The following is a 143,270-nucleotide window of genomic DNA, read 5'->3' as shown; positions in this document are numbered from 1 at the left end:
GTATTTATATTTATTATTATAGTGATTTTATTTTTTATTTATATATTATAGTGATTTTATTTTTTATTTATATATAATAGTGATAAATATTTTTTATTTATATATTATAGTGATTTTATTTTTTATTTATATATAATAGTGATAAATATTTTTTATTTATATATTATAGTGATTTTATTTTTTATTTATATATAATAGTAATAAATATTTTTTATTTATATATTATAGTGATTTTATTTTTTATTTATATATAACAGTAATAAATATTTTTTATTTATATATTATAGTGATTTTATATTATTTATATATTATAATGATTTTTTTATTTATATTTAATAGTGATAAATATTATAGTAATTTTATTTTTTATTTATATATTATAGTGATTTTATTTATAAGATGGATGCATGCGACACAAGAATTCCAAACACTGGATTTGGATTTTTCTTTCTTGTCTCGAGACTAGCTTGTTCTTTTTCAGCTTGCTTGCGTGCGCTTGTGACCGACCGACCACCCTGCAATCCAGAAGCACGAATACATGTCTCAAATAAACAAATTCCATATCAACCTTTTATAAAAGAGTAAACTTTATCCATATAAATCCTTTGTAAAATAGTAAATTTTATTAATAAAAAATACTTTTTTTATACTTTTTTTTTTAAATAAGATTTACTTTTTTACAAAGATTTATATGAAATTTATTTATTTAAAATTTATAGAAATCATTTCTCAAGTCAATATGCATCTAAGCCCCTTAAGGGTTCTGAAATTATAAAATATTTTTTAATTTTAAATATTTAAAATTTTCATAAAATATAAAAAAAAATACAAAATTTTCAATTTTCAAAATAAAAAAATAATATTCAAACAATTTTTTAACTTTATAATATTTTATTCAATTTTTTTTTCTTATTTATTAAATTTTAATAAAATATCTTAATTTAAATTATTTTATTATTATTTATAAAATTCTCATATTATTTTATTATCCAAACATGTCATAAATAAACTATTATGGTTGCAGATAGGGTGGGTCCACCCCACTGATACATGACTTTGTGAACACATGGGGTTGGAGATCCATTAGAAAAGGTATTTGATTATATTAATTACCTATCAAATACTTTTCAAAAAGGAATCATATATACATATTTTCAGGAACATGGAATATTTCTGAATCATATGAAACATTATAATCAGACGTATATACCACGTCAAGTTACATTAGTTTATAAATTTAATTTTATATAATTCTAAAATATTTTTCAATCATTGAGTTATTACTTTTTCTTATTTAATTTAGATCCTTAGGTGTGGTTTAAATAATGAAATGAGATGAAATAGTTTAAGATTAAAATTAAAATTTAAATAAAATATTATTATAATATTATTTTTTAATAATATTATTGTTTTAAAATTTAAAAATTAAATAATATAATATGAGATGAGATGAGATGAAATTAAATATTTTTACTATCGAAACGTACCCTTAATTTGTCCGATCCCCGTTAGTGATCACCTCTGATCCTAGGCCGAGTCCCTGTCTAGGTTTTGCCCCGAGCGACATTGGGTTTCCTACGTACAAGTGACCACACACTTATTTTCTTTTGAGAAATGATAATTAACTATCTAATAAAGTATTAGTTTTTAAAATTATTCTTTTTACTCTTGTTTTAATTTGTTGGATTTGAAATTCAAAAGAATATTATTTTATGATGAAGTTGTAAATTAATAAATTGTGAATTAATGGTTGGTGTAAGAGTCTTGTCCTATTTTCTTCTATAATTTACTAATGAGTAGTTTTACATATAATTATAAAATGCGTAAACGTCGCGTACGTAATAGTTTTGAAAAAGATATAGATCTATTAAAATATTAATTTTTTTCATTTGGATATCATGTTTTATTTATTTATTTTAAAACGATTATACGGCGGTTATATAATTCACGGTTATAAATATATTTTCTCTTTATGAAAAATGATATTTGTAATTGTGAGTGTGCAAGCACCGTGCAGTCATTTTGAAAAAAATAAATAAATATGAGATCTACATAAAAAGAAATTAATTTTTTAATAATAGATTTTATTTTTTTCAAAATAAATGTAAGATATTTACACATTCTATCACTGTATATAACATTAAATTTTTTTTATTTACTTAAATCATAAAGTGAGAGCGTAATTTGTACAATTTTCCGGAAACAAATGTTCTGGAAAGAATGTCGACATCTTGTTAAATGATTCAAACCAATAATGCATGCGGTTGCTTGACCGAGTCAATCGTTAAAAAAACAAAAAGAAAAAGAGAGCTGCTACGTCCACCGCTCCCAGCTCCCGCTGGGAGTTACCGACTTACCGCCGGACAAAATTTTTTTTTTGTTTTTTTTATATGTATATTTTAATATTTTTTAAATAAATAAAAAAATTATAATATTATTAAAAAATATTTTTTAATCACTAAATAAAAAAAATTAAAAAAAAAACACAATGCTAGAATAAAGTGGTAAAAATGAACGATAAGAATAGGATTTTTCTTCTATATAAGGATCTTATCCGCAGCTCAGAGAAAATAGCTACACACAAAAAAGAAGCTAAAAGGAAAAGAGTGAGCTAACTGCAGATCAGGCCGGCAACATGAGCGGAAACGGCAGCCAAAATTCCGGCCGAGGGACACCCCACCCGGCCCCTTCTTTTGGCAACCTCCCTCCGAAGCGAGGCAAGGTGGTGGCGAATCTGTTTGCGTCCAAGCCGGCCAGTACTTCTTCTGCTTCCTCAAGGCCACAAAATAATTAATGGGACTTTATTTCCCATTTGCTGCTGCTGATGATGATCAAGTTGCTCGCTTTGGGTTGTTTATAAGTTGTTTATGAACTACACCTATATGTGTGTGTGTGTTTGCTTTGTCTGTCTGGTGACGATGCAGATTAATATTATGGTAACCCCTCCTCTTTTCCCCGTTCTGTCCAGCTTTGAAACCCAGATCTACCTTCATCGATCGACCCCCCGCGACGGCCATGTCCGTACGTCGAACCTTCAAACTGCCTTCTCCACGTTTTATTTTACCTAGTCATCGGCCTCATGCATCGGTCTTTGTAAATATCTATTTTAATTTGCCAATGGATGATCCGAACCCTAGATCTGATGTCCCTGCTGCAGGACATTCAAGTTTATAGCTGCACGTATGGACATCATCTTCATCATCAGAAGTTACTGACCTCGTATAGTCGCCACACAAGTCAGTACAGATCATCTCCGATCCATGCTCTCTTCCCGGCCGGCCCCTTTGTTGCAGCTGCACAACTGCTGTGGTCGTGAATAATCTTTCATGCTGTGGTCGATCGGTAACTGTACGTAAGTGATGAAGAAGCCATATTTAGGCGCGCTAGACCTGCAAGCTGTCGACGTTATAGATCATGATCCATTTTCGGTAGTACGTTTGTAATTTTCTATTTTCAGTGCTATATTGCGGGGATTAGTGTTGGAAAATGGAACCCTAGCTAGTATCCCTCCTGCTGTATGTATCTTCAAGTTTTTATTAATAAAAATAGTCTGACATATGATATATATCATGAGCAGAAATATGCTAGCTAGCTAGCTAGCTATTCCGTCGTGAATAATCTACTAACCACAGGGACGAGATCTAGCATGGATCGGAGCTATATCTGATCTTACGCTTTCTATGCATCATTATTTTGCTGCTTTATTTCAAGTTATAATTCAAGTTTGATCTCTTTGAAAGTGGATAATTTTCCATTTTGATTTTTAGATTTGGTTAATATTATATATTAATACGCAAGAAAAATTCTACTAAGGTTGCGTTTGGATGTTGAAGTGAGTTGAGTTGAGATAATAAAATATTATTAGAATATTATTTATTATTATTATTATTATTTTAGGATTTGAAAAAGTTGAATTGTTTATTATATTTTATGTTGGAATTTGAAAAAGTTGTAATAATGAGTTGAGATGAGTTGAGAGTAATTATGGTTCCAAACCAAGCTTGTTCTGCTAGAGCTACTTAAGAAGTAGTCTGAATCACTTCACTGAATAGTTTATTTTATTTTTGTTTTCTTTATTTTTATGTATTTTTTTAATCATCATAAACATTTTTTAAAAAAATAAAAAATTTATAACATCATTAAAAAATACTTTCTTAATTATTAAATAAAAAAATAAAAAAATCATTCGAGACACTTTTTGAGTCCCAAATTCGGGACCCAAAGCATTTATGTTCTAATTAGCAAGTTTTACATCAAACACCTACTTCTATTCTTTATTTTTTTTCCTTGGCATAAGACTGTTGAGTAGAAGAACTCGTTACTTAAATTAATATTGCCAAGATAAATGATATTTAGGGCAAATTTGGAGGATAAGATGAGAATTTTATATTTTGTTTTGAAGTTTAAAATATTATATTTTAATATTATTATTGTTTTGAGATTTGAAAAATATGTATTGGGATTTGAAAAAGTTAAATTGTTTATTATATTTTGTATAGAGATTTGAAAAATGTGTAATGATGAGATGAGATGAGATGAAAATTTTATATTTTGTCTTACGTCCCAAACCTGCCCTTAAAGTCTACAAATTTCCTTTAAAAAAAGGATAAATTTGAGACTCACATAAATTGATTTTTTAATACTAATACTAGACTATTATTTTAAAAGAATTATGTGGAACTTACACATTTTAAAACTGCATCTAATATTACTCTATCAAAAAATCTACACAACCTCCTACTATTCATACAACCTCCACACATCATACTTTTTTTAATTTTTATTATTTTTTTCTTTTATTAAATATTTAATATATGAATAATGAATAGAAAAATTGAATTAGTTTAAAAAGAATAAACTCAAAAAAAAATTTAAAAAAATATTAAAAAATTTAAAAATTTAAAAAAAATGTGTTGTATGGAGGTTGGGAGGTTGTGTAGCATTGCTCATTACCAAATACTTACTAAAGTCGACCGGCCGGCCCTCGGGATCACACACTAATATATATAAATATATATATATATATATGTAAAAAATATAATATAGGAGGCAATAAACATTGATCAATATATATCCTGATGGTCGTGTTAGAATGTTACCGTAGTTACAATAGAATATATTCATAATGACGTTACAGCATATATATGTATAGTAGTATGACTTATTCTATATCATAATTAGTTTATTATGTTTTTATTATATATTTGACCCCATTCATCTAGAAATAAAGACATATATATATATATATGTATTCTTTTTTTTTTTTTGAACTGAGAATAACTTAATAGCATAAACATCGTATTACAAAGTTTTTGAGGAAATTATTTGGTTAATACAAACGAGAATGCTCTCCAGATCATAAAGATCATTTTCACATAAAAGGACATTATTGGCTAACATGTGAGCAGCCATATTAGCATCCCTTTTAGTATGACAAATACTCCCAAGTTGCAAATGATCCCAATACATTTCTAGTGTCTTCACTGATTAAACCAACTGGACTCCAATCCTCCAAGGAATTCTACATATTCTTGACCACCTGTATTGAATCACCTTTAAGAATGAATTCATGAATTCCGGTTTCTTTACAGAAGAGATCAACAGCCATCATCAAGGCATAAGCCTCTGCAGTATATGGAGATAGTGTGAAATTCCTTCTATCTCTAAGTGTGCCAAGAACCAATCATTTGTAGTCTTTGAGAATTGCTCCAATTCCAATCAAGTTCATGGGTTCATTGATAACAACATCTCAATTCATTTTGTATTTTCCTTCCGGAGGTTTTTTCTAGTTTTGAACACTAATTGAGGCTGTTGAAGTTGTAGCAGCAGAGATGGTAGTCTTAGTGGTTTTATAGCATCTCAGATCTTTACATGCTTGATGGATAATAGCATTAGGATGTTTGAAAGTTTTTCCATGCAAGAAATCATTTCTCTTAGACCATATAAGTCTAAAGATCAGCCCAACTTCTTCTAAAGCATGAAGTGTCACTTTTTCTAACATTTGTTTCCAAATAGATTTAAAATAGGTACCTTCTAGGGATAGTTTATGTAATGGTATGCTTGCCTGACACCAAACATCTTGAGCAGCCCCACAGCTCCATAGCACATGTTTAGATGATTCCTCCTCTAGATGATAAATGGGACAAATGTTATCATCTATATTATTTCTCTTATACATGTTGCTAAAAGTTTGTAGAGCTTCATTACATGCTCTCCACAAGAACATTCTTATAGAATTTGGTACTTGTAGTTTCCACATAGCTTTCCAAGATTTTTGTTGATCTTGACCATTTGAGGTACCACTTTCTTGTAAAGATTGTAGGTCTCTATGAAGATAGTAGGCACTCTTTATAGAGAAGATGCCATTGCTTGTTCCTTCCCAAGTCATTCGATCCACTTTGTTGCTCATACTGATAGGTATATTTTTAATTACTTCCACTGAATTCTGAAGGAACATCTTAGAAAGCAGATCTTCATCCCAAATTCTGAGAATTAGGTTTATTAAATTAGCCACTCGAATAACTTCTGTTGTTCCATTGCTGCAATTGTTAGGCAGTAGAAAATGGGGTTTTGGCAGCCATCTATCCTCCCATATCTTCACCTCTGATCCACTTCCAATCCTCCATAATAGACCTTTTTTTAATAGGCTAAGTCCAGCTTGCATACTCCTCCAAGCTAGTGAAGGTCTAAATCCCATTTTAGCTTTTAAGAAAGATCCATGTGGGAAATATTTCTGTTTTAAAATGAGAGCAAGAAGTGCTTATGGATTTGTAAGTATTTTCCACCCATGCTTAGCAAGAAGAGCAAGATTGAAATTGTTGAAGTTCCTAAATGCCAATCCACCGTGATCTTTAGGTTTGTTGAGCTTACTCCATTTGACCCAATGAATCTTTGAATGGTTCTCACTAAAACCCCACCAAAATTTCCTTGATAACTGGTCCAGTGTGTTGGTAATAGATAAAGGTAGAAGAAATATCCCTATAGTATAAGTATGGATGTCTTGTAGAACAGATTTGAGCAGCACCTCCTTCCTAGCTACTGATAAGCAATTTGTTTTTCAATTTGTTATTCGAGATCACACTCTCTCAATAAGGCCATGAAAGGATGCAGTTTTGGCTCTTCCAATCATGACTGGGAGACTAAGGTATTTCTCAAAAGAACATGTTAAGTGCATTCCAGCAATTTGTAGGATAATTCTCTCGTTCTCAGGTGAGGTATTTTTGCTAAAAAATATGGAGGATTTTTCCAATAGTCTCATTAATCTGCTCCATTTAAAAGAACTGGATTTACAAAATATCATGCTATCATCAGCAAAGAAGAGATAGTTAACTCTTATAGGATCTCTTCCCATTGGAACACTAGTGATGTTTCCATTCAATTTGCTGTAGTGTCAGCCTTGTTAAGGAGACATGATAATGCCTCTGCACAAATAATAAAAAAGTAAAGGGAGAGAGGGTTCCATTGCCTTAATCCTCAGGAGGGTTTGAAACTATTTTGAAGTTAACCATTGATAAGAATTGAATAAGATATTGGAGTAATATAATTCATCACCAATGAGATCCATCTGCTATCAAATCCCATTTTGCACATCATAGAGGATAGAAAGGACCACTCCACAAGATCATATGCCTTGTTCATATCAAGTTTGAAAGCCATGAATCCTGATTTTCCTTGCATTCTAGTTGACATTAACTGAAGAGTTTCGTAAGTCACCGAGATGTTATCAGTGATGTTCCTACCTGGCACAAAAGCATTTTGATTCATAGATATGATGTTAGGTAATTCAACCTTTAGTCTATTTGATTTCACATTTGCAATAATTTTGTAGATCACATTACATAGGCTAATTGGTCTAAAATTTGAAACTTTCATGGGATCTTTTACCTTTGGAATTAGTGTGATGAAAGTATCATTGACACATTGCAAGGATTCTCCATTGTTTGGAATTTTGAGAAACAAGCAGCATACATATTTGCCATTTAGTTCCCAATTGGAATGATAAAAGAAAGCTGGAAAACCATCAGGGCCTGGAGAGCCTAACCCATTCATATGAAATACAGCCACTTTGACCTCCTCTTCAGTGAATTCCTTTAGGAGCATCTCATTTATCTTTGGTGTTACTTTGTTGGGTGTATTCATGAGACATTCTTCAATGGCATATGGATGAGAAGTGGAGAAAATATTTGAGAAATAATTCGAGAATGTAGACTCAATCTGTTGTTTTCTAGCCACCAACACATTTCTATTGTCCAAGACTTGAGAAATTCTATTTATATTTCTTCTTTGAGTGGCATGTAGGTGGAAAATTTTGGTGTTTCTATTTCTCATTTGTAGCCAATGTTGTTTTGCCTTTTGTTTCCATTTAAGATCCTCTTTAGCTAGAGTTTTATCAATTTCAGCTTGCAAGTAGAAAACAGACTCTACATGATCTTCCATTCCTTCTTCTTGTAACACACTAAGTCTTTTTAATTTCTGACTGATATCATCAGGAATCTTCCTATTTGCTCTCACATTCCATTACTTCAGAGCTGAACTGCAGTTGATTAGCCTTTTATTCATAATGGTTGCAGGATCCTCTCCAATAGCAACTTTTCCCCAAGCTTCCTTTATGATATTGACACATTCATCTTTTAAGGACCAGGCTGTCTCAAATCTAAAACATTTAGATTTAAAGCTGCTTTAAACTCTTTTATTACCTAAAAGGATAAATGAAGGAGAATGGTTTGATTTCAAAGCAGTTTCCACATTGCAGCTGGCTTCCTGGTACAACAACTTTCATGCTGGATTGGCTAGTGCTCGATCTAGTTTTTCTTTTGTAAAGTTTTGACCTGATCTTTTGTTGTTTACCCAAGTGAATCTTGATCCTCTAATCAGAATTGATTTTAAGGAGCACCAATCAAGGGCATTTCTAAAATTCTCCATTTGTTTATAAGGTCTAGGATCACCTCCCACTTTCTCAGCTTGACAAGTTATTTCATTAAAGTCACTACAACAAAATCATGGAGTGGAGTCCATAGATTTAAGGGACTTTAAGAAATCCCAGCTCATATTTCTAATCTTATGAAGAGCCAGGTTTGTGCTAAATGATCATTTGTAACATGAGGATTAATATGCCAACTCGAATAGTTATAAATAACTACTTTAATAAGATTCTTCCACATTAGAGCAAGCCCTCCACTTCTACCTATGCTTTCTACCACTTTCACGTAAGATTGGGTTATCTCATTAGGAAACAGAGATTGGCTTATTTCAATAACAAGTACTTCAAATTATCTTTTTTTCTCATTCTCCGACCTTGATATCTATTTTCATTAATATGAAAACGATGCATGCACACGTGGGTGAAAATAAGAGGTTACAATATGGACAGCTGTTGAGCAACCACTTCATTTAATTGTCATCTTTCTGGAAAGAGGATAAGATCAGATCATCATAAGATCTATATATTATTGAGGATCCCGTTCGCCAGCACGTGCCTGTTCCAGATTCATGGTACTGTTGAAAATCAAAGCTAGCTAGGCGGTCTACTTTCCCACACCACCATATATTTTTGGAAGCTCTTTCTAATTTTTCCAAAAACTGGATTTGGATTTTCTTTCTTGTCTCGATACAATAGTACTAGCTTGTTCTTTTTCAGCTTGCTTGCGTGCGCTTGTGACCGACCACCCTGCAATCTATAAGCACGAATAATACCATGTCTCAAATAAATAAATTCTATATCAATCTTTTTATAAAAAAATAAATTTTATCCATATAAATCCTTTGTAAAATGATGAATTTTATTAATAAAAAATATTTTTTTTATATTTTTTTAAATCGAATCTACTTTTTTTTATAAAAATTTATATAAAATTTATCTATTTAAAATTTTTACAGATTATTTCTCAAGTCAATATGCATCTAAGCCTCTAAGGAGTTCTGAAAATAATATTCAAATAATTTTTTAATTTTATAATATTTTATTTAATTTTTTAATTTATTAAAATTTAATAAAACGTCATAATTTAAATTATATTATTATTATTATTTATAAAATTTTCATATTATTTTATTATCCAAACATGTCATAAATAAACTATTATGGTTGCAGATAGGGTGGGTCCACACCACTGATTCTTGACTTTGTGAACACATGGGGGTGGAGATCCATTTGAAAAGGTATTTGATTATATTAATTACCTATCAAATACTTTTCAACAAGGAATCATATATACATATTTTCAGGACCATGGAATATTTCTGAATCATATAAAACTACCTTTACCGGATTCATTTTTCAGTAAAGTCTAATAAAAACGATTTATTAAGCATGGCTATTGGGCCTTCCCCCATCCAATGCCCATAGAGCTCCAGAGCCCAATCTAAAGTTAGTGGCCCAATTTGATGGCAAGTCATCACCGGGAGTAAGCTAGAGAGATGGCTAGCGAGCTGCCGACCGAACCACATTCAATTTTTAGAGAGATAGTAAAAGCAAACGCAATATCTCCCCTTTGTCTTGGAAAAAAAATGAGTAATTCTACATACAATCGTGAAGTGCGTAAATGTCGCATAATCATTTCGAAAGAGTGGGGTTTACGATTAAAAAATTAATTTTTTTTTCATGTGGATCCCATGTTTTATTCACTTTTTTCAAAACGATTATGCGGCGATTGCACAATTCACGATTGCAAATATCTTTTCAAGAAAAAAATAAACCCTCAAAACCAAGGACCTATTTATTGCAATATATATAGAGCTGCTAAAACTCGCTAGCTCATGATAAATTGCAAAAGAAACAAGGAGATGATGAGGTCAATTAATGTGTATGAGAAAGGGAATTTTGTCACGTTCAATTTGCATGTAGAATGGCTCTACTCCCGCCGCTGGAGCCCCACTAGTTGATTTTGGTTTTTTTTTTACATGTTTTTTTTAACATTTTTAAATATTTTTTAAAAATAATTCACAATATTATTAAAAAACACTAACTTAATTATTAAGTAAAAAAAAAACAAAAATAAAAATCCAGCAATAGCACCCCCAGCGGGAGTTACCAGCGGGATGACCAGCATTTTCCTTTTGCATGTAATGCATGAACGGTGATCTGTTCATACATGTTCATTATGAGCTAAATATTGAAGTATCTCATCATGGATGCAGATTTTCAATGTGAATTTTCTCTATTTTGGTGTGTGTGTATATATATATATATATATATATATATAGGGGAGGAATATATAGTTTCATGGGTAGAGCACTGTCCGCTTTCTTGCAGTCGGAAATATATAAGCTTGGATGATGCTCTCTACTTTAATAATTTACTGAAAGATCTGTAGACTTGGAACAATTCCTAGAGTGCTGTTCATTGAAGCCAGCAACCGTCTATGTTACAAGACGGTGTAAGGCATTCTGATAGATTCTCAAAAGTGTCACTATTTTAGATGAATTCCCAAAAGTATGGCTGTGTTTCTGCTATTTTTTGGACCAGATTTTTTCGATTTTCATTGCAAAAATATAGAATTTCTAGTCATTTTTTCTATGATCAAGAGTTTTGTAATATCTTATTTATTAAACGGGTTATGATTTGGAAGTAATATGTATGAGAATTTAGAGCAATGATAGATTGACAACACAGCTACAATTTATTTTACAACTTATTAATAAAATAATATATTTTAAAAAAAAATTCAATTCATCAAATCAAAATCAAAATTAAAATAAATATTTCAAAATTTTGTAGAAGAATGGTAAAGGAGGAGTTGTTTTATCATTTCTCTAGAATTTAATGATGTGGAGTACACATCCTGCTGACTTGGCAAGATTTTATTTCCAATATTCAAGATTTTGAGTTTCTCTTGTAAATTAAATAATGCTAAATCAACAATATAAAAAAGAGTAAGGTTACATACAGACTGTCAAAAAGTGCATAAGCGTCGTATAATCAATTTGAAAAAGAATAAGATCCATTATTAAAAAATTAATTTTTTTATGTGAATCTCGTATTTATTTACTTTTTTTAAAGTGATTGCACGACGCTTATGCACTCGTGACTCCGACTATCATTTCTCTATAAAATGTGTCTTCCATACCAATTGGTATGTAGAATATTTTAGTATTTAAAATCTCAGATTAATGGAGTAATTACCTGCAAAATTAGTAAGTGTTTTCACATTCAAATCAATTTCTAGCATTCAATCAGTATCACTAACAGAGAACGATTCAATGAAATCCTCCACTCAACATAAAATTAACATCTATATAACCTTTATATAGGATCAATTATTCATGAACAAATGGTTCTAAAATACTGACATAGCATCCCCAGACCGATTTATATAGTTTTAACATTTTAAAAATTTACAAATGGGAAAGTTATGAACAACAGAACAATGTTAGTGTTGCTGTGGGACTTTTATTAATGTCCTCGTAAACATTCAAGCATTCAATACTGAGGACGTAATCAAGTAAAGAGTCTCAGGCGTGTTGTTATGGGCTCCCGACACATGGGGCACAACGATAGGTTCATACCGCAATCCTTGCAAGTCTTGAACAATGAAAAAAAAATAAAACAAAAACAGGATAAATATGAGAGGCACATATTGTATGGAATGGACTAAATTCATGCAGCAGAGTTTGATTTTACATGGTTTTTCATGCAGATAATTATTTTCATAAGAAAGGGTATTGTGTGACCTTTCTTTTCCTTTTTTTTTTTTGTGGTGGTGGGGCGGGGCGGCTGTCTTCTTCTCCCTAGTCCCTCTTTGAACATTCTTTTCAATTTTCATTAATTTGAAACAGGTCAACAATACCATGATAAACCTCTTCATTTTTGCTGTTTTACTGCTAAAAAATAAGGCAGTACCTGCTTGATGTTTGCATACTGATTGTCACTAAACTTCTAATGCCACTCTTTTCCCCCCTTTGTTTAAGTTTCTCTTTGGACGGGACAGCACATACATACACTACAGTAAACTACAATATCAACACTACAAAAGAAAACACAAATTTCTTGAACTTACCGTATGACCACATCCAAAAGCAAGGTTCTTCGGATTTGTCAGGCAAATGGGGCAGACCTTGCACAAGAAAACATATATCTCAGACTATTCTGATTTAAACATGAATGTGAAGAAACTAGGGGGAAAGAAAATTACTGGTTCCTCTGGAGCTGAAGCCTCAACTGGTTTAAAGTCCGTCACAATTGGGACTGTTTTGACTTCATTATCATGATCAATCACTTCAGGTGGGGGCGGAAGAGGTCTTGTATGTGGAGCAGCCACTGACCCTCTACTGCAAAGTGGAAGTGCATGATGTTCTCAGAAACCCCTAAACTGAAATTAGTATTTACTGAAAGCTACAAGTCCAGGCCTTACTCGACTAGTCTTTGTGTTGCCCTGTACTGAAATGGAATTTCCATGAGGGCAGCAAGTGCAAAGGCTGTTTCCTTCTTTGATGCTTCTGTGTTCTCAGTCATGACTTTTGTGAAGTTGACAAACTGCAAGAGGGAGTAAAAAATAAAATAAAATTGAAAAAAAAAAAAAAATACAGGTATCTTATATTTGTCCATCAATTAAAACGGATAATTCGAGTATGCAAAATGGACCCTCATATCGATTTTCCAAAGGGAGTACTCTTGCATGTGACAGCCTTTCATAATGTTAGTTTTATGCTAGTTAGGATTGAGCCAGCTGAGTTTTGAACTAGTAAAGATCCAATTGACATGCCTATGAAATGAATTATCTTCCAAAAGCATACCAAGTCGGTCATCTCTCTAAACCCCAAAAGAGATGATCTCGAACCAAATTCCTCATAGAGCATAGCTGTTTGTTAATAGCATCTTCTAGATCAATGCATGTAACCGTTTAAACATGATGTCCTACTTCCACCATAAATTCTTATTTCCTTTTTAAAAGTACTCTGACCACAAGAATCATGAAACTTTTTTTTTTTGATAAGTACAAGAATCATGAAACTTACTCTAATATAAACCAAAAGCATGGTTTTTCTATGTCAAGATGAGAAGTAACTAGGCACCAAAATCCTCTATGTAAAGATGTGTAGTAACACAACAGAAAAGGTCTGAATGACTTTGAAAACATAACAGAAAATAATTTTGATTTATTTTTTTTAAGAAATTAGGGTTGACAGGTGGTAGCTTGTGATTGGGCCACATGTTTTGTGATCAGGCCACATGTTTTCGATTAATGTTGATGGACGAAAATTTAACAGGGGGTGCTATTTCTAAATAACTCATACCATAAGGTGTTATTCCTATAAAAAGGCACAGGGAGATAATCCTAAGTTGGTCATAACACCAGGGGTGTATGACCAAATTTACCAAAAAAAGAGTTCTATGGCTCAGGGAATAGCCAAACTCATTTAAATAGCTTCTTTAGCTACATTACAATATCTCGATCCTAATACAAGAGCATCTAGGGGGTTCAGTATTATGCACATACTGTGGACAGCAGGCTGAATTTCCTCACCCTGAACCTCACAAGTTTTCACAGATTTCTGGCAATCCTAAATATCAGGTTTAGTACTACTGTCTGCCTCCATAACCTCTCTTTATTCAGTAGACTAGAGTACAAAATTTCGAAACCTGAAGGCTGATTGTTAAAGTAGAGTATTACAGCATGCTAACTTTGAGAGATGTTCCTCACCATTGTAATATAATTTTCGTACGTGAAAATTTGGACAGTTTTACCTAAGAAGTTGAACGAGATCAAGATAAACACCTTTATAATTATTGCTGAAAATAAGGAAGAAATCCAGCACCATGAAAACACTGGTCTGGGAAATATTTCATTAAGCTCGTGCACAGATACTTCCACACCCCTACATGCCTGCTTCTCCTTTCTGTCTAAGTAACGCATCAGCATTACTGCTGCTTGCATTCTACTACTACAACCACCACAAATCCTAAACCTCCTTCCCAACAAGGCAACGAAGCCGACCAGTGAATTAGGCATAGCTAAAAGTGTTTGAAATTTAAAAATAATATACAAAGGCCAGGGATCTCTTGGAAGCTCAAAGCATAAGAGTTAACCAAATCCTGCCTATTCCTACAATCAATAAAATCTTATTTACCGATAAAAAAAATTAAGAGTTAACCAAATCCAAGTCTCACCACCCTTGTACACAACAAGCCCATGGAGGTGTCTTCTTCATATCGTCAAATTCTCACTTAACATAACGTAAAGCAGCAAACCAAAACACCTTGGAAGGAGCAGCACGGGCAAGTTAGGCGAGATTTGGATAGTGAGATGAGATGAGATGATTTTAGAGGAAAGTTGAAAGTTGAATAAAATATTGTTAGAATATTATTTTTTAATATTATTATTGTTTTGGAATTTGAAAAAGTTGAATTGTTTATTATATTTTGTGTGAAAATTTGGGAAAGTTGTAAAGATGAGATGAGATAAGATGAGATGAGATGAGTTGGAGTGATTCTTGAATCCAAACCGGGCCTTACTCTTCAAGGGGAAAATACCATCTGTAGTTGCTCAAAATGCCTTACAAAAAGCTCTAACCTGAATCTGTTTACTTCTTAACAGTCCAAAAGATGACATTTTGTGAGTATCACAAACGAGAATGTTGTAAAGAGTTCAAAAGAGAGCATCCACCGACTGTACACACAAAAGTTTTAATTGTGCAGAGAGCCCCAACATACAGCAGTATGATCTGACAAGGGCTTGGGAACAACTTTCATGACATGACCAATTTTACAGTTAACTTTAAGTATGCATATTGTCTTCGAAAAATTTACGCTCCAACTTTTCAACCTTTTAATAGTCAAAGCTTAAACAAGTTGATGACTACTATTGGTATATATATATATATATATATATTTAATATAAAAAGGGAAGGAAAGGAACAGTGAAATGAAAGCAGGAAGCTAGCACACGGATCTCAAGAGAAAGATTGAACCCTGCCATTATTTGGCAAAGAACTCTTGCTTCTTTGGTTAAACAAACTAACTAAGGGGGTATAGGGTGAATGGGTTTGCTTCATATATATATATTTTTTTATAATTAATAAGAATTTTATTACCATGAATACATTGAATAGGCATAGTCCAAGTACACAAGAAGTATCCAAGTGTCTAACCAATCACCACATTCCAATCCTGTGGTTGGAACTAACCTAGTTGCAAAGTATGTGACTGCATATAGATCCTGATGGAGCAAAGATATAAAAGCAAGAAAAAATCAACATGTAGTCAGGTATATACCAAATACCTGGAAATTGTCAAATGACCGATGTGGAATGTTATCGTCAAATTGCTGCATTGCATCCCACGGTCCATCCCCCACTCCAACCAAAATGATCGACAGAGGATATTGGCTGCTTCTGAGAATGCCAATGTAAACAAGAACAACAAAACAAAACAAATTAAGAATACAAATGGAATTGCCTTACCTAGCAGCAACTATGGAGTCTACAGTTGCCTTTTCTTGTGGACTGAACCTTCCAGGTGGTGTGTCAATACTTCTGGTAACCTATGTATAATCCCAGACCAAAAGGCTAATTAAAAGAAGGAAAAAATGAACACCAGATAAGAATAAAATAGCGCATGGGATAAAACATGTTCCACAAACCAGTCCATCTGCAATAATGACTAGAACATGATATTGCCCATTGGTTCTCTCCACAATGCCAATTGCCGCATCAATTATTGGGGCAAATGAAGTTGGACCTATAATGTGATTCACACGTGTACGTCTCAATTAAGAGTAAGGCTTGCACATAACCAAGATTCAAAATTTTGGAATCAAGAACAAGCTAAAAGACAGGAAGGCAAGAACCAAAAACAAAAGAAAAACAAAAAAATGAAAAAGAAATGACTGACAAGTAACAATATACGTCACTCATGTAAGACTAGTATAAGACTAGTATAAGACTAGTATGCAAATTAAAATTACGTTGTTAATGGACTACACCTTTTCCCTTCATAAGTACAGGGTGAATAATGAGGCCACAGGTTCAAGACCCACCAGGTGCATAACTTATCGATGTTAAAAAATGAAAGCTAAATTGTGTATGAAATGGCATAGTACTTATGTTGCCTAAGGAATTTCTTAGATGACCAATACCCTTAAGGCTTAATTAAGGAAAAGCTTCATGGAAGTACAAGGAGCACAAGGCCATGTTTGGGTTATGATATTTTTAGAAACTATTTCACTTTCAATGCAAACCTCTATTAAATACCAAAACAAATTTTCATTTCTCAATAACATTTCATTCAATCATTTTTTCCCAACCACTTTTACAAACCTCTATAAAAGCAAACACATCTAAAAAATTTCTTAATTTAAACACACTTTCACATATCCTGTCTTCAAGAATTTTCCAAATAATTTCAGAAAATTTTATGAAAACGTTCAATCCAAGTAGAGCAGCAGAAAATTTTGCAAGAAATAACTTTTCTTTAACCTGGAAATCTGAAAAAAAAAAAAAAAATCTTTCCTGAATCCTCAATAAAGAAATATTCCTAACCATCATAAGCATCATCAGAACTATTGTTTTGCGAGGTACTTGAATTAGCAGCTAGGAAACATGATGATTAAGATGTGAAAGAAAACAGCAATCTCTTCAGCAGAAGAGATTAGTGGATTGATTCATCTCTTATCATCATCATCATCAACGGAATTATTATTTTGTAGAGTATTTTTTATCGGTAGCAGAAAATAGGACAATTAAGATGTGAAAGAAAACAACAATCTCTTCAACAGAGGATATTAGAGGAACAGATACATATGAACAAAACTCATCAGCTGATTGGCGAAAGGAAAGTGCAAATAAGAAGTAAGAATGGAAATGTCATAAAAAAACCTGCCAGCTTTAAGTATGGAACAATCTCTCTATAACGTGCCAGTGCTTCCTCAAAACCATGACACTGTCGTTGATCGGGATAAAAGCTGAACACATGTTTATCATGTGTTGTTGCTTAAAACAAGATGAAAAACAGAATACACAGTCAGACAACTCATCCATGGCAAGATATCTCTATATCTTCTACCCAAAGCAGAGACATAAATAGATACAAACCATCGCCAAACCCAAAGCAAGGTATCATATTATCTTCATCGAAAGGAGACAAAGTGCGGCCAATTATAGAGATTGCTTGCTCATATGGATTAGGTGTGCTACCAATTGCATGAAGGCTTTTCCTGTTGAATGAATACTTGCCTACAATCATTGAATGTGAGTTTCACAAACTCATAATATTAACAGCACTGATAACTATTTTTTATTTTGAGTTTTTAAAAGGAATCACCTGTCCACTCATTGCTCTTTGTGAAGTCAATACCAAGTATCAAATTTGATGATTCAAGCCCAGCTTCTCTTAATGCAGATATAACCTGAAAATTTAGGTGATACTACTCATTATCATGTGACAAGTATGATTAACATCTGATATAGAATAATACACACACACACACACACACACACACACACACACACACACACACACACACACACATATGTATTTGTATTCAACTTAGTAAAAAAAGAAAGGCACTCTGATACCAATGAACTAATATCTGCCAATAATTAATATTCAATGTCTCCACCAATCCATTCAAAAAGTCAAGTAACAATGAAAACCTGATCCAAAGAGCTGAAGTTATCAGCTATGTATGTAGGGTGCTGCTTATACTGATGGTAAGTATCCATTGAACTTTTTACATGAGAAGGAGGATCATGACGAAAGTCATCCTGAGGATTATCGTATGGTTGATGGTAAGTATCCGCTGAACTTCCTGCATGAGAAGAAGGATGATGCTGAAAGTCATCATGAGGATTATTTGGTTGATGGTAAGCATCCATTGAACTTCTCGCATGAGAAGGTGGATGTAGCTGAAAGTCATCACGAGGATCATCATATGTTGACTCCCCATTTCCCATATCTGGATATCACTGACCTATATCAAGAAAACATACCTTAATGCAGTGTACGAGTCAGAACGGTTTCTTCTGATTAAGATTATAATCTAATTTAAAAAATATTAAAACAACATTACAAGTGCAACTAGCAGCATTTCCAATAACTAATGCAACATTTGTAGCACAGCCTTTTGTGATGAACTAACACGTGTACGTGTGCTCTCAAAGATTACAGCATTGCATGCTTTCTTCTGTTCCTGGTACATATCTAGATTCCTAGCTAATAGTTGAAATTAACGCATACAAGTAACCTTCATAGCACTAGGAGTTAATAAAATTCAGATAGCAATATGCAAGGTTAAGAATAATAGGATTTGCCTAGATTCTACACACAGTCAATATGGTGGCGCAAATTGGGACACCTTAACCAAACCAATAACTAAGAATCAATCCTGTACAACTGAGGTGATAAACTTGGCATAGCCCAAAACGCTGAACAGACATGAATAGTTTCTACTCACATAAATCAGCCTCTCAAATTTTAAACAGCATCGAAATATGTACTTGGTCCCATAACCATTAACTATTCAAGATTCGTATTCTTAAATCGGCAAGCTTCTCCCATCATATAAGCGCAGCCCCGTAAAATAAAAAGTCGACACCCATAAGTTTTATCCTTTTCACCCGAATTCTTCCTAATCTGTTAGAATAAAACAATTTCCAGCACACCCAAAACAATTTACACACATGGTGATCGATGTCCAGTTTTTATCGAACATTTTTAAGTCATAACTATTATCTCCATAATGAAACGTAATACAAAAAAGGTCTCAATATCTAGTTTCAACCGCAACCCGTTGCAATCAAACAAATTCACTTACAAAAAACAGAACTTTCAAAGCCGAAATGTTTTTATTACCGATCAAAAAATAATCAGCTTTAAAATGTTAAAGGAGAAACAGAGAGAGAGAGAGAGAGAGACTTACCTGCAACAAAATGGAGAGACAGAGCAAAAAGAAAAGGGATTCAAAGTGATTCTACAATTTAGTATGCACAGCTTTGCTTCTTTTGAAAAGGAGGTAACTTTTGAGCATCCATGACGTTTTGGATATTGAACCCAAGTAAGTTGCGCTCCACTCGCGATAATCTCGTTTTCTTCTTATCTTTAGATAGCGTGCACATGTTGGATTTCAACTTTATACAGCTCAGAGCCTTGAAAGCATATAAAATTAATAAAATCTCGCTTATACGTTAAAGAAATCTGGGACACATGGGCTGCGATCAAATTCAGACAAGCACATGCTAGATTTATTCCAGGCCAATGCTTTTCATTCTGATTTACATTTTCTAATTTTTATAAACACATTTTACAATATGAAAAAAAAAAAAAAAAGACAGAACATGTGGATCGCACTATATTATCCCATACAGAAAATTATTTGGTCAATATAGAGTTGAATTGAAATAAATTAAGTTATTTATGGATAATAGTAATTTGAGATGGTGAATGAATTTTGTGAAATACTACTTAAAATTAAACTGAATTGTTTAATTCAAATTTCAAACGGACCTTCTTATCATTTTCAAATATTACCCAATTCACGAGTGTAACACAACTCACAAGCTCGACTATCACACTCGAGCGTCGGTGTCACTAGACTACAAGAATATTGTGGGCCATGTAAAATAAAAATATGGAAAATTATTATATCTTGGAATTTATCTCTATAAGAAAAATAATGACATGTTCAGTATTTATTGTATTATAATTATTAAGTTTTAAAGAAAAATGAAATGAACTCTGAAAGGGGATATCCAATAGGTTAGATGTTCAGTACTGTTAGTGAAAATTGTAATTTTCTTGTCCTATCAAGAATCTTATTTTTTTTTTTCTAATCAAGCATATTATAGAATAAAAGACAGAATTACAAGAGTCTAAGGCGTATCTTTTCCATTGTTAATAAACAAAAAACATTTAGGAAGATTAAATAGGGGTAGGCATCTAAAAGCGAGATTGGTTGCTGCCCATTGCGCCATTGAGTGCGTACATCAATTTTGAGATAGATGAATTTTTACTAATTTCCATTTTTGATATGATAGAAGATTTGTTGAATACTTGCAATGATGGGAGAGATTTTCCAAGGATGAGTCTAGGCTTTCTATGGCTGTGATGATGTTTTGGGCGTCGCCTTCAATAATTGCTAGATTTTGGTAAGTTTCCATTTTAGAAGCTAGCAACGCCACTGAGGCTTCAACGACCAGAGGGTTTTAAGTTTGAATTTTTTCCGTTCTAATTTCCGGGATATCCCCATCGTGGTTCCTTCGAATTGCTGATGCCACTGAGAAATTATTTCTGACTGCAGCGTCAAAGGAGAAACTATGAAAATTTGGAGGTGGAGGCTTCCAAGTTTCTTCTTACCTTTTTTGTTTCTTTTCTCATGCTTCATTGCATTCCTCATAAATCTGACTCAGTTGACTAGTTGCTTTTTCTAGTGACAAGGTAGTGTGATTATGAACAATATTATTTCGCTTCCACCAGATAAAATCCATGATAATTACTATGAATAACTGGAAGTGGTGTTTTTCCAGCTTGTCCCGTAATCCCAAGATCTGTTCAGGATATATGATCAGTCTTATCCAATCTGAGATGGAGCTGATGGGCAAGTTTGCTAAATTTAATGGCCAATTGCTTTGATGCCATAATATTCGGTTTATTGGACACTATATGAAAAGATGTAGCAAAGTTTCTTTCGCTTAATTGCACAGTGGACATTCTGTTAATTCAAGTTGAGGAACAATTGTGCTGATCATTGATTTGGTGGGAAGGATGTTCCAGAGTAGTAGCTTATGACGGTCATGGATTCTTAGACCCCAAAGAGGCTTGAAAAGCTCCATCCTCATATCTTATTGCACTGAATCTTGATTGCTGATTGTTACATGATAAGCTGTTTTAACCAAAAATTTCCTACTATAGTTTGGTGTCCAAATGATCTTGTCTTGCTCCTGAAAGATTGTTGGCAGCGGAATTTTTTGGATTTCTATGATGCTTTCCTGGTCAAAGAGATTTTTGCATTTTTGGCGTGTCCCATGTTAGTGGGTTGTTTACAATTATATCCGAAACTGTGAGGGAATGGTGGATTTGGTCCATACATTGCATAGGCTTTGGTTTGAAATTTTCCATTGAAGGAATCCACGGTTCTGACTAGATATTGACTGAAAGTTCATAGAATTTGGTAACATCGTCCTTTTTTTAGTATGTCTCTAGTCTGAAGAAAGCCTTTCCACATGCACCGAGTCTGACAGTTTTGGTGCTGCATTCTAGAAGTTTGTATTTTTGAGGTATTTTGCCGAGAGAATTGAATGCCACATGCCATTATGTCTTTAGCTTAATTTCCATATGATTTTTACTAGTTATGCTTGATTCATTTTTTCTATCAGTCTGAGTCCGAGTCCTCCTAATTTTGTTGGTTGGTATATGGGTTTCCATGATTTTAATGTCAAGTTATGAGTTTTATCTTTTGGGAATCCCCACCAAAATTTCCTGAAGCTTGTGTCGGAAGGCCTTGCACACAGATTTTGGAAGTTGAAATGAGCTCATGTGGTAGGATGAGATGGTGCTTGCCATTGATCTAATCAACATTGTTTTTCCTACATGTGATAAGAGCTTTGATTTCCAACCTTCCAGTTTTTTCCCCACTTTGCTCAACATTTCTCTATAGCTTGCTCTTTTATTTTTGTTAAAAGAAGTTGGTAGGCCTAAGTATTTCATTCTTGCTCAAGATGCTTTGTAAGGAAGCCACTGGCCCACTGAGATATAGATGATTTGGTTATTGGACTTGTGTTCCTTGTGATGAAGATGAAAGATTTGCTCAGATTAATATTTTGTTCTGTCCATTGTTGATATTTTGTTAGGCTTTCTGAGATAACTTGAGCATTTCTTTCTGCAATCTTTGTGAAGATTATTGTATCGTCCACAAAGAGTAGATGTGAGATGGATAGACTATTTCTACTGAGTTTTACCCCTTCAAGTGTATTTTGTGATTCAGCTTTTAACAGAATTCTTGATAGTGCCTCTGTGACTAGTATGAAGAGAAAAGGCGAGAGCTGGTCTCCTTGTTTGAGTCCTCATTGAGCTTTGAAGAAGCCTCGTGGTGAGCCGTTGATGAGAATGGAGAAGGTTGCCATTGTTACACATTCTTTTATCAAGTTTATCCATCCTTGATTGAACCCCAAAGCTTTCATTACCATGAGGAGAAAATCTCATTTCACTAGATTGAAAGCCTTTTCCATGTCAAGTTTTATGGCCATTAACCCATTTTCCCGATTTTTCTTTTGAGATGGTGGAATAGCTCATGTGCAATTATGGTATTTTCTTTTATGTTGTGACCCAGGACAAAAGCTGTCTGAAGGGGGAGATAATATTTGGTAACATGATTTTAAAGCGGTTTGCCAATATCTTCGTAATGATTTTATAGCTGACATTTGTGAGACTTATTGGACAATATTGGCTTGGAGAATTTGAACTTGAGATTTTTGGAATAAGAGTTATGTTGGTATGATTCAGTTGCTTCAAGAGTTTGCCATTTCTGAAAAAATTATGAATTGCTTTGACGACCTTTTTTATTTTTATTTTTTATTTTTATTTTTATAATGTTCCAATAATGTTTATAGAAAAGAGCTGTCAAGCCATCTGGACTTGGTGCTTTGTGGCTCGAGATTTGTTTTAGAGCTCCTAATATTTCTTCTTTAGTTGGTATCGCATTAAGCAATTAATTGTCATGATCCGAAATTTCCTTGTCAAAAAGATTTTCAAGTTACTCTGCGATTTGCGGATTGGAAGAAGAGTATATTGATCTGAAATGATTTATAAATGAAGATTCAATAACGAAAGGGTCTATTAACCAATTACTTGGTCCCAATTTGATGGAGTTTATGGCGTTTCTTCTCATTTTGATTGTTGTTGTAAGATTGTAGAATTTTGTGTTGAGATTCGTGGAGGTGAGCCAAGTGATCCGTGATTTTGGATGCCATAGTGTTTCTTCATTTTCTCTTTACTTATGCAGTCTATGTTGCATGAATCTTTCTTTTTCTTGATTGTGAGATGTCATTTGGCAGTTTTGAACTTCAAGTAACTATCTTTCTAGATCATGGACATTCTTTTGAATTCACCCAGAGTGTGTTTTGTTCCATAGTTTGAGTGCTTCTTTGGTTGCTTTGATTTTCTTACAGAGAATGTAGGCCAGATTGTCTTGATAGCTTTTACACCATGCTTCTTTTATTATTTGGTGGTTGAGCGGCTCTCGAATCTAGAATTCTACAAATTTAAAAAATGAGGCTTGACGAAGATTTGCCATAATGTGCAACAATAGTAGATGATGGTCTGATGCTGATGAGGCTAAATGTTGCAGCGATGCATTTGGGAATAAGAGTCTCCATTCTTGATTTGTTATTACTCGTTCTAGCCTTTCTCTTATAATTGCTTTCTCATATCTATTATTTGGCCATGTAAATTTCGGACCTATAAAACCAATGTCAATGAGGCCGTTTCTATCCATGAGAGTTTCGAGACCTTTGTTTGAGTTAATGATGGTTGGGCGCCCACCGTGCTTCTCAGATTGGTCAATGAGATCGTTAAAGTCGCCCATACATACCCAAGGGCCTGAAAATGCTTGGTATATTGAGTCTAGATGTTTCCAAAAATTTACTTTGTAGTTCCATTAGGTTAGTACATATACATAAGTAATTAACCATGGATGATGAGGAGGATCTAAGTAGACTAAAACTGAAATTGCATTTATATTAATTTGTACAAGTTCTAATTCTACACCCGGATGCCACAAAAGTAAAAGATCCATTTTTTTACAAGCTACTGGAAACTAAACAAAATGGTGGGAACCTAAACTATTTACAATGGATATGGTGCGTTCGTCCGACACCAAGGTTTTTGACAAAAAGATTATGTCTGGGTTATAAGTTCTAATATTAGTCTTTAAGTTTCTTATTGCCTTTGGGTCGGGCTAGGCCCCAGCAATTCCAAGCCAATGTCTTCATTCTGCTGAGGGAGGCATTTTGAAGCTTATCTCGCTAGCTTGTTTGGACTTTCTTGGAGGAGGTGGTGATGGTCTGCCATAAAGGGATATTCTAGCTTTCCCTTTGATTTTTTTTTCTTTTCCCATGAAGCCTAACTGCATTTCCAATAGTGTGGGAGCCAATAATGACTTTTCCAATTATGATGCATTGGCTGAGGGTTCATTAGATATTTGCTTTTCTATTTTCACCAGGCATTGGGATTTTCTCTTTGGGGGTTGTGAGGAGTCTGCACTCATTGGTCTTTTGGATGGGAGGATGGCTAAGTGAAGTGTCATGGTTTGAGGAGGCGAATTGGTTATTAAAGACGAAGTGTTTGTCATAAAAGCATATGGTGGTGCTAGGTTTGTGGGATTATTTGCGGGTTGTTTATTGGAGGTTGAGGTTGATATTTGTGGTGAGTTTGACAGGGGTCTGGATTGGAATAATGTGGTGGGCTTGTTGAGGTCTTTCTTATTTCATGGAGGTTGCCTGAGTGGGTGATCGTGTATGAGGCCTTGGTTTGGGGTGTGTTGGGTTGTTGATGCATTTGATTGCATTGAGTTTGGGGTGTTCCGCTGGCCTCAATTAGTGGGTTGGTTTGGGTGGATTTTGTAGAAGATTGGCTATATTTTGGTGAGTGGTCGGCTGGCTTTTAGGGAGTGGAGTGGGTGGGCTTTGTGAGCAGATGGTTATGTGCTTGGTAGAGAAAATATTTTTCTCTTGCCAATCAATGAAAATGGGCCTTTGTGCAATTAAAATGGGGGATTTAAACTTGGGCTCACCTAGATGGTCGCCGGGTATATTTGTCTCCACTATGCCTTCCAAGGTGTATGTGTTCTAGCCGACAGAGACGCGACCTGTGGTGTGACTCCTACAAGATTTTATGGCTTTATTGCCATTATGTCAGCTGTTTTAGCTCTTGATCCAACTGATATAAAGAGAAGTTGGTTGCGGGTTGGATTAATTTGATTTGAGGTAGTGGTTGGTTCCACAATGAATATATTGATTTTTGTTGGTGGGAAATTGAATGCACTTGATTCACTGTAGCTGAACAATGGTAGAGAACTGGATGGCGTCGTTTGTATGGAGCTTTCTTTGTGTTGCTGGGTAGTCAACAATGGCAGAAAGAACTATAGAAGCTCTAGATTCTCTTTTGCAAATGAGTTTCTTTCTCCTCGGTTAAGTAGATTTTGGTTCAGGAAAGCTATCTGATAGCTTCCTTGTTATGGACTTTTTGAGAGTTGGATTTCTTTCCCTTTGTTGTTTTTGTCGTGAGTCATGGTAGGTTGAGTTGCGTTTTCTGAAGGGTCCAATTTTGTGTCTTGCATACCTTCTGTTTGTTGAGAGGTTGAAGAGAAATCTGTGCTGTTGAATTTTGCTCTTAGCCAAGGATCGTAGTTGAGCTTCATGGGAATTGATTTTAGATAGTTGCAGAAGATTTGGGAGTGATCCAATCTTCTACATGCATAGCAAAAATTAGACAGACGTTCATACTTTATGGAAACCCATATTTCATGATTCCCGTACCTTGGCATTGCAAATCCTTGTTAAAGGGGTTTAGTGGCATCGATCTCAACTTTTATCCTAGTGTATTTTCTGTAAGCTATCTCGCTGATTGGGTCTTCTTCCACTTTGATCAAATTGCCTAATGCTTTCCCAATGTTGGTTGCATTCCTTAGTGTCATGTAGTCAAGGGTAGTCCGTGTATTTGCACATTAAACAGTCTGTGCTTCCTGGGGGCCATGGTTTGAGGATTAATATGTCATTTGAAGTTCCATGGTGCTTGATTTAAGACTCTTAGCTTATCCAGTGGAGATCGAAATGTGAATATAAATATATTTGTTTCCAGATCTTCTATAAGGAATTTTTGGATGAAGTTCCATGTTGCCTTGATGCTAGAGTGAATTGCAAATTTGTTGAAGGGCTTGTTTGCTACCAATTTTCCTACTAAAACTGTGTCTGATATGGCTTTTGCTGATTCTAGTGCAAGTTCTAGATTTAAATTTTGCCAAGAGAGAATTTCAGTTTGTGTGATGAGTGAATCCAAATCCATTCGATGCTTCTTCAGTTTGAGGTGTTTTCTGTGAATGGTTGGCGGGTTCAACTTGTGAGGGAATGAGGGTTGTTTGTGGTGGCTGGAAAGAAAGCACTACAGTGTGCAGAGAGACTCTATTGAGAGAGTGGCCAAATAGATGCCGTGGATCATGCTACCTCAAAATGGGAAAAAAAATATATCAAACTATCAATAATCTTATTTTGTTAAGGGCTTGTTTGGAAATAGATCTCATCCCAAAATTCTCATCTCATCTCATCCCATTTCCTTCCAAAAAATAATTCAAATACAAAATTTTCAAATTAATCGTTACAATTTTTTCAAATTAATTATTACAACTTTCTCAATTTTTCAAACAAAAAAATAAAAAACAATTCAACTTTTTTAAATTCCCAAACAAAAATAATATTATAAAACTATATTTTAACAATATTTTAACTTTATAATATTTTTTATTCAACTTTTTCTATCTATTTTTCCAAAATCCAAAAAATTCTCAACTTAAACTATCTTACTACTATTTATAAAATTTTCTTCTCATCTCACTCCTCAAATGAGCCCTAAAGTTCATGACATCTAAAAACTAAGATCCATGCCTCATGCATGTGCCATCATGTGTGGAGGACAAAATCCATCAACCCCATTTCGTGATGATATATATATGCCAATAATCTTATTAGAAGTACGAGAATAGGAATATATATATATATATATATATATATATATATATATAATCTGTTTTTAATATATTATCTCACTAAATATAGACACATGAAGCAGCTAGGTTTTATAAAATTTAATTCTGTATATATAAATTTTTTGAACAGAATAATTATCAACTCACATGAATATATATTTAATATTGTGTCTATTTATGGGTTATACCATCCAATTTAGTCAAAATATTTGTGAGAAACCCAATTGAAAAACCAGCTCCCATGATCAAGATATATAACCCGATTGAGTGATACAAAATTTTTATGAAGGCCACAATAGTAAAATTGTCGCCGCCATTTTGTAGCTCGGAGACACATAAATCCTCTCCCATCTAACGTATAGAAAAGTTCCACTCAACAGTCTTACACTATATACTTATTTTTTATATTTTTTCTTCATCAAGTATATGGTGTAAGACTGCCGTATAGATCAAATAACTTGATTGCAAAACTACAAAATTATTGTGATAATCACATGTCCATTACCATGCATGACATATCTGTCATCTATAGTAATAATTCGCTAGCTAGCTCAAAACATTAAATATATTTTCCAAAGATGCCAACTGATCAATCGGCTAGCTCCTGAGTCCCACGTTTCAACTGTATGAAGGTTCTTTGGACCAGACACTATTAAATAAGAGAATTAGGTTTGATCTTTCCGAAGAAGTAACTTTTCTTTAATGCATTAAATGGGTGCCTTGCTTTTCAACCAAAGAACTAAGCCTATTTCTTAGGTGTGTGGAATTTATATTGCTTAGCCAATTAACCTTTCTCAGACTTTTATCTCTCGCTTTTTTTTTTTAATTAATATCATCTTATTTAATTATTATATATATTTTTAAAATTTTAAATTAAATATAATAAATAATTTAATTTTTTTAAATCTTAAAATAAAAAATAATATTTTAATAATATTTTATTTAATTTTTAACTTTCATGATCTTAACTTATCTCATTTCAACGATCACTATATATCTAAACCTCTATCATCATTTATAGAAAGAATGTATATGAAAGTGTGAGAGTAGAAGTAAAAAGAGATGTCATATACGCAAAGTGAGAGGCAATCAAATGTGCAATTCTATGTCATAAGAGCGCGAGACTTAGGTGCATGCAGTATGGATGTTGTGATAGTACTCTCTATTAGTAGATAGAGGCTTTTTAAAAGTTGAACGGCTTCAATCTTGGTATGATCTTTATGTGATTGTTGCATGCGATCTCTTTTATTTTTAAAACAAATTTGAAAGGAAAAATCGGGACTATGCGAGATGATTTTTAGGAGTGAAAATGTGGTGTACGTATATGCATGAAATAACTGTAAGCAAATATAATAAAGTGAAGTTTGGTCCAATAGATCACAAGAATGTATTACATTGGTACGTAATATATATTTACAAAGGACGTAAATCTATAGTTTAAATAAATCAACTAGAAATACGGAAAAAAAAAACAGAAAATTGAATTTAAATACAACACCAGATAGATGATAGATTTACGCAACACTTTCTAATTAGATTTAAATAACAATATTATCCTATTAATTCCTATATTTACGTAAGAGTCTCCTCACTAGCCTTCTCATGATCATGATTGTTGGAATGATCCTCGGTGCATGATATGGAAGACTTGCTAACAGTCGGAGCATGCGAATGGGTGGGTCACAAATCACAAACCATGAGCTTGGTTTTGAGAAAATTAAAGAAATTAGATGTCAAGCCCTTGGTAAAAGTATTGGCAACTTGATCATCGGTAGAAATAGACTTAATGCACACATCCTTATTAATCATTTTCTCACGAATAAAATGAAAATTCACCTCAATGTGTTTTGTCCGTGCATGGAATATAATATAGGATTAGAATCAAGAGCCAATGCACTAACATTGTCACACCAAATAATAGGAGAAGAATGTAAAGGAATATGAAGATCTCTAAGAACCATACACAAGTACCGATAAAGTTTTGCCACAGCAAAGTCCAATGCATGATACTCTGCTTTGGTGCTAGATAGAGCTACCATCGATTGCTTCTTAGCAGACCATGAGATAAGAGATGATCCTAGGAAAGCACCATATATCCTATTGTCGAGCGACGATCATCAAGGTCACTAGTCCAATCTGAGTCACTGTAAGCTTAAAGATTAAGGCCATTATGAGTATAATATAAGCCATGGTCAACTGTGCCCTGAGATAATGAAGAACTTGGTTAGCAGAAGCCCAATGAGCAAAGGTAGGAGCATGAAGATATTGACACAATTGATTGACAGTGGAACCTATATCAGGATGCGATAAAGTGCAATATTGTAGAGCACCAACAATTTTTCTATACTCGATTGCATCAGATAAAGGATTACTTGTATTAGCACTTAACTTCGCTCCAGACACACATGGAGCACTATATGGCTTCGCCCCCACCATGCGTGCACGATGTAAAATATCTAAGGCATAGATGAAGTCCATGTGCATCCCTTGTAGCTTGAATACCAAGAAAATAACCAAGCTCCAAGATCTTTTAAAGAAAATTCAATCTTGAGCTTTGTAATTAATGAAAAGATAAATGAGTCATGGGTATCCGTGACTAATAAGTCATCAATATAAATCAAAATATATAGGTGAACTTTATCTCAATGAAATGTGAATAGTGATGTGTCCACCAGAGAAGCCATGAATTTGAGGTCAAGAAGCCATTGAGACAGGTGAGTATACGAGGCTCGAGGTGCCTATTTCAAGCCATATAATGCCTTATGAAGACAACACACGTACTCAGGATGATCTAGATTAATGAATCATTGGGGTTGCTCAATATAAATTTCTTTCTATAAATGTCCATGTAAAAAGGTGTTAGATAAATCCAATTGTCTTATATTCTACCCAAATTGTACAGCCAATGCCAAAACCAATCTCATTGTGGTAGGTTTAATAATGGGACTAAACGTCTCAAAAAAGTCAACGCCATCAATTTTTTGAAACCCTTTTGCTACAAGCTTAGCTTTGTAGCGCTCAAGGCTACCATCTGCCTTTTGTTTCATTCTGTAAACCCATTTAATTCGAATGATGTGGAGGCCAGGGGCATAAAGTCCAAGTATCATTAGCTAAGAGTGCAACATATTCATCTTGCATAGCTTGGCACCACTCAGGGGAAGTAGCAGCAGCTTGAGAATAGCATGTGCGCTTAGGAACAATAAACTTTGAATGAACGGTTGTGCTTGGATATTTAGAAGAGTAAAATGGTTTAAAGTTAGGAAATTGTTTAGGACATAGAGATCCTGTTTGTGTATGTGTGTGACTATGCAGGTATGGGTGGGTGGAGATAGAGATGATAAGAGAGGAGATGCAGGTGGTATTATGTAAGATGATGTTTGAAAGGAAGCATGATCCAATTGAGGAGATAAAGAGGTAGTTAAGGGTAGTGGGGGGTGAAGGTTGGTAGAGGATGAAGGTTGCAACCTTGAGTATTTGAAATTGTCATAGCAAGGTTGGATGGAATGGTAGTGGAGGTGATGTCATCCAATTTCCTAAATTTGAATTTTGGATTGGTTCTACATCATTATTGGAAGGACTTGAGTTAATGGATGAGAAAGGAATTAAAGGAGTATTAATTCATAGTAGCTAGCGCATGAAAGTTTATTTGAGTGTTGGTAGCCTTTGAAAGATATGGGAATGAGTAGTGTTCATCAAACACCACGTGACGGGACAAATATACTTTGTTTGACACGGGATCAAGACACCTATAATATCCCCTATGATTTGAATAATACCCAATGAAAATGTCCTAAAAGCAAGTTTGTTCATTAAGTAATTAGGTCTCAATAATAGATAACACGCACATCCAAAAGTTCTAAGTTGAGAATAATAGGAGACTTGCAAAATAATTTGCTAAATGATGAGTCAAAATTGAGTAACAGCGTAGGGAGTCGATTAATTAAATAGATTGCCGGTAAAAACGCATTAACCCAAAAAGATGTAGGAAGACCTGATTATGCAAGTAGAGATAGACCAATTTTTCATAATATGACAATGTTTCCTCTCAATAATGCCGTTTTGTTGAGAGGTATAGAGACATGTTAAACGATAATATATGCCATGCAAGGATAGGAAATTATTGAACTGATGGGAGGTAAATTCACCACCGTTGTCGGTTTGGAATTAATTAATGCTTGATTTGAGAAGAAAATAAATTTTCAACCAAACTCTTGAAATTGACAAAACAAGAAAATACATCTGATTTATTGATAAGATCAGAAGATCAGGATACATCCATGTAAACCTTGAGTAATTGTCGATAAAAATAACATAATACTGAACCACCATTTGATGTTACAAGAGATACCCAGACATTCAATTGGACTAATTCTAAAGGACTAGAGGAAACGCGCTCAGAAGTAGTAAACAGTAACTGTTTACTTTCCCCAAGTTGACAAGAGAAACAAACATAATCTAAATTTAATGAACCATTGACTGGAAGCTGGAAAGAGTTAAAAACAGGTCGTGTGATTGAAGTATAAGGATGGCCAAGTCTTGCATGCCAAACATCAACCGAAGCTTTTACTCCAAACAAAGCGACTTGAGTATGATGCTTATTGATGGAATTATTATTGACACGAACATGATAATGGAATCGGTTAAGGATAAAAAAAAATCATTATCTAAATAAAATCGATTAATGGAAAGCAAGTTAGCCATAATCGTGGGACAATGAAGAACATTTTTAAAGCGTAAATGGGAGGAGTGTGGGGCCGGGTGGCTAGAAAGAAGCTGGAACTTGTACTCTTAATCTAAATACCAAAACCATTACCCACAGTACCACATCATTACCACCATATATATGGCTCTTGCAAACTCAGATTACTGAGATAATTAGTAATATGTTGGTTATATAGAAGAATGAAAAACAGAAGATATGTTTCAATGGAAATTTTCCTCAATTTTATTGATCTCAAGAGAATTGATTTATACAACACTACATGTCTAACTTAAGGAAATTTACAACTGTTATAGCTAAAATCTTGCTGCACATAATATCTACATTACTTACAGAAATCATTGCATGATTCTAGGAAAAGATATCCACATGAATTGAGGCTAGGAATCTGGTTTGTTGACTTGTGCTTGATTTGAGGAATCTGCCTTAATAGGTTAGCCCCACTATCAGCAAACCAAGTGTTCTCTTTTTGGACTGCATTAGATTGAACAATCATATATAGTCGCCAACTGTGCTGGAGGATGGCGACCTTGGTAGCTATAATTCATCCGATGAAAACAATCCAGGGGTTGATGACTGGACTTCCACAAATTTGACAAGGAACCCACGTAGAAGATAAAGGAGCATTTGGGGTTTGAGAGCTCTACGAGTGAGAAAAGGTTTCCTTCAACTTCTGTGATGGTGGCCTTTGTGAAAGTCTTTTGAGGATAATGCTTGTTCTGCTTCTTTTGACAACCAGGGTGAGAGGATCTTTTGGCCACCATGGCAAAGGTAGATTGCTCGGTGGCACTTTCTTGATGATGATTTTCCAAGAGTATGTCATAAGACAAAAGTTTGGATTGAAAATCATTAAAGTTCATAGTCTTCTCACGAAGAGCAAACAAGCATGAGGTGACAAATGAGTGATAAGAAGGATTCAACCCGGTAAGCACATAGGATATAAGATCTTCGCCATCTACGGGTTTCCCAGCGACGACAAGTTGATCGGCAAACGTCATTCTAGCCATTTGGAGATAATCCATACAAGATCGAACTTCTTGCTTAAGATTTTGAAGCTGGCGTTTAAGATAATTAATACAGGAACGATACTACGAGTATCGATTAATGGAGACAGCTTGCTAAACCTAACGAGCAGTGGTAAGACCATATAGATCAGAAGACAAAACCTTCTCAACCAAGGTGGCATTAAGCCAGCTCAAAATGAATTGGTTTTTTTTTTTTTCCATAAAAGATACTTAGGATTAATATCCGCAGTACTTTTGCTTGCTAAAAGATACTGCCATCAACGAAACCCAACAAATCATTGCTATGTAATATACCAACATAAACTGTGAGACCCAATTAAGATAATTGGATTCATCCATTTTCACCAAAACCAAGTACTGGGCAATATTCGGTGGAGTACTAGAAGTGACAACAACATTTGAAGAGGTCATTGAGGCAACAGAAACAAAAAAACAAAAAGATCACACATGAGCCAAAATCTATGATACCATGCATCCATGTAAGCAAATATATATAATAAAGTGATCAAGTTTAGTCCAATAGACTAGATTGTATTACATTGGTAGTATATATATATTTACAAAGGACGTAAATCTATAGTTGAGATAAACCAACCAGAAATATGATAAAAAAAAAAGGAAAATTGAATTTAAATACAACACCAGATAGATGATAGATTTACGTAACAATCTCCAATATATTTTACGTAACAGTCTCCTCACTAGCCTTCTCATCATGATTGATGATTGTTGGAGTGATACTTGGTGCATGATATACATGTAAGACTTGCTAACATACAATAGCCTTGTATATCAATCCCACGCGAACCCCTCTCTTGTTTTTTGTTCGGTTGGATGTACATTAATGGCTCACTTTGTTTGGATATTGAGATAATATGATATGAGAAATTTATGAATAGTAGTGAAATAATTTATAAATAATGAAATTGTTTGAGTTAATTATAAGATGTTTTATAGAGTTTTGAGAAATGAGAGAGAAAGTTGAATAAAAAAATTATTAAGTTAAAATATAATATTTTTTTAATATATTATTTTAGAATTTGAAAAAATTGAATTATTTTTTGTGTTTTGTTTGAAAATTTGAAAAGCTGTAATGGTTAGGTAATAATTAACATATTGAATAAGCATGCTTAACATATGTTGAATAAAGATGTTGAGATAGGTTGAGAATATTTCAACATCCAAACGACCTGCTCAAAGTTTGTGTTGGATATGATCAATGTCGACGGATTAAGGAGAGTTAACATCGTATCCAATTAGTTGTCTGCCAGCTTGATCGATCTATACCCCCCCACCCCCCCTTTTTAATTTCTCATATATATATATATATATATATATATATATTGATAATGTTCATGATGACTCAAAAATATTCTAACTTACGTGTCTTTCAATTAATAATGTGTTAATATTCCTTGATTGGCAGTTTTTTTTTTTTTTTTAATAATGCTACTTGTCCTGACAAATGGATCCCCAATTTTTTTTTTTTTTTTACTTAGTGATTAAATAAATGTTTTTAAATGATGTTGTGATTTTTTTAAAAATATGTAAGGGTATAAAAAAATTAAAATAAAAAAGGCCGAATGGTCTTATAATCGGGACCCATCCTTGGGCTACATGTTAAGAGCCTCGGTCTAGCTCTTAATTATAAGCCTTCCTCTTCTTAGATCTGAATGATGAAGCTTCCTAGACCGATCAAGGGAAACACAAGATCTCCTCTCACAAGCCTAGATCTGACAATATGAAGTTAAAGGTTGGTGTTTGAGTTGAATGAGGGTTCGGGTAGATGTTTGGAATGCAAGTAAGAAAATAACATAGAATTGAGTCACTCTTATTCACGGAATGTAAAGAGCCACTCTCTACAAGGGATTCACAAAGTGCACCCTTGTAGCCCAAGTGTAGAGCAAATCACCCTAACACCGAAAATCTAAAGAACTAAACAAGCCTAGCCGAAATTTCTAAAAGCCAAATATTGATCCAAAACTAGGCCACAAGGCCTTTATTTATAGGGTTTTCTAGCAAAGTCCCTACACAAATGAAATACTAAAAGCTAGGAAAATAAAGTCTAAAACATAGGAGATAAAGTCTAAAAGATAATGGATAAAGCCTAAAATGTAGGGATAGACTTCTCCCCTCTTGGTGGCCAGCCACATAGTGCCCTCATGGTGTCTTGGTTAGTCTTAACTTCATCTTAAACTCTTCCTCTCTCTTTGTCTCTCTTAGAGTCAATCTTGGACTCTATCTTATCTTGTGTAATCACTTAAGAGTCCTGCTTGATCTTGTCTTTGTTCTCTCCAACAACCTTATCTTCTAGAAGTCTTGAGTCCCCCTCCTTCATGTCTCCTTGGTGGCCATGGGTTGGGCTTGCTTGGCCATGAGTTGGCCGTGGCCTTGCTTGGGCCATGGCCTTGGTGTGGCTTGCCATGGCATGATGTAGGCTAGCCTATGGTTAGCCTCTGGTTGGCCCTCGTGGGCTACTAATGTGTAGGCCATGTGTGGTCGTGGCCTATCATTGGCTGGTCCTTGGTGCTACTGAGGTATGGGCCATGGCTTGTCTGTGGCTCACCCATGGTTTGTTGTGACATGGTCATGAGTGTGTCCAGCTGGCTGCGGGGCAAGGGTCATGGCATGACCAAGGACGAGTCATGGCCTGCGTGTGGCGCGAGCCATGGTGCAGCCGAGGCTGGAACATGGCCTGCTTGTGGCATGGGTTCAAGGTGCCATGGCTCAGTCATGGCCGAGGCAAACCTCGGCCTTGGCTGAGCCACAAAGTCTTTCTAAGACTTGGCATGTGTCCACTAAGTCTTCAAACGTGGCTACCCAATTGCTCCTATTTTCTCTCCACTCACCTTTTATTCTAGGGTTCTTGTCACTACACCCTTGGTGGATGTAACACCACTCCCCCCCTCTCTCAACACCTCTCAACAAGCATGCATTATATTAAAAACTAAATTATAGAATACATAGAGTTCAAGTTGGCAGCTACGTACCTTACTTGCACGTAATTGGCGAGTAATTAATTTTGGTCATGTTTGGTGAGTACTCATAATTAGCAGAAAAAACTATTTCTAAACTCACTCTTTGATAGATACATGCAGCCTACAGTATATTATATATATAAATTGTTTGGGGAGGGAGAATCATATGATCTAATAATATATGATCTTGGTGATCTTCTTCATGACCAAATGAAACTTTTTGATCTATCTCCAGACATGTATATGCTGAATGTTGATCTCTCGATCATGTGTAGTTTTAGAAAAAGTAGGTTGATATTGTCATGCATGTCGGATGAGATCATGATCGAGTAGAAATAAAGAGTCACGTTACATATAGTCGTGGAATATTTTGTAAGCGCCGCGCAATCGTTTTAAAAAGAGTGGGATACTCTACTATTAAAAAATTATTTTTTTATGTAAGTATCGTATTTATTCACTTTTTCAAAATGATTACGTGATATTTGTGTACTTGATGACTGCAAATATCATTTATCTCAGAAATAAAAGAGACATTAAAGATAGAAGGGAAGAGTGGTTATTTTAATTTATTTGAGAAATTAAGTCACCAAACTAAGAGTTAAAATTAAGGATGGACGCGTGTCCACTCGTCTAAGTTGTTGTCACCTAATTAACTAACAACCATGCAGCTTCCAAACCTTAATTTTCAACAACCTTTCCGATGGACGGCCTTGCAATTTGCATGGCCTTTCCCTTTTCATAGTACTACCCCACTAGTCCACCAACATCCTTAATTTGCCAATCCTACTCCTACACTACAATCTATAATAATTAAGCCCTGATCTTATTCAATCATATTTCTTTATATATATTGTTGACAGAATCATCATTGCACAAAATAAGGACAATCAACACCAAATCAACATCATCTTGATTTTAGAAAATTAGTTATGAAATTGTATTTGTAACATATTTCCACACTTGGTCAGTTTCCATAGATAGCCTAGGCCTTGTATCTATTTATTTGATTATTCTTCCATTGTAAAAATTAACTTTCAAAAATACAAAGATTGAATTTTTAACATGGTATCAGAGCCTAAACCGGTCCTCTTTCTCATGCCCAAATGGCCTCATCCTCTTCAAACCCTCATCCCTCCTCATATATTCTCCACCCCTCAGACTCACCTAGCCTTATCCTTGTCTCTGGCCTTCTTGCAGGGGACAATTTTTCCAAATAACAAAAAGCCATGACCTATGCCCTTAACGCCAAAAATAAACTTAGTTTTGTTGATGACACCCTCTCCCCACTCTCTCCCACCTCTACAGACTGTACCCAATAGAACCAAACCAAAGATACGGTTCTTACCTGGCTTCTTAATTCCATTAGTCCATCCATTGCCAATTCCCTTGAATTTCATACTGATCTCCGAGAGGTGTGGCTTGATCTTCAGTCATGATTTTTCCAAGGCAACAACGCCCGCATTTATCACCTCAAACGAGAATTAGCTCCCCTGCAACAACAAACCTACTCTGCCCATGAATATTACAACCAAATCAAACAATTCTGGGATGAACTCAGTCATCTACATAAAAGGAACGATCTTAAAGAGTTGCAATAACAAGCTGAAGATGAAAGAGTTTACCAACTTTTGCTTGGCCTCAATAATTCTTTTTCCCAACTCAAAACCCAAATCCTAGCTATGGAAACCCTACCTCGTATCACAAAAAATTTTTCTATTCTGCTTCAAGAAGAGCAGCAGCGCCTCTTCCATGTGCAGCCACCACCATCAGACGCTCCTATCCTTGCTGCCCAGTCCACTGGCTCCATGAAAGGCCCTCTGCGATGCACCGAGTGCGACAGAAATAGACATTCCCGCAACCGATGTTGGCGCATAATCGGCTATCCCATAGGCCGTGAACTGCGCAACCGACAACTGCCCTCTCTTCTCAGCAAACCCCCCACTAGGTTGCCGCCGATGGCTCACCAAGCTTCCTCCTATGATCTCTCGTCGCCTGTCCCTGGTCTCTCACCCGATCTCTACCAAAAATTACTCGATTTGCTCAGCCCGAAAACACCATCGACTAATTTTGTGGGGTAACGTTTCTTCACCTTTTTCCTCTGCTAGTTGCCGATTATGGGTGGTTGATAGTGGGGCAAGCCATCACATGTGTTATGATCAGACCTTGATCACGCAGCTCACCCCACCTCCTCATATGCAGCATGTTAGTTTACCCACTGGTCAGACTCTCCAAATAGAAGGAATCGGCACTTGTCCCTTGATCGAATCCCTAGTTCACAATGTCTATTTTGTCCCTCAGTTTACTTTTAATCTTCTTTTTATCTCTTAGCTTACCACCAATAATTATTGCCTTGTTTCTTTTTTCCTCTACTATTTTTTTTTTTTCTTAGAACCCACACTCGACGAGGATGTTTAGAGTGGGTGAGCTTTGCAATGGACGGTCCAAACCCATTACGACTTTTTCTACTCAAATCACTGCCAATAAGATCCTATGGCACCAACACCTAGGTCACCCTTCCTACTTCAATATTCCTAGTCTTTTTAATACTAATCCTTGTATTATTTCTTATTGTGATGTCTGTGCTCGTTCTAAACATACTCGACTTCCTTTTCTTTCGTATGCTAATAAAAATATTTTTGCGTTTAATCACATTTTTTGTGATATATGGGGTGATTATAATGCTTCTTCAATTTGTGGTGCTCATTATTTTCTTACAATTGTTGATTATTTTTCTTGCACCACTTGGATATATCTTATGCGACATAAATCTGAAGCTTATACTCATCTCATGCATTTTTTTGCACTTATCCAAAATCAGTTCAACACCATGATTAAAATAATAAGAACTGATAATGGACAAGAATTTATTTCCCACAAATTTCAAAATTATCTCTATGATCACGACATCATTCACGAACGTACTTGTATTGAAACTCCACAACAAAATAGTGCTGCGGAGTGTAAATATCGGCACCTCTTGAATGTCACACGTAGCCTCCAATTTCAAGCACACTTACCTCTAAAATTATGGGGTGATTGTGTTCTTACTGCTGCTTATCTCATTAATCGCACCCCGAGTCGCATTCTCCAAAATAAATCCCCTTTTGAACTCCTTTTCGACACTCCACCACACTACGCTCACTTACGCGTGTTCGAGTGTTTTTGTTATGCTCAAACCCTCCATACTTCTCGTGATAAATTTTCTCCACGTGCCTCTAAATGTATCTTTCTCGGCTATCCCGGTACTCATAAGGTATACAAACTCTACAATCTTGATGCCCAAGTCGGCTTCTATTCAATTGATTTCACTTTTTATGAATAAATATTTCCATTCCAGGATACCCCTGATCTCATAGATACATCTCTTCCTATTATTCCTCTCCCTATTCCTGAACCCATATTACCATCATCTCCTCCTCCTACCTCCACTATCATTCCTTACCTAACCCCTCCGCCACCTTCTTTCTCTCTTCGTCCTCGTCGCACCACTACTCTCTCAGCATATCTTCAGGATTTTGTTTGTCCGACCATACACATGGAGCCCACTGCATCCTCACCGGTTGCTTCACCCTCAGGTATTGCTCACCATTTATTTGCTTTTCTTTCTTATTCTCACTTTTCACCGCCTCATCTTAATTCTTTAATTGCCCTCACCACTTCTGTTAAGCCCTCTTGTTATTCCACTGTTGTTCGCCATCCTCATTGGCATGAAGCCATGTCTACTGAATTTCGTGCTCTTGAAGAAATTCTACTTGGACTCTTGAGCCACTCCCTCCTAGTAAGACACCCATTGTCTGTAAATGGATTTTCAAAACTAAACTCAAGGCTGACGGTTCTATCGAGAGGTACAAAACTCGACTAGTTACCAAGGGCTACACTTAGGTTGAAGGCCTTGACTATCATGAGACATTTGCTCTGGTTGCCAAAATGACCACGGTCCGTTGCTTATTGGCAGTCGTTGTTACCAAAAATTGGATTATTCATCAACTCAACATCAACAATGCTTTTCTGCAAGGCGATCTTGATGAAGAAGTTTACATGATCCCACCACCCGAATATTGCCCTAAGGGGGAGACTCGTGTCTGTCGGCACAGAAAATCCCTCTATGGCCTCAAGCAAGCCTCCTGCAACTGGTTTTTTAAACTAACAACTGTGCTCCTTGATGCAGGTTTTCATCAGTCTCAGGCAGCTCATTCTTTATTTACTTTTGTCACCCAGACCAACATCCCCATTGTTCTTGTTTATGTTGAGGACATCTTAGTTGCTGGCAATGACATCTCTCAGATCGAAGTTTTCAAGAGCATTCTATCCACCTATTTTAAAACAAAAGATCTCGGTTCTCTCAAATATTTCCTTGACCTCAAAGTTGCTCATTCTCCGACAAGCATATTTCTCAATCAACGCAAATATGCCCTTGATATTCTCTTTAATAATGGCCAACTTGATGCTCGGATTGCTCGATTTCCCATGAAACAAAATTTGAAACACACAGATCGTGACGACACTCTTCTCACCGACCCTTGCACCTACCACCGACTCGTTGGGCACCTCATTTATCTAACTATCACTCGTCCTTATATTGTCTTTGCAGTGAATATTCTCGGTCAGTTCATGCATGCTCCTCGTGTTCCTTACATGCAAGTTGTCACTCGTGTTCTCTGTTACATCAAAGGCAGTCCAGGACAAGACATCTTTTTCTCTTCCTCTAGCACTTTGCATGTTACTGCTTACACGGATTTAGATTGGGCCAACTATCCCACCACTCGTCGATCCACTATAGGCTACTTCATTCAGCTTGATACCAGTCCTATCTCTTGGCGCACAAAAAAAGACAATAGTGGCTCGTTCCTCTGCTGAAGCTAAATATCGTGCCATGGCTGTCACCACTTGCAAATTCACATGGTTAAAATAGCTCCTCACTGATCTGAGTGTTCCTCATTCTGAGCCCATCAGCCTATATTGTGACAATCAATCTGCTCTCCACATCGCTCACAATCCTGTATTTCATGAGCACACCAAACCCATTGAGATTGACTGTCACATTATTTGTGATAAAACCCGTGCAAGACTCCTCACCGCCTTTCATACTTCCTCACATGAGCAAATTGCCAACATTTTCACTAAAGCCTTGGGACAGGAGCTCTTCCATCATTTTCTGCACAAGTTGGGCATTGCTGACCTCCATGCACCAACTTGAGGGGGCGTATTGACAGAATCACCGTTGCACAAAATCAGGACAATCAACACCAAATCAGCATCATCTTGATTTTAGGAAATTAGTCATAAAATTGTATTTGTAACATATTTCCATACTTGATCAGTTTTCATAGATAGCCTAGGCCTTGTTTCTATTTATTTGATTATTCTTCCATTGTAAAAAATTTTCAGAAATACAAAGATTGAATTTTTAACATATATATATGTAGTGTACTCTTTGTTTTGTTCTATTGCTCTCTGTCTGTTTGTGCGCTCCCTAGAAATTATATAATATATACCTTCTTCTTCAGGCTCCAAAACCCTATAAAATCATGTCTCTCATAATGGACTCTAGCACTTCGCCACCCATTAATCCTCTGTGTCCATTAATGGATGCTAAAGATCATGAGAATGGAGCTTTCGTTTTCGACTCAGCTCTGCTCCAAAAGCAAACCAGCTTGCCTAGCGAATTCATTTGGCCATTACGGGACTTGGCCAATCACAGTAGTACTACTCGAGAAGAGCTCAAAGAACCCATCATTGACTTGGGTGGCTTCATTACAGGTGACAATAATGCAGCAACAGCTCGCGCCGTTGAGCATGTCAGAGCGGCTTGCTTGAACCATGGCTTCTTCCAAGTGACCAACCATGGTGTCGATGTCAGTCTCATTCGTGCCGCGTACGATGCAATCGATGCCATTTTCAAGATGCCTCTCGACAAGAAGCTCAGCCTTTGCAGGAAACCTGGCTGTATCTCAGGGTACTCGGGCGCCCATGCAGATCGTTATTCGTCTAAGTTGCCATGGAAAGAGACATTTTCTTTTGGACACCATGAGAATGATGATGATCATGACTCCGTGCCCATGGTAGTTAACTACTTCAATTCTATCTTGGGTGAAGATTTCCAACGAATAGGGTGAGATTATTCATATATGTTTGATTATGTGCATGCAGTATATTTAATTCATGAATTTTGTATTGTTTGTGTTTTAGGCGCTGCTAGCTAATACTGGCCGGAAATGACAATAAACAAGGCATTTTATGAGTTTTCAAGTCTTAACTTTTATCATGTTCATTCAGCTCGCATCTTCTTTTTTGAAACTACTTTTATCATTATTTTCAATAAGAACAAAAAACAACTCCTGTTGACGGGTTTGACTCCTGTAACTCATTGATATTTCTATATCACGCCTGAACAAGACCTAATTCATTTATTAGCTTCCCTGCAGCTTGCTTTGAAAGATTGGTTTTGATTGAAAGTTACATATATCGATGAGAGTAATCCTATGTACACGTTCTAAAAAGCAAAGTCCGGTGCAGTACTCCTTTATAAAAAAGACCGGCCTTTTTCTTTTTGCCTTTTCTTTTTTTCTTTTAATCCCTTAATTTGGTCTTTTTCTTTTGATAGTTGGGTTTATCAAAGATACTGTGAAGCCATGAAGGAAGTTTCTCTAGTGATTATGGAGCTCTTGGCAATTAGCTTGGGTGTTGATCGTTTGCACTACAGAAGATTTTTTGAAGACGGAAGCTCAATAATGAGGTGTAACTACTATCCCCCTTGCAAAAAATCTGGCCTCACCCTTGGCACCGGTCCTCACTGCGACCCAACCTCCTTGACCATTCTTCATCAAGATGAAGTTGGAGGCCTTGAAGTTTTTGCAAATAACCAATGGCATGCAATTCGCCCTCGTCCAGATGCCCTAGTCATAAACATTGGTGATACCTTTATGGTAAGTACTACGTACGTACGTATAATTATATATATATATATATATATATATATATATATATATATAACATAGCATTGCCATACGATTTTAAATGTGTATAATTTATTTTTGATGATATTAATGATCAATGAATTTGAAATCGTGCAATCATGTAAAAAGAGTACTCTAGCTAGGTTTTACAGTATCAGGCAAGCATATAATATAATACACACATATGCATGTGGACAAGTGGGTTATCTCAGCATTAATTATTTTCTGCTAAGATTAAGACATGATCATTTAACGTTCTGAAATGACTAATGATCGGCCAATTATAGAGTTTCATGTACATAATATATAATTAAAGGTGCTGGTCGCTTGATCTGGCAGTTTAAAAATACTTAAAATATATTTGAAGTATTTCGAGATCGATCCATAACCACTAGTGGGTCTGGAGTGAATGACTTCCATGCATTTATTTGATCATCTGGAACCATCAGCATGAATCCATACTGAATTTATGAATATCTAGGGCTTATCAAAATGATCCAAAGTGTAAAAGTTTGAAACCCTATCAAGATAATTATTGGACGAACGACTTTTTGTCCCGAAAGATTTTACCAGTAGTAGTTGAGTAAGATGACACGTGGAAGATATGCATGATGACAATGACAAACAATTAAACAACTGCATGCTGCATGTATATAGAATGTATAAAGCTAATTAATTTTATGATCTGTTTCATGATGTTTTGATATGATCAAGGCGTTATCTAATGGGAAATACAAGAGTTGCCTGCACAGAGCAGTGGTGAACAGGGACAAGGAGAGGAGATCGTTGGTTTACTTTGTGTGCCCACGAGAGGACAAAGTGGTGAGGCCCCCAAAAGAACTGGTTTGCGGAGAATTAGGGACATTAAGGAACTACCCTGATTTCACATGGTCCGACTTGTTTGAGTTTACACTAAAACACTACAGGGCCGATGTCACTACCCTCCAAAGCTTCATCCAATGGCTTCTATCATCCAAACCATCCAACAACTTCTAGTAATTCCTTAATTAATTTGGCTGATCGATCGGTTCTGATGATCATTGCTACCTAGCTAGCTCAGCTCAGCTCTCGGCTCATGATATTTTTCTCCCCAACCCCAACCCCTTCCTCTTCTGTGTGTGTGTGTGTGTACCCTGATCAAGTGGCTAGCTAGCTGTCGTGTAATCACATAATATATATATATATATATATATATATATGTATATATAAAATTTGCTTTAGGCATATATCCTTCTTTTATTGTCTATGTACACGACTTTCACTTTTCACTGTATTCATAAATATCTGTTCGCTCTGCATGCGTGTGTTGTAAGTGAATTCGGGCATACGCATGCACTCTTATCTTGTTTATGAAGTAGCATGCATGTGGTCGTATTGTGATCCAAGGAATTGATCTACTTATTAATTAGTATTTACTCTCATACTCTATACTTACAGTCACACTCTATATCTATAATTTTTTTTTTGGATATGATCAGATAGATAGTGAATAATAATTGATAAAAATAATTCTTCATTATGATCCTTATAATCGAGAGGTGCTATATATCTCTTAATTATCTTGTTGATCAAACGGTTTCTAGTTTTTTTGGTCATTTTTATTACATATGACGACTCATCAACTTGTACATTTATTTCGGTTTCTTCTTTAACCATATTAAAATATATATATCGGGTCTAAATTCCTATATATTATTAGCCATTCGAATTTTAGACAAATTTCAACAATCAATGTACGTAAGTGAGAGGAGCGCGTGGACCCTATTTGTCCGAGCAATTACTCGAGTAGGGGCGCATGCATGCACGCCTGTATATATGAATTCAGTGCAGAAATCATGTCATATAAAAACAATAAATGAAGCGTAACGTGATGGGATTTAAACGAAAAAAGAAATTAAGAACTTAGCATCAAGGAAATACATTGATCAGCTGGAAAGTGGAAAATCTTTTCGTCCTCCCCGTATCTATCGATCAACCCCGCGGCCACCTTCCAAGATCAAAAAGTGAAGGCCGAAAATCTTTTCATCTGTGACAACTCATGACAAGATACCACAAACGTGGAGGCCTCCATATATCTAGTCGACGAAACGAATGAACGTACACTTAATGAGACATGCTGCCAGTAAAGCTAGGTTTCAGGAGACTAACTTCTAATTGTCATTATCGTATCACTATCACGAAGACAAGGACCGATGCTGATCAAGGGTTGTCGTTGCATTCTCAAGACGAACAAGTAAAATTTATAGTACATAGGATGGGGCCCAAAGCACGGGGACTAAATTAGGAAGATTTTGCATGCGAGGATCGGAGAGTAGATTTGGGAAGGGAGTCTACGTCCAGTCTGAGCCATGAGGTGACTTGGAGATCATCGATATAAATTAATGCAACAAATATATTTATTACAGACCAGTGTCAGTGTGGCCAGTGGCTACCCTCGTGCATTTTTCTATGATTTTTTTCCCCTTTTCTAAGATTGTTCCCGTGATTGGACACTCTTTCAGAGATGCAATATATATAGTTTTTGGCTCGTGCATTCACGTGCGTGTGCATGATTATTGGGCTAATTTGTTTAGTAGTGTCAAGGTGCTGGCACGTATGCGGGGTCCAGACAAGATGTTGTTTCCCGATCGACCTGTTTCTTAAGGAACGTATAGTTAATCAATGGGGCCATAATTATTAACTAAGAAATTAAGTATTATTTGCACTAAAAATTAACTTTTAATTCACAACTTTAGTACTATATATATATATATATGTATGTCACGTTCTTCACAGATCATATAGTATCGTATCATATATATATATAAATATATATATACATACACACCACACATCATGCCTTACATATATATATATATATATATATAGACACAGTACATGATGATATATACACACACGTACACCACGTTGATTAAACCCGGAGTCGATGACATGGTGAGTCTGCATATATAAGTGGTGGCATATATGCACGAGATGAATAGCAGCATGTACTGATGTACGTGTAGCTTGCCGCGATGCTGTGTGGACGTAAGGACATGTGCAACATGCATGCAGCTGTGATGGTTGCATATATATGTGTGTGTGTACACATGATTAATTGAAGAAATTAAGGCCATGTATATATACATGGATTTGTGCAATGCAACAAGGCCATTGTGTGCTAGCTACCTATTGCCGTTTTGCATATATGCCGTGTACGTGCAGCCAAAGGGCTAGCTGCTGCTTGGCGTCGAGCCATGCGGCCGACGCCAAGCAGCCAGCGCATGAGGCGGCAATATTATTTCTAGGATACTGGACGTTTATGAGCAGTTGTGCAAAGAAATAGACCAGCATGTGGCTGGTAGTTAATTAAAGGCCGTATTTTGAACAGCAAACCAAATAGATCGATGCAGTTTCTAGCTAGCTAGGTCGATAGTAGTTGAGTGTCGTGCTCGATCCAAACATCAAGAGAGATCGATAAATAATGCTGTGTTGAATAATATTCTTAGTGGTTGCCAATGGCTTTCAGGTCGAATATATATATATTGGCCTGCACCACTCATATAAATCTTTAGGGACCATGCATGCATTTATAAATCCATGATCATTGGAGCTGGTTCAAGTCCAGCTTTAATCCATTATGGACGTACGTAATTTGTCATGTCCCTAAAAATTATATTATTACATCCTTCGTAAGACTCGCGGATCGGTAACCATATTATATTGTGCTATCTGGTCATCATGTTTTGATAACATCATAGTATAAACCCTCCCTCTCGATCGGTGTCTAATTGATTAAAGACATATCTAGGTGAGCGAGCATTTCTAGGATGTCAATTTAGGGCATACTTAGTTAGCGTAGACAAGACGTGGGGTGAGAAAAACTGGTCTTCTTAATTTATTAACCAATTATTCTGTCAACTTTCCCGACAGATCATTAATGGTTTGACACGCGAGATTTCTAAAACGTTGCGATCAACAGCCAGCTCCAATGTCCAAAATTTTAAGAGAAATGTACGTATGCTTTTAACTTTTAACTGCAAAGTTATTATATAAATTAAAATTCTATATATCATATTATCATCTCATTTTTATTTTATTAAATAAAATATAATATATTTATAATCATCATTAAATAATTATTTATTATATTTTTATTATTATTTAATAATAATAAATGTGTCATATACTATTTAGTATGATTAAAATAGGATGAGAGTGTAGTGTATAACATTACTCTTATATAAAAGTGAGTTCTAAATTGAAGTTGATTGATCTGATATGTCAGATTTTAAAATTATTTTTATTTTAAAGTAGATCTAACGGAAGTATCACATAAAATTATATCAATTTATAAATTTACTTTTATGAATTTTTTTGTAAATATAATACTATTCAAATGTCAAATATAATGACATGTTATGAAAATAATTAAAAATTTAAAACGATAAAACTAAAGAAAAATGTATTTTAGAAGAAAAGAAACAAAGAAAAAGGGTACTTGGGAGGGAATTCAATCCCATTTCCGAAGGACATGAAACATTTAAATAAAAAATGGACAGATTTGTCGCATCACTAATATTGTGCAAAACCTGACATTAATTTAATAAATATAGATTCAAATTACTTAGTCATGGGCTAAAAGGGAAATAAGGTGGGAACAAGAGGGGCCATGGCCATCACCCCATCCCCTAGAGGGTACAGAAATGACCACTCCAAAGGCACTATTAATTTGATGAGTAAGTGGAGCCCGATATATAGAACCCTAGTCCCGGCAGTATCTCTTCAATAAAGTTTTCATATCTTTAGCAATTGACACTTTGTACTAACTAAGAAAATCATACACCTTTCAAATCGATCAATTTGATACCTTATGCATGTACATAACAGTTCGATCTAGCCTGAAAACTAAATCGACCGACTAGAGGGGGTGACGGAGAGAACCAGCCGAACCGGGTCTAGTCGGTTAGGCGGTTTGAGGTCAATTTTTGGCTTGTAATGATCTATAAGTCCAATTTTAATTTACATCTAAGGAGCTATAAGACCTACCAACTATTTGGCCGTCGAGAAAAGGGAAGAAAATGAAAGAACACAAATTCCAAATGGAAATGAAAATTACAGATTGACAATGCCAAAGAAAATATTCGAGATTCAACCAAAGAATTACACAATATTCAATGTAACTTACTCTGAGAGAGAGAGAGAGAGAGAGAGAGAGAGAGAGAGAGAGAGAGAGAGAGAGAGAGAGAGAGAGGCGTTGGGGCTAGTGAGTTAAGTGTCAACAATGGATAGTTGGAAGGTGGCTGGAGGGAGAACCGAGAGAGGTTTGAGATCAGATGAGAGAGAGAAACGACGTTGGAGAGTAAAGATGGGAAATGGAGAAGAGGGGAGGCGGCTCGGGTTGAGGCTTCAACCCTAACCCAAAATGACGTCGAATTAAATCGAATGACATCATTTCAATTTTTTTTTTCGAAACAAATTGTTATAAAATGATGCCGTTTAATTTAAGTTTTTAATTTACTTAAGTCAAATTGCATCGTTTTATATAAGAATAAAATAATATATATTATATCGGTCGGTTCACCGGTTTAAACACTGTTCAAACATGAACTAAACCAACCGATATCGATTTCCATCTGTTTGGACCTCCAACCGACTGGTTCTCCACCAGTTTCAACTGATTCTGAAATCCGGCGGCCAGTTCAGACCGGGTTGATGATGGTCAATTCTAGTGGTTCCTATTACCCCTAATATTTCGATTCATCTATATATTCCCCCCAACCGGCCTCTTCTGTCCCACAAGAAAGCTGGTTTTATTTGCACGGAGAAAAAAAAAAAAATCATTCTCACGAAGTTCACAATGGCCGCAATTGAATTATATATGTCAATTGCTCAAAAGAAGTAAAAATAAAAATAAATAATAATCTCTGGGTTTTCTCATTTTTAGAATTAATATGGATCCCTTACAAGACTTTCAGATTAAATTAATGATGGAGAAAATATATAAGTTGTAATTTATTTTGTTAAGAATGACCATTTGATAAATTAGTCATTTTCGTATGGAAGTTAAAAAAAAAAAAATTCAATTGATAAATAGGGAGGAAATTAAAGACACTCAAGTACATGAATGTTTTCTATATAATGTATTGGAATTAAGTACTAGTACTTTATGTGCACAGAATTAATTAGAAATAGTATATATATATATATATATATTTTTTGAAACAAATTAAAATGACGGATCGAAAGGGATCATTGATTATAACATATTTTTTCAGATTGGTCATGATCATATATACGAACATGACATCTAGCTAGCTAGCTCGATCGATGCCAACATGACATGAGTAGCTTTTGTACGTGTGTGTGTGTGTCCAGTCCTACTGAGACATCAACAATATTAATATATATCTTAACCACTCGATCGGTTGACCATAATACGTACTCTGATGATCCCCATTTAACTTCCTTTTTCAAGCTGTTGCATGATCTTGACTTCATCATCTGCGAGAAATCATGAATTAATCCTCCAAGTAAATATCCTTCATGCATGATTACATGTGCTAGCTGGCCCAACTTCATATTGATCGATACTGCGTAACGAGGAGTTTTCAAGTGAACTCTAAGACCACGTTTGGGAACACAAATCATTTCATTTCAAAATTTTTCATAATTTTAGTCTTAAACATCACTCAATTAATACAAGCATTTTTTAATTTTAAATCTTCAAATTTTTAATCGAATCATTACCTAATCATTATCACACAGATACTTTCACCAACTTTCAAACAAAATACAAAAAATAATTCAAAATTTTCAAATTCAAAAACAAAAATAATATTATAACAATATTTTAATTACTTTAAAAAATTTTTATTCAACTTTTTCTCTCTCATTTTTTAAAAGCCAATAAAATATTTTAAGTTAAACTATTTAACTACTATTCACAGATTTTCTTTTATCTCATCTCATCTTATTTTTCAGGCCTTAAGCTTTAAGCTAGCTAGGGTTTAGGGTGGGTTAGGTTTCTGAAAAATATTAATTCTGATTAATTTGAGGATGTTAAAGATATCGGGATACAGGGGAAGAAAATTAGAGCCATGATAGATCTAGAAATCAACTAAACTACTCTATCTGAAAATGGATTTACTATGCATCAATCACTATTCACTCTTACACCCCACACATATAGCTAGTTTTTTCATAAGATGTGGTGGTGTTTTTTATAGGATATGTGAGTATTTTTCATAAGGTGTGTGGTGGTAAATAGTGGAAGATAAAAAGAATTTTTCATCTGAAAAACCAGAATTATTGAAAGTAAAATAAAAGTTAAATGGCTCTGATGATAACACGTACGGTAAGTACATGGTGATGATGTTCATTACTGATCACGGACAATTAAAATTGAACGTTGGAATATGATCATGAAGTACTGCGCGCATGCATGTCTAGTGAACCAATGATCAATGCCGATCGATCAGAAGAAGTATTGCTGATATGTGTAAATGAAAATTACATGATTAGTACAATATTAGAATCAATATATATATGTACCATCAAGTAATTAGTTGTATCAATATTACATGATTAATCCTAGCAAAAAAATGAAATTAAAGCACTGTATAAGAGAACAATGGAAGACAATAATTACTCTCTCTCTCTCTCTCTCTCTACCAATGAATCAATCTGGTGGGCTTGTGGCTGTAATTGTCTTTGAACTGAATCTAAGGAGAACGGCAAATAAGGAGATCGAATGCAGGCCGATCGGCTGCCATTAAAGATATTGGCTGAGAGATGAGACAAGTTGTAGAAGAATAGACACGATTATCGTACTGTATATAATTTTGTTCTTGCTGATATATATTGTTGGTTTTGCCTTTTGCTCAGATGATGTTTGTTGCTTTGGAATGTTAAGTTTCTCTCCTTCAATCTCTCTAAACTTTTGGAAGTACGCTTTTAGAGGGCTCACGTAGTCCTTGAACCCTAGGGTTGTGATGGCCCATATGATATCATCACCATTGATTGTCTTCCTCTTTTCTCTTTGGCACTTGCATGTCGGAGACTTCGCCAGTAACAAAGCTAATGAGCTCGGAGACACATTCTTTTAGTGTCTCTTTTGCATCCTTTGAGATCTCTCCGTTTGCCGGAATCACTTTCTTCATGATTCTGCCTACATTTGCTATCGGGAGAAAGCGATCTTGTTCTTTGTTGTTGTTGCTGCTGCCACTTATATATGGTGCTGCTCTTTAAACATGGGCTTTTTGGGCTACCATTGTTGGGTCCATTTCCATGGCTCTCATCATCATCATCTTCCATTGATTTCCTTTAAAGTTTTAGGTTCGATTTGGATATAGAAACGATTTCATTACATTTAATTTCATTTTTATAATTTTTTGAAATTTCTATAAAAAAATGTAATAAATAATTCAACTTTTTTAAATCCTAAAACAATAATATTAAAAATAATAATATTTTACAATATTTTATTCAAGTTTCAATTTTCATCTAAAATTATTTCATCTCATCTTACTATCCAAACAGGGTCTTAGGCTGCGTTTGGATGTTAAGCTGAGTTGAGTTGAGTTTTTTTATGAATAGTAGTGAGTTGAGATGGTTGAATGAGTTTTGTGGGGTCCACTTGAGATGAGTTTAGGTGTGTTTAAATGTAAAGATGAGTTTAGATATATTTATACTAAGTTGTAAAAATGAATGGGTCCCACCATTGAAATCAACTATTCACCTGACATTCATTCTCACAGCCGGCACAAAAGACACATTTTGTACAAACTGTACTGCGCCAGAATGCAAAAATAATAAACTACAGCCTAAAGTAATAAACAAGTATGCATCAATATGACAGTATGGCACCCGCCATGTGGGCCCCATGAGAGAGATGAAAAACATGCAATTAATATTTGTTCGTTACCGGGCCCCACAATGAACTCAATTTTGAACTGTATTCAAACGGTATATAAACCGTGTGTTTGGATGCTGAGAGCAGTTTAAAGATAAACTGCACTCAGTGGAGTTTAGAAACCAAACGGAGCCTTAATCTTAATACTATTATTGAGAACTTGATGCAGTTTAGATCGATCTAGAACTTGAAATATATAGAATTGAATATTTGCTTCCCTAAGCCGCGTAGAACAAAAATGGCAATAAATAGTACATGCTCAAAACTTGATCAGAAAACATATCTCTCTCTCTCTCTCTCTCTCTCTCTCTCTCTCTCTCTATATATATATATATATATATATATATATCTTTGTGAGATTGGTGTGAGCTTAGCTTAGGAAGGAATATTGAGAATTGTATAGGCTAAGATAAATGGAGAGTTGGGCATAAAGATAGGCAAGTGAAAAGGAGAAAGATAAACAGGAGTTGGTTGATTTTCACTTTCAGTGCTGTCCGCAGGGACTCGCCCTCTGTGTGGAGCAGCTAATTTAACTGCATGCCATTATATCCAATCTGAGTGACTTTTTTGTTTCTTCGATCATTGGTCAATTTGACTTTTAAAACCAGTGACTTGTTTCTTATTATCATTTGCACTTTGAAGTTTAAACTTCCTATCTCAGACCCTAAATTTCAAAGTGCCCATAACTTACCAAGATTGTGCCAATTGACAAAACATCGATAATACTGAGGCAGCACACAAGCACAACATATCACTATGAGAAACTGCCAAAATCTAGGCTCATTACGCTTTACTCTTGCAAGAATGTTCATTTCTCCATCAATAACTGGTATAGTAATATGATGTTACATGAGTGGAAATCCCGACAGCAACCTCTTACTATATATAGAGATCATCAAAACAAGGAAACAAATGATGAAAAATAACAGACTGAGAGTGAGAGACCTATCTAACATGATACATTGGCTAAGGTACAAGCACAGTTACAACTTACAATGAATATCAATTAGCAAGCAGAACAAAAAGAATATTGAATCTCATCGGAGTTACTGTCTCATGATCGATAGCGATTCAGGATGTGATCGGATCATGCTTATGCAATTGCATACTGGAGTGTCTCCGATTCGTTAGGTCGCCACATGGACTTCTGAACACACAACAATCCCTCGTTGTCCCTCGAGTAGGTTAAGCGGACCTCCCACTGCATAGACTTCAGCATATTCTCCAGCTCATTAATGGTCTCAACATTGTCACGGACAATAAGCTTCCCCTCTGGCCTGAGGATCCGATCAACCTCCGCAACTACACCGGCTAAATTGCACCTGTAAGACTCGCAAAACATTACAAAATTAGATCACAGCAAATCTAATGAACTATATTTCATGGAGAAGAATGAGAAGTAGAATATTGGGCACACCTCTTTTTAACCTTGGAGAACAGATGGTCTGCATGGAGAAGATCATAGGACCTAGGATACGTGCTAAAGGATTCACACCAGTCATGATATATTCCGAATAGACCTCGTTCATAAATTATGGGTAGTGTATCTGGTGAGTCTATGGCGACCACATTCATGACCCAAATCTTCAAATCTTTCAAGGCTGCAGCAAATCTGCAAGCACAACCAAAAGTTAGAAGGAGATGAGAAAAGCAAAGAGTATAAATAACCTAGTTAGCTAAGAAGAGTATCCGAACAATCAAAAGAACTACATGCTACACAACCCAGAGGCAAATTCATTTTGCTTACCCTCCATACACAGATCTCATGTCCATGGCATTCCTCACATTTGACCAGTTAACTCCCATCCCAGTAAGATATGACTTGGTCACTACTCGTTTCCAGTGCTCATAGTCTGCAGTGAAATCATCAGGAGCAGCTTTACCATAAACTCCGACCTGGGAGCTCAACAACCAGTACGGTGGTCTTTCCAACCTAGCTGGCCATTGCTCTGGCCATTGAGACCCACGCTCAGATGTGTCTACAGGTACTTTGTGCATGCATGCTTGCAATGGCACGTTCCTACGCCCAACAAGCAGACAAGGTTAGGTTAGCCACAGCTAGAAAATTATGGAAGTGTTTGGGTTTGCATCAGACAGATGCCTTCAAGAGATTTGTCTTCTTGCACATACTCAGAAACACACAGGATTTCCATCACACACTTGAAAACAAATGAATTCGGCCCTAACCACAGCGAATCACTTTTATTATAACCAACATAAATCTTTAGCAAATAAACCTCCAGGAAAAACAAAATGTAAATTCTTTTAAATAAACTTCAATACAAACATCTAACACCAAAAAAAATCTCTCCAAAATACAAAATTCATCTAATCATTTGCCTAAGTTTTGGTTAAAGAAAAAACACAAAAACCAAAAAAAAAAAAAAAAACACATCTCACAAAGATTTTATCTATACAACTTTTCAAGTCTACCTTCCCACTTTCACATACACCAATGTAAACTACATTACAAAAATTTTTATTCATAAAACTTCTCTACCCGCTTTCATAAAACCCAAAACCAATCTCAAAATCTTTTCAAGAATGCTAATAAATTACAGAAATTTTCATTTGGAAAGCAGATATAATTTTCATTTCACGGCTAATGAGAAAGGTTACCAGGCTGCGTTTGGATCGTCAGACTCTGGGCAGATAGGAGGCTCACTTTGTGATCTTTTCTCATAGCACTCATTAGATATAGGCTTCTTAAATGTAGCTGCGCCTACTTCATTTACCGTATCCTTGTTGATCGAAACTAGTTCCCAGCACATTGTTTTTGTTAGATCCTTCATTGCTGCAAAAATTTCCCACAAAATGGACAAGTTAGATTCCATCAATCAACTCAAGCTATGTCGGGATTCAGAAATAACCTACCACTCCATATTTCAACATCTTCAGAAGTCTTCCGATAAACTGGAGTAGCAGACCAGACAAAGAAACCACCAGGACGCAACACACGATTCAGCTCCAAAAGAAGTTTACCACCTGCATATTGTAATTAGAAGTTAACTTACAAAGGACTATATCAAGTGGATCCCCCCATAGAGTATCAAAGCAGGTGGTTTCAAGACCTCAAACCATAAAAGTATAATTAAACAAGATTTCACGTTTAGAGCGTGAAAAAACACCATTAACAAATATCCCAAGCTTGAGTTGAGCTCATTTGATCACCACTCTCAAATTAAAACATTGGAATACCTTCTATGTGCCATGGAACTCTGCATCGTGCACAATGGACAATATCAAAAACACGGCCAGGAAATGGAAGTCTCTTTGTGCCCATCACAGCGGATAATGCAGGAATTCCCCTTTCAAGTGCAAATTGCACTTGGGCTTCATGCTCATCCTTTGGAGCAAATGACATAGTGAGTACATCTCTATCAAAGAGATAGCCTCCAAAGCTAGCAACTCCACATCCAACATCCAATATCACACGGGAGCGTTTCCCCCAGGCAACATCAGGGACAGACTGCATAAAGCATGATAATTAAATTGAGCAAAACTTGTTTGAAGCTGACAAAAAAAAATTCCCGGTTGTTCCTACAATAAGAAATAGCTACTTCATTCAACCGACCCTCCCCCATTCCAAAGGCAAAGATAAAACAAAATGAATATCATAAAAAGAAGAAAAACATATGAACATTTTTCACGCTGAAAATTAATTGAGAATATTTATAGACAGAATATAGGTTGTCTTATACTACTTTTCCCAAATTGTCATTTCCAACACTTAGAAATAAACCATGATTTCCTTGCCAAATTAATCTTGCGTACCACATTGCTTAAAAATTAGTCTTGGTTTTCTATCAAGCATAGGCACCTCTCTTATATATGTACCGTGTACTTGGGCTAAGACTATTATTCTCATCAATAAAAAAAGAATTCACTTTTCTTCCTGGCAATGGAGTTAATACTCCTTCCCCAACAGCCTTATCGTAATTTCCAATTATCACTACGATACTAAATTATTCCAGATGGGCCGGTGGAATCAATTGAAGACCAGGACAACAGTGCTGATTGGAACGTGTATGTATATAAAGTAGACTAAAAGCTTGATGACCTGTGATCCACAATCAGTTGCACTGCAGATGATAATCAGAGTCTAAACCATAATAAGTAATCATTTTCAAGCATCATATGTTTACTCTGTTTTAGGTATTATTTCAGAGAGTGCAGATCGCCTGTTGCATCTTTGAGCCAGAGACGCCTGTATAAAAATTCTAGCAACAAATCTCCTACTCAGATGAAACTGCTATTGAAAACGACTCATAAGAATTGGGTTCCAGAACATGATTTTTCCTATTAAGCCATCCCAATGCTAGATCAATTCCCCTCACTCACAAGTTTGAGCCAATAAATATCGTTCATCAGACATCGGGTCACTTAAATCGTGTTTAAAAGGTGAATTTTCCAACCTAGGATTTTGGAACTGAGCTTAGAGAATCATGAAGATATTCCAGAAAGGAACAGCAATATGTGCCAATCAACTGCCAAAGTAATACTACCAAATTAATATTTTTTTAAAAGTAATCAAGAACCCGATTTATATAATTAAAGCACACAAACACCCACACCCACACATAATTTTTATTGGTGGCAAGATTTTAGATCCATTAAAAGAGGAACAATCTATAGCTTCCCATGAAAATATCACCTAGGGCAGATGGCTAAGCCTCCTTAGCATAGTTTCAAAGTCCTAGGATCATACTCCGCCGCCTTAGTCTCTAGCAGTTGCATAACACACTTTGAGGATAAAAAAGACACATGATGAATATAGTAGACCTTTTTATCTAGATAAAATATAATGGATGATATGCATGTAGGACACACATCTATCTACACCTCTAAAATAAGAGGGTTGAGAAGATAGAAGAAAGAAACAAAAAATGCAAGGACAGTACCAACTAAATAAGGTCACAGTAATGCAACCAATTACTGTACAAAGTTCAAGAAGTAAGATTGAACAGCATGAAAGGTACTTGGGATAGAATGGAGTATGACAGGTATCAAATGACTTACATCCTGTATGAAGTCAATGTAATGAAGAGCACCATGCTTAAATTGGGTTCCACCACCAGGAAACGTAAGATATTCACCAGAGACTTTCACCCAATTCTGATGCCCCTTGATTTGTGCAAGTTTGGTGTGAGGAACATTATAGTACCAGATCTGCAGGAACGCACTTATCAGTTCATCTAATAAGAAGAATCACCAATTACAAATGAACTTCACATTATTTTATTGATACCTTTTCCCTGCTTGTAGGCCACTCAATTGGGCGTCTATATCCTTCAGGAAGAGAAACAAGGCATGCGGGGGCTTTTGCAGGACAATGCCTCTCTCGATGTTCATAATGCTTGGTACTTCTAAGATTTCTGATTGCTTCCCAATTGTCAAGGCATGGGATGTAATCAGGCCCAGCAGTGACATTGCAAAGTTTCCAACTATAACCAGTCTGTTGCGTAGACGATTTTTGAATGTCCTTCTCATTCTTTGACTCTGTCGCTTGAGTTGACCAAGCCCCACTTTGAGTGGTAGTTTCATTCAGGAGCTCTGACTGAGCCCCAGAAGGAAATACGTTATTTAAACTCTGGTTTTGGGCCTGGCCATTTTCCTTCTTCTCACCAGAGTTTTCATCCGTTTCCTTCTTCTCACTTTGATCCACCTTCTCATCTATCTGACCACCTGCCTTTTCTCCATCCTTTGTTTCCTCTGGGTTCTCTGATTTTTTCTCACCGGAACTCCCTTCAGAACCACCTTGTCCCTCAGAACCATTCTCACCCCCATCTGTTTTAGCCTCCCCGCCATCTGAATTGGGCCCTTCATCAGGCTTTTCATCCAGCTTCTCTTCAGGCTTCTCCTCGAACTTCTCTTCAGGCTTCTCCTCGGGCTTCTCTTCAGACTTTTCCTCCAGATTCTCTTCAGGCTTTTCCTCCGGCTTCTCTTCAGGATTTTCCTCAGGGTTTTCCACAGGCTTCTCTTCAGGATTTTCCACGGGCTTCTCTTCAGGGTTTTCCTCGGGCTTCTCATCAGGTTTCTCATCTTGGGTTTCTTCTGATTTAGAGTGGTTCTCAGAGTTTAAATTACTGTCTCCTTTGGTTGCATCGTCTGGCAAATCACCCGAATTATCCTCAAACTGCCGAGTAACTCCACCATCGCTCTTGCTCACTTGTTCCTTCGCCTCATTCTTATTCTCTTGAGGCACATCCACGTTTTGAACAGGGACCACAGATGATGATGTCATCATCCAAACCCCAACCAAGCAAAGTGCCACGAAAACAACAATTGACACAGTCGAGCAGTAAGATGATGAGGATCTTCTGTTGTCTACTCTAGTATATTTCCCTAATGCCATGATTTCTTACCACAATTCTTCCAGAAAAATTTAACACCTAGAAAATTGAAACATAATTAAGCTTATGTCACTTCATTCAACAAAAGTCGAACAGATCCAACAGCATTGACATATAAGTAAAAAGATCACGCATACAACTAACCACACAATCTATCTACTTATGAGCATTAAATCGACAGAGATATCAAAATTGCACTTGCAATTACAACAAACTGTTAAATTCTCTCACAGATTCAAACATGGAATCATGAAACATAATAGAAGGACCCATCAACACCAATTAAATAACCGGCCCCCAAAATTTTAAGGTATTAGGCGGCTAGGCTGAACCAGTACCACGAATGCATTAGAAAAATTCAATTCCAACCAACGTGGCCCGTGGGACTCTCCAACAGTAATCGCCGAGATCAGACAATAAGGTTCATAAAGTGGCATCCAAAACCGAACTTTACAAACACACAGCTTATTCAGATTAAGAAAAGGAAAGAGTAATCACTATGGACTTAATGTGTGAGAACCTAAATAGATCTGCACCGCATCTAAGCCAAAAATCGCATAAAACAAGAGATTGAAATGTCTCGGCCATGAGAATCACCTCTATGCGACAAGAAACAGACAAAAGCAACAAACTTGCATAAGATCTGCCTCAAAATCGTATAGCATAATATATCAGCAACAAAGAAAAAACAAAAATTAAGAAACCCAGCATTGATTTAACTCGAATGCGAGTGTGCTAGATACAAACACAGAAACGCGGTGGGCGTACGCAAATATACACCCAGGAAAAAAAACGACATGCAACCGACGGAGTTGAAGCTGATAAGAAATGTTTTTATGTAAACGAATTAAAACTTTGAGGTACCTTATGGGAAAGAATGGAGACGGATCCGAGCAGGGTTGCAGGGCCAGGGGCTAGTCCTCCATAACGTTAGAGAGGAGAGATTGATTGTTGTTGCTCGAGAAAAAAACAGACGATATTTAACAGCAAATAGACAGAGGATCTGAATTGCTTGCTGTTCAAACTATTCTATACAGTGTTGAATCGTTAAAAAAATATACCCATTTACAATATTTCCCAAGAATTTACACCGAGAGAGAGAGAGAGAGAGAGAGAGAAAGAGAAAGCGACGGCCTTGGGAGAGCGCAGTGAGAGAAGGCAGCTATCACGGGTACGCCGCGAAATCAGTGGGGATACGTATCAACCAACAAAAGAAGCCCAAATTCGAGGGGGCAGGAAACTTCAAAAACAAGTGATGGTTACTCAGATTTATTTATTTTTTAAGTAATTATATAATTGTGTTTTTTCAATGAAGTTACTTAAAAGTTGGTCACATGTCACTCAAAAGTCAAAAGAAAAATAATAAACACGATATTCTTTAAAATATATTTCACAATCACATTTAAAAAAAAAAAAGATAATATTATTATAAGATATCATATAAAAATAACATCATTTTATAAAAATATCTTCATTTTACATTATTAATTTGTAAAAAGTATTGTGAAGAATGAGTGTATTGAACAACACCCTTCGCAGTATTGCACATGTTCACCTTCAAGTGTTAAATTGATTATCAGATTTGACTAAATTGATCTTTATTCTTTAAAAGTCTTAGATCCAGTTTGGATATAAAAGCCTTTCATCTCATTTTAATTCATATTATTTAATAATTATAATTTTTTTAAATTTTTATACAAAATATAATAAATAATTCAATTTTTTTAAATTTTAAAATAATAATAATATTAAAAATTATATTCCAACAATATTTTATTCAACTTTCATCTCAACTCATTATCCAAACATTCTCTAGACTTTTTTGTCGCTCTAAAAATTTAAAATTGGGTTTGATAAGTGAAATAATCTCATATTATTTTATTATTATTTATAAAATTATAGATCATTTTAAATCATCTCAACATCCCAACGTATCCTTTTTCTTCTTCTTCTCCTTCTCATCATCCTCTCACGAGTAGACCCCTGGCCAATCATGATTATGGATATGCGAAAATGTTATGTTTTTCTAGATCCATGTAGTTTCGTTGAATTTGGATATTGTGTTTGGTTTGTGTATTTTCAACTCTCTATAACAGTGAAACTCAATAAAAGATTGGCATGAAGCACAAAAGCGTTTTAAAAGTGCATTAATCAGGTCACACAATAATGCTATCCAACTAACAAAATGCAAGCATTAATGCAATCTAAAAAATGGACTTGAAACAAATATATTAATGATATACTTCAGGGGACAAATTGAAAGAACAATCTAGTATTTTTTTTTTAAATAAAATAAGAAAAATTATACTCATCAATACATGTTTAATATAAAATGATAAAAATGATAAATTATATATTGATATATAGTATAAGAGATAATAAATAAAAATTTTCATACAAGAGGAAATATATTTATAACTATGAATTATGTAATTGTCGCGTAATCGCTTTGAAAATAAATGAATAAAATATAAGATTTATATTTAAAAAATTAATTTTATTTATTTTTTAAATAATTATATAATATTTATGTATTTTATGATTATATATAAAATTATTTTTTATAAAATAATATTGAGAATCAGTCGGTGAAGGGACATGAGTCACATGACGAAGGCAGGCATTCATTTCCGAATCCAACGCAATGAGGAATGGAAAGTTTTTCTTCTATTCTATTATGTTATATCGAATCAATTAGTGCAGTATTTGAGTGAATGTCGGTGGAACGACACGGAATTCAAAGCAATACCGACTAAAATACAGACCCTTGAGAATTAATTATAATCAAGACCACCACCTCGCCCCTACATGGGTCCCATTAGCGTGATTATCGGATTGAAAAATATTTATTCACATTATTTTTGTATGTACAGTTCATAAAAATAATACTATTTTATAAAAATATCACATTTTAAAACAATAGTTGTATTTTTAATAAATTGTGAAAAAATAATAATCTTTTTACATGCAAGTTTATGCATCGATATTAACATATAAGATATCTATTTAATAAAGCGATATGAATTAAAATAAAAATAATTTTTATAAGATAAAAGATATGTTTCAAAATTTTATTTTTTTATTTTTATTTTTAATAATAATAATAATAATAATAATAGATCCTACAGCTCCACACAATCTCACGATTCTAATTAGGGTGAGTTTGGATCACAAACTCATCTCAACTCATCATTATAATTTTTTCAAATTCTAACATAAAATATAATAAACAATTTAACTTTTTCAAATCCCAAAATAATAATAATATTAAAAAATAATATTCTAACAATATTTTATTATCTCAACTCAACTCATTCCAACATCCAAACACTTAGAGTAATTGGCCTGGATCAGGTCCCGATGAGCTTGAGGAAATTTGTTCTTCTACTGAAAGGACAATGTGGTTATGATGCTCCGGTCACTATTTATCCGTTTAAGAACAGAGCTGTTTTTACACATTTTCAAATATTTTATTTTTAAATATCATTTAAATATATAATATTTTTTTAATTTCAACTTTTTAATTTTAATTATTATATAATTATTATAATTTTTCTAAACTTATGAATAATATACAAAAAATAATACAAGATTTTCAAATTTGAAAATAAATATATTTTTTAAATATATATTTTTTTAATTTTATAATATTTTTATTAAAATTTTTCTCTTTCATTTTTTAAAATTCAATAAAACATCTTAACTAGAGTCTCGTTTGGATAATGAGATGAGATGATCTGTGAATAATAATGAAATAATTTGTAAATAATAATAAAATTATTTGAATTGAGATGTTTTATAGAATTTTGAGAAATGAGAGAGAAAAATATTGAATCAAAATATTATAAAGTCAATATAATTTTTATTTTAAGATTTGATTTTTTATATCTTTTTTTTAAATTTAGAAAAATTATAATAATTAGGTAATGATTAGATGAAAAAATTAAAAATTAAAAATTTGAAATTGAAATATTTGTTTATGGTGTTCGAATATTGAAATGATATGAGATGAGATGATATATTTTTATTATCCAAATCAGGTCTTAACTTATTTTATTATTGTGGATAAATTATTTAATTATTATTCGTAAATATTGTGAAAAATTCTTAATATCCAGTATATTTTAATGCAACGCGCAAACTTTAGGGACGTACCAAAGCCATCTGGCAGGGTTGAACGTGGAACCAACATTATGCCCATATCGAAACTCATGTGAGTTCCCTCCCAACTACTTCTCTTTTCGAAGGAAATAATAATAAATAAATAAAAATCACATCTCAACTACTATATAATATAATTATAATTTGTTACATTTATTTTTTTATTATATTTTTGTTTAATGTATGATTTTTAATATCCTTTTATTCATGAAACAGACAGTGCATTAAAAAAATGGGTGAGGGGAACATTGAATCTGATGAAAGGGACCGGCTCAATTTAGTTCACTATAATTATATAATAAATACTTAAGTATTATTTATACTTATATAATTTTTTTTTAAGCAAGTCAATTTTATTAAACTAAAAAAATAATATATAAAGAGAGAGTGGAGTTCCTAACAATCATCCCAAAAAGTAATAGAAATAAATGTTAAATGGTGAACGAGTTTATTTGAGATCAATTTTTTAATCTCTACCCATATTTTACGAAATGATGTCATCTTATAGAAAGGCGGAAATATGTTCACAAAAAAAGAACATTATACTTATATAATTAATACCATTATTATATGCTACTCTTTTTATAATTTACAAGTTTTATTCACTAATGGTAAGTGATATCTATTTTATTATGCGTTATTATATTTTCAAGTTTGCGTGTAGAGTATATTATTTACATAATTTAAATAGTAAGATTTCGTTTATTTTCATAATTATTTTCATCTTATCTCATTTAATCATTACAATTTTTTTAAATTAAAAAAAAACAATTAAACTTTTTCAAATCTAAAAAAAAATATTAAAAAAAATATTTTAACAATATTTTATTTAACTTTTATATCAATTCATCTTATTTGTAAAAACAAACGAGACCTAAAAATTTATCTGGATTATCTGTAAGATTTAATTTGTAAGATTTAAATTTTTAAAGTTTATCTTCTAAGTTAAATTATACCATGTAAACACTTTATTAAATATGATATATACACCGACTTGAAAATAAAATTTTTCTCTTATTATTGAAAACAAATTTCCCATTTGATTTATTTTTAAATTTATAAAATATATTTTTTAAAATTTTTAATAATTCTCTTCACAAGTCAACATTTCAACCTTTTCAGTTTTCAGTTACTTTAAAAAGAGAATCATATTTTATGAAAAATACTTCTTTTGGTCTAAAACATAAAACATATTCTCAATTCTCATTTTTTTTAAATATTTATTTTGGTGTAAAATATAAAGAGATTTACGGTTTATCATATTCACACACTATCTTTTTATTTATTTAATTAATTAATTTATTTTTATTAAATTAATTGAATTTTTCTATTTATTATACATACATTATATATTTAAAAAAATAAAAAATAAAAAAATATGTAGTGCGTGAGATTGAGGAGTAGAGTTTTTCAAATAAGAAACATGTTCTCATTTTTGTCATTTTTTCTCTTAAAATTCTATATTTTAAGGTCACTTGATAATTAGCTGAAAGAATCACCGGTTAGCCGTGAAGGTGTTGCGGACTCGAACGAAAGCAAAGCACCATCTCTCTCTCTCTCTCACTTTCAAGTTTCGAAACGAGCTATGTTTCTCTTTCACTTTCTCTCTATCCGTAAGCTTTGGATCTGAGATCGTGAAAAGGGTTCAGCTGCAACCATCACAGGTTGCATCATGCAAGATAGAACCCACAAGAGGCTTGGAAATTACAGGTCTTTATTCTTGTTGTGTTCCCTTTTAATCTCATTTTCCTTTCTTTGCCTTTTCTCCTCTTTAGTTATTGAATCTCTATGCGTTTTTGAGGATCCTAATAAATGATTTAGTGTTCAAACATATTGAAGTGGTGGAACACTGTATAATTGGGCTTCTCCCTCGATGATTGCATTCGTACATTTTATGACAACTTTAGAAAGTAATTATTGGATTGGTTCTTAAGAATCCTAGCTGAATTATAGTGTACATTGTCATTTTTTTGGCGGGTCTAATTGGGTTCACATCCTTAATTCTATAGAAGATATTGCATAATCTGATGCATTCTGGAATTGGTTTCTAGTCCAAAACTATTTTGGGGTATACTGGTTCCTTTCTTGGGAACACTCAGATTATTTTCACCGTGATGGGTGCTCTTATTAGTATTATTATTATTATTATTATTATTATTATTATTTTGATATGTACGAATTTTATTGATATGAATAAAGACTAGGCGAAGCCCGAGTACATAAGCACCTAGTTAGAGATAAGAAGAAATAAATACAAGAAATTCCTGAATATTAAGCCCATTGAAATCTAAAGATATTATTAATATTGATATTATGGTTTAGAGAAGAAGATGAACTTTTTTAAATAACATCACTAAATCTTACTAAAAAACACAAGGAACACTGCCCAAGTATACCGAGAGTATAGAACGCCTTGTCGAGGAGGGGAATGAATATAGGAATTCAGAAAATCTACAAAAAAAGAAAAGCTAAAATTGCTGCGGACAGATGACCACTCATACAAAGATTTGAGCGTAAAGGTTTTTAACTCCGGTAATATTCTATCGCGGCCTTCAAAATATGAACATTGTGTTGATTCCATATACTCCACATTAAGCACAATGGAGCCATTGTGCATACATCTTCGCACCAATTGCTCCTGGTTTACCTTCCCAAACTGCCATTAACTCGACCATTGGTTGGGGCATCACCCACTCAACCCCAAGAAGGTGATATCCAGAGGACGCTCCCTAGATTGCTATCAGATCATTTTCCCTTGACACTTGATTGATGGAGTCGCTAGACACAGAATGTATTTTAAATATGAAAACATGTGGCTAAAGTTGAGGGCTTTGTGGGGAAAGTGAAATAGCGGTGGCGTCCTATAGCTACCACAAATCCCATTATTTCGTATTGGAAGTAAGTTGTAGGCCTTGAATAAAGATATGAAAAAATTGGTGAGGAGGATTTTGGTTGTATCAAGAATTGGAAAAGATGTTATTGAATGATCTGTGTGGTCTTGATGGGATTGCAGGAGAGAGGTCTCACGAAAGGAGGTTGTTAACATTCAGTTACAATAATCCCGTTTATCATGGAACATGTCTCATTTTAAGATTATCCACTATATTCTTGTTTATGTCAATTGTATATTTCTCAGAGCCTCAAACTCTCGAAGAAGTTGAACTTGCCTTCAATACAATATAATGCACACTCTGCCTTGATCAAAATAATCCACTATTATAGAAAACGATAAGAAGTCATTTTCCAGAGTCCATGTTCTTTTGGTCTATATTTTTGGTAGTAATAGTTCACCTGCTTTGAAGATTTCATGCAACATAGATGGGTCAATAAGTAAAGCATGACTTGTGACTTCCGTCAAGAACAGCTTTTTCTTTTGACACCAATAATAATGGCATCCATGCAAGGCAGTGTGCTAGGTGTTAGATAGGCGTCCACAATTTTAACCTTACACTTAGGGCAGGTTTGGGGGGTAGGATGAGACACAAAATTCTCATCTCATCATTACACCTTTTTCAAATCTCCATACAAAATATAATAAACAATTCAACTTTTTCAAATCTCAATACAATAATAATACTAAAACATAATATTTTAAATACTAAAACAAAACACAAAATTCTCATCTCACTCCCCAAACCTGCCCTAAGAGTTCAAATTCTTAGTGTGAGTGGTATCTCCTGGAAAACCATGTTCTTGGTCATAAGAAAAGAATTTCTTTTCTTTTTATTAAATAATTTTTTTATATACAGTGTTGCATATCAGTGAGGGCGTAATATATATGTGAGTGCATTAAGCTGCTTAAGAAGTCCCATTAAAAAAGCTGCTCAATAAGTCCCATTTAAAGTTACTTCCTTTCCTGTTTTTTATTTCTGTGTAAAGTCCTTTGATCTTTTATTTATTGATTGGTTTATCTCATGCAGATGAAGCCCCCAATAATTATTGCTTCTGAGTATATATGATGGACAATTACTGAATACAACCTGCATAGAAAAATCCAAAGAAGAATCAAGGTCTGCCCAAGGGATCTGTAATTTTAGCATATTAGCTGAGATGAAAGGAGGAAATAATTATAGATTGAGGGGGAGAAATCTTTCTCTCACTTTGGCTGTACTCATTGTTACAACCATAGCACTTTGGGCTTGGGAAAAAAATCCTTTTTCTAATACTCTACCTTCAGCCCAGGAGCATTATATAATACCTTCATCAGGTTTGTTATTTTGCTTGTCAATAGAATTTCATCTGTTATTTAAAATGCTATTATTTAAAAAGGAAAGGGGTGAATGGAGTGAACCAAGAAATGTAGGTACAAGACCCGAGAAAGAGAACACAAATCTTATGCTCTGAAAATCAGCACTAAAAGATTTCAGTGGTGCACGTGTGTTGGGCTGTGTATGCTCAACTTGGCTACTAGTTTAAACTGAGTTGGTAAACAAGGCCTCATGTATTGACCATGTAGTATGGATCAAGGATTTCTAGGCTTTCTTTAAGTAGTTTTTTTTGGATAAATAAGAATTTATTGAATATGAGAAATCTCAAGCACAAATACCAAATGAATCTCACCATCCAACCAAGGGGAGTCCAACACAAGCCTACACTAGATTACATCAAGCCTTGAACAAGGTGAAACCAAATTAGTTAGTTAGCATTAAATATCACATCAGAATAACCCCAAAGTCTAACTAAATCTCTTTTAAGCAAGAATGCTTTGATACCCTGGAAGGAATTAAGTTTCTCCCTTACCCAATACAACATCTCTGACACCATTTCATGATACATGGTTAGGTTCCATTAACTTGATGATTTGAAAGTATGTTGGTCCTTGGATAGCAGTGTGTTTTGAGAAACATGTCCACTAAGTGACTGGGCTGTGTGTGCTCAGCTTGGCCACTAGTGTAAAAACTTTGATTTGACTCGACTGGTGATGTGTTTAATATGCGAACTATCTTGTGAGCCTTATTATGTTTTTAACTTGCTTTTATGTTTTCAGTCAGCTGATGAATTTTCTATTGTGGCTTAGAGTTTCATTCGGACGCCCGAAATGAGTCTGCAGTATCCTGGAATCCAATGGAGAAAATTGGGGAAAATAGTTCACAGGTGATCATTACAGCAGCAGCTAAAGGAGAAGAAAAAACCTTTGGTACTACACCAGTGGATGCTATATCTGCATTCACTCCTGAAATGATAGACAGTACATCCTCCTCTCAGACTAAATGTACGGTTATTTTCATACTGAATATAAGCATGGTTCTTTGACATTTTATATCAGTGCTGCCCTTGTGATTAGATTAGCTGTTTCATCTTCATGACTCAGCTTCATTGGAATTCCAAGCTGTTTCTTCTTTGTGACACAGATAAAATAGAATTCCAAGTTTTTTTTTTTTTTTGATATGGGAATGCCAAGTATTAATGAATAACTATTCAGTAAAGGTTCATTTGGAAGTCTTTCAAAGAGTCACTGCCCTGTGTTTTTAGTACTTGTTCATGGCATCAACTCTCAATTCTTTTGATGGTCTTTTTGGTTAGTTTGGAAGGGGTAGCTATTCACTTGGCTCACAATCATCTTCAAGTAAGTGATTGTGACATTTTGAATGGCATGGCATATTTTCACATATTATTTTCTTTTTTAAAATTTGTTTCTATAATTCTCAGAAGGTGATGAGAAGAACTAGCCAGTCTGTGCAACAGTCTTTCAATCTTACTTTTACTTGTAGTTTTACACTGCCTTTTTTCACATGTTCTTCTCAATTGTTTGTCATTGAGTTTATATGGCTTACAAGAGGTAAATGAAGCATATATTAGGTCCTCTAGCTTTTTTACACATGCTTACTGGTAGATTTCTTGTGATCACCATCTTGGATAAACATCAAAGATTTGCGTTGTGTCTCTTATGTTGATTTCATCGAAATGCATTAATCATACACTTGAAATGTAATAATTGATTTTGAGGAACTTATGATTTTTTATATCTAAATTTATTTTTAATATTTAAGGAACTTCTATTCAGAAAAAAAGGTTTTATTATCATGAAGGGTGGAATTGCTTTGGAGGAGGACGGTACCATCAGTTTAAGAAAAGTTATGCTGAAAGTAAAAAATTAATTTAAGTTTATAGGGTTAACATTGTTTGGATATTTATGCAGTTTGTCTGTGAAGTTATTCTGTGTAGTTTAGCAAAAATATAAGGCCCTTTTAAATTCTTGCTTCACACTTTTATGCTGCCAAAAATTGTTAAAAGGGTCAAACCAGGTGTAATTGATGCACAATCCAAAGGTAATTTGCTCACTCTTCAAATCTAAACTAAGTTTGTCCTTTTTTTTCTTCTGCAGTCTGCAATTATGCTAAGGGTAGATGGGTTGCTGACAGCCGGAGGCCATTGTATTCAGGATTCGGATGCAAACAGTGGTTATCAGGAATGTGGGCATGTAGACTAACACAAAGAGAAGATTTTTCTTTTGAGGGATATCGGTGGCAGCCTGAAAATTGTGAAATGCCAGAGTTTGAGCGGCACACATTCTTAGAAAGGTGGGTGTCTTTCTTCTGTTATTCTTATTTTTACAAAGTATCGTGACTTGATTGCAGAGCTTACTTGACTGTAATCAAGCATGTACAATGTAGTTAACTTTAACTTTCTGTTGGCCTCCCACTTGGGTTGTTTTTTTAACCATAGACTTCAGGTAGAAGTTTTTTGAGTTATTAATGAACATTTACGCTAATAATCATTGAATCAATATCTGTTCACATGGTTCAGTCATGATTTGAAAGTTAATGCTATGGTTATACACCAAGCGAGGTGTTTGTTTATGACTTTATGTCGATGGTCTAAAGTATGACTGCAACTTCCAGAATGCAGGACAAAACCATTGCATTTATAGGAGATTCATTGGGGCGGCAGCAGTTCCAGTCTTTAATGTGTATGGCAAGTGGTGGGGAAGAGAGCCCAGAAGTTGAAAATGTGGGCAAAAAGTATGGTCTTGTCAAAGCTCGCGGAGCCATTCGTCCCGATGGCTGGGCTTATCGGTTCCCAAAAACCAATACTACCATCTTATACTACTGGTCAGCAAGTCTGAGTGATTTAGTGCCACTAAATATCTCAGACCGAACCACCGATGTGGCTATGCATCTGGACCGTCCTCCAGCTTTCATGAGACGGTTCCTCAATCAGTTTGATGTGTTGGTTCTAAACACAGGACACCACTGGAACAGGGGTAAGCTCAATGCAAATCGTTGGGTGATGCACGTAGATGGAAAGCCGAATGAAGACAATAAACTTGCTGAAATTAGGAATGCCAAGAATTTTACAATTTATAGTATTGTCAGATGGGTTGATTCACAACTTCCCTCACATCCCCATCTCAAGGTTTTCTTTAGGACTATCTCACCTAGGCACTTCGTTAATGGGGATTGGAACACTGGGGGAACCTGTGATAATACCATTCCATTGTCAGGAGGAAGTGAAGTTGTGCAGGATGAGTCAAGTGATCCTGTTGTTGAGGGTGCTGTAAAGGGCACAAGAGTAAAGATTTTGGATATAACTGCAATTTCTCAACTGAGAGATGAGGGTCACATGTCCCACTACAGCATTAGAGGAACTCCTGGTGTAAACGATTGCTTACATTGGTGCCTACCCGGTATTCCAGACACATGGAATGAGCTCCTCATTGCACAGATATAGCGATTGAATTTGCTATTCTTTAGGGTCTGATAAGGCCTTTTTTCTCTTATATAATTATACTTCTTCAATGGCAATTAGCTTTCTTACTGGTCTCAGAGTAGTTAAGCACATAGTCCCTGTCCAATATTTTTCAAATATATATATATATATGTATAGACTTAATTATAAAATTATAATCTAATGTGGAGTTTTTTAAATGTGGTATTCCTCGATTACTAATGGTAACAAATTATGCATATCGGAAGGAAAAAAAAAAAAAAAAGAAAAAAAGAAGAAGAAGAAGACAGAAATGATATAGAGGAAAGAATATAGTATTTTGGATTTTTTAAATTTCTAATTATCTAATATTTATTGACATGATATTTTCTAATATATATATATATATATAAGGTATTTTGGAAGGAGTAAACAAGTTATTTTCGTTTTGAATTTATAGAAGACAAGTTTGCTTTTGTTTTGTTGCAAAATGTTTTCAACTCTCTGTTATCTTCCAGGAGAAAGAAAACTTTTTTTGTACCCAAGCTATACAAACTCTTTTTGTTCTATCATTTTCTATATTTTTACTGCTTCTTAATTCCTTCCACACTTGAAAGCAAATTTTTCAGTTTGTATTGAGAATATTTCACTATTATTTATTATTTTATTATTATTTTGTTATCAACTTTTCATTACTATTCAATATTTTATCGTTATTTTTTATTATTATTCACAGAATATCTGAGAATATATCTATCATTTCATCAACAGTTCGGGCCGGAGAAGAATTCACATAATAAACTAAAAAAGAAAAAAAAGATTTGATTATTGTCCTCAGTATATATTATTTATTTTTCATAATTATCTCAACTATTACTTGTATTATTTATATATATATATATATATATGCAAATAAGGAATAATGTTTTCTGCCCTGCATTGCGTCGGTTAATCAGTACTACAGTTGATAACAAAAGCTTGACGCGTTAACAAGAAAAATACAACTTGTACGGATTTTAGCATAGTTTAATGCTGATTGATAAGTTCTCTTTTCCCTTTCCTTTTTCCACAGAAAAAACTGGAAGGTTCTAAACTTCTAATGTGAACGGATCTTATTATCTTAACATGCATGCGTTAGACTTTTGGGTATATATATATATATATATATATATATATATATACGTAATGATTTTAATAAAAAAATAAAAATATCAGTAATTTATTTATCTGAAAAAAAAAATATAACGTTAAAGAAAGATAAAAAATAAAGATTAAAAAAAAAATCTAAATTTTAACAAAATATGAATATTAGTCTGTATTCATATTATATTATCTATTTACTTTCTATATAATAATAAAATATTATTAATTTAATATTAAAAGTCTTTTAGTAAAACATGATCATTCATACGTCAAATGATCAAGAGTCTTAATGACCTTTTAGTAAAACATGATCTTTCATTAAATTCTATAAGATAGCTACACGTCAAATGGTCAAGGATTTTAAGAGTATTTTAGTAAAACAAGATTTAATGGAAAAACACAAAAAGTTAACAGAAAAATAATAAAAATTATTATTAACAATTAGATAGTCATTTATTATAATAAAGTATATATATATATATAGATATATTATTGTTTTGGGTTGTCTTGAATCTCGATCGTTAATTTGACGTATGGTAGAGGCGAGGAGGAGGAGAATAGACGCACAAGTTATAACTAACTATTTGGGGAAATCCTCTGGAAATTATGGGGCAAAGTCATTAACTATTTCTGCACATTTACATCGTCATTTCTCCTCTGTCTCCCAGAAATTTTCGTTTTCAAAACATGTGCTGAGGAGATGGTGACGTTTCAGTTCAATTTTGTCCACAAATTTTGGGTTGGGTTTGAGAGAGCTACTACTGCCCCCACTGCAAAATTAAGGAGTGTTCACACCAAGTGAAAATTTTTAGGGGCATCATCGGAAGGGTACCTTATAAGTTAGTTCGTGTAATAAAGAGGGATGTATTTTACAAGTTCGAGTAGATAAAATTATCTACACAATTTTAAAGTAAGCAAGTCTCGTATAATTTATTTGAAAAAATACGAAACATATATGTAATTATATAAAGAAAAACTCGCTTCATTATTATATATTTGGGTATCATTTTTTTCAAAAAAATTACGCGGACTTGTGTATCATGCTGGACTGTATTTAACATTAATATTTCATATATATATATATATATATTATTCCTATTTGACAATCACTTGAGTGCATTTACTTTGCCTGGTTGATTTAGGAATGGACTTCCAACTTCAATGAATTTGTGTTGAACCTATTTTAAGAGGTATAGTCTAAATTGACTGTTCTGTTTTTTATTCTTATTTGTTCTACTTGGCCTGACTTTAAGGTGGACTTTTAGGACAAGTTTGGGGATCTATCTTGTGCTGGACCTCTCATGATGAAGAAGAAGAATGAATTGGTTGTTTTTTACCTGGGTGCATGGGGGCTTTGAAAATCACTTGAAAAAGGAATTTTAAGTTCCCAAAGGAATCAAGGATATTGATTGATGAAGTCAGTCCTGTATAGTGTCAGAAGGTGGCTGTGGGTGTGCTTTAGAGGCAATCTAATTAATTTGGCGTTGAAAAAGGTGGCTGTGGGTGTGATCTCTCTCTCTCTCTCTTTTTGTTTTTTGGTTGGGGGGAGTTGCTCCACAGCAACGTAGATACCTAAAAGACGCAATTTCCTTGTACTCCTCCCATTTTGACATTTTTATTAGTCCATTTTTTCTCTACTTTGAGAGGTCTTTTCCTATATATATGAGAGATATTTGCTCTACAATTGCCAACTTCTCTCTCTCTCTCTCTCTCTCTCTCTCTCTCTCATACACTAACACACACAGCTTGGATCTTGATGATGATGAAGATGGACCAAAGAAGAGTGGTCAGCATCAATTTCCAAATTCAAGAGCCAAAGATGAAATCAAAGAAGAATATTAGTCGTGCTGTTCCCCCGAAGAGAGGAAGCATCAAGCGTCGGATCTTCTCATGCATTGTCCAGAAGTTGATCAAGAAGATCACTATGCAGCCAAAGCATCCATCAACATGATCATGATCTTTTAATCTGTGCTCAATAACCTTTCCATGGTGGGGGAACAAACAGTTCAAGTTAGAGTTTAGAGGCCAGGATCTGAGGCAACGATCAGATGAGTAGGAATACTGCACTACTACTCGTGGAGATTTGGAAGCTTTATAATGTCATTTAAAATATCATGTTGTAGATTAAAACTGGAAGTTCTGTCTGCTTTCAGAAAGTACGCGGTGTTTCGAGTCTTTGACCTTTTTTGTTTTAATTGTCAGTTCAGGACAGGTTAGTTGTCATGTTGGTATATGTATGCTTCTCAGCTTCTGTATATATACATGCAGTACTATGTTGTTGGTGTTCCTATTCTAGTTCTAGTTGCCACAAGCCATGTCGTCGTCGTCGTCGTCGTAACAAGTAGCTGCGATCACAATGAAACACCTTAAAAACGCTGCGTTTTCACCAATTGTATGTGGTTGGACAGATAAAGTGTGTGTGTGTGAGAGAGAGAGAGAGAGAGAGAGAGGAGAGAGAGAGAGAGCGAGCCAAACATACAGAAACAGACATACATAACTTTCAGGGAATGATGAATAATACAAGCAAGAAAACGTGTGGGGAACCTTTTGCAGAAGATCAGATTGGATGAGAATTAGCCATACAATGATATATATTAATTTTATAAGTAAACTTTTGATCTTATTTTCAGATGATAAGTCTGCAAATAACTCACTAATTAATTGGGTATGGTGTCAGATGTGAACTCTCTCTCTCTCTCTCTCTCTCTCTCTCTCACTACATATCTGCTTTGTATTTTCCTCATGATCAATGTCGAATTCGCGGAGAAAGAACGTCCTCCGCAAAGTGCATGTGAACGTTTTAGAAAAACATGTTTTTTTTTTAATATATATTTTATTTATTGACTTTATGCATCATTTGGTCAGGATGACATTATATATTTGAAAAATTATATTTATAGTCGTGGAGTATTCAAATGTCGTGTAATTTAAAAAAAAAAAGAGTAAATATTGAATCCGCAAAAAAAAAATTAATTTTTTAATAATAGACCTCATTTTTTTCAAAATAATTGTAAGGCATTTGCACATTTCAAGATTGTATGAATGATTACTTTATATATTTAGATAGTTTGCAGGACTATGGTTTACTGTTTTTAAATAATAGTCAATCGTTGGGGTCGCTTGAGTAGGTATCGATCAAGCCTGCTTACAAAATATGTGATTGTTATGGACAACATTAAATTTTTGTAAGAGTTTGTATGTTGTGTTTAATTGTGATCTCTCTTTAAATTAGATTCTTGTACAAGTGGCCTTTCGATCTCCTTACACGATCTCCTAAATATCAGTTTCCCAACACTCTAATCTCTCATATATTGATCAGGTTGTGACTTATAATGCTTCTTACACTTTGGCTACAAGCCGAGCTAAAGGTAAAGATCAGAGTGAGTAGTTAAGGTAATTAAGCTTGCCATCTACGGTCAAGACTCAGGAGTGGACAAATATATAAGAGAAACGTAGATATATAATACCCGAACTCAAGGAAGTTTATCAACGTTGAATCTAGTAGTCTTGGTCTCCACAGCCTCAGGGGTGGCTCAATGCTCACACCAAGCTACCATCAATCTTTTCAATGGGGGTGGGTGATGGAAGGAATTAAGGGTTCTCCCCCTCCACCAGCCCCTCCCTGAAGGGGAGTGACAATTATTTTTTAGTAATTTTTTTGTAAAAATCAAGTGGTTATTTGACATCCCATTTTATTTTAATGACTATATATGCATCCTACATGGAAGATATGTCCACAAGGACATGTATTTTGAGTTTTTAACAATTTTCAAAACATGACACGTTTCGACTAAATTTATTTATTTTTATTTCGTATTCACAAGGACCTTATCACTAATAGAAATTTATTATGCATTAGCTACTATTCACTCTCACATCTCACACCTATAGCTTTTCATAAGGTGTGTGAGTGATTTTCATAGAGTATGAAGGTGTTTTTCATATATTGTGAAGTGTGAAATTGTAAATAGTAGCTGATAAGAAGAATTTTTCATTGCTAAATGCTAATAATAGCCAAACTCATAATTGATAAATACGAAACTCTACAAGTCTCTCTCTCTCTCTCTCTCTCTCTCTCTCTTAATAAAAAGTGTAAAATCCTAACACCATTTTAACATTTAACCCTAGGCAAAATGCAAAACCAAGTATATAGATAGCTGAAACAATCGAAACTAGCATGTTATGGGAAAATCTTCAGTAGTTTCTCAATTAAAAAAAGTTGAACAGTGAACATGCCCGAACTAAGATATTATCCTTCACCAGTTTATGTTCTTACCAGACCCTCACTCTCTTCTTGGTGCATGCTTTCACAAAAAACAGTAGAGAATAATTTCCAGTTTTGGTACAAACACGAGACAAAACTATGAGAAATAGAGTATAGACCAAGTACCAAAGGTGCCGGTTACCATGCAGTTTGCCCCTTCAACAGCAATAGATACTTCGATTGAGGAGTCCAATTACCCAGAACTGTAAAATTCAACAGCCATCCAACTTTGCCATGACCTCTTGTTATTGGCATTTGTATCTGCCATTTTCAATTGGACTATCGGTAAAATCAACATCCAGGTGAAGCTAATTCTCCTCAACCTTTAATAACACATTTGGTGTTTAATTATCGGTGTGCCCCCCGTCACCAGCAGAGACCTGCATGGCATCCCCGCCATCACAACTATCATTGCCAGCAGTTTCTGGGACACAATCTTCTTGCTTGCTCAAGCCACCATCAAGGCTCACCGCTTCTGCTACGTTTTGTGGATCCCCAGAATATGGATTTTCTTTAGTAACCTCAGTAGTTATATTGGCTCCAGCAGCCCCATCACCTGAGTCAATAGCTGTCACCATGCCGGGAACTGCCTTAGGGTTATCTCTACCTGGAAGGGAGAGCTGAATATCGGTACCTTCAGAAGTGTTACCTTGTACTGGTGTGGTGGCCTCTTGCTCCACAGCAGTAGGGCTGCTAGTAGGAAAATTTTCAACCATGCACAGTTGTGGATGCTCATTCTGGGCATCGACATCCATATCAGATTTTGGACTTGCATAAGCAAGTTCTTGTTTGGCATCCATTTGCTGTACAGCATTTCCATCAATTGGATCTGTAGACAGGATAGGTGTATCCGTCACGATGCTCTGCGCAAGAGTCTGATCTTCTGCAGCCTTAGCTAACTCAAGCGTATGATTCTTGGCAGCAATTGCCTCTTGCTCTTCTGCTTGTACTCTGTATTTCTCCATGAGGTATTGTGTCCTATCTAATTCTGCCACAAGATCTCCATATCGCATCTGTAAAGTTCGTTCCAGCTCCTTTTGCCTCTGAACTTCCTCCCAGAGACTATTTATCCGGTGTGAAGCTGCTAATTGCTCTTGCTTTTGTAAAGCTCTGAAACACTCAAGTTCTGTTGCAGCAGTGTCCATCTGTTTGAGGGTTGCCGCAATCTTTGGCCAGTGAGCTGTTTTAGCTCGTGTCTGAAATCACAACATCCATAAATTTAATAATATTATCAGGTTGATGTTAAGTACCGAGTATGACTGAAAAACAATGGATCTCCAAGTAAAGTTCCCATATTATTAACAGAGGAAAAAGAATGGATCTATAAGTCAAGTCTGCATATCATTAACAGGGGAACGCTCCATGAGCTTGATTAAGAGATCGTTTATATGTGCTTTTGGAACTACATTGAAATATATGTTCACCTTTTCCATCTTGGCAAATTTTTGTTGGAGAATAATATTTCACATTTTGAAAGACATTTCTGCCCCAATATAGAGGAGTTCACTGCAAATATGTGAGTGCGCGCACACACATGAAAGTACAGTTTTTTTTTTTTGCAAGTAAACATGCAAGTACAGTTATGGGAGGTATAATAAAAAAGGTTCCAAGGTTAACAGGGAACAAGTCCAAACATATTTCAGCCAAAATCATGCTATGGAGGAAGCAGAATTAAAGCAAAAAGACGCCAGAAACAAAGATTTAGCGTCATGGGCCACATACCTCATAACCATGTGTGAGAACTTTGACCTTATTCTCAAGGCTTTCTGCCTTAGCTTTATCACCATCCATCTTCTTCTTCACATTTTCAAATTCATTCTGCAAAGCTGCAAGCTTCTCCATGTTTCCAGCAACACTTGAGAGACCGTAAGCATTACGGGTAGGAAAGTACATGAGATCATTTAGGCAAGTACTGTGTGCTTCAACAAATTCATCAAGGGATTGATTTTCATGCCCCATTGCCAGGCGAAGATACCGAGCCTCTTCCCCTATCAAAGTATCAGCCTGCTGACAACAATTTTTCTTAGAAGTTTGCAAGTTACTAATTCCCAGACATGCTCAGAGGTCCTCTCTAAAAAAATAGAATACTGAGGCACAAGAATATACTTTATCTACCTCAAAAATATTTTTTTTGATAGGTAATCAAGAAATTTTATTCATAGAAGTAGGCAAAGCCCAAGTAGACAGGGAGTATACATGAGAATAACCTAACTAGAGTTTACAATATCTACCTCAAAAATATTGACAAGCACACAAAATTTAGATCCAATACAGAAAGAAGCATGTATGTTATAAATTTGTCTTGAGTGTCGCCGATATGTTCTTTCAGCCCGAGCTTCCAAAGTGTGATCGACACATGTTTAGGAGACACCAAAAAAACTATTTCATGCATTCCCAAAATATTTACCTTCTATTTATTTTTGAAGTTTATATTATAATATACACATCTTATAGTATAAGAGAGGTTACCAATACATTCCCTTACAGCTCCTTCATAGAATCATCTGAAATAGACCCTTACAAATCCAAATATAAAAGATGACAGTTTCAATTCTGCATTAATGATAGCTTTGGAGATGGGGATAGAATCACTTAAACAAGGCGCTTCCTTTTTTTGCAGTGAAGAAAACAATAACCTACGTGATACAGCTAAACTGAATCCATACCTCTTTCAGCTCATCTTCCTCAAAACCATCTATCTCAGGGACATAACCAGGTCCATTTGCAGAGTGCTTAACACTTTTCTTTTTCTCCTTGGTCAGTTTCTTTTCAAGTGGATACTTAGCACTATCATGCTCTAGTAAGCTTAGAAGCTCCTTTCTTATCATTTCATCAGCCTGCTCAATGGATGTAGGAGGAACAAAGGAGCTCTTGTCTTCATCTGCTCTAATAAGAGAATTTCTAATTAGATCCAATGAAGCAGCAGGAGGTCTAGGGAGCTCCCTCTGCAGTACTTTTGATCTCTTCCTAAGTAATGCCTGCTGACGTGCCTCTTCCACAGCCTTTTCTCTAGCTATCCTATCAGACATATCCTCTTCAATCTTCACCTCTGGTTCTTCATTATCTTCTAAAACCGGCTGCATAACTATCTGGTACTCATTCTTCGGCTGTGGAAGATTGATTAGACCTGATCGCAAGTTCCTTCTCAAATCAGCTTGCCTTCTTTGATCAAGTTTGGCACTATCTTGCACATCCATATCTTCATTAATATGGAGCTCATCCCTGACTGGTGTTCCCTTTGGGGTCATATTAAAATATCCATCTCTTGATGGTGTCATGCCAATTCTAGGAGTAAGACTGACACCTCCAGGAGTGGCTGAAGGAGTTAGCAGAGGGTTTGGCGTTTGGATCTCCCTTTTCTTAGGAGTAACCCCTGAAAAATCTGAAGGGTGCAACTCTGGATTCTGTCCCCCTAATAATGGTGTCTGAGACTCCCTCAACCTGGCTAGATTTTCTGCTTCCATCATAATAGCATCACCCTTACCAGCTGGTGTTCTTTGTGGAGTTCGTAGGGGTGTCATTCCTGGCTGTGGTGTCTGGGAATAATTTGCAAGAAGAGCACGTGTTGCACCACTCCCTTCAGAAAGTTCCTCACTACCCACAAGAATATCACTAGCATAACCCATCTTTGCAATTTCCTCCAATTCATGGTCCGAAATCTGTGGTGCAGGAAGCATAAGTTTTGACCTCTTTCTAACCGTTTCTGGATCATTCAACTTGTTGGCTTGTAGTATAGCTGATGGGGCATCCTGCCTTTGTGCAATTTTATTCTTTGCAATATCTTGCTTTCTTAGTTGTGTTTCCATATCCATTCTCCTTTTCCCTTCAAGTTCTTCAATTGTGGTAGGGAACTGGGCCTGCTCCACTGGTCTATCCTCATCGGCAACATCGTAAAAGCCTGGAGGAGGCTTCTTCTCAAATGGAATCTCGGAGTTATAATCTATGCCCTTCCTTTTCCTTTTGCGTTGCCTAGTGTCAATTCCGGCAGCCTTCAGCTCTCTCCTTTTCTGTAAAGAAGCAAGCCTCCTAGCCTCCTCAAGTTGTTTCTCCCTGGCTTTCCTCTTTGCCTTCTTTCCCTTGGTGTTGGCTAGCCGGGCTCGTGCCTCAGAAAGCATTTCCTTTTCATCCTCATCCATATCAATGGGATCTGGACGTGCAGGCTTCGACTCGGGGTTTGGGTCAATCTCTCCTGGACGCAATTTCCGAGGGTCCTCACTTGCTTCATAGTTATCATCCTTAGCACAAGCTGCATCGAGGAGTTTCTCATACCGCTCAAGGCACTGGGATGGAGTACGACCAACAATCGGGGCAATTGTTCTCCACTGTGTGGGCATGAGTTTTGCAAGATGTAGCAGTTTCTCATCCTCCTCTCTGGTCCACTCAGTCTGCAATAAGCATGAAGATCAAATCATCACTTCCAGAAAGGTTTCAATAAACTGAAAATTTGTCATAAAAGAAAATATAAACTGAACAAAGTAGGAAAACTAAAATCCAATGTGGATGGAAAACAACCCTACAGATAATGAAGAAATATGCAAGCATACTGCACAAGCACCCATAGATCCATTTTCTGTTGAGATAGTACAGAGACACAGAACAAAACCCATAACAAACCTCGTACATTGATGCAGGCGGCTAAAATCTCCCGGATAAGCAAGCTTGTTACCAAAATATTTCAAAATTATAGCCTAAATTTGATGTAGGACCTACTCAATACTGCACATAGGCTACTTTTGTTGCTCAATCTGTAATTTGTTCTTCAATTTCAAGAGTCCAGGCTCAATCTGTAATTTCCAGAATTCTGGATGGGCTATACTTTTGGGTCCTTGGGTTTCATTTGAAGTTATATTATGTTATTGGGTCCTTAAAGGGTTTACGAGTTATGTACTCAGAACTTAGTAGTCAAAGCCCAAGGAGTCAGAGTCTATAAAGGTCTAGGCATTAGACACCCATGTGGAGAGAGAGAGAGAGTGTTTGTGTGGACAGTGGATGTAATGATTTCTACTCATTGAATAATGTGGTTAAATAAATTTTTGGCAAAGATTGCTCACGAGGTTGTGTAATGCCCCAAGGGAGGCCCAAGCCATATCTGGACCTATATTCCAAAAGTACTAATCCATGGTACAATTGGTGCCCCAAGGGAGGTCCAAGCCACATCTAGGCCTATACTTCAAAAGGATCAGTCAATGGTACAATTGGAGTCTCATTGGTTCCAAGATGAGATGTTGAGGAACCATAAGTGCAATGCATAAGTTTATCTATCATCTCTTATTCCTACACGCCTTTGAACTTCCAAGCAACTTCCTAACCAGTGGCGGACCTGCACAGTGGCAGGGGGGCCATGGTTTGGAAAAAAAATTAATATGTATTAGTCTTTTTATGATTTAATAGGATTATATTATCTCATATTGTATTGGTTTTTTCTCTAAAAAATTATCTTAACCTCCTCTATAAAATTATTTTGATCTTATAAATTATTTTGACTCAAAAATAGAATAAAAAATATTTTATTATAATTTTAGCTTTGCTCGGCCCTCCCTACAATAAATTTCTGGTTCCGCCACTGTTCCTAACAAAGTCCAACAAGGACTAGATTAGAGTTTAGACATATTGTTCCCTGAAATCCTTTTTTTTTTTTATCAGTAAATAAGAATTTTAATAAAATAGACAAAGCCAAGTACAATAGACATATACAAGAGTGACACCTATGCATGAGTGTAAAGATACAAGGAAATCATGTATGTTCATCCATTAAAGTCTATTACAATCGACCAATGAAGTAGAGTATGAAAAAATAAAGTTCTACTCTCCATCCATATGGCACCACCATAGACATATAGGTATCATCTTCCATATAGCTGCAATTTGAGTGGTACCTCGAATGCCTTGCCAGCTGGCCAAAAAATTCACAACCCTTCATGGCATCACCCAATGAGCCCTACTCTAGCAAATATATCAATCCACAAAGTCATGGCTATGTCACAATGCAGTAATAAATGATCCACCGACTCTTTCACTGTTTTTGCACATATAACACCAATATCCATACAAAGAAAGAGGCTTTTAGGGGGGGCCTTGGTCCTCCATATGTTCTTCCATGGGAATGGGCTTGTAGAATGTTTCATAAGGGACATATAATACGACTGTGCAGTTAATCTTCCCTTCTTGGATGGTGACCACAAAATCGTATCAGCTCCTCCATTCACTCTACTATACACCAGATTAAAGAAATCTATAAAAGTGTCAATTTCCCAGTCTTGGGCAGCTCTAAGGAACGTGATATTCTATTGAGGAGAGCCACTAGAAAGGTCCATGAGGTCTGCTACTAAAGCCTCCTGTCTTTGTGCGATGCTATAAATTGTTGGATAAGCTTCCCTGAGGTCTTAATCTCCACACATCAGTCCAGAATTTAATTCTAGAACCATCCCTAACTGCCAAACGTGTGTATCGATGGAGGTTTGTCCAACCTCTTCGGATGTGTTTCCAAAGCCCCACCCCTTAGGTCTGCTCACCTCATTCGAGCACTATCCTCCCCACAATCCACCATATTTTAAATATATGATAACTCTTCACAAAGCTCCCCTTTCCTCATGGTATCTCCATAGCCACTTACCCAATAAAGCCTTGTTAAAAACCAACAAATTACAAATTCACAGCCTGCCTTCACGTATTGGGGTACAAACTGTAGCCCAATTCACCAAGTGAAACTTGAATTCTTCATCTATTCCCCCCCATAGGAAATCTCGTTGCAACTTCTCTAACCGATTAACCACCTTGCATGGTATTGGAAAAAGAGATAAAAAGTATGTAGATAGATTGGAAATAGTACTTTTTCTCAACGTAACTCTACTACCTTTGGACAAATAAATCATCTTCCAACTCGCCAGATTCCACTCCATTTTTTCCAACATCCTGTCCCAGATGGACTGCGACTTGAAGGAGGCCAAGGGAAGATTGAGATACTTCATTGGCAAGGTGGAGACTTTGCACCCCAAAATGTTGGCAAAGCTTAAAACACTTGGAACATTTCCAACAGGAACTAATTCCGCCTTGGCAAGATTCACTTTCAATCTTGATGCCGCTTCAAAACAAAGTAGAAGAGCACCCAAAGCTTGAATGTGATTGTGACTAGCACCACAAAATACATGAGTATCATCTGTAAATAGGAGGTGAGTCATCTCAATTGTGCTGATTCTTGCCTCCCCTACTACAAAGCCAGATAGAAATCCACCTCCCACAAGACTTACAATCATTTTACTAAAAGCTTCCATTATAAAAACAAAAGGTAGTGGGGATAGGGGATCACCTTGCCTCAATCCCCTCGAGCTTCTGAAGAAGCCCCTTGGAGTACCATTCACCAAAATGGAGAAGCGTACTGTGGATATACAAAATTTGATCCAAGAAAACCAATTCCCTCCAAGGCCACACCTCTCAAGCATGTGTAACAAAAAAAATCCAATTTACTTGATCATATGCCGTCTCCATGTCAAGTTTGCACAATAACCCTGGAACACCCGACTTGATGCGACTCACCAAGCATTCATTGACAATGAGGACAAAATCAAGGATTTGCCAACCTCGTATGAAGGCATTATGGGGCTTGGAAATGATCTCCACTATCGTACTCAATCTATTACCCAAAACCTTGAAAAGAATTTCGTACATTCCACTCACTAAGCTATTAGGGCGAAAATCCTTAATCTCCACCAATGAATTAAGGCTTTTTTCGAACGTACCTCGTTCACGAAACATGTGGAAGAAGCTCATGATGTCATCTTTAACTACTTCCCAGCATGCCTTAAATAAAGCCGTAGTGAACCCATCTGGACCTGGAGCTTTATCACCTGCCATACTTCGCACCACCTTGCAAACCTCCGCCTCCTCAAATGATCTCTCTAGCCAACTTGCTTCATGGTGATCAAGCAACTAAAAAATAAGACCTTCCACGCGTGGTCTCCAAGAGGATTGTTCTGAAAGTAATTGTTCATGGAAGTTAGTAATATGATCCACGATCTCAGACAAATTCGATGTATCCTCCCATCTACTGATAATGACTCAATGACATTGTACCTTCTATGCGAGTTAGCCATGCAATGGAAGAACTTGGTGCATTTATCCCCTTCTTTTAGCCATAAAGCCCTCGATTTTTGTCACCATGAAGTTTTTTCCATTAAAGCCATCCCCTCAATATCCGATGTCACTTGCTGTTTGTGATTCTTCTCTTCTTCTGTGAGACCCCTCTCCTGCTCCACATCCTCCAAAACTTATAATTCATCGAAGAGGGACTTTTTTCGATGTTCCACATTTCCAAAAATCTGCTCATTCCACTTTTTCAAGTCCTCCTTGAGGGCTTTTAGCTTGCAGGCCAGCACATAACTAGGGTTGCCCTGTATAAGATAGGTTGACCACCACTGTCTAACTCTCTCAACAATTTTTTCTGACTTCAGCCACATATTTTCAAACTTACAATATCTTTTACCTCCCTGAATGCCTCCACAATCAATGAGAATGGGGAAGTGATCCGAACACAACCTTGGGAGCCGTTTCTTGATTAGCTCCAGAAAGTGCGCTCCCCACTCGGGCGAAATGAGGAATCTATCAAGTCTTGACCAAGCTGAATATTCTCTATTGCTGGACCATGTGAAATTGCAACCAACTAGAGGGATGTCTAGAAGTCCTTGCTCATAGATAAAGTCGGAAAAATCTGCCATTGCTGAACTAGAGCTAGGACCTCCTACCCTTTCGCTTGGAAAACGTGTGACATTAAAATCTCCCCCTATACACCAAGGAAAGCTCCATAGGCTACAAAGTCCAACCAATTCATCCCACAAGCTTCTTCTCTCGATACTAGAATTAGGACCATAAACACCAGAGAAAGACCATTGATAACCATCTTCGACATTCTTGGAAGAAGTAGCCACTGTATATTCCCCCACACACTCGTTCGTTTTTTCCGCCACCATTTTATCCCACATTACCAAAATACCTCCCGAAGCCCCCTTTGAGGGCAAATACAACCATCCCACATGACAACAATTCCACAAACTCCATATTATGGTAAGGGAGATGAGTTTCATTTTTGTCTCTTGTAAACATACCACATCCGCTTTCCAGCCACGCAACTGCTTTTTAACTTTGGTGTGCTTCTCTATCTCATTCAACCCCCTTATATTCCTCGAGACTATTTTTAGCTTCATAAAACCACCGATTTTGCCCTACCCTTCATCCCACCACGACTTGCACTTCCTTCATAACTCATTGAACAAGTAAGTCACTTCAATTCCCTTTCACTCTTCTTGTCTGAGTGGCATTTCATGCCCAAATTGGACTTCGATTGCAGCAAGAAGAGCCAAAAACTGATCTTCAAAGCCAATGCACGGGAGTCCTACACACATTTGAATTTCCTTGGCTTTAAGTAAAACCCAATCTGAAGCTAAATTCTGGTTTTTCTGCGGAATGATTGAATTCAAAGGGGTAGGCTCATCCCAATCCTTGAATTCAATATTCAACTCATCTGCAACCGTCACCTTCTTGTTATTGTGTTCAAAGACTCTAGGTGTGAATATTACCAAAGTGCCAGTCTTGATTTGGGTATCTTGAAACCCCAATGTCTCGGTGTTGTCCTCCATCGACTTCTCAGTGAACCTTTGAGGTTCTAGTGCATACAAGGTATCAGTGGGACTTCCCTCTTTGGTAGAGAAGGTCACACCACCTTGTTCTGCCTCTCTTCCTCTGCTCGAGAGCCACTTCCATGTTGGAAATGGGTTGTTGCATCTTCTAACGCCATCGTCAACGTCAACTCTGGCAAGCCAACGTCCAGTAGCCCACTCACCGTGTCGCTACTCCTGGCGATGGGTTCTATGTGACCATCGGCTGCTTTTGACCCTTTTCCATTGCCCGATAGCCATTCTTGGCTTCATTTTCCATTGGCGGCCTCAAATCCGGCAGCCCACAATCGAGGGTTCCTCCCACCATGTTGCCCGCTTCTGGCGATGCCTTCTGTGTGATCGTCGGCCAATGATTGGAGGTTGTTGGCGTGTCTTTGCCGATAATGGGCACCAGGCCCATTACAGGAGGCCTATGGTTCTTAGATTGCAGCGTTTGGGTTGGGCTGGTGCCTTGCCTTTCTCAGCCCAAGTAAATTTTCTTTGGCTCGGCCTATGTTTGTCCAAGCTTAGGTGTGGCAGGCTCATGCCTAGGCCCAGGCCCCTATCCATGGCCTTATACACTACATTGACCGAACTCTTCAACTATAGCAGATCTTGTTTAAGAAGAGGGAGATCTTCAGACCTTTCCATGTGTCCTCTCTCGGTCAGAGGGCCTTTTACCATTTTAGAGTTATTTTTATAGAATTACTCAGGTTGTGCATGTCTCCGTCCTACATCCACAACAACTGCCTTCTTTGCCTTCAAAATTCCAGAATTACCCTTCACCTTTGGTATCACCGTTGTTGCTTCTCCCTGAGCACTTGTTTCTGTCTCATCACTGCTAGCAGTAAACCCCAATGACTGAACCACCTCTGCGTAGGACTTAGGCAAATTATTCATCAGCACTTTCTGTGTTGGATAGTGAGATCTTTTTTTTTTATTAGTAAGAAGTAATTTTCATTAATATGAATGAAAAATAGGCATAGCCCATGTACACAGGGAGTATACAATAGAAAACACCTAAATACATTCTCAAAACGCTACATTAGAGATAAGAACTCATGTACACTATTTCCATTAAGACAATGGCTGAAAACCATTGGAGTAAAGTGTGTAGAAAAAAATTCTAAAGCTTCGCTATTATTCGCTCCTTATCTTCAAAGCACCGTGCATTCCTTTCCATCCAAGTACACCACATAATGCACAACGAGATCATCTTTCATGCTGCTGCTGCTACCTGGGAACAACCTTGTAGACCCTTCCAACAAGCAAGCAGGTCAGCCACCTTTGCCGGCATAACTCTCACAACATCCACTCTACTAAATATCCCATTCCATAACTCTCTGAACACCTCACAATGAAATAATAGATGGTCCACTGATTCTCCATGTTGTTTTCACAAATAACACCAATCCATCACAATGAAGCCCATCTTCCTTAAATTATCCGTGGTTAGAATTTTTCCAAGTGCAACAGTCCACACAAAAAAAGCCACTTTGGAAGGTACGCGGGACCTCCATATGCTTTTCCACGGGAAATGTACATTACCTTGTGATGCCAAAATTTTATAATATGTCTTGACTGAGAACTTCTTATTGCCCCTGCACCTTTATTGTAACCTATCACCCTGTGTCGTTAATCTTCTTGAGGAGTATATAAAGCTAAAAAATTCTCAAACGGTAGACAATTCCCAATCATGGTTATCCCGAGTGAATAAAATATGCCACTGATAAGAGCCTTGGGCAAACACAAGCAAATCCGCTACCGAATCCTCCCAATTAGCAACAATGTTATAGAGAGCTAGGAAGGCCCTTTCCAAAGAACACTCTCCACACCAGACATCCTGCCAAAACCTGATGTGAGTGCCCTGTCCAACCACAAATCTAATATTGTTTTCAAAGCATTGCCAACCCCCTCTTATATATCTCCACAAACCCACACCATACCCCCCCTCACTACATTAGTGCACCAAACCCCCCAAGTGCCTCCATGTCTAGAGTCTACAACTTCCTTCCACAATGACTCCCCTTCCACGTGATACCTCCATGGCCATTCCCCCAATAGCGCTTAATTGAAAGTCCTCAAATTGCGCACACCCAATCCTCCACTCAAAACTGGGGAGCAAACTTTATTCCAATTAACAAGATGGAATTTGGTTTCCTCCCCTAGACCACCAAACAAGAAAGCCCAGAATAACTTCTCGATCCGATGCGCCAGCCCCGTAGGCAATAGGAATAGAGATAGGAAATAGGTTGAGAGGTTAGATAAAGTGCTAGTGATTAGTTTAAGTCGCCCTCCCTTTGATAGATATAGTCGCTTCCACCCAACCAACCGTTTTTCCACTCTTTCAATAACCCCTTCCTAGATACCTCTAGCTTTGAAAGTGACCCCCAAAGAGAGGTCCAAATATTTCATAGGCAAAGAAGACACTTCACACCCCAACATATCTGCTAGTATACTGATATGAGGCACCACACCCACCGCCACCATCTCAGATTTGCCCAAGTTTACCTTGAGTTCCATCACGGCCTCGAAGCAAAACAAAAGTGCTCATATAGCTTGGATTTGACCCACCTCCGCTTCACAAAAGAGAAGTGTATCATCTGTAAATAAAAGATGTGAGATCATGACAGAACCATAAGTACCATTGCCCATTGAAAAACCAGCTATAAAGCCACCATCTACAACTGCCTTCACCATCTGGCCAAGTGCCTCCATAACAATAACGAAAAGAAATGGAGACAATGGGTCCCCTTGTCGCAATCCGCGAGAACTAAAGAAACCTGCATGAGTACCATTAACTAGCACTGAGAAAAGCACAATAGTTATGCAATATCGAATCCATGAAATCCACCTGTTACCGAAACCACACCTCCCAAGTAAGTAAAGGAGAAAATCTCAATTTACATGATCATAGGCTTTCTCTATATCAAGCTTGCATAGTATGCTTGGTTTTCCCTCATTCAACCTCTGATCCAAACACTCATTGGCAATAAGAACTGAATCAAGTATTTGTCTCCCTTGAACGAAGGCATTTTGAGGCTTTGAAATGATTTGCTCCATTACCATGCTTAACCGATTAGCCAGAACCTTAGAAATAATTTTGTAAACCCCACTCACTAGGCTAATGGGACGGAAATTATCAACTTCCAACACTATCTGTTTCTTCGAAACGAGGGCTATGAACGTCGCATTGAATCACTTCTCAAACTTTTGGAAAGCATGGAATTCAATAAAGACCCGCATAACATCACTTTTCACAATCTCCCAACAATGTTGGAAAAACCCCATCGAAAACCCATCTGGCCCAGGTGCTTTGTTTTTGGCCATGCTGCTAATGACCTTATGCACCTCATCTTCTTCAAAAGGTCTTTCCAACCAGCTCGCACTCTGCATATCAGTGGACTCAAAAGGCAAACCATCGAGCTTCAGCCTCCAACAGGTTGGCTCCGTGAGCAGGTTCTCATAGCAATGAAGGATAGTGAGATCTTAAAAAACCATCCTTTCTCCCTTTATCCAAGCTACCATAAGCTTCCTTCATTGCTTTTGTCATTTTTTCCCACCCTTTCCCCTCCATTCCTTCAGGTATGAAGACAAAATTCCTTCTGCCACCACCGCCATATTCCACCAGCACCATGTATCAACCTTGAGCATTGGAACATCTCTGCACAATGTAGCTTCTATTACCATCCCATGAGGTTGCGAAGAATTCCTTTTTATCTCTAGTCAAGCAATCCTTAAGGGCTCAAATAAACCAGTTCACCGTGAACATCTCCAAGATCAGAGTTTTTGTAACCTTCCAACTTCTCTCTGCTAAGCAAATCCATTGTCTACCTTCCTCAGACAATTTGAAAACCTTAGATTCTATAAGAATCTGTCTCAAGTACACCACGATGATCTCGTTGTTAGACAACAACACTCATCCTCAATGAGAGAGTGTACGAAGAAGGGGGCGGAGAGAGTGTATGGAATTTTTGGAGTATTAAACCAAGTAATTGTTCCCTAAAATCCTACTCCTTAAAAACCACAAAAAGCCAAATTGCTACTCCCAGATTACTGTTCATGGCCCTCGAAAAGCCATCCAAACCCGTAAGTTGTTCTTTTGTTTCATCTCCAAATCCAACCCTTCCCTTACATAATTAGAAACCCTAACTTCCCTAATATTTCAAAGCCTTTTGTCACCAAAACCCTAGCCCTAGTTACCCCAAGACTCTACAATCACTATGCTGCCCAATAAAACCTTAGGTATTCTAATTTCTACAGGTCCTTCATTGCAGTGGTCCTACGTCAAATTTAGAGCCAAACTATCCCAAATTTGTTATGGATTGAGAGGACGAGTTAAATTAACTTGATAGTGAGGATGAAGAGATATTGTTTGGTTATAGTGCTATGGACTTTGATGATATGGAAGAGTATGGAGTTTATATGCTTCTTCTTTCAGCTCTCAGGTGCATTTTACTACACCTAAACAAGAGGACAAAGATTGGAGGTGAATAACTACATTCGAAACTTCATCTTTGTTGTGGCTCAAGCTATAAATGCTCGTTATTAATTGGAGAAGTTTTCAGAACATAGTGTCAACACCCCTTGTGAAATGCCACATGCACAACCACATCCATTCGAGGTGGCTAGGATAGATGGTACTTCTTCATCAAGAATGCAACTTTCTCTTGTTCCTATTATCTAGTAGGGCTTATACTTATCGAACAATAAAAATCTAGTAGGGTTATAGTGACTTCGATTTGATCAATGTGCTCGTAAGACTTACAAACACATCTTAGTTGGTCAACCTAGGATATATGATCATGACATTCACCATTGTGGGAGAGATAGAATAAAAATTTTCTTGTTAAACATAGAGGGCATTGTTTTAAAGTCCATGAGTGTGGAGAAGATAGATAGATATATATATATATATATATATCTATCAGGAAACAACAAAGGCTGCTGTTTTTTCATAAGTAATAAGAAGGAAACAACAAAGACTGCTGCTGAAAGGGTGGAAAGGATGCCAAGTGTTGCTGAAAACTAAGGATGGGTTTGGATACACAAAACATCTCATCTCATTTCATCATTACAACTTTCTCAAATTCCCATACAAAAATATAATAAACAATTTAACTTTTTCAAATTTCAAAATAAAAATAATACTAAAAAATTATATTCTAACAATATTTTATTCAACTTTCAACATCTCATCTCATCTCATCTCATCTCATCTGAACTGTCTATCCAAACCCACCCTAAATCAGTAAGAACTTCAAGAGGAAAAGCATCAGTTGAGGGCTGAAATACAAAAACAGCAAGATGAAAGTCCAAGATAGCTAGCTTATGACAAAAATGAGAAACTATACTTGATTGGAAAATAAAAATTTCAACAAAGAAGCCAAGAATTGGAGTAAAAATTTCAACAAAGCAGCCAAGAATTAGAGGTCAAACATGCTGTAGCACCAAAACATTTGGATAAATCAGCTACTAGTTAGCCCCTATAATGCATAGAGGTGGAGAAGTCTAACTCAATAGTGTTCCATGTGAATTGATTTAAGGCTAAGTTGTCTGTAATAGTAGTTCCCATGAATCATGTTTCATTCTCGAACAATTTACAGCTCGATTAGGAAATAAGGATGTTATGTTATCATCATCATTGCCTCCAGTCAAGAAAAGAAAAAGGACTTTGAAGTGCAAACCCATGCAATGCTAATGTTTCAAGTTTATGGTATGCAAAATCTGATTGCTAAACACTGAAAATTTGACGATGAATTTCACCAATCCCCTAGCGCCGGAGGGGGGGAGTATGGTCATGAAGGCAGATCTCTATACATGGGCTGCTTTGCTGGTCTGTTGGGTCTTATTTTAGCTTTTATATATAAAAAGGTGTTTACTGATGGATTTGACTTCTTTAGGGTGGGTTTAGCTTTTATATATAGACGGCTCTTCAAGATTGTGTGATGACAAGTAATAACAAGTATGATTTTAAGTAATTCTCCATCAAATCTCAACCATTAACGAATTACAGTTTGCATCCCATGAACAGCCAACCAAACTTGAGTTTGCCTCTTTATTTCATCTCTAAATCCTACACTTCAGTTATCTTCTAAATTGACTCTCAACAATAACATTACTATGTATATATAAATCAACATAACGCTAGAAATAAAATATTATGGATAAAGCATTGTATCACTACAGTCAGTTTTTCTATTTTGGTGAATGGCACTCCTAAAGACTTCTTTAATAGTTCTCGGGGATTGAGGCAAGGGGACCCTTTATCATCACTCCTCTTCATCTTAGTAATGGATGTCTTAAGTAGAATGTTGAATGGAATGGTGGAAGGGGGTTTCATCTCAGGCTTCTCAGTAGGTGGCTCCACTCATGGTAATCTCTCAATTTCTCATCTTCTCTTTGCCGACGACACGCTGATTTTTTGTGAGCCAGATCCTGATCAGATTCGCTCCCTCGGAGCTCTCTTGCTCTGTTTTGAAGCCGTCTCTGGTCTCAAGGTCAATCTTGCAAAATCTGAAATTGTACAAGTCGGCGTGGTTGAAAACCTAAGCGAATTGGCTGATTTACTGGGCTGCAAGGTGTCATCCTTGCCCATGAAGTATCTTGGACTCCCTCTAGGGGCCCCTCACAAATCCAAGGCAATGTGGGAGGGGATTATCGAGGAAACCGAACGCAAACTAGCAGGTTGGAAGCGTCTTTATTGGTCCAAAGAGCACTCTATCTAATCTACCCACATATTTTCTCTCCTTATTCCCCTTGCCCGCAGGTGTGGCGCATAGACTAGAGAAGACCTTCGGTGATTTCCTATGGGGCAGTTTGGAGGACACGAAAAAATTCCATTTAATTAAGTGGGATAGGGTAAGTACACCTTTACCTAATGGTGGCTTGGGGATCCGTAATTTGAGAACTTTCAATAAGGCTCTACTAGGTAAATGGTTATGGCGGTATGACAGGGAAAGAGATGCTCTTTGGAGGGAGATTATTGATGTTAAATATGGGTCCATGCGGGGAGGTTGGTGTTCCAATTAAGTAAGAGGGATCTATGGCATGGGTTTGTGGAAATTTATACGCAATGACTGGGCAGATTTTCTTGCTAATTGTAGGTTTGCAGTGGGTAGAGGCACTCAAGTCAGTTTCCGGCACGACACTTGGTGTGAGGTTACTCTAAAGACCACTTTTCCTTCTCTTTTCAGGATTGCGTTTGATAATGAAGCTACAGTTGTTGACAATTTGGACAACTCCGCACAGTGGTCAGTGAGATTCATTAGAGCAGCACAGGATTGGGAACTGGGGATATTACTAATTTTAACAGTGCGCTGCATGCGCTAAATATACATGCTGATGGAGAGGATCGCTTGCTTTGGTCACCCTCAGGGAATAAGAGATTCTCAACGCGTTCTTTTTTTATGGTTTTATCGCCACAACCCTCCAACGCATTCCCTTGGAAGTGCATTTGGAGGACTAAAGCTCCTTCAAAAGTGGCTTGTTTTGTTTGGCTAGCATCACAAGGGAGTATTCTGACTATAGATAAGCTAAGAAGGCGCGGCCACTTCCTAATAGACTGGTGCTTTATGTGCAAACACGATAGTGAGTCAGCGGATCATCTACTCCTTCATTGCGAAGTACTTAAGGTTCTATGGGATGACATCTTCACAAGGCTAGGTAGGGCATGAGTAATGCCTAGAAGTGTGATAGAGCTTCTGGCAAGTTGGAGAGGACTTCGGGGTAAGGGACAGATCACGGTTATTTGGAAAATGGTGCCTCTGTCTAATGTGATGCACTTGGAATGAAAGAAATAATCGTTGTTGGAGAAGGAGCATGCACCGGAAGGGCTTAGGGACTTTTTCTATCATTACTTTGGGCCTCTTCTATTGTACCGAATGGCACTTCTTTCAACGACCTTTACGCTGCTTTTTGCAGCCCTTAACTTGTACTTAGGCACTTATGTATACCCCCTGTGCACTTGGGCCTTGCCCTTTTCTCGATCTAATACATTTCTTTTACTTATAAAAAAAAAAGAAATAAAATATTAAAACAAAAAGAAGCCCTTAAAGAGTCAACACTCAATTCTTATTCTCTGCCTCACTCTTCTCAATTCAGCTAAATCTATCATTGGAATTATTATGACCCTCCCAAAAAGAGGAGAAAGAACCGTACAGCATCACACTTCAACTTTCGCTCTACAATGCGGCAAATAAATTTTGTTACAAATTTTCATGAATAAGGGTGACCAAAAGGGAAAAACAGAAGAAAACTGATTTTTTCTTTTGGATAAGTAACAATAATTTCATTATAAACACAACGAGATACGAGAAAGTCGCCGAGCTAGAAATAACAGTCTACCTTTTTTATGGAAGGGTCGAGCCACTCATACCAACGAGCCTTACACTGCTTGGCGGACTTACGAACGAGGAGAGACGAGATCCGGGCCCACTGATTTTTCCCATACTTCATCACAGCCGCCTTGAGGATCTCATCCTCCGTGTTCTTCCAGACGCCTCCCTTTATCATTATCCTCATCTTGATCCCTTAATGCGATAGCTCCTCTTCTTTTCTCTGTGTGTTCTAGGGTTTTAAGCTCTATAGGGCTTTGAGGAAGAAGAAGAAGGAAACGACGAAGATGAAAGTGGTGAGAGAGAGAGAGAGAGAGAGGAAAATGAAATATTTATGTATGAGAAATTATACAAAACACTCTTTTACGGAGCACTAAAATACATTGAGAAAATACAACTAAATGAATATTACAAATAAAACATATTAACACTGTTTTTTAATTATTTTTTTTATTCTTGATAAAAATAATATTTACTTTTTTTTGAGTTTTTAATTTTTATAATTTAATCCCTTTGAGAAGTTTGGTGCATTTGTTTTAAATTATTAAAAATTTAAAATACCTTACTATTAATTAAATTGCTTGGGATAAAGAATTAGAAAATCGAATACTAGATCAAATCATTGGGAGTAAGCATAGGCAATGAGAAAGATGATGTTGAATTAAAAATTAAAAATTTATTTGACCAAAGATGATAAATTTGAGATATAAAGTAAAATTAAAAAAAATAAAACACAATATAAAAGATAAAATGTTATGGGGAGCAAAGACTAATAGCAAGTTTAATATTAAATAATATTATTCATTATTCTAAGTTTATAATTTGTAGTCAAACTAATTAATACAAAGCATTTTACATAAATCTTTAAGGACATAAAATATACGAAGTTGTGATTACAAATCTTAAAAAGCAATGCTTGTGAACTCAGGCTTAGTTTATTTTCACAATCATTATCATCTCATTTCATATAATTATTATAATTTTTTTAAATTTTAACATAAAATAAAATAAATAATTTAATTTTTTTAAAATTTAAAATAAAAAAAAATATATATTCTAACAATATTTTATTTAACTTTTATTTCATTTTTTCTCATTTTATTTGCAAAAACAAGGAAGTCTAACTTGATTAGATATTTTAAGTATTCAAATGACACCTTTGCTCTTGATCGGTGTCTCCCTTTGTAGTTATAAACTAAATTAGCCTTATATATGTATATTAGTCATGAAAAAAATATCATAACATAAAATTTATAAAACTGATGTAATTAAATATAATGCATCATATGATAAATATATTTTTTTACTGTAAAAAATCTAGCATGTCACATGTAAACTTATAACTTCATAATTTTTGTCAGTTATCTTTTGTTCTCTTTCTTTAAATTTTTATCTTTTTATTATTTATTGATGTGAACTCATTCCCTCCAAAAAAAAATTATTTTTTGATAGTGTATATATATATATATTTTTTTTATCAGTGTCGGTAAGTTTTTTGAAATGAAATATGTTAGAAGCTTGTTTGGTGGTATTTCACGTCTTTAGCTTTTTTGTATCGTTGGCAACTACGTGGTCATAGAGCTTGGAGAGCAAGCCGCGAATGCCTATGGGGTTTGAAGGCTTCGAGCCCATATTTGGCGAACCCAAGGTACAGTGGGCCACCGCACAGGATTCCCTGTCGCTTCGTCCCTTTCTGTTTCGCGTCCATGCTCCTGATCCTTCCCACCTCCGAATCCATGTCACTGATTTCAACTCTAATACGTGGGAGGCCGTACGCTCGGTGGTGCAGCTAGAGGACATGGTGAGCTTCTTGGTTTGCCCAAGTTTGCTCCAGTTTCTGTTTGGATGTTAATAAATAAGTGGAAATGAAATGAAAGGGTTGAAAAGGAGATAAAGTTGTTCAGTTTATTTATTTTTTTTTTTGCCGTTTTTGAAGCGTAGATTCCTTAATTCCATAATGTGTATGCTTATGGCCACATCCCTTTGTTTGGTTGTCTAGAAAGTAGGAAAGAAAAAGAATCAAAGCATTGAGTCGAGTCCTATATGTTATGCAAATGTTCTTTTTTTTTTTAATTCAAACTTTAACAAGGGAGGTGAGTACATTTTTCAAAAACAGTCGGCTGTTAGAATTCAATTCTAAAACTACGAGATAAGTGAGAAAACTCCTTTTCTTTTGTTCTTTGGGGAAAGGGGTGCGGGGGGTTGGAGTGTTTAATTTTGTCAATTTGGTCTCTTCAACTATGAAGAACATGGGCAAAAAGAGCCTCAAGTTGTGAGTGAAGGTTTGATTTTAATACTTCAGATATGTTACTTATACCAAAAAAAAAAACTCTAGATATGCTTGTCTCACTTTAGAATGCAATTTCCTATCTTTTTCCCCTTCCTTGCAATTTCAAAGCATACCTGTTTTTTATTCTATAAAACCGAGATTTGTCAGACTCAAGGAAATATTTTTGCTCATTGCTAAGACCCCCTTTTGGATTTACCTATTTACTATACTTGCTTATTCTATTTCCAATTGGGGATAAATACTTAAATTTAGAGATGTATTGAAAGAAAATGTGCTGGAGTTAATGCACTCGTTGGTTGAATTTTGTGTGTATTTATTTTGCTAACCTAATGTGCAGAGGGACATCATTGGAATAGGGGGCTCTTGGTCTGAGTTTGTTGACTATTTTATAGCCTCCATAAAATCTGAAGAATTAAAGCTTGTTATGGAGGGAGATTCAAACTCTGAGGGTAACTATAGCTGTTAGCTCATCTCTCCCCTTTTTATCTTAATATTGATCAGTTATCAAACAATTGAGATTTGGATAATTTCTTGAGGAGCTCCATTAATTGATCTAGGATATGATCATCTTCTTGATTTTGTTTTTCGGTTCCCATTACAAGAGTGGTTTCATCTCAAGAACAAAGTGCACAACTTTATCTATTCTTTCTCCTGGATAAGATGAGTCATGACTTGTGAGTTTAGATTCCCTAGGGCTTAGCTTATATATTTCTAGATACTGAGTGGTGTGGTTGGGATGACCTGGGGAATTTGATTAACAAACTTCCAAACGAAAGGTTATCTAATTTTTGGTGTACTCATAATCAGACCATGAGCTAGAGATTTTGTTGGATAGGAGCAGTGATCATATTTTTTGCAGTTTTGATTTTGTCTGTTATTTGGCAGCAATGAAGACAAAGACTTGAGTACGATGGTAAGACTGGAGGGGTGTTTAACTGTCAATGGTTGGGATGCTAAAGGTGGTGATGCAATGGCATGTCAACTATGTCATTGCTAGTGACAAGTTGCCTTGGTGATGGCACTTGACAATGATTTCTGTGTCGATGGATAGTTAGAGTAGCAAATAGCTATTCTCCCAATATGAAATATGAATTCAATCATCGGACTGGGGGATTATCCCCTTGAATTACCCGAGGTGCACTTGCAAGAAACTCCTTGCCGAGGGCCTGCGCACCCCTGGGGGACGCTGTTCCTGGACACACGGTGCCAATCAAAAAAAAAAAAAACGAATTCAATAATGCTTGAATCGTGGTCATTTGAACAAAGAATGGTGGGGATCACTCTTCTGAGTTTGCTTTATAAAAAGAAAACTTTTCTGGTGTTTGGTACTACAATCTCAGCACTGTTTAAGTGGTAGTTGTGGTATGAAGAGCTATTATTGATGTTAGATGTAAAATACAGTGGCAGTGGTGCTAAGGTTGAAAAAGTGATGATGAAGCGGTAATTCTGCTATGTCAATAGTGGTGACTGGTTAGGAGGTGTCATGGTCAAAACTTGAAGTGCATGCTAGTTTGGTGTTGTTCTCAATGATATTGGCTGTCAGCATTCAGTAGTTTAAGCAAAGGCTAAAGAAGTAAATTCAATGGACTTATATGTGTGCTTTTTGTGTTTTAGGTGCTGCATATGCAAAGTTAGTTGCCCAGAAATCCAAAGGAATGCCGCTAATTTCCATTCCTCTCACAAAACTTGTGGACTCTGCAGCTACTGAGGCTATGGCAAACCTTTCTTTGGAGCTCTTCAAAGCTTTCAACAATGTGCGGTATTTATTAGTAGAAGGTTGTGTTCTTTATTACTAGGTTGAACTGTTAATTTTCATTGTTATATTCACAGGCAACAAATTGCTAAATTTTATCTTTTTGGGTGATAGTTTGTTCAGCCCTATAAATAATAACTTATACCAACTATTTATAGGTAAAATATAGTTTTCTTAATAAAAGAAAACGGGCATAGCCCAAGTACATAGGGAGTATATAAAGGAAACAGCTAGATACACATTAGGAACTAGTAGAAGCTACAAAAAAAATCATGAAAACTAGCCCCAATGAAATCAATGTCAAAAGCCCAACTGAATTAAGTATTGAAGATTTTTTTTTTTTAAACTCGTCCACAAAACATTCCCGATCTTCAAAGCACCGATCATCTCTCCAACCAAAGACACCACATGAGACATGGAAATCATTATCCACACAACAACTATTTGAGGGTTACCCTGAAGGCCTCTTTAGCAAGCAAGAAGATCCACCACCCTACAAGGCATAACCCATGTAAAACCAGTCCTGTTGAAGATATCATTCCACAAAGTCCCAGCTACCTCACAATGTAATAATAAATGATCCACGAATTCCCCATTTTTCTTACACATGTAACACCAATTAGCAACAATAAGCCCACATTCACTCATATTTTCTGTAGTAAGGATTTTGCCAAGAGCAGCTGTCCAAACAAAGAAGCTGCTTAGGCAGAATCTTACATTTCCATATACACTTCCAAGGAAAAGGACTGTGGGTCTGGATTATTAATGCCTTGTACAAAGATCGAACCATGGATCTCCTACTCCCACTTTGAAACCACTTCATCCTATCCATCATACCATTACCATGTTCATTGCATACAACAAGCTGAAAAAATTCAGAAATAGCTCCTAATTCCTAATATTGCGCCGCTCTTGTGAAACAAACATTCCACTAAAGGAGCCACTAGATCAATCCATCATATCTGCCACTGAAACCTCCTTATCACATGCCATCCCAAAAAGAGTAGGGAAAACAATCTTGAGGGCCCTATCACCACACCAAATATCATGCCAACAACAAATTCTAGAACCTTCTCCTACCTCAAATCTGAAAATTTTGGAAAACCCCCCATCCATTTCTAATGTTTTTCCACAACCACTCCATGCCCTCCCCTAGCCTCATCAGAACACCCCCCCCCCTTCCCCGGGTTCCCCCCAACCACTCCCATACTTAGAATCAATAACAACCCTCAACAAAGCCTTCTGCGGCCCTGTTCCTGATGATACCGCCACAACCACTTTCCAAGAAGGGCCTTATTAAAATGCCTTCTCCTTGTAAATAACGAATCTAAGACCTAGCACATTTTCACAATTCATCAACCTATATAAGACTTAATACAAATACTTGATAATCATTATTGGCTTGTGCTGGTATTGACTGTTACCCCTTGATTGTCCTTTCAGAGCAAGAGCGCTCGCTTCAACTGATGAAGGTGATATCAACTGAGAAGGTACACTTGCCCATTGATAACATTTGAAATTTACAAGAATAGCTAAACCATTGTCGAGATAGTTTACTACAAAATGAATAGTTTACTAAAAAATGACAATCTTTAATACTCCTACAACCCACCTTTCTAACTCAAGATTTTGCATTGAGCTGGTGTACTTCTGTCTTCTGGATTTCTTTTGGCAACATTAGCTCTTGAGCAATGAGATCTATAAATATAATCTATTCTTTTTATAAGTATAATTTAATGTATCGACAATGTGGTAATCTCAGAATAAGTGGACCACTTCAAGCTAAGCATGGACTCTTTTTTCTATAGAAAAGTACAATCATTCTTGTTGTGTGCTGCACTCCTCTCTCTCTTGTTGGTTAATACAGTACATTCCAACTCGATAAAGTCTCAGCTTGATATCAGATGCAGGAATCATTTTCACCATCATGCTCTATGTAGAACCATATTTTGTATGTAGGTCATGTGTGTGTGTGTGTGTGTGTGCGCGCGCGCGCGCATGCATTCTCTAAAGCCCTGTCGCACCATTTTTCTTTGATACAACCTAATTGTTCTACTAGAAGTTTGATATTAGGATAGTTTGTGGGGCTCAATATATTGGATTTTGAAAAAATATTGTGAACTATTTTTTTTCTATATTCACAAGGAAAGTTCTATTTTTTTCCTTAAAAATAATAGTTTAGTTTGGGGATTGAAATTAGTGTGTTACTGTAAATTAGTGAATTCTTTATTTTCTGGTCACTAGTTACTGTTCAATTCCTTGTTTGCTAATCTTGTTCTTTTATCTGTCAGGAAAGGAATGAAAGCATACAGAGCCAGCTTGAGCAATATTCAAAGAGGCAGAAGTTGCCTAAGATGAATGCCTCTGACAAAACAGATGCTTCTGCTCCTTTTATGAGTAATGGTTTGCAAAATTCGCCAGGTGTGCAGAATGCTTGCCATTTGTTTTAATAAGTGACTACTTCTGCATTTTCAATTAGCAGTAAATTCCATCTCGTTTGCTTGCTATCATCAGGGTCCACGATGAGTTTGTTCTTAATAATATACATATTTTCAAAATTTAGACCTGTTGCTTCTTCAATCAGGTTGGGCTTGGGCATGTTGTGCTGCATATATTATTGATAACTCAAATAAGTAACGATGAAATCTGTCAGAATATAAATTATGGACATTGATTGCTGTAACCTAATTAAGGTGCGCAAGTTGGGTTGCAATCTGGGAGCCTATGCCAATTTAGTTTATTTCTTTTATTAAACCGGTCTTAATTTATTATCCGTAGGGGTTGGCTCAAGTGGTAAAGGCCTCGGGCTTGGGTGTATGCTCCCCCCAGGTCTAAGGTTCAAATCCCCTTGAGTGCAAAAAATCTCTATGGGCCATTGGACTGGAGGATTTTTCTCTTGATTACCCAAGGTGCACTTGCGGGAAACTCCTTATCGAGGGCCTGTGCAGCCCCGGGATTAGTCAGGACGTTGTTCCTGGACACCCAGTGCCAATAAAAAAAAAAATTATTATCCACAAAAAGTTATCAAATTTCTATGAGTAAGCTTTACAAAAATGTTGTTAAGGTACTTTTTCCTTGTTGGTAGGAGCTGCCTTTGATTTCTAATTTTAGTTGCTTCAAACAGTTGTATTTGACAATTTGTACACATGGTGTCTGCTTTGTGGTGGATGTGTATTAAGGTCTTTTAATTAAATGATCTTATTTTAATAAATGTGATGTATTTTCTTTCTGGGACTAGAAACTTTCCCTGGAACTGAATGAGAAACCACAGCCATCCCCCTCCCCACGGGGATCTGTCCCAACCAGAAATAATCATCCCCAGCCCTATCCACGCACTACCACTCAGCGGCCATATCTAAGCCAGGTAGGGCTTGGAGAATCATGTAACAGGTCTGTTTTATGGTCCTCTATAAATATATGATTCTTAGGAGGGGTCTAAGGCCTTGTTTGGTTACACAGATGAGATGAGATGACAAATCTGTAAATAGTAGTAAGATAGTTTGTGAATAGTAATAAAATGGTTTGAGTTAAGATGTTTTATTGGGAAAGGAAAGAGAAAAAGTTGAATAAAAATATTATAAAGTTAAAATATTGTTAGAATATAATTTTTTAAAATTATTTTTGTTTTGGGATTTGAAAAAGTTGAATTGTTTTTTGTGTTTTGTTTGGAAGTTTGGAAAAGTTGTAATATTAGGTAATGATTAGATGAAAAAGTTGAAAAGTTAAATTTGGAATTGAAAAGTGTTTGTGTTTGAATGATATTTGGATGTTGAGATGAGATGAGATAGGATGAGATGGGTTGAGACCATCTGTGAAACCAAACGGGGCCTAGGAGTTAGAGGCTAGGGCCTACTGTTTCAAGGCAAATGTAGAAAAATAAAAGCAAAAGGTTGAAAGCACCTTTTTTAGCCCTAAAAAAGTTGCTTTCAACCTTTTGCTTTTATTTTTCTTAAGCTGTAAGTGAAGAGTAGTTATATTTGGAAAAATTTTGAGCCCTAAAAAAGGGGGTTTTTCGGAGTTCTATTTATTTATTTATTCATTATTTTATCATTACTTTTTACTACTTTTTATTACTATTTACTACTATTCACATAATATTTGAGATCACCTCACTACCCAAATGCAACCTAAGTGCTTTCTTACTGTTCTTGATCAAATAAATTAGATTTTGATTAAAAATCATCGAAATGTCATTTGTGCGCCATGTAGCATATTTCATGGTTGATCGAACATCTTTTGTTTAAATAACTCCCTTAAAATCTTCTAAAAAAATTACTAGTATCTTTTGTTCTCATAATTCCCATTCTGGGTTGTTGAGCTGCAGACAAGCTAAGACCTCAAGATGCAGGCTCAACAAAAGTTAACAACCGTGTTGTGCCAGCACATCGCCGGTAATTTCTCCAGTATCATTCAACATCTCTCTCATTCAACCTTCTATTTTCATATGGTGACTCGGCTATATATTATTTGGGCAGGGCAAAAGCAAGAGGTGTTATTCTGCATGATACTGACGATGACAAAGATACTTAACTGAAAAGATTTGGGAAATGTTCTGTAAACAAAAGATTTTTAGGTTTAGAACTCTGTTCTCTTAAGTTCTTACTGAAAGAAGGAATTCGCACTGGCAGATGGGTCGAGACTCGAGAGTATCTTAGTAGATCAGCTTTGGTTTATGCAAATGAAAACTGGTTGATGTTTTCAATCTTTATTTTCATTTTTGCAGCTGTGCAATTTTATTGGAGAATCTTTTATATATATATATATATGTGTGTGTATGCATGTATGTATGTGTGTGTGTGAAGAGATTTTTTTTTTTGTTGTTGCTGATTATAATTCTGCTTTTATTTTATGACCCACATTGAAAATCACCCGTACCAGGCATGTCCACTTTGCTTATTTCGTCCCCCCAATATTCTAGAATTATATAACAAAAGCTTTGGTTGATTAGCTGTCTAATTAGCCTACGGGTCTGTCAGCCCACGAGCTTCATTTCTATGTCAGTGTAGGGGAGTAAAAACTGCATGGTAATTATTTTCCTTGGTGTTCAAGCACATTTTGTTTTTCAGTGCAAATGAGAAAAGTCCAATCGAAGAAAGATGACCTATTGCTAGGCTATCTGGCTTTAGCCTATGTCTTGGCAAATAACTATACACAGGTTCCGGGAGATTTTTATTATACAATATTCAACAGGATTTGCTAGGCCAAGATTCAGACCAATCACAACGATGGTCTAAAATGTTAATTCCTGACCTGAAATTTCAGTGACTAGTTTATTCAGAGCAGCAGCTGCATCTGGCCATTAATTCGTGCTCCACCTACAGTTCATTCAATTATCCACCAGCAACAAGCTGTGGAAATTGACTAGTTTAAAAAGTTGAGAGATTTGCTACTGAAGGATAACAGGAACAAATGCACAACCCGATCATTCCTATGCTGTTCTCAATCGCATTCCATTTAGAAGATGCATCCTCTCCGTCTCTCAGTCTTGTTTTTCTTGGTGTGGAAGGACCAGCAACCAGGTATGATATTGGCATCATCAAGCCTGCATGAAATAGGAAGACATGTAAAAGATTAACTGGTTCTATCTCGCATTTGGCATGTGTACAATAGTCTCTTCTTTCGCATCATTTTCAGATGTTCTATTCTTCACTTATGCACTCCACATTCCAAATGATATATTTGAGCAGTCAAATGCTTTGAAAATGAAAAACATAAAAACATTGTCTCTCATGTTCTGTTTTTAACCTCTTAAGGCTTTTTCTTTGTATACAGTATTTTTCCGCCAAAACTGAGTATTATCGATAAAATTGTTGGTACCGTCCTAAGAAAAAAAAAAAAACAAATACCTGCTTGTGCCGCTGTTGCTGCTCCTAGTGCTTCCACTCATGCTATTCCCTAGATTTCTTTTATTGGATTCTCCTTGCAAAAGCCTTTTCATCCACCAATCCTTGTCAATATGATGCTTGCTATCCTCAAAAGATGGACTTGGAGAAACTTCTGAGCAGTTGCCTGCCTTTGATTTCATCTTCAAAGCTAAAGAAGTTGGGAAGAACATGTTAAGAAGGAAAGTTTTATTGTCCATACTTCCGATCCTCGACACCTGACTTGCCTTAGTAATGCCTTTATTTTTCTTTTTATTTTGCCTCTTCATCTTAGGCTCAGTGTCAAGATGAAATCCACTCTTTTCGATGATCACCTCTTGAACTCCAGAGATATGCTGCTCATCAACAATATCTTTCAGAGAGAGCTCGAAACAAGACTCGGGCATGTCTTGAACCATTTCCATAAGCTGCCTCCTACCTTCTGCAATTGTTTTTTTCCTTGACGCGGAGGAAAGTTTACTAGAATGATGGTTATGAGGGAGCAAAGGGGAAGATTCATAATCAATTTTTCTTGATGCGATTCTTTCCCATAAAGCTGGTGAGTAAGCTTCAAAACCTTCTTCAACAAGGCTTGTTTGAGCTTGAACCTCCATGTCAGTGCCACCTAACCAGAAGTCGAATTCTGTATCTCCTGCACTGTCATGACTGCTATGGATTTGGTGGGTAGGGCTCACAGAATATAGTGGTTTACTGGTGAATCTTAGCTGGTGATCAAGCATGGTTTGATGAGAGGTAAGTGAAAAGAGAAAGTAGTTTGGTAGTTTTTGAGTATGAGAGAAAAATGGTTATGGGTGTGACACTCTTACAGGGAAAAATTTGTCAATGTTATTTTCTCCAATGTATAATGGAAGGACATAAAAGTCATTGCCGTCTAAGAAAATGGGGGAGACAACAGTAAACGGTCCAACTTGCAATTTCCCACCACTTGTCTTCGTCAAATTTATTTCCATAAGAAAAGGCTGATGACTCATTAAATCTAAATTAACTCTTTTAAGTTTTAGTCCCTTTCTCTTGTCTTGTTACTCTGTGCTCTCAATTCATGCACTTGAAACTTTTGTTATATGTATATAAAATTCTGAGCGCTTATAGCTTGAGCCTTTTTGTATGATACTAAACAACAAGATAATTATGTCCTAAGTTCTTGGCCAGATAAGTAGAGGACAACCATGTTGTCATGCTAAGAACACAAAAATAGTAGTGGCCAAAAGACAGTAGAAAACGAGTCCCACATCTTTGGTATCTCAGAAATATGGTTAGAAATTCTTCTTAACACTCTCTCGAACAAAATCCTCACCTAAGCAGGATTGAAAATACTCGAATTCTTGGTTTCGAAATGTGGTTGAGAGTGACAAAATAAAATACATGAGATATGGTGGATTATGTGGTAATGGCTTTCTGCAACAAACTAGAATATGCTCTTGTAATATAAGTAGTTATCAGTAGTTTGTTTTTTGTTTTTAATATCAGTAGTTCTCACAAATGTTCTTCTTTAAACGTCTTACTACCATACAAAAAACCAAAACGTGCTTTTGTAATCCAGGAAAATGATACTTTTGAAGAAATTAATGGACCTAACTCATCTCATAAAACCAATTGTTCAATAGAGGATTGCTCATTGCTTATAAACATGCCCAAGACCTTGTCCACAGCTAATGTGGGATTATTCCTCAACACCCTCCCTCATGTGCAGGCTAGTATTTTTTCTGGTCCTTGTTACGGGATAAGTAGTGTGGGCCCCTATTCGTCCTGTGGCAGGCTCTGATACCATGAAGAAATTAATGGACCTAACTCATCTCATAAAACCGGTTGTACAAGAGAGGATTGTTCATTGCTTATAAACATGCCCAAGACCTTGTCTACAGCCAATGTGAGATTATTCTTCAACAACCTTCCCCTCTAATTTGGTAAATTATACCAGCCTGGGATGGGGGTCGATCTGATTTAGACTATAATAAGTACTTCGTATTATTGTATATAATTCTCTTGGCCAATTGGTCCAGCCTGCTCCTCAGCAGCTGGCATGTAGTGAAATAGTGCCAATTGGTCCAGCTTTGTTGCAGTTAAATATCCAATATCATGATATGATTCGAGTAGAAATTAACGAATTAATGATAGTTTTAAACTACATGCATGCCACTAAAGTTCCACATTGTTTCAGCAGAGTACATTTAACATCAGATGTGTGACCCTGGTGATCATTGGCCTGTTAGAATTTGCTCTGTATTTGCAGTGTTAGGAATTCAAAGTGCTCTGATGCTGAACCAAATGCTGCAGTGTACTTGTTGGTTTTTCATCTTGTGACTTCCTCTTTCTATCCCTGAATTATGCCTTAAGAACTGTTCCTTGATATCTTTAGAACAACCCAGCACATTTTGTAGGGTTCAGCAATCATGCGTCAACAACAATAACAAAAATAGAATCCATGCAGTGAAGAAAAAGAACCTGGTGATTCGTTGAATGTTTGCGCGCGCGCGTCACGTATAATGATAGATATATAGAGCATAAACAATATATAATTGTTGGTACAGTCTGGTGGCAGAAATAACACATCTTTTTCTTTATTATCTGACTTTTCTTCTTAGGGGTGCTACCTAAAGTAATTTCCCAGACATGTGACCATCTTGTCAAGGAGAGAGAGAGAGAGAGAGAGAGAGAGAGAGAGAATCTTTCACCATATTCTTGAGAGAAGGGCATCCTTGAGCCCTCTCTGGGAGCATCTGCATCTAAGGATTACATAAGAAATAAACCTGTAAACCAATATAAAGCACACCATAACCATCACATTTCTCCACCTACTTTCCTCCCCAAAGCCTTCTTCCCTTAGCACATCTTCTCCCCTAACCACACATGTCCCAAACATGTACTCCAAGCACTTCCCTGAGTTAGAGGAGAACTCATTTATTAAAAACCCTTCAAAAGGATACTTGAACAACGATATGTAATGCATGAAAATCCAATAGCTTGGAATCCCATGCTTTGATATGAAGTAACCAGAGAATAGAAAGAAGGACCCCATGACACTAGAAATCACAGAATTCCCGACGATGAAATTAGGCACCAGAGCACTGAAACACACGACAACGGAATTCGCTGTATACAGAATTAGCCAAATTAACAACAAGAAGTGCAAAAAGGCCATGAAACTCTGATTGAGTCCAACCAGCCAGTACAAGGGTATTGTGAAAATAATGGATTGGATGAGCAGAAATGGGACGTAAACTAGTCCGTTGGCTATGGCATAGGATGAGATTCTGTAGCTTCCAGAAGATATCTCCCTCGTAAGAATCTCCCTCTCTTGCAGAAAGATTGGCAGAGCTTCTGTAGTGCATGATAACAAAAATGTCAAAATGAATGCAAATAGACCAACCCTTTCTTGGGCTCCAACTAGATCATCTTTGAGATTATAAAAGATCGAGCCAAGGACAAGTCCAGAGACCAGCATTTGAATCGTCCGGCAAGTAAAGAGCTCCTTTGACCGAAAGATGTTCTTGGAGAACCTATGAGTGAGAATTATGGTTTCTCCCAGTCTAGAATTTGCAAAGTCGGGTGGGAAATCGATTTCTTCATTGGTGATATCTTCATGATCAATAACCTTGGATTGTTGAAAGAGCTGTTGCAGTGTGAACTTACCACTTCTACTCTCGCCTTCATCATCTCCTTTCTTTTGTTCCATAGTTGATGTCCGCTGTGGTAGCATGTTTTGGCGAAAATGGCGAGATTTTTGCTGCTGTTGAATGGTTTTGATGGATTCAATGGCGAATTCAACGACATTGATATGAAGAGGAAGCTCTAATCCCATAAGTCTTAAGTTCAAGCCAAGCTGATCCAGCGTGCCATGGTGCAAGACACAGCCATTTGCTAATAACAAAATTGAATTGAACAACTTTATAATGTGGAAACCAGGTTGGTGGATACTGAGAATTATGGTTCTACCCCGTGTTTCAGCCATGATCTTAAGCATGTCAATGATTTGAACCGCTGATGTGCTATCCAGCCCTGAAGTTGGTTCGTCGAGAATCAGCACTTTGGGGTCATGTACCACATCCATACCAATTGAAACCCGACGCCTTTCTCCACCGGATATCCCCCGAACCCGGTCGTCTCCAACACGAGCTCCGGCCACACGATTCAAGCCTAGCTCCTGAATCAATGACTTCACCCTGGAGCTCAGCTCAGCTGCTGGAAGCCTCAACCGTAGCTTTGCGCTAAACATTAAGGTTTCTTCCACCGTAAGTAGAGGAAAGAGGGTGTCCTTTTGAGTGACATACCCTGATATTTTCTTGAACTGAGCTTTGTCTATGGGCTTTTGGTTCAGAAAAATGGAACCACTTTGTGGTGTGACTTTCCCTGCCAAGATTTCTAGTAGGGATGACTTTCCTGCTCCACTTGGGCCTGCAATGGCCATAATCTCCCATGGTTTTGCCCTGCAGTTCACGCCCTTCAGAACTTGGCAGGCTCTGGGGCATGGCTCTTCAACCTTGTCTTGTTCTTCTGGTTCTTGATAAATGCCTTGATGATTCTGTTCATGTGGCTCTTTGCTAAAGATCTTAAAAGGGTTCTGTCTACATTGTGTTTGAATCTTGTAGCTAATGCCTATTGCTTCAATCTCACACCCTTGTTTCTTCATTGAGGAAGCTCTATCTCTTCACCACACTCGTCTTCTCTAGCTCAACTTTCTGTACCGCTAACCAGTACCCCAACTCATTTTCTTCTTGTTTATATACTTCCTTATTTAACCCCTGGTCTTGGCTCCAAGTACAAACTCATGTGAACACAGTGCATGAATGCTCAACTGCAAGTCTGCAAAAACACTTTGGCTCCTCGAGTTTGTATGTATATTTCACGTGAAACTGTTTTGTCACGGAAATTTGTATAATATGTTCACGTGGCATGCATTGCCAATGGTACGTGAAACTTTTTGCATTAAGTATTTTATCTCATTTTATTATTATAATTTTTTTAAAATTTTATATAAAATATAATAAATAATTTAATTTTTTCAAGTCTTAAAATAATAATAATATTAATAATATTTTAACAATATTTCATTCAACTTTTAATTTTTATTTCAACTTATTTCATCTCAACTCACTAATAGTTATCTAAAATGGCACCCCAAAAATAATTTATAATCTCTCTAATTTTTTTTTAAAATTTCAATATACTTAGAAATGTCTCCCTCTAATTTTTTTTACAGTCCCAAAACTTTGTTTAATTTCTATATATTATCTATTTTCAAGAATGTATATAGCTTTTCCAAAATTAAAATTAAAATTAAGTTTTGGAGAAATAATAAATTTATTAATATGGATTTCAAAGTTTTTTGTTATACAATATTGAGTTTTTTAATATGGAATCTAAAATGAAACTACAAGAAAAATTATTTAAGGTCAATGATCTATATAAAAAATAGTTTGTAGTTATGTTTTTATAGTTTTTCAAACTTTTTTTAATTTACATAAAAGAAATGATGGTTGCAGGCCTAGGATGTGTAAGCTCCTCCCAGTCCCTTTAAAAAAGTAGGTAAATGTATGACTCAATTTAAAAAAATTATTTTTTAATGGTGCACTCTATTTTTTTTTTTTAAATGAGTGTGTAGAGCTTGCATACTCACTGTATCTAACATTACTCTTTACACAATAGAAATGTTGGCTCCCTCAACATAATTGCTAGTTCCGCCACTGACGTGATAAATGATAGCTAGATTGATCATATATAACTCATATAAGGATAATTGGTAACAAATAGGCCAGCCATATTATACGTATTCTTTTAGCATATCTCGTCTACGTATGTATGTACGTACGTGGTATAGGACTTTGGCTTTCAAGATTTTCCTTAGACGCCATGCATGCATAGTACTACTTCTCATGATCAAGCACTAATAATTGAAAAATTCTTCTCATCAGTTACTATTCATCATCACACATCCCATACTTTATGAAAAATACCTCCATATCCTATGAAAAATATTTCACACCCTATGAAAAAGTTATACGTATGGGATGTGTGATGTGAACAATTAATGATTTATAGAAAAACTCTTAATAATTAATTATTTCATAAAAGCTAATGAATCCTTTACAACTAGCAAATATTTATTTTATAGATACAAATAAATGCATATATGTTGGATGCATTATGACATGTTTGATTTATAAGAGAAATTTAAATATATTCTTTCGTTTTTAAATGCATGTATATGACAATAAATTATGAAAGTAATAATGACTACTACTGATAAGAAACGGAAAAGAAGAAAATATGCTCTTGTCTGCAATGTATTTTCTATTGATTGATTCTACATTTTACAGAATAATCACATTATATTTGTAAAAGTAAATGGTGCTACATATGGAATGTTCTGGTCACTATGAGTTGTACATGATTGTGCTTGTTATGAAGCTTGATTTTTGCAATTCATCTCATAACTGTTAATACTCTCCCTCAAGTTGGAGCATGAAGGTTTGTAATGCCTAACTTGGATCTAAAGAAGACAAACAATTTACGACCTAGAAGTTTTGTGAAGAGATCAACATGTTGTTGGGAAGTGGATGAACAAGTGAGAGTAAGAAGACCAGCACGAATATGGTCACACACCAAGTGACAATCAATCTCTATGTGTTTGGTACGTTCATGAAAAACTAGATTGCGTACAATGTGAATGGTAACTTGATTGTTGCAATAAAGTAGTGCAGGTTCGGGATGAGAGATTGTGAGATCACGAAGAATAAATCGTAGCCATGTAATCTCACAAGAGGCATTGGCCATGACACGATATTCAGCTTCAGCAGAAGAGTGCGAGACAGTAGATTGCTTCTTTGTACACCAAGAGATATGGCTATCTCCAAGTTAGACGACAAAGTCAGTGGTGGACCATTGAGTCATAGGACAACTGGCCCAATTAGAGTCGCAATAGGCTGATAACTGGAAACTGTAGGTTGAAGAGAAAAACAAGCCATAACTAGGAATGGTCTTCAAATACTGAAGTAAACGGAAGGCGGTTTGCTGATGTGGCTCACGAGGAGCATGCATAAAGTGGCTCAAAAGATTCACTGTGTAAGCAATATCTGGATGTGAAATGGTCAAATAGATGAGACGACCAACTAAGCGGCGGTAGGAGGCTGGATCAACAACAAGAGCACCATCAATATCATTGAGCTTAAGATGTTGCTCCATAGGAAAGTAAGCGGGGCGAGAACCAAGTTGACTAGCATCAGAGAGAATGTCCAGAATGTATTTGCGTTGGTTGAAAAAGATTCCAGCAAGTGACCGTGTTATTTCAATGCCAAGAAAATACTTCAGATTCCCTAGGTCTTTGATCTTGAATGCAGTAGCCAAGTGATTCTTGAGGGTAGTGATGGTGGGTAGGTTGTTGCCAATTACAAGAATGTCATCAACATAGATCAGGATGGCAGTGAACATGGTGCCCATAGTCGTGATGAAGAGATTATGATTAGCATTAGATTGACAAAAACCCGCCAATGTAAGAACATGAGACAGTTTGGAGTACCACTGACGAGAGGCTTGCTTAAGACCATATAAAGATTTGTGCAAGCGGCAGAAACGCTTCTCCCCCTGAGGACAATAACTGGGAGGTGGATGCATGACCATGTAGACTTCTTCATCAATATCACCATGAAGGAAGACATTGTGAACATCTAGTTGGTGTAAAAATCAACTTTTAGCAACAGCTATAGCAAGAAAACAACAAAGTATAACAAGTTTAGCAACTGGAGCAAAAGTATAATGGTAATCCAAACCTTCTACCTGGGTGTAACTCTTAACAACCAACCGAGCTTTGTGACATTCGATGGATCCATTAGCCTTGAGTTTGGTTTTGTAAACCCACTTACAACCAATGGTTTTTTTATTGGGGGGGAGACGTTCGAGAGTCCAGGTGTTGTTGGCTTCTAGGGCTTTGATTTCATCAGCCATAGCAGCCTGCCAATGAGGAACAATAATAGCTTGAGAAAAAAATAAAGTGGTTAGGACTAAAAAAACGATAAGAGAGAAAATTAGGTAAATAATGAATTGTACCTGAGAAAGTCTGTGGAGTGGGATTGGAACCTGAAGACTCCGGGAGATTTGAGCAGATATAGTCTTGATGGTAGGAAAGACGAATGATCTGGAGGTGTGGCTGAAAGGAGGTAGTTGGGGGTTGGGATCAACAAGTTCAAGAGAAGGACTATCGGTGGGTCTATCTATTAGACTATCTAGGTTTGGGTTAGGGAAATGCTCTTGGGAATGAGATTCAGGAAAGATAGCGTTGGGGTTGATAGGGACAGTAGTGGGTGGGGTGTCTGCGAGGTTATAAATTGTAGGGTTAGCATAAGGAAAGATAGTATCAACAAATTGAACATCACGTGAAGAACAAATTTTCTTGGTTTCTATGCTATATACACGATAGGTGGAGTGATTAATAGAATAACCAAGAAAGATGCATGGGGAGGCACGTGGTGAAAATTTGTCACGATGAACATTCAAATAGGTCATAAGGAATTAGAGTATCTTGGTCACTTTAGCTCGGGAGAAGGGGCAAGGGTTGATCAAAGGAAGATTGAGGCCATGGTGGATTGACCATTGCCTAAGGATGTTTCGGCCTTGAGGGATTTCTTGGGCTTGACCGGGTATTATAAAAGATTTGTGAAGAACTATGGTCTCATTACCAAGCCACTCACTTCTTTGATCAAGAAGGAAAATTTTGAGTAGACACAAGAAGCAAGGGAAGCCTTTGAGAATTTGAAGAGGGCTATGACCGTGACCCTCGTGCTTGCATTGCCCAACTTTGAGAAGCCATTTATGGTGTATATGGATGCGAGTGGGGAAGGAACATGTACTGTTTTGGTGCAAGAGAAGCGAGCATTGGCCTTTATTTCCAAGGCACTTGGGCCAATGAAGAAGGCATGGAGCACCTATGCAAGAGAGATGTTGGCGGTTGTGCATGCGGTGAAAATGTGGTAACCTTATCTTTTGGGCCGCAAGTTTACTATTGTGACCGACCAATAAGTTTTGAGGCACCTCCTACAACAAAAGATTGTCACTCCCAAGCAACAAAAGTTTCTTGTCAAGCTACTTGACTTTGAGTATGAGATTGTTTACCAACCGGATAAAGAGAACAAAGTGGCCGATGCATTGAGTAGAAGAGAGGGGAGTTCACTTTTGTGGGTTGTGTGTGAGGAGGATGAGTCATCTATGATGGCCTTGAGTGGGGCTAAACGGTGAGTTTAGGACAAGATTCGAGAAGCTACAAGAATTTATGTGAGAGCCTTTGTAATTATTGAACTTTTGGAAGCACAAAAAGAAGGGGTAGTTGGCTTCAACGTGAGGGATGGTCTTATTTACTATTACTACAAAGACTATGTTTATGTGCCTAATGTTCCAAACTTGAGGAAATAGATTCTTAATCACTTCTATAATAGTAAGGAATGAGAGTATTCGGGGTGGTTAAGAACTTACATAAGGGTGAAGTACTTCTTCTATTGGGAGAGGCTTAAGAAAGAGGTAAAGAAACTAGTGGCTGAATGTGATGTGAGCCAAAAAGTCAAGTATGACACGAGACCACCAACCCGCCTCTTACAACCATTGCCAATTCTAAACTTGATTTGTGAGGACTTGACAATGGACTTTGTGGAGGGATAATTGTCATCGATGAGAAGTTTCGGAACTAAGGTTGCTCCAGGATTTTCAACAGCAGTTAGGAAATAGGGTGAAGTGAGATCATTGATTAGTTGGGATGTGGTTTGGGTGGGTGGTGAGGTCATGGTGAGGAAGAATGTTTGCAGAAGCGTTTAGAGATCCCAAAGAATGAGAGGCTCTGATGCCATGATAAAAAACGTAGAAGAAAAACATATGCTCTTGACTGAAATGTATTTTCTATTGATTGATTCTACCTTTCAAAGAATAATCACACTATATTTATAGAAGTAAATGATGCTAAATATGGAATGTTTTGATCACTATGAGATGTACACAGTTGTGCTTATTATGATGCTTGATATGACACTTAATTTTTGCAATTCATCTCATAACTGGCTATAACTACTACATGATCACTAGAGAGCCTTTGGATCGAAAATCTTTCAATTTGTGATCAATAATCTCAAAAGTAAATTAATCTGTTATAAAGTTATGGCAATGAAAGGCATGACATGTATATTGGAGCGGTACGAGTGTAGTTTGAGGATAGGTCTCGATAAAATCATTTAATTTTTTTTTCATTATTTTTTTATATCCTTATCTATTTTTTTTTTAAATTGCAACATCATTTAAAGATATTTTTTTAATTACTAAATAAATAAAAAATTATCATGTCGGGACAAGCTGCATTATTCCTATTTTATATATGTATATATATACACACGAGTAATGATGGTAAAAAAAACTAGCTAGTACTGCTTAATGCCACAACATCATGATATATTATGGCCGTGACATATTATGATCGAATCTTTTACGTGCATGGTTGCATGAGAGCAAGCCAGAAGATCATCATCTTTCATGTTGGGGCGCCTGGCTTTGATGATTTCAATCTCTCTCTCTCTCTCTCTCTCTCTCTCTCTCATCATGTGTGTGTATATACATGATATGTTAGCGCCCGTGAACTGGATCTCTTGTCTAGTCATGTGGTCAATCATGGACATGATGGTCTATGAATTACTAGTAGTTGTACTACCCCATGCATGCCTGCCCACAACAAATTAAATAAAGACTCATAATTTCCTACCATGCACCGCTTTGCCCGTGAATTAACCCATCTTTAGTTTTCTGTCCCACCAATCAATATTCATCAACTCCCTTATGATCAAATATTGCTTTTTTTTTTTTTTTAACAGGTAACGATATTATATATAATCATGTTTAGAAACAAGAAAACTCAAGCAAAATTAAGATTATAATGATATGTTTGGCAAGTGGAAATTTGGGATGAGACAGAAAATTCACATATCAGAGTATTAGCATTAGATTCATCATTTTCATCTTTAAAATTTGATAAAAAGTATATATTTTTCATAAATCTAAAATATCTCTATATAATCCCACGTTGGATTAGCTATTGGATTCATCAAAATAATAATATAATATTATTTTATTAATAATAATATTTTTAATTTATTTTTTTCATATTTTACAATTACACTAACTATATATTAATTAATAATTTAATTTGATACTTAAATTATTATTTCTCAACTTAAATATATTGTGGCTCAAATTTAGAAAACAATAATTTAAGTAAATAAAACAATGGTTATAGAGTGTGAATAGTGAGTCTTCAAATTTAAAGATGAAGAAAAATGTACTGTAGTTAAAAACTTGACATTTGAGCATATGATGAATCCAATGCTAGGATTTTAAAGCTAAAATCATCAAATTTTGAAGATTGAACTCATTTGATGAGTCCAATGCTAGTGCTCTCATTATTACAATTTTTTCAAATTCTCACATAAAATATATTAAACACATTATAAGAAAACTGCTTATTTGCGACCAGTTAATTATAGCGAAATGATTATTTACAATTAAAATTAGTTGCGAATAGTCTTTTAGTTGCAATAAATTAGTCACAAAAACCTATTTTTCTTGTAGTGATAATTCAACTTTTTAAAATTTTAAAATAATAATAATATTAAAAAATAATATTTTAAACTTTTTTTCAAAACTAAAAATTCACATCAAATCTATCCGGACTGCGGATACAAAGTACACGCATACTATGTAGATCAGAATTTAGAACCGAAATGAATGGTCGATAATATTTCACAAAAACTGAAAAAGGCTTTCTTTATAAATACGCAGGTGTCCGTTCAATAATTTAAACCGGAGATGGAGTGCTGGGAGCTAGGACACATTTCAATTAGTTTTCTTCACTTCGATCGCATGCAAGTAGTGAAATATAGACGTGATCACTTCTCAAAGAGAACTGCTATATATATATATATATATAAATTATATAAAAATAAATTTATAAATTAATATAATTTTATAGAATCGATCTGATATGTCTACTTTATAATCTGAAATACAACATCAATTCGTGAATTTAACTTTATATAATTTATTTGTATCTAAAGTATTTCCACTTTCCAAAATGTATCTGTCTCCTCTTTCGGTCATCGATCAGTAGCTAAAAGTACTAATCCTCAATGCAATTTGGTTAATTATTTGAAATATCGAACACGTACGATATGCATGCTTTAATTTGCTGTCATTAATTTGAACATCTTATCCATCAAATTAAGGAAGTACTGTTTTTTCTACATTAGTAATTAACTTGCATGTTTCGAACAAAATGATCAATGGATCATAGAGAGATGATCATATCACAAGCATTTAAAAAAAAAAAAAAAAAGAGCATAGGAATCATCATATCATGTGAACTCAAAGATATTCTCTAAAGACACACGAGCTTTGGACGTTGGTATGAGCTGTGCTTTGAAATCATTCTCATGAAGAAAAAGGTAAGGGATCAGGATCATCGTGTCACTGACTCATCACTAGGTTGAAAATTAATAAAGCTGGAAACGTACGTAATATATATTATCATATAATAAAATTAAAAGCACTATCATCATTATTCTATCATGCGCGCATGGTTTCTAACGTAACGTTGGTTCTGTCCGGGATAAGCTAGATCGATCATGTACTGCACCATGCTACGTGTATATAACAACACTTGTCGAAGAAGAAAGTCATTAATTATTCTAGCTAGGCATGCAGCTAAATATAATAAAAGGTCATGATGACCTGCTACGTACGGCCAACTACATCATAAAATCCCCACCTTTGGTAAAATTTAAAGATATTAATTAATTAACTCATTAATTACTACATCAGAATTTATAATGTGGGTTTAATTGTTTCGTCATATATATTGGTTTAATTAATTTCTTCAGTTTTAATTGCACTAATCATATTATATATATATATATATATATATATATACACATAGATTATTTTATTAATAGTACTGTTTGCTCCTCCTATATATATATATATATGTATATGATCGATCGATCAAATGATATCACCCTGTAATATTGTTGATTTGGATCAAAACAACAACAAACTTGACATGTCAATTACAAATTATATCTGCATATATATGTACGTGTGGAATAATGACAAGCTAGCTTGAATTAAGTACGACAACATAAAACAAAAAAGAAAAATCAGCAATAATTCATGATGAGGGTTGTATCATGGCCATGATGATGGACAGACATATCCCGATATATATATGTGTGTGTCTGTGTGCATTAATTAACATATATAATTACTTCATCATCATGTAAATCATGTCATGCCTTCTCGACATGCATTAATTACGCTGACAGTACATAGGAAATTAATGTCGGGTAATATAAAATATAAATGCCTAGCTAGCTTGCCTTTTATATATATATATATAATATTATATATATATATATCCTTGCAGTCAAAAAAGTTAAAGTACCATATATTATATGTAGCCATCTCATTCGTGTTAAGAAAACCAATGTGTCATGTGAAGGGTACGTACTGATCTAACACTGCTGTTCACATGTTAGCATCATTACTACTTTTTATCTTTTGTTTTTTCTTTCCTTTGTCGTTTTTTCTTTGTCGAGCATACATTTTTCCTTCGTTGTCGGGATCGCATTGACCCCAACAGTACTGTTTCCCGTGCATTATTGCTCACCAATATTATGCCAATTTAGAACAGCATTAAGAAAGTTTTAACTCAACGCAATCATATTGTCCCCGCCCATATCTATGTGTGTTTATATATATATATATATATATATATATATATATATATATAAACACGTGTCACGTATTACAAAAACTCTAATTTTTGTACAATTATTCCATCTTGCAGTGATACCTTTTGTGGCGTTTCTTTTGCCGCTATAAAAAATCGATAGAAATACTATCTTGCAGTGAAAGTAGCCACTTATTGCGACTATTTTGGATGCTGCAAATACCTGTATTTCTTGTAGTATCCTTTTACGTTTGGCTAATTGACTAGTTTATCTGATCCTTTCCTTTATTGCATGCCTTAATATATATATATATATATAGTATTCAGCCTACTTTATAACCCAATTAAGCATTCGATTCATATTAATTACTTCAATAGGCACCAATTAAGCATTCTGATCTCTCTCTTGATCTCTCCCTGATCCCCCCTCTATATATAATATACTTGACCAACTTTAAAGTCTCAAGTATCAGTAAAGTATTTTCTTTGGAATTGTATTACCTTGAAAAGATGGGAGACAACATGAGTGGCAACCTTCCTCCTGGTTTTCGATTCTGCCCAACCGATGAAGAACTTGTCCTTCACTTTCTCTTTCACAAGGCTTCACTCTTATTGCCATGCCATCCCAGCATCATTCCGGATCTGGATCTTTGTCTGCAATATGATCCTTGGGACTTCAATGGCATGTTTCTTGATCAAAACAAAAAATTATGTTCATATTTTATACTAAAAACATGTTTGTACAATTACTTATGTTAAATCGTTTGGTTGCATATATAGCTAATTATGATTCATATATGTGGGTGTGTATATATAGGCAAGACATTATCCAGTGGAAGGATATTCTACTTCTTCAGCAGGGTGACAGAAAATCGAGTCACAAAGAATGGGTATTGGAAGGATTTAGATACTGATGAAACTGTACTCACAAGTGGTGAAAAGAAAGTAGTGGGAATCAAAAGATATTTTGTTTTCTGCATTGGACAAGCTCCAGCCGGCTTTGAAACGTCTTGGATAATGCAAGAATATCATCTTTACAACCACAGGGTGAGTTAATTAATGTTGCATTTTAGAAAAACAGTACTACACAAGATTAAAGCGAAAAACTTAGTGAGATTGATATATATTAACTAATATTCGATTATATAATATATATATTAATGCCTTTTCTTATATATCTATAATAAGATCATGATGACAGTGCTCTTTGTTTTCTAATCATGTATAGGATAGTGGTAAATGGGTTTTGTGCCGAGTTCACGAGAGGGAACAGGGCAATTTTGGAGATCATCACTACTACAGCGACAACGAAGATAATAGAACAGAACTTTCAAGCCCAGATGAAGTCTGTCTATCGATCATGGATGATGATCTTGATGATCAAATGAGTTTTGCCTAAGGAGTACTTAATTTTGGCGTTGAATTAATGAGGATTAACTACTGATCATCATGTTATATTTATTGTTAATATTACTACTGCTAGATTATCATATATTATATGAGGATGTTGATCATCATGATCTGATCATGAGCTTTAGACTGCTATAATTAATTGTTAGGCCTCGCGATTACTTTAGATGTGAAGCTTAGTGAAAGAGTTAGATTGATATCTATTTTGGAAATATGATGCATATATGGGTTCTGATCTTTTGTACTCGTTGATTATTAATTAAGAGTAATTAGGTTCATAAATATCTATTTAATTTGGACATGATAAGATCATGTGGATTAATCTTTGTATTGCCAAAGTGCATTTGCTATAATTTCGCATTTAATGAATACTATCAGCTAGCTAGCTAATTCAAGTGAAATGGAGAGGATTTATATATTTCAGTCTAGTAAATCTTACAAGTTGTAGAGAACATGAATCAGTTTAACATCGTGAGGGGAGTAATCCCCAGGTCAGGCCTAGGAAGTAGGCCTGAGCTTGGGTCTAATGATAAAGTATGGACTGGGCCGAGTCGGCCTAAGAAGATAAACAACCGAGCAGAGTACACTGACAAAAGGATGGGAGGTAAGGCATGACAATCTGACACCACTACTGGCCTGTAGTCAGGGACATCTCTTGCCCCTGACTCAGTTGCCTGGATGGCGTAGAAGGATGAACATGCCTAACCAGAATCATGCCGCATTCAATGGAACAAGGATGGGTATGCCATGCCATGCCAGGAGCCACTCCGCATTTAATGCATCCCGAGACTCGGCACGCCACGATGTGCCTCCTGGAGTGTCAGTGATAGCCCAGTAGAGTCTGATCAGTCTGTGCAGCGGCAGGAAAGTGGCAAGGACACCCGACCCATGTACGGAACTGCACACCCATAATCTCCACCTCGGGGACCAACCCAGTTAGGTATAAATACCCTCACCCACAGCCAGGGGAGAAGTTCACTCTCTTCAATACTCAAACTCTCATTCTCCTTAACTCAATATTTTCCTCTTGATACCATTCACTGACTTAAGCATCGAAGCTACCACGGCTCCTGAGCCCCCACTTCTCCACTCTCTATCTTAAATAGGTTCCGGACCAAACATGATATGGGATTATCCGCGGATGTAATTCTCTTTTTGGTCAGAATCCATCGATCCTTATAATTACATGATTGAATTCAATAGTACTGTAAGAACCATGTTTGTCTGTGTGGTAGCTATATATATAACTAAGAAAGAAGCTAGCAATTCACAATATGCATGCATGATGTTGTGTAATGTCAGATTATTAAGTTCTAATAAGATAATTGCTATTTTGGGTATATAGTAACCTTTTTTATTTCAAGTTTACTTAATAATATGCTTTTGAACGATATATTAGCAGTGATTAGGCACATTCATTTATATTAAAATTGATCTTTCTGGCACGTGTGAAATAGCATGCAGCTTAAAAGTACATGCATATATAACAACCGTGAGGACTACAAACTATATATGAATAATACTACTATGTCGTCTCATTTTATTCCTTTATTTTGATCACTTATGCATTTAATTTAATTTTAATTTTTTTCTTCTACTTACTGATTAAGGAAATGACTATTAGTCATGTATTAGTATATTTTTTTATTTTTTAAAAATATTTAAATATGTTAAAAAATGTAAAGAAAAAAATAAAAAATAAAATTTATACTAATGGGCACACCTAGCGGTCAAAGCTGGGCGACACACTAGTCCTACCCACTATATATATATATATATAATGCTATGCATCCCTATAAATTTTCCCGACAGTGAGTCCCGACTCACTTTTTTTATTTTTATTTTTACTAAATTATTAATAAAGTATTTTTTAATGATGTTGAATTTGTTTTTAAAAAATGTTTAAGCGTATAAAAAAATGTGTTAAAAAAAAGAAAAAAAAAAGATGCATTTAGCCTTCTATTTGTCGGGCTACACCCTCGGTGGGTGTAGTACAACTCTTTATATATATATATATATATATATATATATATATATATGTGTGTGTGTGTGTGTGTGTGTGTGATTGTGTGTGTGTGTTAGTTCTCTTATACTAATGTTTGTTGGAAAAAGAAAAATTAATGACTACAAAATAAGACATACTTGCAATTAACCTTTTAGCAACGTACAAAAATACCGTGTTAAAATGTTGTACAGTTCTAACTTCAAGTCGACTATATGTACATTTTAATTACGATTGAGGACCTGTAATCCAAATCACTCGATCATCTTTTCATTATCTCATGATAAAACATTAAATAATTATGTTTGAAAAGTGCTACAGCTATAAAAAAATTCTACAAAATTAAATTCACAAACTGAAATGACTTTCATAGATCTATTTTATAATAAAAGTAGATTTATAATCTAACGTATACCACATCAAACTACATTAGCTTGTGAGTTGACTTTTGTAATATATTTTTGTGGCTAAAGCATTTCTCATTGTTTAATATCAAATTCCATATAATGAGCAATGTTTTCATCTAAGTAACATTAATTACTTGGATTCCTACTACCGGTACTGATAAAAGGTACCGATAGTTTGGACCGACAAATGCAAATGCATTTTTTTATTTTTTATTTCAATCATCTTTTATATATCTTATTTTTTTAAAAAAAATATAAATTCACTAATAATCACTTCTTTAACCATTAAGTTTAAAAAAAAAAAAACACAATCGATCACTTTTATCGGTTCAAATAGCTTTTTTCAATTACTTATAATAAAAAAAAAAAGTAATTAATTACATCCTGAAATATACGGATATTCTAAGTGGGATATTGCAAATCACAAACTAGTCTAAGCCAAGATCAAACGTCAGTACCTTAATGTTGCCTGTTAGTACGAGATGATGATCAAGTACTTTCATATGATTGAATTGAACAGAGTGGTCATAATTCTAGATCGTCCACGTACGTGGAGCCTCCAAGGAACAAAGTGACAGTGCTTCTAATAGTAGTACGTGATCATATCATTGCCATGCATCTGCTGTCAATTACTAGCATCCTATATATAAGTAGAGCAGAAAGTGCATCCAATGAAAAGAGAAAATAGATAAAGAGAAAAAATGGAGACCATTATCTTTTGGCCATATGGAGACTGCAATATTTACCTATGTTTGAATACAGAATAGTTGTGTACACTGCATTTAATTGCATTTTACTAAAAAAATTCTTTCAATTTTTATGATAAGGAAATCATCATCATAAACAACTGGGGCTGGGTGCAACCCTATCATCCATACTTGAAAAATTGTCTCAATCTGGAACAATCTCAAACAGGAACAGACAAGCAAAATTATGTCTTTAGTTGCAAACATGTAAGTAAGGACTACGGATCTTATATCACCGAGTAGTGCTATTTGAAGGCCTTTACACCACATACCATCCACATGACATAATTTGATTTGTAAGATTCAAATTTTAAAATTTATCTTCTAAATCAAATTATGCCACGTGAATGGTGTGTGGTGTAAAAGCTTTCAAATAGAATTATTCTATTTCACCACTCCACCCTCCATCCACAACCCTCCTAAACCAAGAAAAAGAATGTACAGAACCAAAAGGGAAAGAACAGAATTTTATATTTCAGCAAGGTTTGGCGTTTCAATAGCCATTTTTCACTTCAACAATAGTCATTTGCAAGTAAAGAGGCCAAAAAACCCAAATATAACAAAGCTGTATAAGATATGGTATAGATCCCTAGGTAAGACTGATGAAGTGTTGCAAAGAAATCACCAAACTTGGAGGCCAATGCTTTGTTTCTTTTACATATGAAACGTCTGTATAGTGAGGATCAAGTAGAGTTGCAATGGTGAATTGATTTTCAGCTAGCAGTGGAGCATGCTTGTCCACATATAAGGCTGCTGCTAGAGCTGCATGGACTTCTGCATAATACCCCCCAACAAAGATTTAGAACAATAGCTATTTCAGACAAAAAATATCTGTCCTATCTCGTGTTTTGGAAATGTTTATCTTTCAGAAATACCTGGATATCCCTTAAGAGATATGGACACATCCTCCATCTCTGCAATTGCCTCCTGTCTGTCACCAACCTCATACAAGGCCAATGCTCTCCCCATTCTTGCATAGTCCGAAAAGGCAAAGTCTTTGTATTGTTCAACGACCTGAAGTGAGATGTAGAAATGATGTCAACTGCGAAACTTTTAGCACCTCTTCTTTACAATTTATCAGGTTAGAGTAAGATAATTTCATCAAAGAACCCAAAAGAACAATTTCATCAAACCAGAAAGTTCCAGAGGGAAAAAAACATGCATGAGACACACAAAATTGACACCATGTAATCATAACGTCTACAAAGAAAAAAACTTGCTCAAGTCTGCACAAGCCACCCTGTGTGATTGGGCTTCCCAAATACATGAAATATTGTGGCTACTCCACAGCAATTGGGAACTAAAACGATGCATAAAGATAGTAACGGACAATGGGCTTCCTCTAGAACCTATGCAAGAAATATTTTCGGGAACGAAGCTAGAATTAGAACTCAAGAATCAATCCAAATACATCTTGAATACAACAGGAATTTGGAAAAAAACAACAGGCTTCACAAAATATTTTCTTTTCTATTCGGTTTGCAGCTTCACAAACTCTACACTTCGTCTGCCATAGTTACCAAAAGGAAACCAGAAAACAAACAGCGTAGGTACCTGAGTGAAATATAAAAGAGCTTGGTTAAAGTCACCCTTAGCCTGTAACTCCCTCCCTTTGTCCAAAAGCTCAACGGCTTCTGATACTCTACGAGCAATCAAGGAACTTGCTTCTCTTTCAACGGGACTCACCGGGTCGAAGCTGGCGAGCGCATAACAAGAACTGGGTTGAATTTTGTTCGTAGAAACAAAGCCATCAAACAGAGGAAAGAGGAGAGTAGGTAGGGGGAGAGAGAGAAGGAACAAACGCCTGTTGGGTAATGGGGTTTTGGAGTTGGGTTTTAGGGGTTTTGCGTTTGAGTTGGGGATGCTGGAATTTCGAGGTGAAGAAGAACAGGAAGGAAGAAGAAGATGGGATATGGGTGCCTTAGAAACACCCATGTTCAATTGGTTTGGTGGCAAAACAAAACTTGGACTTCGTCCTCTTAACTTTCCTGTCCGGCAAGGCCGAGCGGCAACTTGTTTCCTTGAGTCTGACGGGCTTGTTTTTATTGGTACGTATTCGTATTATTTTCAAGAGAATTGATTTTTACAAGTTCTAAATAAATAAATTTTATACAAATTTTTATAAAACAGTGAATCTCATTTAAAAAAAATGTAAAAAGAAATATATATTTTTAGTAAGATTCACTTTTTTATAAAAGACCTACGTGAAACTTGTCTATTTAAAATTTATATCTAGCATTACTCTATTTTTAAAATGGATTATATGTTTTTTTATTATAAAATACATAATGACACATTTAAATCTAGGGCTGGCAATTTATGTTTGCGGATGTGTTCCTATTATGTCAAGTCATAGATATTCGATTATATAAATCAACTTGAACCCAACCCGTTTACTTAAACAGGTTAGACCTTCAAACGTTTATACAACCTATTTAAATAATAGATCGTGTTGCGTCATTCGTTTTGATTCATTTAATAATTAATTAAAAATTAGTCAACTCAATATAACTAATTTTAACTCGTTTCATATAAATGAGTTTAATTAACTTATATATATCATTTAATCTCATTAACATAATTTCACATAAAAATTAAAATTCATATTTATTAGTAGCCACAATATCTTTAAAAAAAACAATAAAACTACCTACTAAAAAAAATATCAATTATTTTCAGAATTTTAACCTATAATAAAATTAATATTACAAACACAACAATAACAAATATGAGCATAGGTACAAAGTTACAATCCCACCAATAAAAATATAATTATATTGAGATATATCAATATTACAACCAAACAATAATAAAATATAAATAAGTTATTGCGTGTTGGTTTCGAGTTAAGAGGATTGACCCGTATATTAATTTTGTCTTAATGGGTCAACCCATTTTAACTCAAACTCAATTCATATCAAATTCAAACATACTAATTTCGTATTATATTCGTATTAGGTTTACGAATCGTGTCATATATTCTCTTCTTTATTTAAATTATGTTAATTTGTAAATTTATATTTCTTTATGAATTTAACATTTCTTTTTTAAAAAACAATATTTATATCTAATGGTAAAAAAAAACAATGTCATATCAACACAATATAATAAAGGGATAATATTTATATATAGTCCTAGACTGTGCAGTCCTCACGCACTCTATTTAAAAAAAAATGAGGACTACTATTAAAAAAAATAATTTTTTTATATGAGTCTGAGACTTATCCCTTTTTTCAAAATGAATACGTGAAAATTACACACTTAAAGACTACAAATATCATTTATCATAATAAAATTGCGACATAAGTATAGTATATTGCATTACTGATGTTGCTGTGGTACCTATGTTACGATCAAGAATACCAATTACCACATGAGCCCCAACCAAAAACTATTATTAGCATGAGCTTGTCGGCATTCACTTGTGCTATTGTATGGGCGAAAGGTCTTTTAAAAGTTTAAAACGCCAAAACTGGGAATAGGGAAATAAGGTACACATAATGGTACGTATGCTTATGAGTTGGCCAACATTCTGTACAAGTGAAATATCCAACACATGCTAAGTCATCAACCTTGAAACAGATTTCACGACGGGAATCAATATCATTATTGGAACTCACAACCCTTTTATACAAAGCTCGCTTCACGATTTTTACATGTAATTTGCAATTAACATCGTTCATATTTGTAATAACACAATGTCTTCGAGGATTGAGAAGAAACCAAGATATGTTTGAGATCCAGAGTTTGGAGAAATTGGAGAGGATCAGAGTCAACAACAACCGCTTGTGGATGCATCGGACTGGGGCGGCTTCTCTTTAAAGATGTTCCTTTTAGTCCCTTTAGAGCTCTCAGCTAGTAAGCTAGGTGTGTCCAATATCTACATATGATTGCATCATCATTCATGCTGTTATTCATAAAAGAACATAATAATTCAAGTATACGAAATTTCAATGCTCTGTCTCTCATTTTGTAGCCTATATGCACCCCCCCAAAAAAACAAAAGAAGAAAAAGGTATGCGTCTTGCATACCTAGGCCCTATGTATTCCTATTCTTGCACATACACCCGTTACTGACGAATCATAAACCGAAGCTAAATAGAAAAACAAGCTTACCAACTTCGTTTTCTTGAAGAGAACACGATAAAACAAGTTTATCAACCACCATACCTTTAAAACAAGCTCTTCAAAGCACTGCTGTACATTCACTCGAGTTTTTGCACTGCATTCAATAAATAGACATCCACATTCCCTAGCAAAGTTGATTCCTTCTTTCTTTGTCACGACCCTATCACTTTCCTGTAAAAGGAAAATGAGCAACATATGCATGAAATCCTCAATTGTCATTCTTTTGGATTTATTGATATATTTACTTTTGCCGAACAAGTGAAATGGGTACAAATTTATGCATCCACAAGGATATGGAAAACAAGGTGCAAGATAAGATCATATAAAAGAGATATGCATACCAGGTTAAGTGGAATGAATACTTCTAAAAGAGAATCATAAAGATACTTCTACATTGAATTGTATATACAGGAATACTCCCAGATACTTTTTGGTACATATCCAATACTTTATATGTATATCCACATCTCAAAGGCTAATAATTTTGATAATGCATAAGTTTCCTGCACACTCTTGGTCAAGATATGAGCTTCTCCTTGTATATAATTCTATGAAAAGATATTTTATAAGTAAACCGATACACAATAAAACTATGAAATAGACATGCTTTGGGGATGATATCATTTGAACGTTAAATAGAAGGGAATTCAGTGCCAAGTACGATCTACTTCTAGGTAAATCATCCCAGTATATCAGCCAACAAGTTCTCAACTAATCTCTTTACCCTTTATAAAAAGAGCAGAAAAGAAGTATAAGCACGTGAACGGACACACATAAAATGCATGTGCACCCCCCCACGCAATAAAAAAACTCTCTCACCTTACATCCCTTCTTTATTGGGGATATGTAATTTAAAAGCCACTGGCTAGTTTTCCTGTCATATCTAATTTTGAATATCCATCAATAGACTAATGTTTTCTTTTATAAGTAAAAAAAAAAACAGAGAAAGAAAGAATCATCGCAAAAGAAATTAAGATGATAAAGAACACTTGAATCTGTAAATCCCTCCACGAATACCTTATCAAGCTTGTTTCCAACAAGCATCTTGATGCAGTCTTGATTTGTTGAGTAGAGGTCTACTTCCTTGGCCCACACCTCAGAGAGGTTTGTAAATGTTTCTTTCCTTGTTACATCATAAACTGTTGCACAGAATAAACCAGATCAATAACCTTAAAAAAGAACTCTATGGTAGCGAGTAATAATAAAATAGCAGTCTATGACAGACAAACTGACCATGCGACTTTAAACTAGATGAGCTTACAAGTTAATGTCTTCTCACAACTAATTATTTGCACGCACATATATGAATTCCTTTTGACAATTGGATTACACCCCTTCAACATGGTGATGCCCATTCGTTAGTATAGCAAGACACGACGTGTCCTCTTGCAGCTAATCCAATACCATGCAACTTTGGTCTTGAGACATGAAAGAATGGGTACATGTCTAGAAAAATATGTAGGTGTTGCTTCAAATTGTTGTTCTCTAGAGGTAACTTTCTCTCAATCCTTGACATCAAAACACAAGGACACATCCAATTTTACATTAATGAAAACAAGCACTGTCATATTTTTGGGTAAGTACGTATTGTCATTTTAGCCTTTTGACTTTCATTCCTGTATTATGCAGGGAAGACATTGCAGTGAAACTTTTAAGCTTTAAGAGCATATCATACCAACAAACTTGTGATGATGCATTTAATGCCAAGTTTTCCACATAAAGCTAACATAAAAAGTTAATAGGCAAAAAAATATATATATAGAAGTTATGACAAAAATAGTACAAACCCATAATGATCCCTTGTGCACCTCGGTAGTATGAACTTGTCAATGTTCTGAATCTCTCCTGACCAGCTGGAAATTAAACAATTAATATCAGTTACGTTTGGCCAAAGCCATTCTTCCCCCCTTATAAGAAAGTGATGAATCATATTCTTCCTGAAGGTCTAGTATTAAGAAAAAGAACAAAAGATAGTTAAATCGTCTAGCTGTCCAGATGAGTGGTCTTATTAAAATCCTAGAAGATGGCTTCTGATGATAGTGATGTGCATAACTCTACCCTAAGATACAAGAAGTCAGTGTAATGATAACCCATAACTTCATCTTCCATAACTCTACTTTAAGTCATGCTTAATTGGCTTGTGCATGCATATGCTAATTCTAGTCAACAGAACGTTTGGAGATATATATGTGAAAGAATAAAAAATTATACCATCAGATGAGCCCCTCTATCAATTTCAATATAACAGAAACTAATAGCTGGAGATTTAATTTTATTTAATTACCTGATAGAAAATCTGTCATCTGATGAATGCATTGTAAATCATTGTTGCTATATATCAGGAGTAATTTGGTGAAAAGAACTTGACCCAAAATTTGACAATTCTGCTAAAATGTAAACACAAGTACACATATATGCATGTTTGAACAGACAAAGACATGTGTCTGTGTATCAAAACCACATTTTTTGCAAAATAAGTAAATGGCCATCCCCATGAACACACGTTTGGAGTTACCTGTATCCCAGATTGCAAGCTTCAGCTTTTTGCCACCAATGTTGACGTATTTCACCTTGAAATCAACACCTGCATGAGAAAGCAAAGAAGAGATGTAAATCAAGGCATACTGAAAAGTGACGAGCAAAGGAAGTAGACTTTAATGAGTTTAAAGGTCATAATAAACCATGATGCAATTGCCATGTTCTCCATAAGCAAAGATTATTAGCCAAGACTTGAGAAACAAAACAAAATGGAGTACAGTAATCAGATCTTTGGTCTATTAACATTGACGAGTTTCCTATTGATAGACAAGCAAATATTCTGTCAAGCAACTGCAGATATTTTTCTGACCAAAAACAACATTATGCCAAAAAGAATTGACTCTGGTGGCACATTATTCAAATATACTAAATTTTATGTCTTTGAAAGAAGAAAATGCTCTCTCCAGTCATCGATATATGCAGCAGAAGCAACTAATTACAAAATTTTAAATAATATATCTGATCATTAGAGACCCAAAATAACCAAAACTGGCATAAACCGAGTCAATGCGAGTATTTGCATGAGTTGTTAGCACCAAAACATCAAACAAGAGAATCTACTAGTTTTTTCAAAAAACTTTTTTCTCCTCCAGTTTCTCAGCAACAATGCAGAAGCAAAATTTAATACAAACCCATTGTTCCATTACACGTCAAGATAAGCTTATTCCATTCCATAAATAAGCTTTCATGTCTAACTCACCAAAATCCAATGCTTAATAGTTAATATTAACTTTTGTGTGGAAAGACTCGCCTATTGTAGGCGATAGATCTTCAAAGGTATCAGATGTAAAACTCAAAAGTAGGCTACTCTTCCCAACGCCAGAGTCCCCAATCATCAACAACTTGAATAAGTAATCATACTCGGGGTGATTCAAAGCTGAGTCCATTGAAGTTCACTCTCAAGCAATGCCTTACCCAAAAGATAGAACCGGATTTCAACCAACGCAACAAGCTGCAATACAACAGTAGTGTATCAATTATCAAATCGAAATCTGGGTACATATATATAGGCTTATAGCATCAAAACCACATCTATCACCCGAAAAGAAGAAAAGCGATATAATATATAACATAAAAAAGGAGAAGAAAAACAGAGAAATACCCAGTTCAGACATCCCAATTGAGTTGTTATTAAAACCCAGAAATAAATGGGTTATGTCACTTGTGATTCAAATACAATGTCTTTCGACACAAAAGTGTACTGACATAGTTCAAAAGTGAGAACGAAATTCAAGATTCACACACACACACACACGTTGTGTCAAAGAATGAGTCACGATATGACATCGAATATTAGGAACTGCATCAGTCATTTGTCCGCAGTGTATTCAAAATTCTCAGCAATTCAATTTAGCACTGCCCTTTTCGGTAACCAAGAGCACATGTACAAATACATAGATCCATATATAGAGGAAATTATAATACCAGAAATGTGACGAAATCGTTAGATTGGAGATGAATTAGAAAGTCGTAGAGAGAGAGAGAAGGGGGGCTGAGAACAAAGGTAAATATTGCAAGAGAAGAAACCGCTGGCAGAAACCAAGAAAAACGGGGCGGGTATGAACGGAATTGCAATGAGAAGTATGGAGCCTTCAGGCTTCCACCGACTTTTATATGAACTACTCTCTCCGTTTTTTTAATCCGAGTGATACCGTCGTTCTGGACAATAAATTTATAAATGATTTCATAAATATTTAAATTTATTTTAACAAAAAAAAATAGATATATAATTTAATGTATCACATTAAATCGCGTCAATTTGTAAATTTATTTTTATAGAATTGTTTTGTGACTAAAATAATTTTTTTTCATTTTATTTGATTGATTGACTTTTTTAAAGAAACTAATAGCATCTTCAATGGATTAACTAAAAGTTAAATCCATTAAGTATTTAGCTATTAGAGAGCAAAATCTGCTCACAATATATTAGCTAAATGTATATTTCGAATTTAGCTACAGTAACTTTCAAAAGTTTTTTTTTTTTTCAAATTTGAAAGTTACTGTACATACATCAAATACATATTTTATTAATTATTTCTCTCTCCCGTCTTTTCTATCACATATTTTATCACAATTGATATATTAATTTAAGTTAGTGATATATTAATTTAATAAGAATATGATTATTAATTAATATATAATAGGTAGAATAGTAAAATATGATAAATTAAATTAAATTAAATATTAAAAAAATTAAATATTTTTGAAATTATTAATTATATATTACTATATAATGAATAAATGAATAATTTGATGTGGAGATTTTTTGTGAATAACTAAAATCAAATTCATCTTATATTATTTTATTGTTATATAATGAAAAAATAGTTATTCTAATGTGGAGATTTATGTAAATAGAATAGTTAAAAGTTAAATTTCTCTTGTATTTATAAAAAGAATATTATTTAACTTTGACTAATCCGACTACTCTAATATGATTAGACAAAAGTTACTATACATATAATTTTTGTATTAAAAAAGAAGAAAGATATTATTCATCCATTCATTCTCAAGTTTTGTCCAATTTCAAACGTATCCTCAAAAAGTTTAAAAAGTAATCTCTATAATATAGATCAAGTTGATCCCTTATGGAATATTAATTAATAATATACTTAGATAAGTATAAATGTAAAATTAAATAAATTTATTTACAATCAAGAGATGGAAAAAACACATTTAATTAAATTCACTAAAATAAAATAAAAAATGAGATGGCTGCCCAAATTTTGGTATTTTTATGCACATAATTAGATTAAAATGACTATTTTTTAAAAAAATAGTATGCAAAACTTGCACATATTAAAATTATATCTAGCATTACGCTGATGTTTAACCAATCAAGCCCAAATGGTTCCTAAAAGATTGATTTTACAATTGTTTTAGCCATTTGCTAATTTTTTTCTTAAAAAAATTTATTTATATAGGACCTTGAAGAATGGCCTATTATAATAGAGCCATTGCCTTCAAGGAAGAGTGAGAGAGTGATTATCAAAGGAATGACAAATGACAATCATGGCCTCTCTCAATGCACCAAATACCGATGGCATCGATCCATTATCTCGTATTCTTAGTAGATTGCAGTGTCGAATTATGTTGTCGATCCTTTTAGAGCAAAAACGAGAATAAAAGACATTATCATTGAGCTTTTAACTTCCGATTTAATGGTGAAGACTCGAGCAACAATGTGTGGATTGAAGACTCTTCTTACATTGAGAGTGTGGAATCATGTGGATGGGAGCTTCGAACATCATTCTCAGAGGAGCTTCGACATGGCATATGGTTTGCGTATACTCAAATTGCTTGGCTAATGGCTTACCTGGTTATCCATTTAATTTCTACCCTATTTTTCTTGGTTTAATGACTTCAATCCCCTTATCTTTAGGCTCATTTGGGTACTCTGAATCTTCCTCAAAGACGACCATTTGCTTGTGGGCTTGTACACATTTTAAAGTTCGTTTTTTTCCAACTTGTGCGTGAAACTTTTCATGATATGACATGGTGTGGGGCAAATGGCCTCCCGTGAAAATGAAAAAATACATTTACATGCAGGTGTAGAGACGTAACCTTTACATAGTTGACATGGTACGATTTAATTTGTAATAGAAGTTTATTTTCTTTGATGGTAGGATGATGTTCTTTACACCGACTTCTAAGTAGAAAAGCTCGTTTCAATGCCTACATACACACAATCTGGGAAGCAATTTGGAAAGATAACTCGTGCAGATCCTTGGGGGTTGGTAACTATCCATATCACATAAAAGATATGGACAAGAAACATGTTTCGTTTTCATTGTCAATTGATGAAATTAAATTAACAAATGGCGATTTATAGATAAAAGAAAGAAAGCTGAACTTGAGGAAGAAGATTGCAAGACACAAGTATGTAGAGTTTCTTCAACAGAAATTTAGGTACATGTGGGAGAAAAGTAGTACATGGTACGGAAGGTAAAAAGACTTCCCTTCCCTCCTCACCATTTCCAGAAAACATTGGAACCACACTTGAATTTGTCCTTCCCTTCACATTCCAACGCCAAATCGTCAGAAATAAATGGCACTTTCTGCATAAACAGAAAACAAATCAAGGAGAATCAGTTAAAGAAAACCCATTTGTAAATAGGTATAGGTAAGTAAATGATTCCTGGTCATTGAAGAGTCTAACCTTTTGCTTGGCAAGATCTTGGCAACCGGTGAAATTCTCAGGGAACTTGCATGTGCCAAACTGAACTGTATAAGCTCGTGCAAAGTTTGCACCACTTGTGGCCAACCTCTTCTTGTCATTCAGTTCCTATTATAATATTCAAGCTTGGTTTCAGTCCCATATTAGAAACCAAAGATGACAACTAAGTAATTATACTGCCAAAATCAACAAAATAAGCAGCAGCAGCAGCAGCAGCAGCATGATGTTTCCTAAGTTAACCAATATGACTAGCAAAAGTTCATGACAGAAGAAAGCAGTTAAATATACCTTGTTGGCTTTGCTCTTTTCAAGGTAGTCTTCGATGACCCCAGCATTGGCAGAGGAATTGGAGGCAGCAGCAGCAGCAGTCGTGAAAAGAGCAGCTGTTAGGCAAAGCAATGCAGCCCTTCTTCCTTCGCTCCCTCTTGATTCTTTTGGTTCAGAAACTCTAGCCTGTTGAGCCCTGATCACAGGAAACTTGCGACCAGTCACAACTGAGGATGCCACGGAAGGCAGGGAAGCAAGCTTGGCGTTGATCTCGGGCGATCCAGCGCCTGAGATGGCATAGTTGCATGCCAAAACACTGGAGTTCATGGCTGCCATTGCTGCAACTCTGATTACACCAGGAAAATAACTTTTATTTCCAATAAGCTAGGGAAAAGGTGAGGAGAGTGTGGTTAATGGCTGTTTTTGGGGTTATGGATATTGAAAAAGGAGTGATTTGATAATGAATGTGATAATAGGTTGTGGTGGGAGTGTGGATAAGGTGAGATTGCCTCACTCCTATTGGCACAAACTCTGTTCTTTCTGGCTTGTGATGGGCATTGAGTTTCTGTGGTGAGTTATAATTTTGGCCCCACTTCCGGAATCAAAATATGCGCTCCACATATCTCTCTAGTGAGGACAGACCCAATTCAAATCAGGGTAATGAGAACCAGTTTCCCAAAAGAAACAGGACATTATTAGCTCACAACAAAATAGGAAAGAGAAAGAAAAGATCAGCTCAGCCAAGATAAAATAAGTAATAAGAAAAGAACATGGAGGGGTTTCTAAAAATAAAAGAATCTTAGTTTAAGATTTTTATTTATTTTTTAAATATATTTTTGTCCCTCAAACAAAGATTTTGACTATTATATTGAAAAGTATCAACTACGAATTGACTTTTGGCAAAATCCGATGGTTTCCAAGTGGCCGTTAGGAAATTACGGTCCGTTTAGATAGTAAAATGAAATAATTTTAGATAAAAATTTAATAAAATATTATCAAAATATTATTTTTTAATATTATTATTATTTTAAAATTTAAAAAAATTAAATTATTTATTATATTTTATATAAAAATTTTAAAAAATTATAATTATGAGATAAAACAAGACGAGACCCTGTTTCGATATCAAAGAGGGCCTAAATATTAGACTGGGTGCAATGGGACCTGTAAGAAGGAAAAGAAACGTGAAGACAAACAGAATACATATCAATTTGATATAAAAAGTTCAAAAGTTGTACGTTTATTAAAAAAAAAACACTCTTTTCTTTTTATGGCTAATTCATAGACCAGAAATATGAACACCCTTGAGGCTCTTGACTCTCCCGACTCAAGAGTTGACTCGGTACGAGTCTGCAAGCAAAACATTCTATGACATTCAAAAAATCATGTTACTAATTAATCGATATACATACTTCTGTGATGAAAGTCTACATGAAATGATTATGATAATATGGTTTTTCAACATTATCTATCAGAACATTTACGCACTTAAAAGGCACCCAACGAAAGAGAGAATAAAAATGTAGAATACATCGCACAGAGCTCAAGACAGCGAATGAAGAAAAGAGAGTCAACTGCTCAAGAATGCCACCCAACTCCAAAGCACATGTTTGTAAAGGTTCCACTGATATTCTCAAATGGAGGAAGGTGTCCTTAACGGTTGCTCAACTATAAATGTGAGACTCTTGCAAAACCGAAGAAACCTTTAATCCTCTACTTGTCATCTTTCATGATACCAGAAATGGAGATGGGCAATCGGCACTTGGAACAATTTAGGAAAAAATTGTATGAAGTTAAATCCTGTATCTATCAGACTATCCAAGAAGAAACCCTGTATCTATCAACTCATGCGATTATCTTAATCGTGACAACCTTTTCCGCTTCCGATTCTTCTTACCTACAACAGCAGTCTTCATACCCTTGGAACTAAATGGAAGAGGCAGAACGGAGGATGGCTTGCCAACATATGTCCTACCTTTCTTCGAAAACCATTTTAATGGCAGATTGTTTACCACAGAGCCAATGTCGTTAGAACTAGTCAGTTCAACAAGTTTCTGAATTTGATCTAGCATCTGGTGAGTCCAGGCTATTGACAGATCCAGTGAAACTGAATCATCCATTGGTTTTTTCCATAGATTTATCAATATCTCTTTATAGGATTGAAAAGACATTGAAGGTTGATACCCATGATGACTTTTGCATATCGTATTGACCTTGATTACATGCTTGCAAAGGTTTCCTTGCATTGACCATGAACAATCACAAAACGCAAACTCTGATCCAGGATTCCATACCAGACGTGCTAGGTTGCTATCTTTCTGGCTTAAAACCTTCGCAAAGAGGCGGTTCTGATCATCCAAGGTAATAGCAGAATCAGGAATCTGTAGTGCCCTGTGCCATGATGTTGAAGCAATATATTCCTCCTTCACATTTTGAAAAGAATCACTTTCATCTGCATAGCGGTCAAGCCAGTAGCTTGAATGCAGTTCAGTAGTCAGCTTGTGTACCAGCCAGTCCACTCTCTGAAGGGCACCAAGATGCGAATCATCAAACAGTTTGGCTTTAAGCTTCACATGATACGCTTCTATGGCACCAGATGCCTCCTGGCTAGCAAGCGGAAGAGTTCCAATTGTTGAAAGCCACATTTCTGTTAAGCAAAAAGCAAAGAAATCAGAGATGAAAAACATTCAAGGCAGTTGCACACATTGTGTGTCTTGTACGACTGTGTGCATGTCTTTGCATGTGCATTAATGTAACCCATAGAGAGAGGGAGAGAGAGATCGAACCAATCTTAGGCACCCAAGAGGCCTTGAAATATTCCATAAAAGCAGTTTGATCAACAAAATCTTTGGCCAGTTCTTCTAAGGCAAGGCGAGTATCAACTCCACTCCACATGCTATACACTATCTCCCCCAATCGTTTGAATATTTCACGCTGAACTTCAATGTTATTGCATTTCTTAACAATATTCCTTAGCCATGATCTACGAACACGCCAGAGAGAAAAAAGAACAGGACAGCAAAATATATCCCTGAAAAACCCATCGATATTGTCAGAAAAATACTCTATTAATATCGTTAGCTTTTTTCCCCAAAACAGAAAGTTAGAGGAAGTGATTCCTGCCTTATGGGATCAGTTTCAGCTGCTGCGTCATCAATCAAAAATCCACTGACCTTCCATCCAGGCTCCACACTACGAGCTCGATCAAATAAAGCCTTCATCCATTTAGACACATCTGACTTTGAAAAGCTACGTGTGATAACCCACGCAACAGGGAGTGCATGCTGCCTTGAATCAAATACAAGAAGCGTGCACAAGGGATACTGCAACTCAACAAATAATGATGTAAGCACCCTCTAATAATTTTTTCTATAAGTAGTATAGATGAGTATCAATAAACTAGTTACCTTGAGTCTCTTTATGCCAAATGTTGAATCAGCTGCAATCAGACTGCGATGGCCAAAACGGATCATCTGTTGCAATTGCCACTCTGTTTGAATACCCAAAATGAAAGGATCTTCTTCTGAAGTATCCTGATAAAAGAATATAGACTTTTTATTGCGTTCAACCCACATCCGGATGCTAGCTTGATCATCTAGGTCCAACTCATGGGTAGATCGTTTTATAATCATCCCAAGTTTGTGGACGTATTGAGAAGCAAGGCTATTAACTTTTGCATTTGAACTACAGTAACGTTGAATCCCTTCTATGTGCTTCTCTAACACATTCTCTTCAGGAATCCCCAGATAGATCATAGACATTGTCTGCTGTTGAATCTCATTACAGATATAGGGAATTTTCTTCGCACCAGGGCCAATGGCATCTCTGTCAAGTGGCCCATGGCAGATAAAACCAGACTTGTTTACATGGCGCCTGTCATTATAATTATATATAATAAGTGCAAGTGATGGACGAGCATACAGGCGCTTCACCACAAAATGGCAAGTGCAACCTCGCATGGATTGAGGTCTGGCAGCACGATTGCGGGTGTTAAGTCGATATCTTCGACTAGGTAATACACCCCCACCTTCCCCATAATTTTCAGGTCCAAATGAACACCAATACCTTCAAGAATCAAGATAGGAGAATTTTTTTGATGAGCAATATAAAAAATCAAAATAGGAGAATTAACATAAGCAAATTTGAGAAGCTTCACAAATAGAGGTATAATTTTTGTATCCAACTAGACCCTCACCACAAAGCTGTATTATTTATCTATATATGTTAAGCTAAAGCAAACAGTTAAATAGGTGGGTTACTTTATAAGTGGCGTCCATAACAAAGTTTTCAAACCCAAGTCATAACATCAAAACCTACTAATAAAAAAGGTCATAACATCAACAACAAATTTTAAGAATAATTGGAGGAAAAAAACAATGTCATTAAATCAAGTATACGTCTGTTGATTGGTAAAACAAGCACAAATTTTAAAAACAGAAATGCCAAGAACCAAAAAAGGTCTCTTAGACTCATGTCATCTGAGTGCCAGATCCAGAGATCACTCATGCTGAAAAGCTTTTGTGGCTTTAAACCATCAAAAGTGGTGTCTAGCCAGGAATGTCTTATACAGTGTTCATGACATGCAATACAGGAATTCTATCGACCAAAAATTAAAATAGCAAAAATTGATATGAAGTTTACATAGCACACTAGAAACTTACAGCCTATATTCCAAATATTCATCATTCTTGTACTCCTTCAAGCTGCCCAAAGATCGTTTTCTTCCCCTCTCAATATGGAATCGTGTTGGGCATTCTACATTAGAGCATTCACCAATTATGAATGCATCAACACGTTCATAAGGAATGAGGGCAACATCATCTTCACGTTCTGAAGTGCAAAACTTGGTCCAAGTCAAATCAGTAGAGCAGAAGTCTTCCTCTGGTGGATCTTGAATAGGGATATCAAGTATGGATTCTACTATAGCCATTTCCCGTGGATCGCTACCCTCGGATATATAAGCTGGTCAGCTTAAAATTAGCACGACATTATCTGCAACATAAAGAGCACAGAATAAGATAGAATAACCAAATACTGATGGTAAGACAGTCAAAACAGGCAAATGTGCTAAGCAGAAACTTTAATTATATCATTACTAGTTGTTATGTGATACACCCTTTCAGCTAAAACCTTTATTTTTGCCACAATGGAAGAAGAAAGTTATTTTCAAACAGTGAAGAAGGGTCATCAATTGGCTGAGTAAGTGGAAGTTCTCTTTTTCTTGATCAGTAGAGTAAGAGGAACTTTTGCAATTTTACATGTATATTTTTCTTTCAAACCATGCGTGACGCCACGGTAGACGAGAAGGATCAGGCATTCTTTCCTTTATTTTTTGGAGGGGGATAGCAATATCAAGTACTGCGTTTATCTAATTAAAACATTGATGAATTCAACAAAAACCTTGATTGACTCCGAGGCACCCACAGTCGCAGAGTACGCAGCATTAAAAAATGGGGCATGCTAAAAGATCAGATACTTTTCTATCATTTCCTTAGCTCGGGGCTAAAGGGATGAACACTCAGCAATGAAAAATCAAAATTAGATAAGTTTCAGAGATTAACAAAATCCAAACATGTTTTACACAGAAATTTGGACCGAGGAAAACAAGGTTTCAAATGCCTCCACAAAACCGACACACAATTACTTTAATCCAAAGGTGGGAAACCCGAAATTTTCTCACTTATAACAGCTGGCGGACCAGTAATTAGATGAACGAAAAAAATAACAGCAGTAGAAATTAGCAGTTCTGAAGCATCTTTCAACTGAACAAATGACACTTCCATATTCAGGAAAAATATAAAACAAAGAAATGTATGTAAAAACATGTTCAAAACAATATACTCTCTTCGAACAACAAATCCCATTCGTGGTATAATACTTCCTAATCAAAAAGTTTACAGAGAGAGAGATAGACAGAGTATTATCATACCAGTAATTGTCCCGAGCCAAAAAGCCTCAAAACCCACACAGAGAGCGAGAGAGAGAGAGAGAGAGGGTTTAGGAGAGAGAGGGTTTAGGATTGGCAGAATCGCTAGGGTTTATGACGATGTCCCAGCTTGGTGACGGATACAGTTTTAGCCAAAGCCAAGGAGTGAGATGAACAGTTGTTGGCTGAGAAAGAGTACATGGATTTCTCTAAAGTCGCCTCAGCATATCCTCTCTCCTACACGGCCACGCCCACATTAGGTTTACTTATTACTTCTCTCTAACTATTACTTTATTTATTTATTTTTTCAATCTTTTATTCTTTTAAGTCGGTGATTAATGAGAGGAGTTTAAAATTCTATTTTTTGGTAAATCAATTTGTTTTTTATTCTTTTTTTATTTCTCAAAGTAAATAGGGTAACGGAATTATATTATCTAATTTAGGAAGATAAATTTGATTCTAATTTATTTATTTATGAATTTATATATTGAATAATTATACTTATTATCTCTACACACTACATGCCACACCTATTTTATCTTTTTATTTTTTTATTTTTTCTATAATAAATATGTGGTGTATAGATGATAAGTAGAATAACTCAATCAATTTAATAAAAATAAAATAAAATAAAATAAAATAATATTAAAATATGTAAAGTGTGTGGTGTGTGATTATTCTAATTATTAGAGTTTGGTGCTAGAGACCCATCTTCTCTAACATATTCACAGATATAGTAGGCAATGATATCCAAATTTGTATTGTCCTAAAATGAGATTTTAAAATAGATAAAAATTAACCTAAAAAGAAATTGATAAAAATTATCTTAAAAACAAACAAAAAATAAAGCATCTGTTTATTTAAGTTTTTTATTTTATTTATTATTATTGTTTACCATAAGAATAGAGACTTGCCTTGCAAATATTGCTGTACATTCGTGATCTTACTATTAATTTATAAGGAGAATGGATTTATGGAGATTTAAGTTTTAATCATTTGAATGAGAAAGTATTCTTTTTATTAACTTCAACAAAAATGATATATATATGTCTATATTTATAATTAATATGTATACATATACATGGCACCGACCATAGAAAAGAGATAGACACAATTGTTTTTATAACCTTTTTTCGTAAGATTTTATTATTGATGTTGATATCGTGTTTCGCATTGGACAAATTCACGCAGGCAGTACCACAATGTGAATTTTTTGAAAACCCCGACAGTATTCTGATGTGGTTGTACGGTTGCGATTCATAGGTCCATTACGGTGAATGAAAAATAAGTGTTGTGAAAATAAAAGAGATGACACTAAAATTTACGTAGTTTGACAATATGTCTACGTCTACGGGAGTTTGGGGAGGGAAGTCTCTAATATAATATATATATTTATAATCAGTTTGGGGAGGGAAGTCTCCAATATAATATATATATTTATAATCACTCATGGATCCTTATATCTCACTGTGTAAAGAAGGTTTGAGCTCTTCCTATCTGTCTCAAAAATCCCTCTTGATCCGTTTGTCACGATATCTCTCTTTTCTTAGTCCAAAAAAGTCTCATTTAATATTGTCTGGACATCCTCTTTTATAGGCTTGTCTGACCCCCTACTGTACATGTCAGCCTGCCTTGAGTTGACAAATCTCTCTTACGTAAACCATTTGCTTTTTTTTCCCTAATCTTCTGACACTTTACAGTCATAATATCTCTCTCGTCTCCATCTTCCTCTCCTCTGACATTTGCAGCCTCTATATCTCCATTGTCTCCCTCTTTTGTCCTTAATGATATCTTGATGGGTTTGGCCTAATTTATGAATTAGTATATTTTTTTTCCTTCACAATTATCTTTTGAATTTAAATCCATCAAACTAAAGAAATTTAAATAAATTTAAAAGATAATAATATTTTATTAAAAATTCGTATAAAGGTAAAGATATATATAGTTGATCATCATGTGTAAATCATTTCTCACATACAATTTCCACTCTTTCTTTTCCCCCAAAACCAAGTTCTGATCTTCTTTGTTTGCTCATCCCAGAGGTTGACATGAGAAGTATTATAACTATCAAGTAGGGCTGTACAGAAACCGACAGCACCGGCCGCCACCGACACGAACCGACCGGCCGCGTCAGGAACCGGCCGGAACCGGTGGAGAACCGGTCGGCGTGCGGTGAAAATTTCAAGAAATCGATGTTCAGCGGTTCGGTCTCGGTTTGAAGCTGGACCGGATCGCTGAACCGACCGATATAATAAAATCTTTTTTTTTTTTAATATACCCTTATCAAAACGGCGTCGTTCCACTTAGTTTAAGTTGAACGGTGCCGTTTTAGTTAATAAGTACTGCAAATGATACTGGAAACGACGCCGTTTGGCATTAAACCAAACGTCGTCGTTTTATTAAGGACGTAAGAACAAAATAATAAGTCTGAAACGACGCCGTTCCACTTAAACTTAAGTGAAACGGCGTCGTTTCGTTAAGAGTTCTTCTTCTCCCCCGATCTTCTTCTTCCCCGAACCCTCCTTTGTAACCCTCTCTCTCTCTCTCTTCTGTAACTCTCTCTCTCTCCTATGCATCTCTCCCTCTCTCATTCTCTCTCATAAGTATCTCACTAGAACCGCCAAAGAACCGACGCCGACCGAGAACTGGCAGAGAACTGCCTCGATCGGTGTCCTCCTCGCCATCGACCGATTACGGTCGGCATCTCATCCATTTTTCCAGCCGTCGGTCGGCGTCGGTTTTGCCCAAAAACCGCGCCGACGACGTCGGTTTTCACCCCTACTATCAATAATGACATAAAAGTAATTACATAAATTATTTTTTTATATTTTATATATTTTAATATATTTATAATATAACGAATTACATAAAGTCACGTCAGTATTTTATAAAATTACTTTTGTATATTAATCTTTTTATGACTAAAATATTTGATTGATATTCATATTTCCTACCCCGTCCAAAAAACTATTCCCTGATATGTACGTATATATAAAGGTAAATATTAAGGTAGACGAACATATAATATGGTTATAGTGAAATCACTATTTAATGTAGCACTATAGCTATAATATATAATTTGACTGTAATTAATTATGAGTATCCATGCATATGCTCCTGCACGTACACTTGTACAGCTAGCACTCATCTATAAAATTAATACTAATTAAAGCAGCTACTTAGCTAGCCATTGCCAATGTCACGATTTAACTACGTACGCGTGATTGAAATTAATTTGGGCCAATAAAAGAGAATGATATGGCAAAACGACTGCACGACGCTTACATACTTACGACTACAAGTATCATTTCTCATAATTTAATGCACCCCAGTCATTACATAATATATATGTAGCATGCAACACCGGTGCGATCCAGCTCTACCATTTTTTTTTTTTTTTGGTAATTAGCAACTCTAAGTAGTACGCGCGTATTTAATTATGAGCGGTGCTATCCATTAGCCTCACACCATACACACCCATTTAAAAACATATCATTTTATCTTTTTATTCTATGTTACTTATAAATATGTCTGGAATCATTTTCATTACGTTGGTAAAAAAGTAAAATGATATGTTTTTAAGTGAGTGTGCAAGATGTGAAGCTTATATCTAGAATTTTTCTTTAATTATATGTAACAAATTATACTTAAGAGTTAATGTCCATTACTTAATTATATATATATATATAGTAGGTATATTATAAATAGAATAATGATACTATATATACCATTTTATTTTGTCCTCTCATTTTGACCGTTCATACATTTAAATTTTTTTTACTTACTAATTAATGAAGTGACTATTAGTGTATTTGTATTTTTTTTATATGTTTAAAATGTTTAAAAATATTGAAAAATATAAATTAAAAAATTAAAAAAAATAAATTTAACCTAAAGGGCACGCCCAGCCGTCACTGCTGCGGCACGACACCCTAGCAGCACTCATATAAATATACAAATTATATTAATCATATGTCAATATAAAAATATTATCATATAAATACAGCTTTTTTATGTTAGTTGATCATGACGAAATTTTTTATATGATCAGTAACACGCGCGTACGTGCGCTCAGAATGTCAATAAGAGGCTTGCAAATGAATTTTTTTCAATATATATATATGTCCCTGTTGATATTTAATCACTATTAAAAAAAAAAAAAAAAACCAAAATTACCAAAATTTCTAACTT

General features: G+C 35.5%; 13 protein-coding genes and 1 pseudogene across 20 annotated transcripts; 4 read left to right on the top strand and 10 right to left on the bottom strand.

Moving 5' to 3' along the window:
* Positions 1-12,199: 12,199 nt before the first annotated feature.
* LOC109004811 (E3 ubiquitin-protein ligase RGLG3-like) lies at positions 12,200-20,163 on the bottom strand. 6 transcript variants are annotated; one of them, XM_018983506.2, is made up of 12 exons: positions 19,854-20,163; positions 18,589-18,905; positions 18,257-18,341; positions 18,028-18,168; positions 17,812-17,925; positions 16,578-16,675; positions 16,399-16,478; positions 16,218-16,323; positions 13,350-13,471; positions 13,131-13,266; positions 12,996-13,052; positions 12,200-12,520 (listed from the first exon to the last, which is right to left on the bottom strand). In XM_018983506.2, exons 2-12 carry the CDS (start codon positions 18,886-18,888, stop codon positions 12,437-12,439), a joined length of 1,323 nt encoding a protein of 440 aa, XP_018839051.1. In that variant the 5' UTR covers positions 18,889-18,905; positions 19,854-20,163; the 3' UTR covers positions 12,200-12,436. The 6 variants fall into 6 exon arrangements, with proteins under 6 accessions (XP_018839051.1, XP_035550689.1, XP_018839050.1 ...); XM_035694796.1 differs by having other exon boundaries at positions 13,131-13,263; positions 19,854-20,083; XM_018983505.2 differs by having other exon boundaries at positions 13,131-13,263; positions 16,218-16,329; positions 19,854-20,051.
* A 21,774-nt stretch (positions 20,164-41,937) lies between these two features.
* On the top strand, positions 41,938-44,520 carry LOC109004800 (gibberellin 20 oxidase 1-B-like). Its single transcript, XM_018983488.2, has 3 exons — positions 41,938-42,521; positions 43,014-43,335; positions 44,080-44,520. Exons 1-3 carry the CDS (start codon positions 41,938-41,940, stop codon positions 44,359-44,361), a joined length of 1,188 nt encoding a protein of 395 aa, XP_018839033.1. The 3' UTR covers positions 44,362-44,520.
* Positions 44,521-50,931: 6,411 nt separating this feature from the next.
* LOC109004796 lies at positions 50,932-51,660 on the bottom strand (annotated as a pseudogene).
* Positions 51,661-53,023: 1,363 nt separating this feature from the next.
* LOC109004810 (probable methyltransferase PMT26) lies at positions 53,024-59,798 on the bottom strand. Its single transcript, XM_018983500.2, has 9 exons — positions 59,476-59,798; positions 57,507-58,650; positions 57,278-57,427; positions 55,457-55,727; positions 55,133-55,243; positions 54,878-55,052; positions 54,006-54,278; positions 53,676-53,870; positions 53,024-53,580 (listed from the first exon to the last, which is right to left on the bottom strand). The coding sequence occupies exons 2-9, from the start codon at positions 58,611-58,613 to the stop codon at positions 53,352-53,354; spliced, it is 2,511 nt and encodes an 836-aa protein (XP_018839045.1). The 5' UTR covers positions 58,614-58,650; positions 59,476-59,798; the 3' UTR covers positions 53,024-53,351.
* Positions 59,799-64,234: 4,436 nt separating this feature from the next.
* Positions 64,235-70,526, top strand: LOC109004809 (protein trichome birefringence-like 14). Its single transcript, XM_018983499.2, has 5 exons — positions 64,235-64,482; positions 66,693-66,979; positions 67,790-67,984; positions 69,098-69,293; positions 69,615-70,526. The coding sequence occupies exons 2-5, from the start codon at positions 66,823-66,825 to the stop codon at positions 70,441-70,443; spliced, it is 1,377 nt and encodes a 458-aa protein (XP_018839044.2). The 5' UTR covers positions 64,235-64,482; positions 66,693-66,822; the 3' UTR covers positions 70,444-70,526.
* A 5,190-nt stretch (positions 70,527-75,716) lies between these two features.
* LOC109004808 (cell division cycle 5-like protein) lies at positions 75,717-94,130 on the bottom strand. Its single transcript, XM_018983498.2, has 4 exons — positions 93,820-94,130; positions 78,493-80,211; positions 77,549-77,830; positions 75,717-77,022 (listed from the first exon to the last, which is right to left on the bottom strand). Exons 1-4 carry the CDS (start codon positions 93,994-93,996, stop codon positions 76,171-76,173), a joined length of 3,030 nt encoding a protein of 1,009 aa, XP_018839043.2. The 5' UTR covers positions 93,997-94,130; the 3' UTR covers positions 75,717-76,170.
* A 1,167-nt stretch (positions 94,131-95,297) lies between these two features.
* LOC109004807 lies at positions 95,298-102,566 on the top strand. The gene is made up of 7 exons (XM_018983497.2): positions 95,298-95,610; positions 96,437-96,548; positions 97,714-97,875; positions 99,296-99,342; positions 100,144-100,273; positions 102,177-102,243; positions 102,328-102,566. Exons 1-7 carry the CDS (start codon positions 95,410-95,412, stop codon positions 102,380-102,382), a joined length of 774 nt encoding a protein of 257 aa, XP_018839042.1. The 5' UTR covers positions 95,298-95,409; the 3' UTR covers positions 102,383-102,566.
* Positions 102,567-102,937: 371 nt separating this feature from the next.
* LOC109004799 lies at positions 102,938-104,520 on the bottom strand. Its single transcript, XM_018983487.2, has 2 exons — positions 103,699-104,520; positions 102,938-103,394 (listed from the first exon to the last, which is right to left on the bottom strand). Exons 1-2 carry the CDS (start codon positions 104,451-104,453, stop codon positions 103,307-103,309), a joined length of 843 nt encoding a protein of 280 aa, XP_018839032.1. The 5' UTR covers positions 104,454-104,520; the 3' UTR covers positions 102,938-103,306.
* A 1,756-nt stretch (positions 104,521-106,276) lies between these two features.
* On the bottom strand, positions 106,277-108,498 carry LOC109004806 (ABC transporter G family member 5-like). The gene has a single exon (XM_018983496.2). The coding sequence runs from the start codon at positions 108,359-108,361 to the stop codon at positions 106,403-106,405; it is 1,959 nt and encodes a 652-aa protein (XP_018839041.1). The 5' UTR covers positions 108,362-108,498; the 3' UTR covers positions 106,277-106,402.
* A 9,310-nt stretch (positions 108,499-117,808) lies between these two features.
* LOC109004805 (NAC domain-containing protein 104-like) lies at positions 117,809-120,053 on the top strand. The gene is made up of 3 exons (XM_018983495.2): positions 117,809-118,160; positions 118,296-118,525; positions 118,707-120,053. The coding sequence occupies exons 1-3, from the start codon at positions 117,989-117,991 to the stop codon at positions 118,875-118,877; spliced, it is 573 nt and encodes a 190-aa protein (XP_018839040.1). The 5' UTR covers positions 117,809-117,988; the 3' UTR covers positions 118,878-120,053.
* Positions 120,054-122,485: 2,432 nt separating this feature from the next.
* Positions 122,486-124,052, bottom strand: LOC109004804. The gene is made up of 3 exons (XM_018983494.2): positions 123,598-124,052; positions 122,919-123,057; positions 122,486-122,817 (listed from the first exon to the last, which is right to left on the bottom strand). The coding sequence occupies exons 1-3, from the start codon at positions 123,976-123,978 to the stop codon at positions 122,633-122,635; spliced, it is 705 nt and encodes a 234-aa protein (XP_018839039.1). The 5' UTR covers positions 123,979-124,052; the 3' UTR covers positions 122,486-122,632.
* Positions 124,053-125,522: 1,470 nt separating this feature from the next.
* Positions 125,523-130,339, bottom strand: LOC109004803 (ras-related protein RABC1-like). 3 transcript variants are annotated; one of them, XM_035694422.1, is made up of 7 exons: positions 130,135-130,339; positions 129,461-129,661; positions 128,687-128,755; positions 127,980-128,024; positions 127,189-127,310; positions 126,214-126,342; positions 125,523-125,923 (listed from the first exon to the last, which is right to left on the bottom strand). In XM_035694422.1, exons 2-7 carry the CDS (start codon positions 129,594-129,596, stop codon positions 125,816-125,818), a joined length of 609 nt encoding a protein of 202 aa, XP_035550315.1. In that variant the 5' UTR covers positions 129,597-129,661; positions 130,135-130,339; the 3' UTR covers positions 125,523-125,815. The 3 variants fall into 3 exon arrangements, with proteins under 3 accessions (XP_035550315.1, XP_018839036.1, XP_018839037.1); XM_018983491.2 differs by having other exon boundaries at positions 127,959-128,024; positions 130,135-130,337; XM_018983492.2 differs by lacking the exon at positions 130,135-130,339 and adding an exon at positions 129,812-130,022 and having other exon boundaries at positions 127,959-128,024.
* Positions 130,340-132,515: 2,176 nt separating this feature from the next.
* LOC109021950 (photosystem I reaction center subunit N, chloroplastic-like) lies at positions 132,516-133,680 on the bottom strand. Its single transcript, XM_019004697.2, has 3 exons — positions 133,175-133,680; positions 132,869-132,994; positions 132,516-132,767 (listed from the first exon to the last, which is right to left on the bottom strand). The coding sequence occupies exons 1-3, from the start codon at positions 133,487-133,489 to the stop codon at positions 132,678-132,680; spliced, it is 531 nt and encodes a 176-aa protein (XP_018860242.1). The 5' UTR covers positions 133,490-133,680; the 3' UTR covers positions 132,516-132,677.
* An 859-nt stretch (positions 133,681-134,539) lies between these two features.
* Positions 134,540-139,322, bottom strand: LOC109004801. Its single transcript, XM_018983489.2, has 6 exons — positions 139,083-139,322; positions 137,815-138,145; positions 136,561-137,218; positions 136,277-136,476; positions 135,940-136,184; positions 134,540-135,800 (listed from the first exon to the last, which is right to left on the bottom strand). The coding sequence occupies exons 2-6, from the start codon at positions 138,081-138,083 to the stop codon at positions 135,007-135,009; spliced, it is 2,166 nt and encodes a 721-aa protein (XP_018839034.1). The 5' UTR covers positions 138,084-138,145; positions 139,083-139,322; the 3' UTR covers positions 134,540-135,006.
* Between the last annotated feature and the right edge of the window lie 3,948 nt (positions 139,323-143,270).

This window comes from Juglans regia, chromosome 10, assembly GCF_001411555.2.
Source record: "Juglans regia cultivar Chandler chromosome 10, Walnut 2.0, whole genome shotgun sequence".
NCBI lineage: Eukaryota > Viridiplantae > Streptophyta > Magnoliopsida > Fagales > Juglandaceae > Juglans > Juglans regia.
The sequence above is the reverse complement of the archived record's forward strand: the minus strand, read 5'-3'. Positions and strand labels throughout refer to the sequence as shown.

Excerpts from the sequence above, each read along its gene's own strand:
- LOC109004811 (XM_018983504.2), bottom strand. The coding sequence starts at position 18,888 with ATGGGAAATGGGGAGTCAACATATGATGATCCTCGTGATGACTTTCAG. Across the intron at positions 16,330-16,398 it reads GACTCCATAGTTGCTGCTAG|AAGCAGCCAATATCCTCTGT; the intron begins GTAAGGCAATTC and ends TGGCATTCTCAG. Across the intron at positions 13,472-16,217 it reads GGTCATTTGACAATTTCCAG|TTTGTCAACTTCACAAAAGT; the intron begins GTATTTGGTATA and ends TCCCTCTTGCAG.
- LOC109004800 (XM_018983488.2), top strand. The coding sequence starts at position 41,938 with ATGTCTCTCATAATGGACTCTAGCACTTCGCCACCCATTAATCCTCTG. Across the intron at positions 42,522-43,013 it reads GAAGATTTCCAACGAATAGG|TTGGGTTTATCAAAGATACT; the intron begins GTGAGATTATTC and ends TTCTTTTGATAG. Across the intron at positions 43,336-44,079 it reads ACATTGGTGATACCTTTATG|GCGTTATCTAATGGGAAATA; the intron begins GTAAGTACTACG and ends GATATGATCAAG.
- LOC109004810 (XM_018983500.2), bottom strand. The coding sequence starts at position 58,613 with ATGGCATTAGGGAAATATACTAGAGTAGACAACAGAAGATCCTCATCA. Across the intron at positions 57,428-57,506 it reads GGCCTACAAGCAGGGAAAAG|ATCTGGTACTATAATGTTCC; the intron begins GTATCAATAAAA and ends GCGTTCCTGCAG. Across the intron at positions 54,279-54,877 it reads GACGATCCAAACGCAGCCTG|GAACGTGCCATTGCAAGCAT; the intron begins GTAACCTTTCTC and ends TGTTGGGCGTAG.
- LOC109004809 (XM_018983499.2), top strand. The coding sequence starts at position 66,823 with ATGAAAGGAGGAAATAATTATAGATTGAGGGGGAGAAATCTTTCTCTC. Across the intron at positions 67,985-69,097 it reads ATCCTCCTCTCAGACTAAAT|TCTGCAATTATGCTAAGGGT; the intron begins GTACGGTTATTT and ends TTTCTTCTGCAG. Across the intron at positions 69,294-69,614 it reads CGGCACACATTCTTAGAAAG|AATGCAGGACAAAACCATTG; the intron begins GTGGGTGTCTTT and ends TGCAACTTCCAG.
- LOC109004808 (XM_018983498.2), bottom strand. The coding sequence starts at position 93,996 with ATGAGGATAATGATAAAGGGAGGCGTCTGGAAGAACACGGAGGATGAG. Across the intron at positions 80,212-93,819 it reads TCGACCCTTCCATAAAAAAG|ACTGAGTGGACCAGAGAGGA; the intron begins GTAGACTGTTAT and ends TGCTTATTGCAG. Across the intron at positions 77,023-77,548 it reads TTCTCACACATGGTTATGAG|ACACGAGCTAAAACAGCTCA; the intron begins GTATGTGGCCCA and ends TTGTGATTTCAG.
- LOC109004807 (XM_018983497.2), top strand. The coding sequence starts at position 95,410 with ATGCCTATGGGGTTTGAAGGCTTCGAGCCCATATTTGGCGAACCCAAG. Across the intron at positions 95,611-96,436 it reads TGGTGCAGCTAGAGGACATG|AGGGACATCATTGGAATAGG; the intron begins GTGAGCTTCTTG and ends CCTAATGTGCAG. Across the intron at positions 102,244-102,327 it reads GTTGTGCCAGCACATCGCCG|GGCAAAAGCAAGAGGTGTTA; the intron begins GTAATTTCTCCA and ends TTATTTGGGCAG.
- LOC109004799 (XM_018983487.2), bottom strand. The coding sequence starts at position 104,453 with ATGCTTGATCACCAGCTAAGATTCACCAGTAAACCACTATATTCTGTG. Across the intron at positions 103,395-103,698 it reads AGCAACAGCGGCACAAGCAG|GCTTGATGATGCCAATATCA; the intron begins GTATTTGTTTTT and ends TATTTCATGCAG.
- LOC109004806 (XM_018983496.2), bottom strand. The coding sequence starts at position 108,361 with ATGAAGAAACAAGGGTGTGAGATTGAAGCAATAGGCATTAGCTACAAG.
- LOC109004805 (XM_018983495.2), top strand. The coding sequence starts at position 117,989 with ATGGGAGACAACATGAGTGGCAACCTTCCTCCTGGTTTTCGATTCTGC. Across the intron at positions 118,161-118,295 it reads TGATCCTTGGGACTTCAATG|GCAAGACATTATCCAGTGGA; the intron begins GCATGTTTCTTG and ends GTGTATATATAG. Across the intron at positions 118,526-118,706 it reads ATCATCTTTACAACCACAGG|GATAGTGGTAAATGGGTTTT; the intron begins GTGAGTTAATTA and ends AATCATGTATAG.
- LOC109004804 (XM_018983494.2), bottom strand. The coding sequence starts at position 123,978 with ATGGGTGTTTCTAAGGCACCCATATCCCATCTTCTTCTTCCTTCCTGT. Across the intron at positions 123,058-123,597 it reads CTCTTTTATATTTCACTCAG|GTCGTTGAACAATACAAAGA; the intron begins GTACCTACGCTG and ends ATCTCACTTCAG. Across the intron at positions 122,818-122,918 it reads ATCTCTTAAGGGATATCCAG|AAGTCCATGCAGCTCTAGCA; the intron begins GTATTTCTGAAA and ends GGTATTATGCAG.
- LOC109004803 (XM_018983491.2), bottom strand. The coding sequence starts at position 129,596 with ATGGACTCAGCTTTGAATCACCCCGAGTATGATTACTTATTCAAGTTG. Across the intron at positions 128,756-129,460 it reads AGATCTATCGCCTACAATAG|GTGTTGATTTCAAGGTGAAA; the intron begins GCGAGTCTTTCC and ends TTTCTCATGCAG. Across the intron at positions 125,924-126,213 it reads TTGAAGAGCTTGTTTTAAAG|ATATTGGACACACCTAGCTT; the intron begins GTATGGTGGTTG and ends AATCATATGTAG.
- LOC109021950 (XM_019004697.2), bottom strand. The coding sequence starts at position 133,489 with ATGGCAGCCATGAACTCCAGTGTTTTGGCATGCAACTATGCCATCTCA. Across the intron at positions 132,995-133,174 it reads AAAAGAGCAAAGCCAACAAG|GAACTGAATGACAAGAAGAG; the intron begins GTATATTTAACT and ends ATATTATAATAG. Across the intron at positions 132,768-132,868 it reads AAGATCTTGCCAAGCAAAAG|AAAGTGCCATTTATTTCTGA; the intron begins GTTAGACTCTTC and ends CTGTTTATGCAG.
- LOC109004801 (XM_018983489.2), bottom strand. The coding sequence starts at position 138,083 with ATGGCTATAGTAGAATCCATACTTGATATCCCTATTCAAGATCCACCA. Across the intron at positions 137,219-137,814 it reads GAATATTTGGAATATAGGCT|GTATTGGTGTTCATTTGGAC; the intron begins GTAAGTTTCTAG and ends TGATTCTTGAAG. Across the intron at positions 136,185-136,276 it reads GCTGAAACTGATCCCATAAG|GGATATATTTTGCTGTCCTG; the intron begins GCAGGAATCACT and ends TGGGTTTTTCAG.